The sequence below is a fragment of the Chiloscyllium punctatum genome, chromosome 10 (assembly GCF_047496795.1).
Source record: "Chiloscyllium punctatum isolate Juve2018m chromosome 10, sChiPun1.3, whole genome shotgun sequence".
Taxonomy (NCBI): domain Eukaryota; kingdom Metazoa; phylum Chordata; class Chondrichthyes; order Orectolobiformes; family Hemiscylliidae; genus Chiloscyllium; species Chiloscyllium punctatum.
In genome coordinates this window covers 32,007,989-32,152,167 of record NC_092748.1, presented here as the reverse complement: position 1 = coordinate 32,152,167, position 144,179 = coordinate 32,007,989, and the positions used below count along the sequence as shown (strand labels likewise).

The following is a 144,179-nucleotide window of genomic DNA, read 5'->3' as shown; positions in this document are numbered from 1 at the left end:
AAATACCTTTGATGTTCATAAGTATTAGCATCGCTGAATCGTCCACTATCATATCCTGGGGTTACCACTGACCCAAAACTAAATGGACTATACAAATACTGTGCTTACGATGCAGGTCAGAGGCTAGGATTTCTGTGGCAAATAAATCATGTCCTGATTCCCCAAAGCCTGTCTATTATCTTCAAGGAAAACTCAGGAGTATGGCGAAATATTCTCCTCTTGCCTGGATGGGTGCAACTTCAACAACACTCAAGAACCTCAACACTTGGATGTGAACATAGGAAGTAGAGTTAGTAAGTTTTCAAATGACACCAAAATTGGAGGCGTCATTTGCAAACTTACTGACAGTGAAGAAGGCTACCTCAGAGTACAATGGCTCCTTGGTCAGGTGGGCCAATGGGCCAAGGAGTGGCAGGTGGAGTTTAATTTAGATAAATGTGAGGTGCTGCATTTTGGAAAAGCAAATCAGGGCAAGACTTATATACTCAATGGTAAGGTCCTGGGGAGTGTTGCTGAACAAAAAGACCTTGGAGTGCAGATTCATAGCTCCTTGAAAGTGAAGTCTCAGGTAGATAGGATAGTGAAGAAGGCATTTGGTATGCTTTCGTTTATTGAGTACAGGAGTTGTGAGGTCATGTTGCGGCTGTACAGGACATTGATTAGACCACTTTTGGAAAATTGTGTGCAATTCTGGTCTTCCTCCTATCGAAAGGATGTTGTGAAACTTGAAAGGGTTCAGAAATGATTTACAAGGATGTTGCCAGAGTTGGAGGATTTGAGCTATGGGGAAAGTCTAAATAGGCTGGGCTGTTTTACCTGGAGCGTCGGAGGCTGAGGGGTGACCTTACAGAGGTTTATAAAATCATGAGGGGCATGGATAGGATAAATAGACAGAGTATTTTTCCTAGGTTGGGAGAGTCCAGAACTATAGGGCATAGGTATAGTGTGAGAAGGGAAAGTTTAAAAGGGACCTAAGAGGCAACATTTTCATGCAGATGGTGGTGCATGTATGCATGGAATAAACTACCAGAGAAAGTGGTGGTGGCTGGTAGAATTATAACATTTAAAAGGCATCTGGATGGGTAAATGAATAGGAAGGGTTTAGATTAGATTCCCTACAGTGTGGAAACAGGCCCTTCAGCCCAAAGGCCCACACCGACCCTCCGAAGAGCAACCCACCCAGACCCATTCCCCTACATTCACCCCTGACTAATGCACCTAATACTACAGGCAATTCACCTTACCTGCAAATCTTTGGACAGTGGAAGGAAACCCACACAGACACAGGGAGAATGTGTAAACTCCACACAGACAGTTGCCAGAGGCGTGAATTGAACCTGGGTCTCTGGTGCTATGAAGCAGCAGTGCTAACCACTGAGCCACCATGCCGATTTAGAGGGATATGGGCCAAGTGCTTGCAAATGGGACCAGGCATAGATGAGTTGGATTGAGGGTCTGTTTCTGTGCTGTATGAGTATCTAGGACAAAGTAGCCCATTTCGTTGACACTCATCCACCACCTTCAACATGCACATCCTTCGCCACAGTATCAGTATTTATCATCTTAAAGGTGCTTTACAACAATTCAACAAGGTTTTTTTGATAACACGTTCTAAATCTTTTATTTCTACCACAAAGCAAAACAAAGACCACAAACGCATATGAACACCACCCCCTACAGTTTGTCCTAAGTCACACACCATCCTGACTGGGAGCTATATCAGAGTCAAAGAGTGTGGCGCTGGTGAAGCACAGCAGGTCAGGCAGCATCTGTGGAGCAGGGGAGTTGATGTTTCGGGCATAAGCCCTTCATTCCTGATGTTACCTGACCTGTTTTGCCATTCCAGTTCATGCTTTTCAACTCCGACTCTCCAGCATCTACAATCCTCACTTTCTGTCTGGGATCTATATCTCTTTGCTGTCATTTGGTCAAATTCCTGGAATTCCCTTCCTAACAGAATTATGGGTATTATAGGTGGCGCACTTTCTCTACCATTCTGTCTTCGATGTCCATTATAACATAGTTCAAGATACTGAAAATTTGCTTATAATATGGGCAGCTCAGAACTCCAAAAAGAAGCAAATCTTTATCTAAACCTTTGATTTGATCACTAAAGATCACAGAAAATAAGAGTTTCTTTATTAATGTGTCTAATTACAATGTGGTCTGTTTATAGCACTATTTGGATCTCAACATCCATGTCATAACAAATTTTTACTGGTCAGCAATCTTCTCGATTCACTTATCAAATCCTATCTACTGATGATTTCACTCCAGATTTATCAACTTACTTTAAATTATGTGTTCTCTATTGCTAATGCACCGCAATGGATGACCACGATATTGTTTTTTTCTAAGACCTTGCCCTCTGGTAGAAACAGGTACCTTGTTTACTTCATCAATTCTTTACAAGCATTGTTCTGTCATGAGTCACATGAGTCAAACAGCAGCTCCCACCTCTCATATTGTGCAGGAGTACAAATTAGCATTTCAATATAGAACAATGCCAGAACAGCTAATATATCTTGAGCTGGCTTAAGCTGTGGGCTGGAAAGTAATAGTTGGTTAATACTTGTGATACAAAATGGAATTATAAACCATGTTGCGTTAGAGCTTCATAACTTTTTGAAATGGGAAGTTGTTGAAATGAAAACCAAGCCTCGTAATTCATTTTCTTACAATCTGTAGAATAAGAGAGTCCAGGAATAACTTCATCCACTCTACTCATTTCATTTCCTGCTCACATTGCAAACTCAGAGACACCATTTGAACTGACATCAACTGTGGTCAAGTCTCTCCACCTTGGCTGAATCAAAACCTACTGAAGGATACCTCATCAAATCCTCTGGAATATTTTAGTTCCAATTTCATATCATTAGCTAGGTCAGCAATTGTTGCCTATCCTCACTCACCCTGGAGAAGGTGGTGGTGACTTGCCATTTACGACTGCTGCCATCCTTGAGGTGTCGGCATTTCCATAGTATTATTAGAATGCGATTTGCAGGACATTGACTTAATTAAGGTACGGTGATAGAGTTCTGAGTAGGAATGTTGTATCTCTTGGAGAAAATCTATAGCTAATGATGACAAGGATCTGATGTCCTTGTCTTTTAATCATGGATTTGGAATGCACTTTTGAAGAAGCCTGAATAAGTGTATACATCTTGTGTACATTACACACTGGTGCTGTTGGCCAAGAATGAACGTACTCATCAATGGATGAGATATCACTCAAGTGATCTGCTTTGTTCCAGATGGTGTTGAACTTCTCAAAAGTTGTTGGAACTGCACTCATCCAGGCAAATGAGGAATATTCCAACCCACTCCTCACTTGTGCCTTATAGGTGGTAGATAGACTTTGGGAATTATCTCTTAATTTGCATTGGTTCAGATTGCAGTTGCTTGCATACTTTATGAATGGGCACAAATTCATGGGCTGGACCTGGAGTTATAACATAGTTCAAGATACGAAAATTTGCTTATAATATGGGCATCTCAGAACTCCAAAAAGAAGCAAATCTTTATCTAAACCTTTGATTTGATCACTAAAGATCACAGAAAATAAGAGTTTCTTTATTAATGTGTCTAATTACAATGTGGTCTATTTATAGCACTATTTGGATCTCAACATCAATGTCATAACAAATTTTTACTGGTCAGCAATCTTCTCGATTCACTTATCAAATCCTATCTACTGATCAAATGTCAGATCAAATGGTTAGCTTGTGTGCAATCAAGGTGGTATCCATTCAGTATTCCAAGGTATGTATCTGGGTGAGCATTACTTCACCAGCAATACCAGGCCAGCACTGCAGTCTGCACCATACCACCCTTACCAGTATGCCATGGTAATCATCCATAATGCTGTTTATGAACAAAATTATTTTCATGAAGGACAAGCATAGATAAGTAAGTTGCTGATTCCCACTGCAATCCCTACATATAGGACAGAGTTTTCTTATCTTTGTTAAATTCAGGGTGTCTGGTCCACCATGGTTCAGATTAGTCAGAGAACTGACTCGCTAAACACAGAACCCACCAGCTCAACAAGCGGTTTTTTGGTTTCATATCTGATATAAAAAATTGGAAAAATATGCTCCACTCACCTCCAGTCGGAGAACTCGCTTGCTAAACAGCCCTCCAGATCAGCTTTCTGCACACAATCTTCACCTTTTCCATTACACAACTTGTCTCTTGGGTGTCCTATTCGGGGAATGATACAGCCAGAGACACGGAAGCCCTGACCACAGCCCGGACCTTCCAACTTTCATGTTTCTGCTGGAATATTTAAAACCCCACCTTTGGAGCTAGAGCTTGTCTATTCAGGACATGATCCAGAGGAAAGGAAGGCTCACTCACCACCTCACAGACAGGGATCTGGAGGTCTTGTAGATGCTGGTGTTGAGGGACCTGGCAGTCCTTTCTTCAGTCAACTGCAAAAACAGGTCACCCCACTTGATGAAACCAGTCTGGACACAACTTGAAGCACGGGTCAGTGCTGTGTCCAGATGAAGTGAGGTGCCCAGCGGTGTAGGATGGTCAATAATTTTCAGCTCTGTGCAAGGGTAAGTATCACCACCTTCTCTCTGCTATTCATACAAACTGAGTGACCCACTCACTCTAACTCTGCTGCTGAAACCACATCTCACCAAGGTTCATGGACCAGAACACTCACTATTCAAGGCATGTGTCTGCTAATCAGCTCTCAACCACCTCATCCTCCCAAACTGTTAACCCTTCTTGCCCTCTGCACTTCCTACACATAGGTATCAGTGCACCATCTCTCCTGTTTCCCATTAACTGCTCTTCCAGCCATTCCCATCATACTCATTGCAGAAAAAAAACTGGTCAACAACCAAGTTGAGAGATCCACAACTGGTGGACATCAGGCTCCCCTACAAGGAGAAAATATTAGATTTGGCTGGAGAAGATCATGACCACATAAGTGAAGACAGGAGAACCTCAGTGAACAGCCAACACAGTGAGTCTCATTGGGCTATGTTGCATAACTCTCCCATTATCATCATTCCTAATCTGTACAAGCTTTCATCCACCTCTGGCAATGATTTCCCTCTCTTCCCACATGTGGCACCCAGCAAACCTCTTGAAAGATGCCTGGAGACTGCAGTTCTACTTCGAAGGAGGAAGTTACTGATCTCTTCAAGGATGCACTGGTCAGACTTCCACTTGTGCCCTCCACCAACTCAGAGACGTTCCCCTTGGCAGGTACTCTTCTTCTATCAGACATGGGAGCATAGTCTGGTGAATACATCTCTGACCTACCTCCACAGATGGTTCAAGACTGAAATATGTAGGTTGTGCAACTTTGGAATACTCTACTTCAGAGGACAGCAACAGCGGTGTCTATGAGTATTTTTAAGGCAGAGTTGGATGTATTGTTGCTAGACAGGGGAATCAATGGTTATCAGAGATATGTGGGAACGTGGAATTCAACACACAAACAAATCATTCATTGAATGGTGAGCCAGCTCAAGGTACCGAATGATTTCATATGTTTGTATAAACGTTCCATCTTAAGGTGGGCAATGCTTTTTTCTATAATCATCCAGATGGAAATGTGAGTAACATTGTACCATCATTCTGCTTCAGACTGAAGGTATCATGTGCCATGCCTGAAGAGATAATCCTAGTCTCCCTGTAGCCAACTCTGAATGACCCAAGGACCGTGGAAGGATGCAGGAACCAGTGAGTTCTCTGGTCTGTAATTGCCATGGTAGCCCCAGGTTATCTGGATCATGAGCTGTTATTTGAACATTGATGGAGTGGAAGCCTTTTCTGTTGATGAACTCTGCAAGTTGATGACAGGGCCCTCTTAAAGCAACGTGAGCTCAGTTGATGGGGCTCTTCAATGATGGTGGAGAATCCCACTGCCTGAGCTGCTTGTCTCTACTCATCATGGGGGAAGGACATCAAGAACTGGAGTTTGCAGCAAATGGCATCCATTACATTCCAGATACATTACAGCTCAAGGAATGGTAAAAGCCACACAGGTTCCCTGTTGCTCCTTGAGCTAAATAGTTGGCATAACGAATCAGGGCAGCACTTTGATGGGATTAGCATGATGTCCTTCTGAGTGCAAGTCCTGCTACAGCAGATGATATCTGACACAGTTCAGTAATGATGAGCCAGGTCATCCTTAATTGGAGTCTGCACTGTCGTTTGGACAGTTGAGGAAAAGACCTGTAGATATGGGGATCCCATCATTCCCTTCCACTCCTTGGGTGAACATCTACTGCTGCTTCTCATCCTGGAGGGTGGTGTACTTGTTGGGCTGGCTGACAACTGTCTACTTCTACCTTGTTCTTGTAGTTGCAATAAGGTCACAGCCATCTTGCTGTGAACATACAATCTGTGGTGAACGTCAGAAAGAGAACACAATTTGATTGAAGGACTTTCTGAGCCCTCACATCCATCTCCATGAATCCGCAAGTTATGCCTTCACACTGAGACATGGCGACTTCTGAAGGAGGTTAATCATCATGCCTCAGTATGGAGTTCTGAGATACATCGCCTTATTCAATTGCATATTCCACAAACAAAGTTTCTGTGCAAAACTGGAGGAGTAGAATTTTGCCAGTGAGCCACTATGGTAGTCCCTCCCTTCCACATCACAGACCATATCCTTGCATTCTTATACTCAGTGTGTCAATGTAGCAGATGTGATGCATTGTTTTCCAATGCTAGCTCTCAAATGAGTTCGTGAAATGGAAACTTCAGTTGCTGCTTTTATGTGCCTTCTTTAGATTACAGTTACTGAGGCAACATTGCAGGGAGACAACTTGCACATCAAATGTAACGGGCCATGATTGCTTTTGAGGCAATTATATAAGTTATAATGTGCATTTTTAGATAGGGAAATAGAGGGCAACATCTTGAAAAATGTCCATATAACAGAGGAGGAAGTGCAGGATGTCTTGAAATGAATAAAGTGGATATCTCCAGGACCTGATCAGGTGTACCCTAGAACTCTGTGAGAAGTTAGAGAAGTGATTGCTGGGACCCTTGCTGAGATATTTGTATTATCGATAGTCACAGGTGAGGTGCCGGAAAACTGGAGGTTGGCTAACATGGTGCCACTGTTTAAGAAGGACGGTAAAGACAAGCCAGGGAAATATAGACCGGTGAGCCTGACTTTGCTGGTGGGTAAGTTGCTGGAGGGAATCCTAAGGGGACAGGGTGTACATGTGTTTGGAAAGGCAAGGACAGATTAGGAATAGTCAGCATGGCTTTGTGTATGGGAAATCATGTCTCACAAACTTGATTGAGGTTTTTGAAGAAGTAACAAAGAGGATTGATGAGGGAAGAGCAGTGCATGTGATCTATATGGACTTCAATAAGGCATTCATCAAGATTCCTCATGGTAAACTGATTAACAAGGTTAGATCTCATGGAATTCAAGGAGAACAACCCATTTACATACATAACTGGCTCAAAGGTAGAAGACAGAGGGTGGTGGTGGAGGGTGTTTTTCAGGCTGGAGGCCTGTGACCAGTGGTGTACCACAAGGATCGGTGCTGGGTCCATTGTTTTTTGTCATTTACATAAATGATTTGGATGTGAACGTAGGAGGTATAGTTAGTAAGTTTGCAGATGGCACCAAAATTGGAGATATAGTGGACAGTGAAGGAGGTCAACTCAGGGTACAATGGGATCTTGATCAGATGGGCCAATAGGCTGAGGAGTGGCAGATGGAGTTTAATTTAGATAAACGTGAGGAAAAGCAAATCTTAGCAGGACTTATACACTTAATGGTAAGGTCCTGGGGATTGAATAGGCCACTGTTGGAATATTGCGTGCAATTCTGGTCTCCTTCCTATCGGAAAGATGTTGCGAAAATTGAAAAGGTTCAGAAAAGATTTACAGGAATATTGCCAAGTTGGAGGATTTGAGCTATAGGGAGAGGTTGAATAGGCTAGGGCTGTTTTCCCTGGAGCATTGGAGGCTGAGGGGTGATCTTATAGAGGTTTACAAAATTATGAGGGGCATGGATAGGATAAATAGACAAAATCTTTTCCCTGGGGCGGGAGAGTCCAGAACGAGAGGGCATAGGTTTAGTGTGAAAGGGTAAAGATATAAAAGAGACTTAAGGGGCAACTTTTTCACACAGAGGGTGTTATGTATGTGGAATGAGCTGCCAGAGGTAGTGGTGGAAGCTGGTACATCAGTGATCTGGATGGGTATATGAATAGGAAGGTTTTGTAGGTGCTAGCTGGTGGGACTAGATTGGGTGGGGATAACTGGTCGGCGTGGACTATTTGGACCTAAGGGTCTGTTTCCGTGCTGTACATCTCAATGACTCTATGACTCTACTAGCCAAACTGAAGTCAGATGGGGAACATTACTAAATCAGTGGAGGAATGATTACTGCATTTGCCCCTTGCAGGGCCTATAACTCACTATCCCCCCAGCAAAAAAAACAGCAACTCAATCTTTGCATTTGGAGTTAGCCATTTTGTATAATTATTGCAGAGCTAACTTTGCTCCCCTTCTTCTTGTCCCCATCCTTCTCAGCATAGAGAGAGGAAGAATGAATGATTGGTGACACCAAACTAGCTTATGGCAAACCCCTTCTCTCCTTTACCACTCTACATTGCTCATCACCTTTCCCTTTTCTGCTCCCCACCCCCTTCAGTTTGTCTTATATCCCTCTGTTAATTTTCATTAAATCTGTGACAGATACAAAACAGGCTGCTGACTTGATATCCAGATATAGTTGAATAGAATCAAACTTGCACCTGATAAATCACGCTGGGCTACAATTCCACAGAGGCTGCCATCTCCTGTCAGCTCAGTGTGAGACTGTCTGCCAGATGTTCATTACGATTTCCTAGCTCGGTAGCTAACTGTGGACCATTTCAATATAATTATATTGCAGCCTTCTAATATCCAGATGTGCTAATGGATCACGCTATCTAGCAAGGTGACAGAAGGTTACTTAGCATATAATTGGAGTACAAGACCATTGTCCAAATCATTTGTTAACTATGAATAAAAGTTTTCATTTGTTGTAATAATTTGGAAGCCATATATTGGCTTTGAAAAATAAGTGTTGGACTGTCTATAATCCTTTTGAGAAATATTTTTCTTTAAGCTGCACAATGCAAGTTAACTGTAATTAAATCAGAAAATGCTGGAGAAACTCAACAGGTCTCTGGTAGTATCTGTGGAACAGAAGCAAATTTAAGATTTTGAGGTTGCAATTCAAACCCTTTTTAAATTCCAAAAAGACTGTTATTGGACTCAAAACACGAACTTTGTTTTTCTCTCCAAAGATGCTACCAGAAACTGACCTGTCGAGTTTCTCCAGCAGTGTCTGATTTATTTCAGATTTCCTGTTACATTTCCGCAACACTGTCTGATTTATTTCATGATTTGGAGATGCTGGTGTCGGACTGAGGTGGATAAAGTTAAAAATCACACAACACCAGGTTATAGCCCAACAGGTTTAATTGGAAGCACTAGCTTTTGGAGCACTGCTCCTTCATCATGTTGTGGAGTATAAGATCATGTGACACAGAATTTAGAGCAAAAAATTACAATGTGATGCCACTGAAATGATATGTTGAAAAAAACCTGGATTGTTTGTGAAGTCTTTCATCTTTAAGAATGACTATGTTAGTTTTGGTTCTTTCATATGTAAAACCCACAACATTTTTAAAGTTACATTCTCAAGATAACTTTAACAATAGGTGCCATCTCAGCTCAGATACTGCATTGAAGGTATGAGATTAAAGTCTGTCTGTGTCCCAATGTTCAGACTGATGTTATTTCTAAAATGGGATTTACAGAATCTTGCATAGACTTATGCAGTTTTTGAGCAAAACAATATGCAATTCTGCAAGTACAAATTCACCCCACATACTATATGTGTGCGCATGCAGGGGAGACAGAGTGACTGTGAGCATGTGGGTGTGGGGGTGGTGTGAGTGTCTATGATTTCCTCTTGAGCTTCTCCAACAGTGTCTGATTTATTACAGATTTCCTGTTGAGTTTCTCCAACACTGTCTGATTTATTACAGATTTCCTGTTGAGTTTCTCCAACACTGTCTGATTTATTATAGATTTCCTGTTGAGTTTCTCCAACACTGTCCGATTTATTACAGATTTCCTGTTGAGTTTCTCCAGCACTGTCTGATTTTTACAGATTTCCTGTTGTTTATCTCTCACACTCAATTTTATTTCAGGTTTCCAGCATCCACAGTACTTTGCTTGTGTTTTATGTAGTAATTGGAATTGTTCACATGTTTGATACTCAGAAGGATATGCAGAGGAGAAAAAAAATCTCTTTTGAAATGATTGGCTATCCCAGTGTATTTTTTAAAAATAGAGTGATTATTGTTTAGAATAATATTCATAGATAGGGCTGCTTGCATGCCAAGTATTGGAAGCGATGTGTAATAAACAGCACTAAGGGATCTCACAATCAATGGATGAGATTAAATTTCTGATGCTGTGACAACCATCTGAAAGAAGAAACTCCATAAGTATCCCCATCATAAATGATGGTGGAGTCCAGGACAATAGTACAAAAGACAAGGCTAAAGCATTTTCTTCAGCCAAAAGCAGAGAGTGGATTTTCCACCTTGGCCTCCTCAACTGCTCTTTAGAGATGCTAGACTTCAGCTAATTCACTTCTCCAGGAATCCACAAAGAAATGACTGAAAGCACTGGATACCACAAAAACTGTGGTCCCTCACAACATTCTGGTTGCAGCAGTGAAGACTTGTATTCCGGAACTAGCCATGTCCCTAACCCAGCTGCTCCAATACAGCTACATCAATGGTTTCTACCTGGCATTGTGGAAAATTGTCAATATATATCTCCTGCCCAAAAATGTAAGGCAAATCCAACACAGCCAGTTACTGGTTCATCAATCTATTGTTGATCATCAGGAAAGCAATTAAGGATGTCATTGATAGTGCACTTACACACCAATAACTAGCTCACTGATGCTCAGTTTGTGTTCTGCCAAAGCCATTCTGTTCTTGACCTCACTAGAGAAAAGAGCTGAGGACCAAAGGTGAGGTAAGAATGGCTTTCCTGACATCAAGGTGACACTTGACCATGTATGGCTTGAAGGAACATGAGCAAACTGAATTCAATGGGAATCAAGAGGAAATCTCTCTTCCTGTTTTGAGTAATATCGAGCACAAAGGGAAATGGTGATTCTAAACTTCCAGCATCAGATGTATGTAATGCAGCCATGTGATCAGAAAATGTAATTACTTATCTCTCATCACATCTTGTCTACACATGTATTTCATAAAGAGGATAACCAGAAATGTGATTAAATGCTTTGCTTGGCCTATGGTAAGAACAAAGAACCACTGGCGGATGGATAAAGAACACAAACTGTTAAATCTATTATTGCTACTCTTTGATCAATGTTATGCCACAAGTTGGAAATGTGCTGCCTCAGTGGCAGGTAGTCATCACTTGGTTTAGGGCGACTTTCTTCAGCAGGCCCCACTTTGTGCCTCAAGCTCTGAAACTTACCAGAATTCCATGAGGGTGCTTTGGCAGGCTGATTGCACTTTAGGCCTCCTGGTCGTTGGAGCCAGCTCCCAGAGGTCAGACCCATGAAACAGTTCACTCCCAAGTATTTATTGGTGCCTGTCAAAGGCTAGGGATTGCAGGCCAGGAAACATCTATTGAGAGAGAAACAGCCAATGAGCTGAACCTTACCTTCCTCGTGGGGGTTACAAACCGCAGCACTTGGAGCACTGGACTGGATGGGGCTGCATGGACTTTACATGAGGAACACTAATTAATGAACCAATTGATACTAATTATTCTTACGTCACTATCTGGTGATGGCTCAGTGATTAGATAGGAAGCCTCACCTATTTCTTGTTCCCAGAAGGATGCCGAGCAATCCCCCTTGGATTTGTCAAAGTCCTCCTGGGGAAGGAGGGAGGAGGGAATGGAGGGGAGAGGCTTTCACATTTTCAGTGCCTAATTGAGGGGTCTGGCATTGGGAAGATATGATGCTGACCTCTCCCCCAACTCTTGCCTTTGAATGCCGTCGTATCGGTCACTGTGTTCATCACGAGAAATCATTTCCCTTCTGGTTCGCATGAATAGTGACACTCTATGCAAGCCCTTTTATCTTCTCTCCTTGGAATCTGAGACACTTCCTACCTAATCTTATGGTGTGCACATCACAAAGAGACATTCTACATATTAAAAGCTTGAAGCAGTTATTTCTCTGAATGGAACGTGCAGAGACGGAAATCATGAATAGCTGTTGTTGGATTACTCAGAAATGTTTTGTGAATAACTGCAAGATCAGCTTTCACTTTTGCACTCGCCTGTGGGAGACAAGTGTGGAGCAGCTTATTGAGCTCAATGAAATACAGTTATATAACTGCTTACCCCCTGCAGTGACTATAAAGTAATGTCCTCAGAAAATACATTCAGGCAACAGCATGAAGCTGCCACAACTGGACCAATGTGTGAGACATTGTGTTCATCATGAGCAGCAGGGTGCATTCCATCAAGAGGCAATCGCACCAGAATCTATTTGTAAGTTAGATGCAAATAAAAGGCTTTTGGCAAATTTAGTGGGCTCTTATCTGCAATCAAAAGTTGCTAGCTTACTGTCCTAAGACACGAGGAAAAAAGTTTACAAAAATTCAACCTTCTTCCTCTCCACTTCCTCCACTTTTACAAACTATTGCCCCGTACTCAGCCTCCTGTTCTTATCCAAAATCTTTTAAAATCTTCTTGACTCCCACATCGGTGCTCGTCTTTCATGGAAATTCATACTCGAATCGTTCAGGATTGGTTACCGTTCCTGCCGTAGGATGGAAACAGTCCTGCTAAAGTCACAAAAGGTATGCAATGTGACTCCCTCTCCTTGTCCTCTTGACCTCTATCCAGGTTTTGACACGATTGACCCACTGAATTCTATTCTGACACATCTGCATTGTTGACGAACTGAGTGGGACTGCAGTCACCTAATTCTATTCTTATTGGTCTATTCATAGCTAGAGAACCCCACTACAGTGGCTTCACTTCCCAATTTACCTCTGGTATCCGCCAAGGATCTATCCTTGGACTTTTCCTATTTCGCATCTGTGTGCTGCCTTTCAGTGGTACTATGTGAAAGCACAGCATCTGTTTCCTCACCTATGCTCCCTCTTCATTACTTCTCACAAACTCCCTGCTATCTCTAACTTGTCTGGTGGTGTTACATCCACTACCGCATGAGCAGAAATTTCCAACAGCTAAATATTTTAAAACCTGGAGTCATTGTTCCAGTCCCTGTTGCAAACTTTCAGTCCTTTGTCAGTGACTCCAACCCCCTCCCTGGCACACTAGATCATATGAGGCCCAAGGTTTCATTGTGAGGCCAAATGCTGCACTGTCATCCTCCCAGCTCAAAGACTAACCTGTCAAGTAAGTTCAAAACCTATCTACTGGATCTCTCCTTTCTTACAGGTTCCAGCCCACCCACTGAAATCTTCGAGCCTGGATTTGTGCTCCCAGATCAGGTCTGCCAGAATGTGCCATTCACTTGGTCCAATTCCTGGGGAAGTCTGCCACTTCCAAACTAATTTCCAGGACCTTCACTCTGGATCAGGCCTTGGGTAACTGGCTGTGTGGAGTTTGAATGTTCTTCCTGTATCTGTGTGAGTTTCTACTGGGTGCCATGGTTTCCTCCAAATGTTTGCAGGTTAGGTGGACTGACTATGCTGAGTCACCCTCTAGTGTCAAGGAATGTACAGGCTAGGTGGATGAGCACGTGGGGATAAGGGATAAGGTAAGGCTGAGTAAGATGCTCTTCAGAGGGTCAGTGCATCCTTGATAGAACCGAAAAGCCTCTATCTACACTGCACTGTCGGGACTCTATGGAGATATTTGAATGGTAAGCAGGCCCATGGGGCTGAATGGCCTATTTCTGCTTCCATCTGTCATGTCTCGGGCAGCTGGAAACAGGATGCTAAAGTGGAGGATGCAAATGAGATTTGAGGCAAATTCATGTTCAAGACTTCTACAGCTTTTAAATAATAATTCGAGTATTTACTATGTAAAAATTGATTATACATTTTATTTTAATTAATTAATTATATTACATTAACCCAGGAGTCTATGAATCCTAAATATTATTTTTGTTTTGCTATGTGTGAAATTTGATGCTGGTTCATTGCATGATTCTCTGAGTTCAATATTTTCCATAAGTAGATACACATCATGACAAAAATCCTGTAAATTTATCAATTCAGCGTTCATGCTTTTACAAACTCACATGTGTAAAGTCATTGACTTTCAAGTTGTGCGTGAAGAGAAGCCTCATATTATAGAGCTGCTTTCATTTTCACAGGCACTTTATAATGAACGTTCATCCAAGTTTGTTAAAGTTTAAGTTAATACAGTGCAATTACTTTCAAGTGAATAGACTTAGGTATCATCATACTTTTAGTAGCATTATACTGAAGATAATGTACAGTGACTGAGGTTAGTAAACTGTCATGGAGATTAGTAAGGTTATACTGAATTTATCGAGTTGTCACTGAAGTTAATATACAGTACTGTCATCGAAGGTCACACTGAAGCTGGTCAATTGTCATTAGAACTGATAAAGTGCTGACAGGTCTGCAGCTTTGACACCATACTCAGTCTTGCTTCTCCTTGGCAAAAGTGAGGACTGCAGATGCTGGAAACCAGAGTCTAGATTAGAGTGGTGCTGGAAAAGCATAGCAGATCAGGCAGCATCCGAGGAGCAGGAAAATCGATGTTTCAGGCAAAAGCCCTTGCTTGTCCTTGTACATTCCAAACAAGCTGAGTTGAGTGTACCATCTGAGACCAGGCCCATCTTCATACCAAGGCAAAATGGAGACTGCATGCTCTGGGGGTGAAGGCAGAATGTTCTGGTCCTTATGCTCCTTGGAGTCAGGGTTGGGAAACTATTATGTTGCTGTGCTCCTATTAATTGGTGACATGGGACTGGAAGTTAAAACTCAGTGCCCTAAGCATGTTATTTGGGGATTAGCTGTGAACCAACTTTATTGCCTGTGCACAAGAAATGGGGAGCCATTGTGATTCTATTGAAAGTTTACCACAGACCTCTAGATCAACATAACTCCTAGCCGGAGAATCTCTATTGGAATTGGCACTTCCTAGTTCAGACTCTGTCACACTCATTCATCTTAAAGGAGATACACAGGTCCCAGATTCCTTGCAGAGGGTGCTGCACTGTTATAGCTTTCTGATTTACAGAAAACTCCAGTCCAAAAACTTATAGAAAGTCTACCGCATTCTTCAAGAATGGTTCTAGGGATGAGGAACGAGAATTACGAAGATAGATTGGAGAATGTAGAACTGCTTACCTTGGGGGGGGGGGGGGGGGCAGAAAAAAAGGCTGAGAGGTGATATGATAGAAATCTTCAAAATCATGAGGGGTTTGAACATTGTAGATAGAGAGAAACTGTTCCACTCATCGGATGATGGAGAACAAGAGGACATACATTTGAAGTGATCGACGAAAGAAACAAAAGAGACATGAGGAAAAACATTGTGACAGAACAACTGGTTAAGGTCTGAAATGAAGTGCCTGAGAGTATTAAGGGAGGCAGGTTCAAAAGAGCATTAGACTGTTACATGAAAAGGAAGAAAGTGCAGTAATAATTCTGTGATTGTGTGTCATCTATAGTTAAGTATACAGTTAACCAAAGGCTGGTTTATTCACCACAGAAAGCAAATTCTGACCTATTAATCCAGGCATATACTTCCAGTTACAGTTTACAATTTTATTTCACAATATTTTTGAGTATATGCTCTCTTTTTAGCTGGGAGAAACAAACTCTTATTGAATGCTACTGCAAATTGTGAGGCTCATTCAATTGACGATGCAACACTTCACCCAATTTGAATTAAGATCTGATTAGGATGCCGTTGTCCAGTTATTTGTTTCAACCAAAGCTCATTAACAACCATATACAAATATTGAACAAGTTACTGCAAAATGATATGGTTTGTACATAAGAAGGGATTCTAATGGAAAAGCACTGACAGAATCCCTACAGTGTGGAAGCAGGCCCTTTGGCCCATAAAACACTGCCCCTCTGTAGAGCATCCTGCCCCAGGCCACATCCCCTACCCTATCCCTGTAACCCTGCATTTCCCATGGCTGACCCAGCTAACTCATATATCCCTGGACACTATGGGAAGTTTATCATGACCAAGCCACCTAACCTGAACACCTTTGCACTGTGTGACGAAACTGGAGCATCCAGACGAAATCCACGCTAACACAGGGAGAATGTACAAACTCCAGTGAAGGCTTTGGAGAGGGTGTAGATTAGGTTTACTAAGATGTTGCCTGGATTAGAAGCTATGAGCTATAAGGAGAGGATTAAAGAAAACTGGGGTTGTTTTCCCTGGAGTTGCACAGGCTGCGAATAGACTTGATAATATACTGGCAGGGAGATTTGCTAGAACTGTTTGGGAGGATTTAAACTAGTAAGGGGGAAGGGGGAGGGGCGAGGTGGGACCCAGGGAGATAGTGAGGAAAGAGATCGATCTGAAACGGGTACAGCTGAGAACAGAAGTGAGTCAAACAGTCAGGGCAGGCAGGGACAAGGTAGGACTAATAAATTAACCTGCATTTATTTCAATGCAAGAGGCCTAACAGGGAAGGCAGATGAACTCAGGGCATGGTTAGGAACATGGGACTGGGATATCATAGCAATTACAGAAACATGGCTCAGGGATGGGCAGGACTGGCAGCTTAATGTTCCAGGATACAAATGCTACAGGAAGGATAGAACGGGAGGCAAGAGAGGAGGGGGAGTGGCATTTTTGACAAGAGATAGCATTGTAGGAGTGCTGAGGGAGAATATTCCCGGAAATACATCCAAGGAAGTTATTTGGGTGGAACTGAGACATAAGAAAGGGATGATCACCTTATTGGGATTGCATTATAGACCCCCCAATAGTCAGAGGGAAATTGAGAAACAAACTTGCAAGGAGATCTCAGCTATCTGTAAGAATAATAGAGTAGTTATGGTCGGGGATTTTAACTGCCATAGTGTTAAAGGTTTAGATGGAGAGGAATTTCTTAAGTGTGTACAAGATAATTTCATGATTCAGTATGTGGATGTACCTACTAGAGAAGGTGCAAAACTTGACCTACTCTTGGGAAATAAGGCAGGGCAGGTGACTGAGGTGTCAGTGGGGAAGCATTTTGGGCCAGCAACCATAATTCTATTTATTTTAAAATAGTGATGGAAAAGGATAGACCAGACCTAAAAGTTGAAGTTCTAATTTGGAGAAAGGCCAATTTTGACGGTATTAGGCAAGAACTTTCGAAAGCTGATTGGAGGCAGATGTTCGCAGGAAAAGGGATGGCTAGAAAATGGGAAGCCTTCAGAAATGAGATAACAAGAATCCAGAGAAAGTATATTCCTGTCAGGGTGAAAGGGAAGGCTGGTAGGTATAGAGAATGCTGGATGACTAAAGAAATTGAGGGTTTGGTTAAGAAAAAGAAGGAAGCATATGTCAGGTATAGACAGGATAGATCGAGTGAATCTGTAGAAGAGTATAAAGGAAGTAGGAGTATACTTAAAAGGGAAATCAGGAGGGCAAAAAGGGGACATGAGATAGCTTTGGCAAATAGAATTAAGGAGAATCCAAGGGGTTTTTACAAATATATTAAGGACAAAAGGGTAACTAGGGAGAGAATAGGGACCCTCAAAGATCAGCAAGGCGGCCTTTGTGTGGAGCCACAGAAAATGGGGGAAGATACTAAATTAATATTTTGCATCAGTATTTACTGTGGAAAAGGATGTGGAAGATATAGAATGTAGGGAAATAGATGGTGACATCTTGCAAAATGTCCAGATTACAGAGGAGGAAGTGCTGGATGTCTTGAAACGGTTAAAAGTGGATAAATCCCCAGGACCTGATCAGATGTACCCGAGAACTCTGAGGGAAGCTAGAGAAGTGATTGCTGGGCCTCTTGCTGAGATTATTGTATCATCGATAGTCATAGGTGAGGTGTCGGAAGACTGGAGGTTGGCAAACGTGGTGCCACTGTTTAAGAAGGGTGGTAAAGACAAGCCAGGGAACTATAGACCGGTGAGCCTGACCTCGGTGGTGGGCAAGTTGTTGGAGGGAATCTTGAGGGACAGGATGTACATGTATTTGAAAGGTGTGGTGCTGGAAAAGCACAGCAAGCCAGGCAGCATCCGAGGAGCAGGAGAATCGACGTTTCGGGCATAAGCCCTTCTTCAGGAATCTGAATGCCCAAAACATCGATTCTCCTGCTCCTCGGATGCTGCCTGGCTTGCTGTGCTTTTCCAGCACCACACGTTTCAACTCTGGTCTCCAGCATCTGCAGTCCTCACTTTCTCTATGTATTTGGAAAGGCAAGGACTGATTTCAGATAGTCAACATGGCTTTGTGCGTGGGAAATCATGTCTCACAAACTTGATTGAGTTTTTTGAAGAAGTAACAAAGAAGATTGATGAGGGTAGAGCAGTAGATGTGATCTACATGGACTTCAGTAAGGCGTTTGACAAGGTTCCCCATGGGAGACTGATTAGCAAGGTTAGATCGCATGGAATACAGGGAGAACTAGCCATTTGGATACAGAACTGGCTCAAAGGTAGAAGACAGAGGGTGGTGGGGGGTTGTTTTTCAGACAGGAGGACTATGGCCAGTGGAGTGCCACAAGGATCGGTGCTGGGCCCTCTACTTTTTGTCATTTACATAAATGATTTGGATGCGAGCATAAGAGGTACAGTTAGTAAGTTTGCAGATGACACCAAAATTGGAGGTGTAGTGGACAGTGAGGAGGGAGATTACAACAGGATCTGGACCAGATGGGCCAATAGGCTGAGAAGTGGCAGATGGAGTTTAATTCAGATAAATGCGAGGTGCTGCATTTTGGGAAAGCAAACCTTAGCAGGACTTATACACTTAATGGTAAGGTCCTAGGGAGTGTTACTGAACAAAGAGATCTTGGAGTGCAGGTTCATAGCTCCTTGAAAGTGGAGTCACAGGTAGATAGGATAATGAAGAAGGCATTTGGTATGCTTTCCTTTACTGGTCAGCGTATTGAGTACAGGAGTTGGGAGGTCATGTTACGGCTATACAGGACATTGGTTAGGCCACTGTTGGAATATTGCATGCAATTCTGGTCTCCTTCCTATTGGAAAGATGTTGTGAAACTTGAAAGGGTTCAGAAAAGATTTACAAGGATGTTGCCAGGGTTGGAGGATCTGAGCTACAGGGAGAGGCTGAACAGGCGGGGGCTATTTTGCCTATAGCATCGGAGGCTGAGGGGTGACCTTATAGAGGTTTAGAAAATTATGAGGGGCATGGATAGGATAAATAGACAAAGTCTTTTCCCTGGCGTCGGGGAGTCCAGAACTAGAGGGTATGGATTTAGGGTGAGAGGAGAAAGATATAAAAGAGACCTAAGGGGCAACTTTTTCATGCAGAGGGTGGTACGTGTATGGAATGAGCTACCAGGAGTGGTGAAGGCTGGTACAATTGCAACATTTAAGAGGCATTTGGATGGGTATATGAATAGGAAGGGTTTGGAGGGATATGGGCAGGGTGCTGGCAGGTGGGACTAGATTGGGTTGGGATATCTGGTTGGCATGGACAGGTTGAACCGAAGGGTCTGTTTCCATGCTGTACATCTCTATGACTTTATGACTCTAAATCTATAAAATTAAGAGATGCATAGATAGTGTTCGAGGTCAGAATCTTTTTTACTCCCAGAGTTGAAGGATCTATTAATGAGGGATGCTTATTTAAGGTGAAGGGGTAAGCTTTGTTTTTACACTGAGAGTGGTAGGAGTCTGGAATGCACTGTTGGGGTAGTGATGGAGGCAAATATCAGTACAATAGATGCATCTAAGGGACAAGAACATGAATATCCAGGCGAGGGAGGGATATGGTCTAAGGGCAGGTAGAAGGGTTTCGTTTAATTTGGCATCACATGCGGCACACCATCATGGACCAACTGGCCCATTCCTGTGCTGTATTCTTCAATATTCCACATAGAGAGTCACCCAAAGCTGGAATCGAACCCAGGTGCCTTGCTAACCACTGGACCACCCTGCTATTCTTGCACAACCCATTTTTCAAACTTTCAATCTTTCAACATCCAATCATTTGTGGATGTGCTGCCTCGGCTTTAAGATTTAACATTCTCCCTTTAAATTGTTCTGACTCTATACCTTTTCTTTTAAAATGGTGTTTTTAATATGCTTCTTTAGCTAAACTTATGAGCACTTATATTAATAATCCTTTTTGTATCCCAGTGTTATGTTTTATAAAACATTCTTCTGTGAAATATTTGAGGATGTTTAACAACATTTGAAATACTATATACTATACTGGGAAGGAGAACTCAAGAGAGGTTATTAAAATCTCCAAAACAAACATAAATAGGACAGAGTATTGGGAAAGGGTTAGCAATCAAACTTCATGCACACTGGACATATGAATGACGATGAGAAAAGTGCTGGTTAATACAGGACTGAAGGTGTTATACCTGAATGCATGCAGAATAAGGGATAAGGTAAATGAGCTTGTGGCACAGTTTGAAATTGGTAGGTATAACATGGAGGGTATCACAGAGAAAAGGCTGTTAAGGGGATCAGGATTGGAAGCTGAATATTCAAGGATGTACAAAAGGTAGGCAGGTGGGCAGAGGGGGTGGGATTGCCTTCTCATGGGGGATTTCAATATGCAGGTGGACTAGTGGATTGCAAGAAAAGGAATTTGTGGAATAACTATGAAATGGGCTTTTTGGAACAGCTTGTGGTGCTAGGGAACAGACAATACTGGATTAAGTTTTGTGTAATGAGGCAGACTTGATAAGGGGGCTGAAGGTGAACGAACCTTTAGGAGGCAGTGGGCGGCACAGTGGTTAGCACTGCTGCCTCACAGTGCCAGAGACCCGGGTTCAATTCCCGGCTCAGGCGACTGACTGTGTGGAGTTTGCACGTTCTCCCCGTGTCTGCATGGGTTTCCTCCGGGTGCTCCAATTTCCTCCCACAGTCCAAAGATGTGCAGGTCAGGTGAATTGGCCGTGCTAAATTGCCCATAGTGTTAGGTAAGGGGTAAATATAGGGGTATGGGTGGGTTGCGCTTCAGCGGGTCGGTGTGGACTTGTTGGGCCGACGGGCCTGTTTCCACACTGTAATGCAATCTAAAAAATAATATGATTGAATTTACTCTGCAATTTGACAGGGAGAAGATAGAATCAGAGATAGCAGTATTACAGCTGAAAAAACGTAACTACAGAGGCATCAGGGAGAAGCTGGTTAGAATTGACTGGGAGAGGAGCTTAGTAGGAAAGACAGTGGAACAGCAATGGCAGGGGTTTCTGGGAGTAACTCAAGAGATACAGCAAAAATTCATCCCTGGAAAAAAGAAGCATGGTACAGGAAGGATGATGCAACCATGGCTGATTAGAGAAGTCAGGGATAGCATAAAAACAAAAACATATGATGTGACAAAAGGCAGTGGGAAACCAAAGGATTGGGAAGCTTACATAGACCAACAGAGGCAACAGAAAAATAAATAGGGAGGGAGAAGATTGAATACAGGATTATCTAGCCAGTAATATAAAGGGAGATTGTAAGAGTTTCTTTAGATATATAAAGGGCAAATGAAAGGTAAAAATGGATATTGGACTCATGGAAAATGACGCTGGAGAGATAGTAGTAGGGACAAGGAAGTGGCTGAAGAACTGAATAATTATTCTGCCTCAGTCTTCACAGTGGAAGACACAAATAATATCCCAAACATTCAAGAGAGTTGGGAATGGGGAGGGAGCAGAGCTGAGTATGAAGGCCATCACCAAGGAGAATGTGTTGGAAAAACTGAATGGCCTGAAAGTAGATAAATCACCTGGACCAGATGGACTGCACCCCAGAGTTTCAAGGAGGTAGCTGAAGAGATAATAGAGATGTTAGTGGTGATCTTTCAGGAATCACGAGAATCAGGGAGGATGCAAGAGGACTGGAAAATTGCTAATGTGACATCCCTGTTTAAAAAGGGAGGAAGGAAAAAGATTTTAAAAAACGCAGATTAGCCTAACCTTGGTTGTAGGAAAGATTTTGGAGTAGATTTCTGAATACTTGGAAATGTACGGTAAAATAGGGCAAAGTCAGCATGGTTTCATCAAGGAGAGATCATGCTTGACAAATCTGCTGGAATTCTTTGAGGATGTAACAAATAGGTTAGACCAAGTAGAGCCAATGGATGTTATCTACTTGGACTTCAAGAAGGCCTTTGACAAGATGCTGCACAAGAGGCTACTGAGTAAGATTCAGGCCCATGGTATTAACAGCATGGTGATAACTTGGATAGAAGCTTGGCTGTCTGGCAGAAAACAGAGAGTGGGAATAAAAGGGTCTTTCTCAGGATGGCAGCCAGTGACAAGTGGTGTTCCACAAGGCTCAGTGTTGGGACCACAACCTTTCACATTATACATTAATGATCTCAATGAAGGAACTGAGAGCATTCTGGCTAAGTTTGCAGATGATACAAAGTTAGGTAGAGGGACAGGTAGCAGTGAGGAGGCAAGAGGCTGCATAAGGATTTGGACAGGTGAAGAGAGTGGGCCAACAAGTGGCAGTTAGAGTACAATGTGGGAAAGTGTGAAGTCATGCACTTTGGTAGGAAGAATTGAGGCATGGACTATTTTCTAAATGGGGGGAAAATTCAAAAGTTGGAAGTACAAAGAGATTTGGGAGTTGTAATCCAGGATTGTCTCAATATAAATTTGTAGGTTGAGTCAGTAGTTAGGAAGGCAAATATGATGTTGGCACTTATTTTGAGAGGAGTTGAATATAAAAGCAAAGATGTACCTCTGAGGCCCTGCAAGGCTCTGGTCAGACCACAATTGAAGTATTGTGTGCAGTTTTGGGCCCCATATCTTAGGAAGGATGTATTGGCCCTGGAGCGTGTTCAGAGGAGATTCACAAGAATGGTTCCAAGAATGAAAAGCTTAACATATGAGGAACATTTGAGGACTCTTTGTCTATACTTGATGGAGCTTAGAAGGATGAAGGGGGATCTAATTGAAACTTACAGAATACTGAATAGCCTGGACAGATTAGATGTTGGGAAGATGTTTTCATTGATAGGAGAGACTAGGGCCCGAGGGCACAGTCTTAAGGTAAAGGGAAGATCTTTTAGAATGGAGATAAGGCAAATCGTCTTCAGCCAGAGAGTGGTGAATCTGTGGAATTCACTGCCACGGAAGGCTGTGGAGGCCAGGTTATTGACTATAGTTAAGATAGAGATAGATAAGTTCGTGATTGTCAAGGGGATCAAAGGTTATGGGTAGAAAGCAGGAGAATGGGGTTAAGCAGCTTAACAGCTATGATTGCATGGTGGAGCAGACTTGATGGGGTGCTCCTATCTCTTATGAACTTATGGTTTTATAACTTCAAGTAGTTACTTGCTTTCTCTCATAATTATCAATTTGTGAAATGCAGTGCGATTAACTTATTCACATAGAGGACCCCGATCTTTGCAGGCAAAAGGAATCTGTCCATATATAGCCTTTTGCTCAGTGAAAAAGATGCAGTGGAGACATCCATTCCTTGCTGCATTCCCCTGACAATCCTCTGGCCAATCAGAGTCAGCCAGCGGGATTTGAATTTAGTCACTTAACCTAAAGTAGTTAACAATGGTCTCTCCCTTTGAGCCACAAGGCCAGGGTTCAAGTCCCATGATGGGTCATGGCATCTCTGAACTGGTTGATTAGGGAAATATCAAGGCAGTTCTTCCTGTGTTTCATACCAGCCATTGTCCAAACAAGCAACATCTTCTCCTCATACTTCGTATTTTACTGCTTCCTTTCTTGAATTTCAGTTGTGATAAATGTCAGACAAAAAGCTTTGAATTGCATCTCTTTTAATTCATTAAATGAATTAAATAAAAATGATATTCTTGCCCACTCATTTAATAAGTTATGGAAATACTAAGCTCTTCTATAACTTTGTATAGTCTAAATGATTTAATAAGTGATTATTTGAAGTGTTACTAGAAAGTTACTTGTCAAAAATGTTCAATTCATTGTAAAGTGCAACAGGGCATCCTAAGAATATGAAAGCACCTCTATAACTGAATGTTTTTCTTCATGCACAATTTGAAGGTCAATGACTTTATCACATGTGAGTTTGTAAAAGCATGAATGCTGATTGGATTAATTTACAGGATTTTTGTCAGAAGTTTCAGTTTGTAGAGTTGGAAAGTAAAAGGTGGGTAAATGCATCTTGACTAACCTTGACCAGTTGCAGTAACATCTTTTGACTCAGATGCATTATATACTGAGGTAGAGAAAGGAGACGTGAGTCAAAGGGAAGGTCCAACACAACTTTATTGACTACTTTATCAAGAACAAACAATATTTATCAATACACTACTATTTTACTTTAATTGACTATCAAACTCTATCAGGAGAAAGTGAGGACTGCAGATGCTGGAGATCAGAGCTTAAAAATGTGTTGCTGGAAAAGCGCAGCAGGCCAGGCAGCATCCAAGGAGCAGAATCGATGTTTCGGGCATGAGCCCTTCTTCAGGAATGAGGAGGGTGTGCCAAGCAGGCTAAGATAAAAGGTAGGGAGGAGGAATGGGGGAGGGGCGTTGGGAATACAATAGGTGGAAGGAAGTTAAGGTGAGGGTGATAGGCCGGAGAGGGGGTGGGCGCGGTGAGGTCAGGAAGAAGATTGCAAGTCAAGAAGGCAGTGCTGAGTCTGAGAAAAGGTGGGGGGGAGGGGAAACGAGAAAGCTGGAGAAATCTGCATTCATCCCCTGTGGTTGGAGGGTTCCTAGGCGGAAGATGAGGTACTCTTCCTCCAGGCGTCGTGTTGCCATGGTCTGGCGATGGAGGAGGCCAAGGACCTGCATGTCCTTGGCGGAGTGGGAGGGGGAGTTAAAGTGTTCAGCCACAGGGTGATTGGGTTGGTTGGTGCGGGTGTCCCAGAGGTGTTCTCTGCAATGTTCCGCAAGTAGGCGGCCTGTCTACCCAATGTACAGGAGGCCACATCGGGTGCAGTGGATGCAGTAAATGATGTGTGTGGAGGTGCAGATGAATTTCTGATGGATATGGAAGGATCCCTTGGGGCCTTGGAGGGAAGTAAGGGGGGAGGTGTGGACGCAAGTTTTGCATTTCTTGCGGTTGCAGGGGAAGGTGCCAGGAGTGGAGGTTGGGTTGGTGGGGGGTGTGGATCTGACGAGGGAGTCACGGAGGGAGTGGCCTTTCCGGAACGCTGATAGGGGTGGGGAGGGAAATATATCCTTGGTGGTGGGGTCTGTTTGGAGGTGGCGGAAATGACGATGGATGATACGATGTATCTGGAGGTTGGTGGGGTGGTAGGTGAGGACCAGTGGGGTTCTGTCCTGGTGCCGATTGGAGGGGTAGAGTTCAAGGGTGGAGGAGCGGGAAGTGGAGGAGATGCAGTGGAGAGCATCGTCAAGCAACCACGTCTGAGGGGAATTTGCGTTCTTTGAAGAAGGAGGCCATCTGGGTTGTTTGGGATTGGAATTGGAATTGCCGCACCGATCTTTATATTGCTGAGGCTAAACGCCAGTTCGTGGACACCTCCTCCTACTGCCCCCTTGACCATAACTCCACCTCCCACCACTAAACCATCATCTCCCAGATCATCCATAACCTCTATCAAACTCTGTCAATCTCTTCACAGGACTCTTCAGTAAATAGCCTTAAATCTCTAAGAAACCAGTCTCACATCTGATGAGCTATCTAATTCTGACGTGTGCTTCTGAAGATCCACACACCCTATCCAGGGATTTCTACCACTGTTCATCTGAAAGGATTGATAATGCATGTTCAATAAGACTGGGACAGGCTGTCCCTTGATCGTTGAGGGTTGGCTGATGTTTCAGGATCTGCAGTCGTTGATTTGGGCTTCCCCTCTCATTTAGGACTGGCTCTGGTTTTTGGGCAATCTCACCAAGGTGGTCTCTCTGGGTCTGATCAGTCTGAGATGCTCACCATGAGGTAAAAGGAGTTGGAGATGCTGTATAGTTTGGCTCAGTCGAAGGTGCTCTCTGGAGACACAGCTGAAGAAGGTTAAAAAAATCAGAGAGAACTAGAGCTCCAAATTGCCCTTTTTCATAGAGTCCCCAGTAGTATTGAAGCAGGCCTTTTAATTCCACAATGATCCTCAAAGGTGCATCCCAACCAGGTTCCCCTCTGCTCTATACATGTAACCCTGCACTTCCCATGGCTTATCCATTTAGCCTGTACAGCCCTCGACACGATGCCCAATCCACCTAACCTGCACATCTTTGGACTGTGGGAGGAAACTGGAGCATCCAGGCACAGGGAAAATATGCAAACTCTACACTGACAGAGGCCCAAGGATAGATTTGAACCTGCATGTGAGGCAGCAGTGCTAACCTCTTTGTGCTCTTCAGGCAGATTCCGTAGTCTATGTCTAATACTAGCGTTGGACAGGGGCAGGACGATACTATGAGGTGAATATTTGCCATATTTGAAGCTTACAGAATATAGTTTTGAACCTTCAACAGTCAATTGCTGACCTTGTCAGGGCTGTGCCTTTGGCTTTTTACTGAGTTGTGTGTCACACCGTCTGTGTAACATTCTTCTAACAAGGCAGGTTTTCTGGAGCTGTAAACAATGGTTCATTCTGAAACAATGGTACCATTAGCATCTGGCTAGGCAGTTCCAGGCCTGATGGGATGTTGATTGTCTAAGGCCTAGCTACATGAATACTGTCTCTTCCAGCTCTGCAGTGTACAAATTGCAGAGTCCAGCTAGGTTTAAACTTGGCTTCCACATTTCAAGTTTTTGTTTTATCCATATTCATGAAAAACATGAATTTCTGTAAGATTCCTGGAAATCCTAAGTCACCTGATCACAGTAACACTTGCTTTATAAATATTGATGACATTAATGATTCCTGAGTTGCTGGGGCACACCAAAGAATGTACTTAGGTCGATAGTGAATTAAGTAGAAATGGGGATAGATATTCTGGAACTTTGCTTAATGTGACTTGACCTTGTCAATATCCTGCTCTTTGTGCTCCAAACTGCACTCAATATAACTTCCGTCCTGTACCCACATTCATCCATGTACATTCAGTCTTACACTAAGTCTTGTTCATGTATGTTTAAATCCTGTCAACTTTCACTGATTTCTTGTCTAATATAATTCTGTATTTTAAATTTTTGAGCTCACTCCTCTCCATCTGTAACCTTTGCCAGCCCTAGAACCCTCCAAAATCTTTGCGGTACCACAGTTCTAATCCTTTTGTGCCTCACAAATTTCTTTAGCACTGCTATTGACAGCTGTCCTTTCTATTGCCTTAGACTCATGCTTTGGGTTCCCACCACAACCCTACTGCCTCTATACCTTTCTCTCCTCCTTTAAAATGCTCCTTAGAACCTATCTCTTTTGCCAAGCGTTTGTTTCTTTGTCTTAATATATTCTTATAAGATCAAAGTCAAATTTTGTTTAATAGTGGCTCTACAAAGTGCGTTGGGAGGTTTTTCAATGTTAACATCATCCTATAATTCTTTGCGGAGTTAGCAAGTAAGATTGATAGAGGGGTAGCTGTGGAGATGCCATATTTGGATTTCCAGATGATATTCAATAAAGTAGCTCATGTGAAACTACTTAATAAGACAAGAGGCCATGATACTGTAAGTATTACATTTGCATGGATAGAGGATTAGCTAATTGATCAAAGACAGAAAGTTGGGATCAGACGGTATTTTCAGGGTGATAACCTTTAGCCAGTGGAGTGCCACAGCGATGAGAACTGGGATGATAATTATATACTGTCTTTTAAGGACTTGGATGAGGAAAGTGAATGTCTTATACCCAAGTTTGTGGATCACACAAAATAGGTGGGAAGGTAAAATAATCTGAATAGTCTACAGAAGAATTAAATGTGTGGGGAAAAAAATCTTAGCAGATGGAATGAAATGTGAGATAATGTGAGGTTATGCACTTTTGGCAGGAAGACGAGAGGAGCTGAATATTATTTAAATGGAGAAAGACTGCAGACAGCTACTAGATTTGGGAGTCCTCATGCATAAATCAGCAGGTCATAGGGGAGGCAAATGGAATGTTGCCCTTTATTTTGAAAGAAGTTGAGTATAAAAATAGGGAGGTCTTGCTCAAACCAAACAAAGCAATAGCTAGAATAACATGAACAATTTTGATTCCCTTATTGAAGGGAAGGTATACTGGCACTGGTGGCAGTCAAGAGAAGGTTTCATTAGGTTTATTCCAGTTATGGAGAGAATGTTTATGAGGAGATGTTAAATAGGTTGGCCCAGTATTCATTGCCCTTTAGAAAAATGAGAGGTGACCTTATTGAAAAATACTAGATAAAGTCATAGAGTTATCAAGTCAAAGAGATGTACAGCATGGAAACAGACCCTTCTGTCTAACTTGTCCATGTCAACCAGATTTCCTAACCTAATCTAGTCCTATTTGCCAGCACTTGGCCCATATCCCTCTAAACCCTTTCTATTGATATACCCATCCAATTGCCTTTTAAATGCTGCAATTGTACCAGCTTCCACTACTCCCTCTGATAGCTCATTCCATACACGCACCACCCTCTGGGGAAAACATTGCCCCATAAGTCCCTTTTATGTCTTTCCCTTCTCACCGTAAATCTATGTCCTCTAGATCTGGACTTGCGGACCCCAGGGAAAAGACTTGGTCTATTTATCCTTTCCATGCCCCTTATGATTTTATAAATCTCTATAAGGTCATCCCTCAACCTCTGACACTCCAAGGAGAACAGCCCCAGCCTATTCAGTCTCTCTCTAGAGTGAAAATCCTCTAAACTGGCAACATTCTTGCAAATACTTTCTGAACTCTTTCAAGTTTCACAATATCCTCTGACAGGAGCAAGACCAGAATTGCACACAATATTCCAAAAGTAGCCTAACCAATGTCCTGGACAGCTGCAACATGACTTCCCAACTCCTATGCTCAATGCTCTGACCAATAAAGGAAAGCATACCGAATGCCTTCTTCATTATCCTATCTACCTGTGACTCTACTTTCAAGGAACTCTGAAACTGCACTCCAAGGTCTCTTTCTTCAACAACACTCCCAGAAACTTACCATCAAGCTTATATGTCCTGCTCTGATCTTTCCACCCTACCTCCTGCAAAAATGCCATCCCGTATTCCCAATTCCTCCGCCTCCGCCGGATCTGCTCCCAGGAGGACCAGTTCCACCACAGAACACACTAGATGGCCTCCTTCTTTAGAGACAGCAATTTCCCTTCCCACGTGGTTAAAGATACCCTCCAACACATCTCGTCCACATCCCGCACCTCCGCCCTCAGACCCCACCCCTCCAACCGTAACAAGGACAGAACGCCCCTGGTGCTCACCTTCCACCCTACCAACCTTCGCATAAACCAAATCATCCACCGACATTTCCGCCACCCCCAAAAAGACCCCACCACCAGGGATATATTTCCCTCCCCACCCCTTTATTCCTTCCGCAAAGACCGTTCCCTCTGTGACTACCTGGTCAGGTCCATGCCCCCTACAACCCACCCTCCCATCCTGGCACCTGGCACCTTCCCCTGCCACCGCAGGAACTGTAAAACCTGCGCCCACACCTCCTCCCTCACCTCTATCCAAGGCCCTAAAGGAGCCTTCCACATCCATCAAAGTTTTACTTGTACATCCACTAATATCATTTATTGTATCCGTTGCTCCCGATGCGGTCTCCTCTACATTGGGGAGACTGGGCGCCTCCTAGCAGAGCGCTTTAGGGAACATCTCTGGGACACCTGCACCAATCAACCACACCGTCCCATGGCCCAACATTTCAACTCCCCCTCCCACTCTGCCGAGGACATTGGAGGCCCTGGGCCTCCTTCACCGCCGCTCCCTCACCACCATACGCCTGAAGGAAGAACGCCTCATCTTCCGCCTCGGAACACTTCAACCCCAGGGCATCAATGTGGACTTCAACAGTTTCCTCATTTCCCCTTCCCCCACCTCACCCTAGTTCCAAACTTCCAGCTCAGCACTGTCCCCATGACTTGTCTGGACCTGTCCTACCTGCCTATCTCCTTTTCCACCTATCCACTCCACCCTCTCCTCCATAACCTATCACCTTCATCCCCTCCCCCATCACGCATTGTACTCTATGCTACTTTCTCCCCACCCCACCCTCCTCTAGCTTATCTCTCCATGCTTCAGGCTCACTGCCTTTATTCCTGATGAAGGGCTTTTGCCCGAAATGTCGATTTTGCTGCTCCTTGGATGCTGCCTGAACTGCTGTGCTCTTCCAGCACCACTAATCCAGAATCTGGTTTCCAGCATCTGCAGTCATTGATTTTACCTTTTATCCCTAATCAGTCTTTGCCTTTCCAAATCCATGTACAGCCTGTCCCTCAAGATTCCCTCCAACAACTTGCCCACCACTGATGTCAGGCTTAATGGTCTATAGTTCCCTGGCTTGTCATTACCAACTTTCTTAAATAGTGGTACCATGTTTACCAACCTCCAGTCTTCCAGCACCTCACCTGTGACTATCAATGATAGAAATATCTCAGCTAGAGGCCCAGCAATCACTTCCCTAGCTTCTCACAGAGTTCTAGGATACACCTGATCAGGTCCTGGGGATTTATCCACTTTTATGCATTTCAAGATATCCAGCATAGGGACATTTTTCAATATGTCACCATCTATTCCCCCACATTCTATATCTTCCATGTCCTTTTCCACAGTAAACATCGATGTATTTAGTATCTCCCCCATCTCCTGTGGCTCCACACAATGGCCACCTTGCTGATCTTTGAGGGCCCTATTCTCTCCCTAGTTAGTTTTTTGTCCTTAATGTATTTATAAAATCCCTTTGGATTCTCCCTAATCCTATTCGCCAAAGCCATCTCATGTCCCTGTTTTGCCCTCCTGATTTCCCTCTTAGGTACACTCCTACTGCCTTTATACTCTAAGGATTTACATGATCTCTCCTGTGTATACCTGTCATATGCTTCCTTCTTTTTCTTGACTAAAACCTCAATTTCTTTAGCCATTCAGCATTCCCGACACTTACCAGCCTTTCCTTTCACCCTAATGGGAATATACTGTTTATGGATTCTTATTATCTCAGTTCTGAAGGCTTCCCATTTTCTAGCTGTCCATTTACCTGAAAACATCTGCCCCCAATCAGCTTTTGAAAGCTCGTGCCTAATACCATCAAAATTACCCTTTCTCCAATTTAGAACTTCAACTTTTAGATTCCTCTGTTCTTTTCCATAGCTATTTTAAAACTAGTGGAATTACAGTCGCTGGCTTCAAAGTGCTCTCCCAATGACACCTCAGTCACCAGCCCTGCATTATTTCCCAAGAGTAGGTTATGTTTGCATCTTCTCTAGCAGGTATATCCACATAGTGAAACAGATTTTTTTCTGTACACCCTTAATTTCCTCCATCTGAACCCTTAACATTATGGCAATCCAGTCTATGTTTGGAAAGTTAAAATCCCCTACGATAACCACCCTATTATTCTTACTGATGATTGAAATCTCCTTCCAAATTTGTTTCACAATTTCCCACTGACTATTAGGGGATCTATGATACAATCCCAATAAGTTGATCATCCCTTTCTTATTTCTCAGTTCCACCCAAATAACTTCCCTTATGTATTCCCAGGGATATCTTTCCTAAGTACAGCAGTAATGCTATCCCTTATCAAAAATGTGAAGTGGTTATTTCCCTCTGTGAGAGAGTAAAGGATCAGAGGTCAGAATCTCATAATATGGGGATGTTAATAAAAGACACAGATGAGGAGGAACTTCTTCTTTCAGAGGAGAGTGCATCTGCCGAATTCTTTATTTTGGAGAATCGTAGAGGCTTGGTCTTTAATTATAGTCAATGTGTAGACAACTAGATTTGTAATCACTCTTAATTAATCATTTAATTTTAAGGGAATTATGGGTTATGGGAAAAAAGCAGGATGGTGGAATTGAGAATGATCAAATCAGATGTGATATCATTGAATAACAGAATAGACTCGATGAGCTGGATGACCTACTTTTGTTCCTAAACATAATCATCATGTAACTGTAAACAGTTATTGTTCATATAAGATAGATCACAGTCCTAACACTTTTAGGTGGATCTGCATAAATCATCGTCTTTGACAATTAGTATCTCTTCTTTGTGTTTCCCTTTCTAATGTGCAAGTGGTTGTTTTGCATTGAAATCCATGCATTGTTCTTGACTCAGCCATTTAATTAGACTCTGAAGTGGTACCAAGCTCTTTCACCCTTGCTTGGTTTAACACATTGCTCAGGCAGCTGAAAAGATACCTAATTGCTCATTAGTAAATACTCTATAAATGCATTACTTGCATAATACTAGTAATTTGACAGATATATGTCAGTTTAAGACCTGATTGTTACCCAAAGAACTAACTTGTCAGCCCTAATATTGTTTTCCAAATAATTCCCAAGTATTAGCGAGTTTTGAGAAGATTTGTAGCTCAGGTTGAGGTTCTGGATGTAGGGTTGCTTGTTGACCTGGGACCACTCAGCTCAGCGAGCAAAACTCCATCCAGATTCTCAAGAATGCAGAGGCACTTAATTAATATGTTTTCTCATTTATTTCAGCATTTTAAAAATCATCTTCTGTCTAAAGAAGTCAAGTTTGATCTTTCATCTTCTTATTTCAAATGGAGAAAAGGTATTAATCTGCTCGTGTATCATTACAGAAACTCATTGCTTGCAGAGGTGTCAGGCAAAATGATAAAGATATTGGAATAAATGAATTACGCAAGGTGTGAATAAAGACAGTGCAAGTATATATATTTAAACTTCCCTCCCTCTGAGCCAGAAGGCCAATTTCAAGTCCCACTCGTTCCAAAGGTGTGTCATAACACCCTTAGGAGACAGTAATCATAATATGATTGAAATTACTCTGAATGTGAGAAGGAGAAAATAGAATCAGAGGCAACAGTATTACAGCTGAATAAAGGCAACCACAGAGGCATAAGGGAGGACCTGGGTAGAATTGAGAGAGGAGCCAAGCAGGACAGTGGAACAGTGATAGCAGGAGTTTATGGGAGTAATTCAGGAGGCACAGCAGAGCTTTAGCCTGAGAAAAAAGAAGCATGATACAGGAAGATGAGGTAAACATGTCTGTCAAGGAAAGTCAGGAATAGCATAAAAACAAAAGAGAAAGCATATAATGTGGCAAAGGACAGTGAGAAACCAGAAGATTTGGAAGCTCACAAAGACCAACAGAAGGCAACGAAAAAAGAAATAATCAGGGACAAGATTAAACATGAGAGTAAACTAGCCAGTAATATAAAGGAAGACTTTAAGAGTTTCTTTAGATATACAAAGGGCAAAAGAGAGGCAAAAGTGGACATTGGACCAATGGAAAATGACGCTGGAGAGATAGTAATGGGGAACAAGGAATGGATGAGGAACTGAATAATTACTTTGCATCAGTCTTCACAGTGGAAGACACAAGTAATATCCCAAACATTCAAGAGGGTGAGGGGGCAGAACTGAGTATGGAGGCCATCTGCAAGGAGAAGATGCTAGAAAAACTGGATGGCCTGAAGGTGGATAAATCACCTGGACCAGATAGACTACACCCCAGAGTTCTAAGAGATGAAGAGATAGTGGAGGCATTAGTGATAATCTTTCAGAAACTGCTAGAACCAGGGAACCAGAGGACTGGAAAATCACTAACGTGACACCCCTGTTTAAAAAGGGAGCAAGGCAAAAGATGGAAAATTACAGACTGTTTAGCCTAACCTCAGTCGTGGGTAAGATCCTGGAATCCATTGTGAAGGATGAGATTTCTGAATACTTAGAAGTGTTTGGGAAAATAAGGCAAAGTCAGCATGGTTTCATCAAGGGGAGGTCATGCCTGACAAATCTGCTAGAATTCTTTGTGGAAGTAACAAGCAGGTTACACCCAGGAGAGCTAATGGATGTTATCTATTTGCACTTCAAGATGGCCATTGACAAGGTGCCGCACAGGAGGCTACTGAGCAGCATAAGGGTCCATGGTGCTAGAGGCGAGGTGCTCGTACGGATAGAAGCTTGGCTGTCTGGCAGAAAGCCGAGAGTGGAGATAAAAGGGCCTTTCTCAGGATGGCAGCTGGGGACAAGCAGTGTTCCACAAGGCTCAGTGTTGGGACCACAACTTTTCATTTTATTCATTCATGATCTCGATGAAGGAACTGAGGGTATTCTGACTAAGTTTGCAGCTGATTCAAAGATAGGTAGAGGGACAGGTAGCAGTGAGGAGCCAAGAGGCTGCAGAAGGATTTGGACAGATTAGGACAGTGGGCCAAGAAGTGGCAGATGGGGTACAATGTGGGAAAGTGCAAGGTCATGCACTTTGGTAGGAAGAATAGAGGTATGGACTATTTTTTAAATGGGAGAAAATTCAAAAGTCTGAAGTACAAAGAGATTGGGAGTTGTAGTCCGGGATTCTCTCAATGTAAATTTGTAGGTTGAGTTAGTAGTTAGGAAGGCAAATGTAATTATGGCATTTATTTTGAGACGACTTGAATATAAAAGCAAAGATGTACCTCTGAGGCTCTGGTCAGACCACATTTGGAGTATTGTGTGCAGTTTTGGGCCCCATATCTCAGGAAGGATGTACTGGCCCTGGAGCATGTTCAGAGGAGCTTCATGAGAATGGTCCCCAGAATGAAAAGCTTAACATATGAGGAACATTTGAGGACTCTGGGTCTATACTTGATGGAGTTTAGAAGGATGAAGGGGGATCTAATTGAAGCATACATAATACTGAATGGCCTGGATAGAGTAAATGTTGGGAAGATGTTTTCATTGATAGGAGAGACTAGGGCTCAAGGGCACAGCCTTAGAATAAAGGGAAGACCTTTTAGAACAGAGATAAGGAAAAACGTCTTCAGCCAGAGGGTGGTGAATCTGTGGAATTCCTTTCCACAGAAGGCTGTGGAGGCCATGTCATTGAGTATATTTAAGACAGAAATAGATAGGTTCTTGTTTATCAAGGGGATGAAGGGTTATGGGGACAAAGTGGAAGATTGGGTTTGAGAAATTTATCAGCCCTTGATTGAATGGTGGAGCAGTTTTGCTGGGCTGAATAGCCTAATTTCTGCTCTTATATCTTCTGGCCTTATAACATGTCTAAATAGACTGACCAGTAATAGCTGTAAGTGGAAATTGTAGGTTTTATCAAACCTCTTCACGTACTTACTTCAGAGACTTTAACAACCTCAGTCACCTTCTTCGGAATTCCAATTTTTTTTTGGGGGGTGGGTACAATGGCTTCACACATTGGCTGAGATTTCAGGGGAATCTGCCTTTGTCAGACATGACCTTATTTTAGAGTCTTCAGGCTGTTAATTGACTGGTGTCCAGTTGTAATGGTGGAAGGAAGAACTGCTTCCAAGAGCTTTCATGCAATATAATTGCTTGTAACTCTCCGATCCTAAACAGACCATTGAGATGCTGACCACTTTGGGATAACGTCAGTCACTGACAAGGAGGCTCATACTGATGCACACTAGGATAGCTATGTCAAGCAGTTACAATCAGGAGGGCAGTCAAGATCATTGAATTGCTACAACGTGGAAGCAGGCCATCCAGCTCATCAAGTCCATATGGACTCTCTGAAGAGCATCCCACCCAGAACCACCTGCCTTACCCTATCCCTGTAACCCTGTATTTCCCATCAATGATCCCCTAGCCTGCATATCCTTGGACGAGATGGGGCAGTTTAGCATGGCCAATCCATCTAACCTGCACATCATTGGACTGTGAGAGGAAACTGGAGTGGACCCATACAGACATGGGGAGAGATGGGTGAGGGAGACTTTGGCCTTCTTGAAATTGTTATGCCTTGTTATTTTTCTACTTTACTTATGGTTTAATTATTACTCCATACCCTTTACAGGTAGGCAATCCTTTATCCGAAACCTCCAGGACCAGGTGTTGGATTTCAGAATTTTTTGGATAAAGGATTAAATGACATTTTCATAGTAAATTTTTTTTAAAATTACCAAACAGCACACCCACCTGTGATTACTATGAGCACTGAGACAGAATTGCTACCTGCCAGTGCTGGGCCATGCCATTACGTAACATCTGAGTGATCTGAGTTGAGTGGGTGTGAAGTTGCGCTAAATGTTTGCATGCCAAACAACCTTGTTAATAAGAAAAAAAACTTCAGGAAAAGAAATTTCGGATTTTGGAATTTCAGATAAAGAATTGTCTACCTGTATTAAGTGTTACAACCTCGCAATATCTGTGTTGTCTTCTGTTAAGATACTGGATGTGTATTATTTTAACAAAAGGCTGTAAAAGTACAAATGGTTGTTCTCCTGGGGCAAGGATGACACTAGCAGAACCTTTCTGAAGGAGTTAAGTGAGAAGAACGAGTTGTATGTGGTAAAATTATGATTGCGCAATATTACTACTATAACATTTGCCAGTACCATTCCTCTGCCTGATCTACAAAACTCAAACCAGATATAGGATGGCATGTTTTCCTGTACTTACTAAAGTCATCACAAGGCACGAAGCATAAAAGTATTCAAAAGAATAATTGATTTATTTCCTAATCACAAGAAGCAATATCCGACCCCAGCATCACCAGTGATTTCACTATTCAGAAGGTGCACTCCTATAAATCTCCAACTTTAACAGCACCTCATATCTTTGGACAGGCTATAGCAGCAACAAGGTTTTAATATTATGGCAACTATCATCCTCTTATAACACCTTTGATGAGACAAAAGCCCATTCACAGGAGTATTATCAAACAAAATTTAACACACAGCCATGTCAGGAGATCATTGGACAGGTGACCAACAACTTGATCAAAGATGTAGGTTTAAGCAACACCTTAAAGAAGAAAAAGAGATACAGGGCTTTAAAGAATGAACTCTAGAGCACAGAGCCTAAATAGCTGAAGGTACGCACATGATGGTTTCTTAGCAAATGCCATCCTGACTTAAACATAGATCACTATTTTTCCATTGTTGCTGGTGCAAAGCCCTGCTGTTCCCACCTAACATTTTCTTAGAAATATTCATACTTTGTGCCATGGTCTAACAACATGTTTCCAGAATAGTTAGGAATCAACATTAAATAGGATCTTAAGGGCATGGTGAAATAAAATAACATTGATTATCTTCGCTTTACAGAAAATAATTACTCTCACATTTATATATATATTGCTGCCTCTTCACTGACAAGGCCTAATATTTCAAGCAACATATTGCTATGAAATTGATTTCATAAACACATATAATGTACAAAGAAAATATTTTACTCCCATTCCGAATTACTTGAGGTGGTGGTAAACGCATATTTGGACTGGTTTCATGATGTGGAGGTGCTGGTATTGGGCTAGGGTGGGCAAAGTCAGAAGTTACATAACGCCAAGTTAGAGTCCAACAGGTTTATTGGAAATCATAAGCTTTCGGTGCACAGCTACTTCGTCAAGTGATTTCAAAGAAACCTGTTGGACTCTAACCTGGTGTTGTATGACTTCTGACTTTGGACTGATACTGTTTGTGTTGAAGATACACCCATACTGCTGTTAGTAGGCATTCTGAGATTTTGAGTCAATGACAATAAAAGAATGGTCATTTACTTCCATGTCAATGTGGTATGTGAGCTGGAAGGGAACTTGAAGCTCATGGTATCCCCATGTAGCTGCTGTTATTGACCTATAAAGTGGAGCTGGAGAAAAAGACATAAAGTTGGATGTCAAAGTGTTTTTTTTAGAGATGATTAGAATTTTGCAGACAAGATGGTGTCAGAAAGGATGAAGGAGTTTAAAGTGGGAATAACAGATGGCAATTGTAATCTTAAATGCATGCGAATAGCTAATAATGCTATATTCGCTCGGCCAAATTGGAGTAATTTAGAGTTGAATTACAAATGGTGTAATGAAACTAATTGTTGTATTTTACAATCTATAAGGAAGTGCTGCAAAATATTGTTGGCTTCATACTGCAACACAGCCTTTGCGTGGAACCGCAAGAGATGGGTAGATACTAAACGAGTATTTTGCAGCAGTGTTTACTGTGGAAAAGATCATGGAAGGTATAGAATGTAGGGAAATAGATGGTGACATCTTGAAAAATGTCCATGTTACAGAGAAGGAAGTGCTGGATGTCTTGAAACGGATATAAGTGGATAAACCCCCAGGGCCTGATCATGTGTACTCTAGAACTCTGTGGGAAGCTAGGGAAGTGATTGCTGGGTCCCTTGCTGAGATATTTATATCATCGATAGTCACAGGTGAGGTGCCAGAAGACTGGAGGTTGGCTAAAAAGGGTGGTAAGAACATGCCAGGAACTATAGACCAGTGAGCCTGATGTCGGTGGTGGGCAAATTGTTGGAGGGAATCCTGAGGGACAAGATGTACATGTATTTAGAAAGGCAAGGACTGATTAGGGATAGTCAACATGGCTTTGTGCGTGGGAAATCATGCCTCACATGGGCGGCACGGTGGCACAGTGGTTAGCACTGCTGCCTCACAGCGCCAGAGACCCGGGTTCAATTCCCGCCTCGGGCGACTGACTGTGTGGGGTTTGCACATTCTCCCTGTGTCTGCGTGGGTTTCCTCCGGGTGCTCCGGTTTCCTCCCACAGTCCAAAGATGTGCAGGTCAGGTGGATTGGCCATGCTAAATTGCCCGCAGTGTTAGGTAAGGGGTAGATGTAGGGGTATGGGTGGGTTGCGCTTCGGCGGGGCGGTGTGGACTTGTTGGGCCGAAGGGCCTGTTTCCATACTGTAAGTAATCTAATCTAAAATCTAAAAAATTTGATTGAGTTGTTTCAAGAAATAACAAAGAGTATTAATGAGGGCAGAACGGTGGATGTGATTTTTATGGACTTCAGTAATGCATTCAACAAGGTTCCTCATGGAAGACTGATTAGCAAGGTTAGATCTCATGGAATACAGGGAGAACTAGTCACTTCAGTACAGAACTGGCTCAAACCCTCTGACAGAGGGTGGTGGTGGAGGGTTGTTTTTCAGACTGGAGGCCTTGTGACCAGGGGAGTACAGAAGGATCGGTGCTGGGTCCACTACTTTTCATCATTTATATAAATGATTTGGATGAGAGCATAAGAGGTACAGTTAGTTTGCTGATGACACCAAAATTGGAGATGTAGTGGACAATGAGGAAGCTTACCTTAGATTACAACAGGATCGTGATCAGATGGGCCAATGGGCTGTGAAGAGGCAGATGGAGTTTAATTCAGATAAATGCGAGGTGCTGCATTTTGAGAAAGCAAATCTTAGCAGGACTTATACACTTAATGATAAAGTCCGAGGGAGTGTTGCTGAACAAAGAGACCTTGGAGTGTAGGTTCATAGCTCCTTGAAAGTGGAGTTACAGGTAGATAGAATAGTGAAGGCGTTTGTTATGCTTTCCTCTCTTGGTCAGAGTATTGAGTACAGGAGTTGGGAGGTCATGTTGCATCTGTATAGGATATTGGTTAAGTCACTTTTGGAATATTGCATGCAATTCTATTAGAAGGATGTTGTGAAACTTGAAAGGATTCAGAAAAGATTTACAAGGATGTTGCCAGCATTAGAGGATTTGAGCTATAGGGAGAGGTTCAATAGGCTAGGGCTGTTTTCCCTGGAGTGTCGGAGGCTGAGGAGTGACCTTATAGAGTTCTATAAAATCATGAGGGGTATGGATAGGATAAATAGACAAAGTCTCTTCCCTGGGTTGGGGGAGTCCAGAACTAGAGGGCATAGTTTTAGGGGGAGAGGGGAAAGACCTAAGGGACAACATTTTCACGCAGAGGGTGGTACATGTATGAAATGAGCTGCCGGAGGAAGTGGTGGAGGCTGGTACAATTGCAACATTTAAAAGGCATCTGAATGGGTATATGAATAGGAGGGGTTTGGAGTGATATGGGCTGGGTGCTGGCCGGTGGGACTACATTGGATTGAGATATCTGGTCTGCACAGATGAGTCAGACAAAAGGGTATGTTTCTGTGCTATATATCTCTGTGACTCTCTGACTCTATAAAGAAATTTCAGTTTTGGAGATGGAATCTACATGAGCTATTCACATTTTGCGTTGAAGAAAAAGATGAAAAGACAGCGACACTGTATGGTTCGTGATGGAAATGTTTGAGGTTCTTCTCACTGTATTAAATTGTCCTGAAGAAATACCTCTTAAGAAGGAGTAACAATACTCATTTAAGTAGCCAAATCAGACTGAGTGGTGAATGATAAGGCCATCAAATGGCTGATATGCTCAAGCTTTCAGATCTCAGATTTTAATTCATAGAATTTAATATTAAAGTGGTGGCACGACAGGAATGAATAAAGATCAATAGGGATTTGATGGAAATAACATCATTGTCAGCAGAAACAAATCTAATGTAGAGCACATTAATTGAACAAATAGCGGTGTTGTTGATGGGATATGTTGGAGAGCTTTCTTTCAGGACACGGATATATAAGGATTTCTGGCAGGCAGAGGGACACATTTGACAATAATATTCAAGTGATTTGAAGAACCATTATCAGTGATTGTAAACCAGGTGTGTTAAGATAATTGCATCAAGAGAGACGTTTAAAAACACGATGATGCAGGTGAGCAGACAGAGAAAACAGGGGAGGGGATAGTTGGATGAAGTTTCAAGACAATGAGAATTAAAATACTCTGGTGCCATAGTGAGGAGAATGGCAAAGAGATGTTTATGGAGAAGACAGCAAAGGTTTAGGACGGTAGTACTAAATGTGAACTATATAGAAGAACTGTAGTAGGAAGTGAAGGCTTACTGGAGGGTTAAGAGGATAAGTCAAAATGGAACCTAGAGCGGATGGTCTTGCACTTTAGGCAGGGCAAGTAATGAGTGCCTTAGTGAGAGGACAAGAGCCACTATCAGTGGTCTAGTATTTAGTAATGCCAAAGATACTTGTGTATTCATTTTGGATCAAGTCAGAAATGGGGAGATCCTTTTCCAAAAGGGAAGAATTTCTACAGAATGGGGTGGATTGGAAAGATAGGATACTTTTTGAGTTCCTGGGTCAGAGAGTGGGTCACAGCTTGACATTATTGCTCAATGATTCATTTTCCTCGGGTGATGTATATTTCTCCATCATGTCTGGATGTTATGATGATCTGCACTCACAATTCAATGATACTCCAATCTAGGCCCTCTGCCCCCTATCAGTTTCAGTACACTGTGAGACCTCAGACTTTAATTCTGGACTGCCAGCTACTGTCGTTTCTCTGTTATTACGACTGAGGCTCATTGAGGACATTTGTTGCCTTTTCACAAGCAGCAGTTCCAACTGTCCTCTCCTGTTCTCTCACATACCTTCCTGCTCAGTGCACTTGTTGGGGTTTGAATTATTAAACTTCCCTCGATCACATTTCACAATTCTAACTCAGTTCATCCTGCTGACAGATCAATTACTACAACCTTCTCTGAGGAAGGGTCACAGGACCCAAAATGTTAACTGGTTTCTCTACACAGATTCTGCCAAAGCTGCTGAGCGTTTCCAGCAACTTCTGTTTTTTTTTCTACAAAACAAATACTGTGTTACCCTTTTGTCCTGATATCCCTTCACTTCCTTAAGTCTTCCAGCTGGATCGTACTGCTGTCACCTGGCTCCATTCCTATCTATTCAGTTCTAACCAGAGGATTAACTGCATGGCTTTTCTTCTCAATCTTCCAGCCAATGATTGATCTTCAGCCCACTTCTGTTTCTCATCTGCAAGGTACCCATTGGTGATGACAGTTGATAACATGGCATCAGCTTTTGCATGTAAGTAACCACACAACAGCTGTGCCTTGCTCCTATCTCTCAACTACTCTATTATCTGTGAATTCTCATTCTGATGCTCGATAAGTGGATGAGCAGAAATTTCCTGAAATTAAATATTGTGAAGACTGAAGGCATTGTCTTGGTCCCCACCATGAGCTTAATTTTTTAGCTTTTTCCATGGCAGCTGTCTACGGCTGAACCAAACTTTGGTTTGCAAAATTTCTGTCATATTTGACCGTACAATGAGGTACCAACCACACACCTGGACCATTAACATGACTTTCTGCTTCTATCTTGATAACATTGTCTGACACAGATCAGCTGCTGATACAAACATCCACACTTTTGCAGTTCTAGACTACTCTAAAGCTTTGCTGGTGGTTACCAGCCCTAGAGCCAATTTTCACTATGTCTCCCGATGTAGGTGGGCTTGCTGAGCTGGAAGTTTCGTTTTCAGATGTTTTGTCTCCAAACTATGTAACATCTTCAGTGAGCCTCCAGGTGAAGCACTGGTGGTGTAGTCTGCTTTCTATCTATGTGTTTGGATGTCTTTGGGTTGGTAATGTTATTTCCAGTGGTGACATCATTTCCTATGGTGATGTCATTTCCTATTCTTTTCTCAGACGGTGGTAAATGGGATCCAAGTCAGTGTATTTGTTGAGAGAGTTCTGGTTGGAATGCCATGCTTCTAAGAATTTTTCTATGTGTCTTCGTTTGGTTTGTCCTAGGTGTTTTCCCAGTTGAAGTGGTGTCCTTGCTCATGTTACCTAGTATGGTGACGAAACATCTGAAAAACTAACCTTCCAGCTCAGTGAGAAAACCTACATCCAGAACCTCAACTTGAGCTACAAATCTTCTAAAAACTCACTCTCACTATTTCTATGTATATATCTGAGTATTCAGCTAAGACAGGGGCATCACCCAAACACAGCACCACACAACCACTGATATTCTGCCTTCAAATGTCTCTTAATGATCAAGATTGGAAGAAAAGCAGTTGGATACAAGGATGCCCATATCATCTGAGCTCTTCGCTTCTTGGGATTGACTGTGATGGGGCTGGTGGAATCTGACATCACGGACAACTTGGAGGATGGTAGCATTCTCCTGTCTGGTAACTTGTCTCAACGCCAAGCAGCCTTCTATCCCATTAGATGGCATAATGAGTGACCTTCAGGCCTCCTGTTTTCCACCCCATCTCACCTCGCTTCTGAGTTCCTGCTTTCAGAAACTCAAGGACTGTCTTCCGTGGCAGCCCAAGGAGGATGCGAGAATGCAAGAATTCAACTGAAGATGGGGATCCTGTGCCACGTGATAATGATGCTCAGACAGGGTAAGTCCCTACCAAAGATTATAGTCTTCCTGAAAGGCGCAACTTTAAGTGAAATGACTTTAAGTGAATCCAATTTTTCCATCATAACTAATTTACAAGCTAAAGTGAGGTCTGTAGGATCTTTCTAATCAGAAAAACATAGTATAGCCTGTAAGTTGAAATATTTCACATGGCTGAATTCCTTGATGATTATTTTTGTTTTTAAAAATTAAAAAATATAAAAGGAAATATACCAATTTGTTCTATATGCTTTCTATCTGTCTCACACGCTGACCCTCCCATTCATTCCTGATTGTGCTCAGCAAAAAAGAAACAGCAATTGCAGCCCACTTTGCACCAACAACCCTCCAGGCCCATTCTCAGCTCTTCCCTCTCCTGAAACTTCGCTGTGAGTGTTAGCTTGGGAGATGAGCAGCGAGGGGCAGGAAGAGCATTTTCAGAGCGATCCCAGTTTAGAATTTTGCAGGGCTGCAGGATGGAGGTAAATTGCTGGCTGGAAAAGGTGGCTAGAGAGAACATCAGTAGCAGCTGGTAAAGTTAAGGGGGGTTTGAATGATCAGGGAGTGAGGCTGTGTGGGTTGGTGGTGAAAGAGATTGTCAGATGGGATGGCTGGTAAGAGGGTGGGTCGGTTGGTTGGAGGATAGAAGGGAGGAGAGGAGGCAGTGAGACAGAGCAAGCATCAGCAGGGGAGAGAGGACGGATCAGTGAGGGGAAGGAGGGTCGATGTGCGAATGTGGGAGAGGCCATTCCGAAAGGTGAAAATCTTGTCATGTGATCCTGCATTAGACCATCACTGGAGTGAAACTCTTGACAGTTCCAGCAAAATCTGACCCCATCGTAAAGTGGAATGATTTAAAATAGGGCAAGTTAAAACAGACACTTGCTCTACTTGCTCTACTTCAACTACCTGCACCCAGGATCCAAATAGGCTTGGGGATCAACATCTGGTGGGTCATGTGAGCAGAAGCAAATTGCAATCAGCCCAGGGGTCAAAGATGGTTCATTTTCCAGCTCATCTAAGGTCACAGATGAGATGGGGATGAATAGAGAGATGTTCAGCTGCATTACGCGGTCTGTCAAGCAGCCTTAGCTTCTGGCAGAGTCTGCCTTTAAATTAGCAAATCAAGCCATTGGTGCTGCAAACCCCAAGTTGCAACAAATGCAAGCCCCATACCAACCTCCATGAATCCTCGAGTTACCCCCCAGAAAAGATGCAGCGAAAATTCTGGGCACATCCGGCAGATGATACCAACAGAAAAGGACTGCATGCTGACGTTACTTTCTAACATTTACTTCTTAGGAATTCTCAGATGAAAATATCTCTTTCTCAACCAGAGAATGCTCTCATGAAGAAGCTGCATTTGTATTTCCACCAGGATCCAAACTCATTGCCTTTGGATCTGTGTTTTTATTTTACAAAATACAGGGCAAAGGGCTGGATCTTGAAATCTAACTTTGGTCTCCCACACAAATCAGAAGCAGCCCAGTTCATGTCAGATACAGTATGGCAAGATATTAATTAGACACAATTTGAACTGTACAGTAATCAATATGTATTGACATTCTTAATAGACCACAGAGTTTTCATAGGTGAATAAAAATAAATGAACAGTGTGGCAGTGCTAGAATGCAAAGTTCCTGGGATCCGAGTCTTTTGATTCATCACAAAGAACACAGATTTCTTGTACAAGAATTTCAATGGAGCAAATGTTCACTTCATTATAGCCTTATTGTCCTTTTAAACTGCTTCTTCATGTTCAATGTTTGCCTCGAGAACAGCCTTTGATGATTCTTTAAGATAAATTACATCATCAAGGTTTTCCTCATTTTCATTGAGTTCTTCAGGAATAGATGGCTGTAAGCTCTCTGGATCAGAGTTGCTTCTTACATACCCAGGTAGAGTCAGATGGCTGTTTTCCTGTTTAACCTCATTCTTAAGAAATTTTCGAGTTAATAACGATGTGCGTGCATTGACCTGTGCCTGACTGGCAGTACTGTTGGTCAGGTTGGTTAATGCTGAGGCATATCGGTAAGTCCCACAGCTCGCCTTCCCATTCCAGTCTAGTGAAAGGTGCCACCTTGTCCATGTCTTTTTGATTTCAGTTTGAACCTTTAGTTAAATAGATAATATTCAATAATATTAAAACCAAATCAATTCCTACTTTTTAATTGCACATGGGAGCCTTCAATCATAGTAATTTGGAAAAACTTCAAAATCTCTATAAAAGGCACAAAAAGCTTTCAATAATCTGGATACAGTTGTAAGAATGTTGATTTTATAATGCAGTTATGTGGTAACATTGAGATGAATGCATCACAGAATCATTACACAAGTTATTTGTACTTGTACTGATTTCAATTTATATCCAGGATCTGGGTTCAGAAACTTAATTCATTTTGGAAGCAAAAGAGGTGGAGATCTGCATTAGCGGTTAGGAGCATATCACAGTAGTGCTGAGGGATGACACCCTGGAGAGATCTTGCAGTGAAGCATTATGGGTAGAGCACAGGAATAGGAAGGGTGCATTCACAATGCTGGGATTGTACTACAAACCTTCCATGTGCAAGCGGGAGATAGAGGAAGAACCATGTAGAGAGAGACACACACATACGGACACACACACACACACACACGGACACACACACACTCCCTTAGTGCTGTGGGTTTGGATGGGGAACAATTTGTTAGGTGTGTCCAGGAGGAGTTTTTGAAACAGCATGAGGATAGTTCAACGAGAGAGGGGGCCATACTGGACCTGATATTGATAAATGAGCCCAGCCAGGTGATCAAAGTTTCAGTGGGGGAGCATTTTCGGAATGGCAATCGTAATTCCATACGTTTTTTGTTACTTATGATTAACAATGAGAGAGGACTTCTGATGAAGGTATTAACTTGAGGGAAGGCCAACTATAACCAAATTAGGTGAGAATTGGAGAATGTGGATTGGGAGCTGCTATTTGAGGCAAATCCATATCTGACATGTGGGAATCTTTTAAAGACCAGTTGATAAGCATTCAGGACAGGTGTGTTCCTGTGAAAATGAAAATCAGGAATGGCAGGACTGGGGAAATTATCAACACAGTCAAAACAAAAGCATACCAAATGTCTGGACAACTAAAAATAGATTAAATCCTTGTAGAATATAGAGAAAGTAGGAAGGATCTCAAATGGGGAGTTAAGAGGGTTAAAAGGAGCCATGAAATGTCCTTGGCCAGCAATGTTAAGGAGAATCCCAAGGCATTTTGTACGTATATTCAGAGAAAAAGAGTAGGTAGGGAAAGAGTAGGCCCACTCAAGGATAAAGCAGGGAGGTTGTGTGTGGAGCTAGAGGAAATGGGTGAGATCCTTAATGAATACTTTATGCTGGTATTCACCAAAGAAAGGGACATGAGGGATGTTGAGATTAGAGAAAGGTGTCTGAAAATTTGCAGGCAGGTCAACATAATGAAGGAGGAAGGATTGGGTGTCTTGAAGTCATTAAGGTAGACAAGAAACCAGGCCAGATAGGATCTGGAAAGTGTGGGAGGCAAGGCAAGAAATAGCTGGGGCCTTAGCAGATACCTTTGTATCCTCTTTGCCCTCGGGCAAAGTTCCAGAGGACTGGAGAATGCCAATTTTATTGCTCTGTTTAAGAAGGGAAACAGAGATAATCCAGGCAGCCATAGGCTGGTTAGCCTGACATCAGTGGTGGGGAAGCTGTTGGAGAAGGCACTGCTAGACAGGATTTATTCACATTTGGAAGAGAATGGACTTGTTCATGATAGGCAGCAAACCTAGGTGGCACCTATCCCTAGGTATGTGTGAGGAAGGACATATGTCATCAACTTGGCTGAATTGTTTGAGGAGTTGACAAGAATGATTGATGAGGAAAGGGCAATGGATATTGTCTAAATGGACTTTAGTAAGGCAGTCAATAAGGTACAAAAGGCAGGCTGGTACAAAAGCTAGAGTCTCATGGGATCTGGCCTATGCTGGTTTGATGGATACAGAACTGGCTTGGTGATAGAAAACAGAGAGTAGTGCTGGAAGGGTACTTTTTGGAAAGGAGATCAGTACCTAGTTCTGCAGGGATCAGTGCCGGGACCTTTGTTGTTTGTAAAATACATAAATGATCTGGAGGAAAATATAGGTGGTCTGGTTAGTAAGTTTGGAGATGACACAAAAATTGGTGGAGTTGCAGATAGTGAGAAGGATACAGTAGGATATAGATAGATTGCAGATTTCGGCAGAGAAATGATAAATGAAGTTTAATCCGGACAAATGCAAGGTAATGCATTTTGGGAGATTAAATTCAGATGTGAATTATACTGTAAATGGCAGAACCGTTAGGCGCATTGACATACAGAGGTATCTGGGCATACAGGTCCACAGATCCCTGAAACTGGTGAATAAGCCAGTCAAGATAGAAAACTTGCCTTCATCGTCTGGGGCATAAAATGTAAAAAATTGGCAAGTTATGTTACAGCTGTGTAAAACTTCATTGAGACCACATTTTGAATATTGTGTGTAGTTCTGGTTGTCACACTACCAGAAGGATGTGGATGCTGTGGAGAGGGTGCAGAGGTTTACCAGGATGTTGCCTGGTCTGGAGGGTTTTAAGTATGAGAAGAGAGTGCATGAACTTAGATTGTTTTCCCTGGAAAGACAGAGGCTAAGGGGTGACCTGATGGCTTTCTACAAAATTATGAAAGGCATGGATAGAGTGGATAACCTGAAGCTTTTTTTCCTAGGGTGGAAAGGTCAACTACAAGAAGGCACAAGTTTAAGGTGTGTGGAGTAAAGTTTAAGGGAGAAGTGCAGGGAAAGTTTATCACATAGAGGGTGGTGGGTGCCTGGAATGCACTATCAGCAGAGGTGGTGGAAGCAGGCACATTAGCAATGTTTAAGGCATATCTTAGAGACATGAATGGGAGGCAAACAGAGGGATAGAAACGGCATATGGGAATAAGTAGTGGGTCCAAATAAGGATTATGAATCGGCACAGGCTTGGTGGGCTGAAGAGCCTGTTCCTGTGATGCATTGTTCTTTGTTCTTTGATTAAATTCACCTATAGTACAAACCTGTGAAGGACATTTGAATTGGGGTGCACTGCATTATTCAACACCTGCAAAGTGAGAAAGACATGGGCAGAGCATGACATGTAGCAGCAGACAAAAGAAAAATGTAAAGACTTCATGACTGGCGGTGGATGAGCTAATAATATATTTTTAAAAATCTTGAGGTTTAGATACTTTCAAAATTCAAAGTGTCTAATCATGGTGGAGTCACAATCATTGACGTAAACAGATTATGTTGAATTTATACATATAATAGAGAGTTCTGCAGAAGTCACACTGAAACAGTGCCATACTCTGGGTAGACCACACATTGGACACAGTCACCAAGGAGATGAATATTGTGACCAACTCAGAGAAGAGCCACTGGACTCATTCCATGATTATCAGATTCAGTTAGGAGAAAAAGACAAGAAAATTGTACGCTTCCAGAATTGAAAGGAGTTGCCTGAGAAATAGACTTAAAATTAATAACTCAGCAATTTAACAGCTGTGTAAGATAATAAAATGTACATAGGAACAGGAGTGGAACTCTTAACCCATTTAGCCTCTTCTGCCATTTAATGAGTTTATTGTAGATCTCTGACCTAACTTCATATAACTGCAAAAAGGTTCTTGACGTGAAACATTAACTGTGCTTCTCTCTCCATTGGTACTGCCTGACCTGCTGGGTTTTTCAAGCATTTTGCCTTAATTTCATATTTTCAGTATCAATAGTATTTTACTATTTCAGGGGAGGTTCTAAACTTCACTCATAAAATGGCAGAATCCTCCAGCTAAAATTTCCCAAGCAACAGAGAGGGATATTCTCCAGGCACCCCAATCTGTATTCCTTAATGTCTCAAAAGCTTCAATCAAATCACATCTTAACTTTTAAAACTCCATTGAATACAACCATAGACTTGTGTTACTGAGACAAATTATGGAAATCTGAAATAAAAATGAAGTACTAGAAATACTCAGGAAGACAAGCAGGGCCTATGGAGAATTTGTAGTGAGGCAAGTAAGTACATTTTGTCTGATCGGTATCAGAAGTAGGGTTTCTGATTTAGATCAGATGATTCGGACTAATATCACTGTTGCCAGCTTCCAAGGGGATCATGTTGCTCTTGAACATCCTATTTGACTTCATATAATTGTCACCTTTGGTATTGATTTTGATATCCTTTGTGCATTTCTTTACATTTTACATTATTATAGCTCTTATCTTACTGCCATGCTTTGATATTCTTTGTATCATTTCAATTTACCAGAATCTACGGGGATTTTCTTGCATTTTATATGTTTTTTTAAATTGTTTTCTGTTGTCTTGTGCCTACTGCCGCCTATGGCTGTCTTTTATGGTAGGTAAAGCCTTTGCCCTTTTGAGCTTCAGGTTTATTTGTGTCTCATTAAATTCCAGAAAAAGGATAATTTTATTCTTATAAATGTATATAGCATTTTAAGTACAGAATATATTTCAGGTCAAATCACGATAGTTGGAACTAATTATAAACGTAAGAAGTAAGTTTTGGAATGGTTCCTCACACAGCGATCCACATACTTTTTGCGTAGAACGTGAGACAATAATCTGAAATCCTTGGAAACGTTTAAATGAAAGGTGCAAGACACTTCCTAGATGGAAGGCCATATGATCCTTAGTCATTTTGTGATCATTTGAATTACTTTAGCAGTAAAATTTCTGCTGTTGAGATTTAATAAGGTATATCTTTCAGCCTTTCTGCAGCTTTGGTTTCAAGCCACCATGAGTTGCAATCTCTTCGCTGATTTCATTTTAACTCCTGTCTTAAATATCTTTACTGCTTTTAGACCAGCCTTGAGCTTTGTTGTGCACCTAAGCTTTCATTCTTACTCTCTACTCTCATCTCTGCAGTTCACGAAACCCATTTCCTGGATTTTTGCACACAGCAATTTTCAAATATTCCAGTCCTTAAATATGTCTCTCTGTAACTTCAGGCATTGTGTTGCAACTTCCTAACTTTCTGTTCTATTTATGCCAAATATCCCCTGGAATGTCACTTCAAATGATAAAAGCTAGAACGAGATGGTCTTATTCTTCTGACTGTTTTGTGAAGCTCAAGCACATTGTCAGGCAAGTTGAACCTTTGATGGTTTCATTGTAAGCGTAGGTGTGGGGAAACTAAGAATTTCTGCTGTAAAATATATGAGCAATTCAATCTTGGTTGGTAATTTTTCAAAGTAAGAGAATGGCTTACCTCTCCATTACAGAAACAGTAGATAATCGCAACAAAGAATCCCTGAAAGGAACAGATATATTTGGAAAGATATAAAATATGTGACATGGATAAGGCAATCAGAAATTAAAAAGCAAAGTAATTTAAAAATCCAATTTTAAAACAAGATTTATGGAAATCTGAACTATGCACAGTCATTGCTTTGGTATTATGATAGTTTTATATTTTCGCAAGACAATAAAATGCTACGCCCTATGGTACTTTTTGTCTTTCTACTGATTGAAAATTTCTATCAAATGAGAATTGCAGAAATTTCTGCATGAGAACATCGAGAAAACAGATAAATTTAAACTGGTGCACTTTCTTATTTGACAAGTGAAGTAGCAGACTATCAATTCTGGAATGCTCTGCAAAAAAGGCTTCAACTAAGGCTTTTTTCTTATTAGATCCTCCTGCTCAAGCATTATTTCCTTAAGGAATAAACCCTAATCATTCGCATTAATGTGGATAGGGAGAAATAAACCTGAAAATTGGAAGTAGTACATTCAGGATCAAAATCAGGAATTGCTTCTCACTCCAGTGGAAATTCAGAATTCTGTCCCCCTAAGATACTATGAAAGCTAGGACAATTGTCGTTCTCTACCTGCTTTTAGACAAGGGTATCCAGTGCATATCTGATTTGGGATATATTTCCCAAATATGAAGACTGCTACAGTTCTACTTGTGAAACTTGCTTATAAATCCTCAAGTTGAAATGTTTGTATAATATTCACAAATTGGAAAAATAGACACAAGAAATGGCATCCAATAAGGCTTGATCTAATTGAATGGAATAACAATGTCAAGGAGCAATTGATCTACTTCAATTCCAAATGCTACATTTCTGGTGAATGTGAGGCAGTGAATTGCAAGCATATTCCTAGGAAATCCCAACTAAAGGTTCCTCAATCTCTATGGCCCGTTCAGAGCATGTCTCAAGGCTCCAAAATTATGAATTTTGTTTGGTATATAGGACATAAATGGAAAACTTCCCCTGTTTGTAATCATGAGCACATTTATAAGATTGCTACAGAATAGTACACAGAGTAAGTCATTTGTCCACGTTGAGTGAAACAAATAGCATATTTGAACATAAAATTAGATTATTAACTGATATATTCAGACTAGATAAAAGCAATCTGAACACAATACTGGGTATGTTTCTGCAGTCTTTTCTCTAATGTAGTACAGTCCAGAAACAGTACTTTCTACTTACTGTATATCTCCCATTTCTGTGACAAATGATGACTTTACATGTCTCAAAGCAGCATATATAATTTTCACTGACATTTTCCATGAAGGCAACAATCAACATCCATGTACAGAGCTTTTGTCTGCCAATACATTTAATTCTTGTTGGGTCTGAGTACAGCCACTGTGTACAAATGCAAGCAGCTTTTGTTGTACTAATTTTATTTTCAACTGTGAGGGCAGTAGTGGAGAGAATGTAATCAAATTCCAGATGTTAAAATATATTATACCCTCTCCATTTAAATAAAACAAAACTTATACATTAAAATATACAATAATATACAGACATAAATTCCCAGAATACAGCATGACTTATCAAATATCAACATCTGAGATTTGGAAGATTACGCATTTGTTGCTAGTGTAAACACAATCAAAATATATATGACTAATACTTTCAGAGGAAGTTGCATATTTTTAAAAATTTCTTAATATCAGTATGTGTTGAACAAAAACAACATTTTGAGATGACATAATGAAAATAAAATATTTTATCTTCTCCCTTCCTGTATGATGACTATTTTTATCATTTGCTGAAAGATCACATTGCTCTCTGTTAGCACCTCATCAATGTCAGGTGTAATTTCCTGATCCCTATTGTAAATAATTTTTCTGATTGAGCCGTATTGTCTTAAGTGAATTTTCATCCCATCAGGAAAACTTTGGACATAATACTTTCTCCCCAGGGAGGCTAGGACAATGGTGAGCACTGTGACTTAATAGGGTAAGAATCCAAACACCCGATTTTCCCTGTTGAGAAAAACTCCAACCCTCCTTACATGCAAAGGTCAAATTCTCACCATCAGTCTAATTTGAATATATTTGCATCTCATCAATTACACAATTCACTGCACAGGGCCAATCAGCCATTTCTTGTCTTAGAGTTAGTACCTCAGTGCAGAGGATGAAACAGCAGGCTTGTGGCAGTAGGAAATAGTGCATGTGAATGTCTTGGGAGTGGGTATATCTATAGCATAGTACTGCATCAATTTCAGATGCACCAGCAACGTACATGGCAAATGCACACTATTTTCTCAAAAAGAATGCTCTTTTGAGGAAATGAGGAGGTCATCTGCCTGATGTGCCAGAGTCTCTTAAAATCTATTATTGTCTAATGGTGTCCTGCACTGTTCTTTCAGTTGCTGGCTCCAGTTGTTAATCTACTCTGACTTTCTCACCCAAGCGAAGAAGCTACAAAGCCGGGAAAGACTAAACCATTGCATTTCACTATCTCTTTGACTTTTCTTGCAGGACAGTGAGGTTGGGCCTACTGCAATACCCCTAAGGTAAGATTAGATTTGGTTGACATCTGTTTCACTTTCAGGAAAAGGCGTGGTTTCCATCTCAAAACACAATCCTGAAAATCATACACTTCCAATTGAAAACCAGTTCATTAATGTACATCTGAAATTCCTTCGTCTGCTTAAACCAGGAAAGATTTGGAGGAGCCAGTGTTGGACTGGGGTGGACAAAGTTAAAAATTACATAACACTAGGTTATAGTCCAACAGGTTTATTTGGAAGCACTAGCTTTCGGTGCACTGTCCCACAACTATCCGATGCAGGAGCAGCGCTCCGAAAGGTAGAGCTTCCAAATAAACCTATTGGACTATAACCTGGTGTTGTGTAATTTATAACTTTGTAAACCATGAAAGGTAGGGTTCAAGATTTTTGAGGATCCGTTTTCAAAACAGGAGAATGAGGAATGGTATGGTGGACATGATATTTGGACTGAATTGATAAGTCTGGTTGTACATATCACTGGAGTTTTCAATTTCATTACTTCCTATCCCTCCAAACATTCTCCCTCATTCACCCACTACCTCTTTCCCCAGCTACAAATGATCCAGACAGTCAAACATCATGTTTTTCCTTTCTGCAATTTTCCAACCAACAAAAATGTTAAAAGACATTATTTATTTTGTCTTAGTCATTTTTCTCCCGGTCAACTAATGGGAATATCCATGTGATAACTTTATAGATCTGGGTTTTTGTTAGTAATAGTGGCAAAACCAATTAGTAAAGGAGTCGAGGGTTACAGGAGAAGCCAGGAGCAGTGGGGTTGAGAAAAATATCAGTCAAGATCAAATGGTTGCGCAGAATCAATGGGCCGAATGGCCTAATTCTGCTTCTATATCTTAAGGTCATGCGGTTTACATTCATTATTCCTCTGCCATCAAGCAACTTCTGGAATCTACATGTATAGTGTTGAAAGAAGTAATAGCTTTTTGAAAAAATGAGTTCATGAGTATTGCTGAAAATTTCTTTTGCCCTGAGAATCATGATCCTATGAGCTATAATTGGAAATGCATATCAGTACAATATTGTCTGAATGTATTTTCACATTTATACACACAAATGGCAGGAAGGCTTTCCAGTATATAATATACTTAGATGCTTTGTATTAGAATTAACACAGATTTGAATTCAATTTCATTCTTATTCACATCTGAAGTGAAACGATAGCTTTATTTTATCGTGCAGTAAGTATTGGTCAGTTACTCATTCATGTGTATTTACAATGATAAATTGAAGATGTGGAAATTAGGGAAAAACATTCTGTGCTCTGCTCCAGTTTTGTGACTACATTGAATATTGTAAATTTGCATTGCTTGATTTGGAATAAGTGTAACCTAATCCCATGATTTATAAAGGTATGTACAAACAAATCTGATTACTAATTTTTGTTTTAAATCTCTGCAAACACTTAGATACTTTTCTCCATTAAAGTTATTCTGTTAAATGCAAGATCTTAAAAATCTCCTTCAGCAACAAAAATGCACTGAGGTCAGCTACTGTACTTTTACTGATCGATAATCTAACTGAGCTAGGACAGGAGCTCAATAACTCACCACTTATTAGTTTGGTCTAATAAAAAGATATTAATAACCTCACCTGAAATGAGTTGAAGAATAGTTCAAAATGCATCCGTATTTCCCATGCTAATCCAGTGAACGTGTGTGGCACACCAACAAATACAATGTAGTGCACTCCAAACACGAGCACAAGCACTAAGGTGGACTTGGCTAGTTTTCTTAAAAAGAGAAATTATAGCTGTCATTAATAAAATGATTGCAATATTACTTGAAAATCAGTCTGTTGCCACCTTGATCCTGGTAGTGGGACTGTAATCATTGTCCTTCTCCACATCTCGCTAGAATATTTGTTTTCTTTGTCAATAAATTTGTTTTCTTTGCTGTCCATGGTTTAACAGTGGCTCATTACATTGTCATAGCACAGGTCACAGCTGGTGATTTCTTCTGCCTCAAAGAGGTTCAGTTATTGCCTGTTACATCAACTATTGGTCTCACCTTAAGCACTGAGATGGTGGCATAGCTATTATTGCCAAATACAACCTCAACCTATTTCCTTTTACCTTCTGCTTTATCGTGCTCCTTAAAGCACCTTCCTCTGTTCCATTCAGCGTTATCATATCAAACTCCTCATCCCAAATTCAAGTTTCACCCAAAACCCTCCTTGCTAATCCTAGTGCTGACCCCAAGGCCTTCACTTTTTGTGACAAAATTAACGACTGCAGATACTGGAAATCTGAAACAAAAACAGAAATTGCTCCAGAGACCCAGCATGACTGGTAGCCTCTTGTGGAGGGAAAGCAGAGTTCATGTGATTTTTTTCACAGAATTTGAAAGCTCTTTTAAAGAAACTGCTCGGACATGACAGGCATCCTCCTTTTCTATTTGTTTTTCAACTCCACAAGGATGTGGGCTTCAATGGCAAGGCTAATGTGTATAGCCCATAGCTAATTGCACTTGAGAAGGTGGGTGTGAGCCACCTTCACCAAAGTAACTAAATGGATTATGCTATGAGATACTGGGGTTTGGTAGAGTTTGCTATGTCTGCGACTAGTGGTCATCAGATCTATGCACATGCCTCCCCTTTCCTGTCAGAAGTGACTGAACACATTTCTGACACCATTTTCTATACACACACACACAGATTTCAGGAATGCAAGGTTGCTCAATTAAATCATTGCGTGCAACTCATCAAGGCCTGAGAAAGATTTCACAAATTGTTGTGCTTCATTGGATTTAGCTTGGGTTTAAGATAAGCTTCCATTCCTTTAGGATTTTGAGATCAGTTTAGTCAAATTGATCATGTATAGCCTGAAATCAACATGTGGTGCAAAAGGCTCAGAAAATAGTCAGAAATGTGCAGAGTTACTTCTAATAGCAAGGGGAAGCATGAGTGTGCACCCATTGATCACTAGTCTTATGCAGAGTAACCTGATGAATACAATGCTGATTTGAAGCCAGTGCTGCCAATTTCAAATTCAACTCTCCAACTACTCTCCTAACTTTGCCTATCTGAACAAATTGGGGCCAGGTCTTCCCCCATTTAAATCAGCACACTCGAAAAAAATATATACTCTTCCAACTAGTGAGCATTCCAGGTAATTAATCTGCTTCGGAACATCTACGTGAAAATCTCGGGGAGGCGAGAAGTCATTTTTGTAAAGTTAACAGCAGACAGGTATGAATCGATTATTGGTTTTTGGTGATTCCCTATCCACATCTCTTGATTACCAGATATTGTTGTTCAATTTTCACATTCATAATGGAGAGCACAGAAGAAATGCTGTCATGCTTTGCAGAAAATTCTAGCCCAAAGTGTGAGAAACCTAGGGTGCAGAAAATGCTACAAAACACAGGAACACCACAAGTGTTTTTAAATAAATTCCTAAAATGAGAGAATTTTTTGAGTTGTTATGGTGCGGACTTTGAAAAATGATTAATTCATAATTATTAATATGTTATTAATCAATAATCCCATTAGAGAGAATAATGCTAAAGAACGCCAACAAAATATCTGCTCGAGGAAGGGACTTAAAATAAAGAGCAAAATAAAAAGAAAGCGAATAAAATTGAGCTTAGGTTCACAGATTTATGCAATGAAGAAAGAAGAAAAAAGGGCATGTACCATACATCAAATAATAAATAAATGTAAAAACAAATTAAAATACAATTAAACAACTTAACCTTCCCCATTTAAGAACTTTTATGAATAAAAGAGTTTTTGTTTGAAATTTAATAAACGTCATTTTATTCATGGTTGGGCCTATCTAAATGAGCCACAGTAAACTCCTTTCTTCCTGTGCAATCATCCTTATATTTATTTTTAATGAACACTGATCTTTTCATTTCTTTTTATTGCAAGAAGACGCTAAACCCAGTTTTGACTCTTTTTGACTTTTGCTCCAGAACCCAGTGAACTGACGTTAATTCAGTCGTTTAAAAAGAACACTGTATCTCAGGATTCCAAATTTGGTTCCACATGGTGCCACAACATTAGTATCAGCTGAAGTTTTTTCACAGCACAGCACCGACGACATTTATATTGTCTGGATTTATTAATAAAAACATTACTTAAAAAATTGATCACCTATCTCACTTTCTATGTTGGCTTCATATGCGCTTCTCTCAAGAGGACAGAAGTGCAACCTGCTCCCCTATTTCAGTCAATATTGTCCCAAAATCAGTCTAAGCTAATCTGCCCTCCAATTACGATTCCTCTGATGGCTTTATATCAGCAAGTTGAGAATGCATTCTGACCGCACTACAAAGTTCCAAACTATAATTTTGATGAACAGAGCTAACTTTTCTTTCATTCACGTATCTCATACATTTCAGTCAATAGATGTCCACACTCTAATGATCTTTTGAGATAAAAGCAAAATCCCCTCAACTTTGTATTAAAAGAGGGTACATCATATTCTTAAACTATTTCCCCTAGTTTTTATCTCCTATACAAATGGAAACATCTTCCCAACAGCCACTCTAACCATTCGCTCTATGTATCAATATGACCACCTCTTACTCTTCCAACTATATTGGATCTACATGCAGTCTGTACAACCTTCATGAAATAAGTCCTTCATCCTTGAAATGAATCTTGTAAATTTTCTTAAGTTTTTTTTTCAAATAAAGAGATGAAACTATATAATACTCCAGAATATTAAGCTCTGAATAACAGAAGCAACATTTCCTTCTCCTTACATTTAATTTTTCTGAGAGTAAATGACAACACTCCATTTGACATTCCTAATCACTTTCCACGTGATTCATGTACCAGGATAACTAGATCCCTCTGTACCATAGAGTCCTGCAGTCTCACTCTATTTAAACAGTACACTGTTTTTCTATCCTTTCAGCAAATTGGGCAAATCCACATTTATCTACATTGTACTTCATCTGCCAATATTTTTGCCTACTATGTAACCTGCCTATACCCCTTTTGCTTACTCTCTTGATGAATTAATTTCCTATCCATCTTGGTGTCATCAGCAAATTTAGCTGTCTAATACTTAAACCCCTCATTCAAATGATTTATTTAGACTGTAAATAAGATCCAGCATTGATCCCTGTGGTAATTCATTAGTTACAGTTTACCAATCCCCAAAAAAGGACCCGTTAACCTTACTCTATCCTTCCTGTTTAACTAATCAATGTTTCATTCATGCAAGCATGTTTCCCCTTTCACCCCTTTCATCTTGCGCAGCAACCTTTGATATGGCACTTTCACAAATGCCTTTTGGAAATCCAAGTACACCACATTTATTAGTTCTCCTTTATTCACCATGAATAAAGGACCTTGAATAAAGGTCAAAAAATACCTAATGAAAGATGATTTGCCTTTCACAATGTCATGTTGTCTGAGCCTGATCACATACAATTTTCTAAATACCAATAATACCCTTAACAATGGATTCCAGCACCTTGTCATGACAGCTGTCAAGGAGAACGTTAAGTATGAAGGCCTCAGCAATGATGAGTAATTCTGCCATTACTGAAATGAAGGTAGCATGAGTCGGATACCATAGAGATGGGATGCATAGCTAATGAGGCAAGCTGTGGAGGACAGCGTGAGGAAACACAATAGAGCTCATGGAGAAAAATCATTCATGAAGCCAATTTCTGATAAATTTCAGCCCAGTTTCCGATGACTGAAGATGCTACAACACGAGATTTAAGATGTTTGGCAAAGGACTGCAACAAAGTGAGGAGACAATTTAACCAAAGACTGGTTATGATTGAAATGCACTGCCAACTGCAGCAATGGAAATAAATTCAGTCACAGCTTCAAAAAGTTATTAGGTGAATACTTGAAGGAGAAAATATTGCAGGGATATGGGAATAGAGCACAGGAACAAGGCTAACTGGATTGCTGTTGGTTAAAATTGGCCCAGACTCAACTGACTGAACATCTTCCTATACTGAAATCAATCAAAGTTCATCCAGATTTAACAATGGGTTGATACAGGAAGTTACCTGTACTGTTTTCTTGCATCATATCGCCCAGCATTTGTTTCACGAAGCTTGGTAGCCAGAACCCGAACAATATTTACAAACAAGATAAAATTTACCTGAAAAGTACAAGATAGTAAAGAGCCATTAGTTTACTGACATGGCAATCATCCATCCTTCTTAAGTTGCTGAGAAGCCTTTCTCTTTCTGCATTGATTCATGTGAATTACCATTTGTAATCTAATTGCAGCAAAATTAGTAAGCATTGCTACTGATCACATTATGCCATTTTGTAGCTGTGCTCCAGCAGCTGTAGAACCCCTGCAGAATCTAGAACCCCTACAGCATGAAAGCAGGCCATTCAGCTCATCAAAGTCCACACCGACTCTCCAAAGATCATTACATCCAGACTCGTCCTATCCCTGTATTTCCCATAGCTAGTCCACCTAACCTACAATTCTCCAGACATAATTTAGCAAGGCCAATCTACCTACCCGGGCACCTTTGGACTATTGGAGGAAACCAGAGCAGCCAGAGAAAACCTACGCAGGCATAGGGAGGACATGCAAACTCCACACAGATAGCTGCCCAAGGGCGGAATCAACCCGGGTCCCTGCGAGCCGGCAGTGCTAAGTACTAAACCATTAATAACATTAATTCAGACAACTACAGAATAGTGAATGTGAGAAATAGAATCATTCTGAATGGTTGAGCAGAATACTGACTTTGAGGTTGAAGCACAAAGAGATTCTTATCTTTCTAGCATAAAAGCAAAATACTGTGAATGCTGAAAGTAGGAAATAAAAACAGAAAGTAATGGAGAAACTCAGCAGGTATGGCAGCATGTGTGGAGAGAGAAACGGGGTTACTGTTTTGAGTCCAATATGATTCTTACTCCCTACTTCACTAGATGTACAATTGCCACCAGTATCTGATTCTGAGTGTTTCGTTTCAAGCACTGAAAACATTTCATCTTGGAGAGTTACTTTGATGCAGTGGCAATGTATCTACTTCTGAGTCGGAAGATATAATATTCCAACACCACTCCAGACTGTCTGGGAGTAGAGAGCCGAGCTGTAACTTGGAATTCTGATTTAATGGCCAACGTGATCCTCAAGCCAATGCATGTGGCTGGCCTCAAGATGTAAAGAACTCGAAATTTAACTGTGTGGAAGCAGGACATTTGGCCCATTCTGTCCATGCAGTGAGAGAGTTTAATGACCATGTCAATGAGACTCTGACCTCCAGTCAGTGACCTCCAGCAGTCATGCGATAAAGACTCTACAAGAAGACCGGAACTAGAACAGTGCCAGGCAAAGATACCTGCTGTAATATCTTCATGGATACACTGTTAATAAATACTGTTTGAAGAACAACCATGAAGACTGGGTTGACTTTGCCAGACAGATGAACCCATACAAGAACAGTCTCCACCAGCCAGCAAGTGGGTGGCACGGTGGCTCAGTGGTTAGCACTGCTGCCTCACAGTGCCAGAGACCCAGGTTCAATTCCCACCTCAGGCGACTGTCTGTGTGGAGTTTGCACATTCTCCCCGTGTCTGCGTGGGTTTCCTCCGGGTGCTCCGGTTTTCTCCCACAGTCCAAAAATGTGCAGGTTAGGTGAATTGGCCATACTAAAATGCCCGTAGTGTTAGGTGAAGGGATAAATGTAGGGGAATGGGTCTGGGTGGGTTGCGCTTCGGAGGATTGGTGTGGACTGGTTGGGCCAAAGGGCCTGTTTCCACACTGTAGGTAATCTAATCTAAGTAGCCATGCAGACTAATCCCACTTGCCTGGTCTTGCTCAACAGCCTTGTGGTTTTGACACTTCAAAGGTACATCCCAGTATTTATTAAATGTTTTGTGATTTCTACCATTTCAGACAGTAAGTTCCATCCTCCCACCAACCTCTGAATGAAAGCAATTCTGCTTGAATTCCATCTAAACCTGTTCTCTCTTTGCTTAAATCTAAGCGCTCTGGTAAGGTCCTGGAGAGTGTTGCTGAACAAAGAGTGCAAGTTCATAGTTTCTTGAACGTTCAGTCGCAGGTAGATAGGATAGTGAAGAAGGTATTTGGTATGCTTTTCTTTATTGGTCAGAGCATTAAGCATGGGAGGTTGGAGGTCATGTTGCAGGTGTACAGAACATTGGTAAGGCCACTTTTGGAATATTGCATGCATTTCTGCTCTCCTTCCTATCAGAAGGATGTTGTGAAACTTGAAAGGGTTCAGAAAATATTTACAAGGATGCTGCCAGGGTAGAAGGATTTAAGATAAATGGAGAGGCTGAATAGGCTGAGGCTATTTTCCCTGGAGAGTCACAGGCTGAGCGGTGACCTTATAGAGGTTTATAAAATCTTGAGGGGCATGGATAGGGTAAATAGACAACATCTTTTCCCTGTGGTGGGGGAGTCCAGAACTAGAGGGCATAGGTTTAGGGTGAGAGGGGAAAGGTAATAAAAGGGGCCTATAGAGCACCTTTTTCACACAGATGATGGTATGTGTATGGAATGAGCTGCCAGAGGAAGTGATGGAGGCTGGTAGGATATATGAATAGGAAGTGTTTAGAGGGATGTGGGCCAAGTGCTGGCAAATGGGACAGAATAGGTTAGGCTATCTGGTCAGCATGGATGGGTTGGACCGAAGGGTCTGTTTCCATGCTGTACATCTCTATGACTCTATAACTATGATTATGAATCTTTAAACCAAGGGAACTAGGGCCTTACATCCACTCCAGCAAGATCCATCGTAATTACAAAGTTTAACTTTGTCTCCACTCAGCCTCCTCTGCTTCTAAGAAGATAAAAACATTATTTAATCTTTCCTCAAAAACCAAATTCTCTGTACCTGCTCTTGTACAATCACAACTTTCCTTGTGTAGTGACCAGAATTGCACACAGCACCATAGCTGGTCTAAACAGCATTTTACATGATTTGAACATAAGCTCACATCTATTATATTTTATGCGTCAGCTAATAAAAGTTGGCATCCTGTATGCCCTGTATGCCACCAACCTAGCTACCTTCAGGGACTTGGAGACATGTATATCAAGGTCCTCTTGTTTTGCTTAATTACTCAGTACCCTACCCTACCTCAGGGTGACACAGTGGGTCAGTGGTTAGCACTGCTGCCTCACAGCACCAGGGTCCCAGGATCAATTCCAGCCTCGGGCGACTGTCTGTGTGGAATTTGCACATTTTCCCTGTGTCTGTGTGGGTTTCCTCCGGGTGCTCCGGTTTCCTCCCACAGTCCAAAGATGAGCAGGTCGGGTGAATTTGCCATGCTAAATTGCCCATAGTGTTAGGTGCATTAGTCAGAGGGAAATGGGACCGGGGGTTACTCTTTGGAGGGTCGGTGTGGACTTATTGGGCTGAAGGGCCTGTTTCCACACTGTAGGGAATCTAATCTAATCCTACTGCTTATTGTGGATTGCATTGCCTTGATAGACTTCCCCAAGTGTATGCCTCTCACACTTCTCTGGATTGTGGAGCCCACAAAACCCCATACCATGTAACCATACTAACAGCTGATATCACGATGCATACATCCTGGAAAGAATATTCACTTCACTGCCTGATTCTCGGTTTTTACATCCTTCATTACTTCTCAATATTATCCAAAAGGACGAACAAAAAGAATAAAAGTAGCAAACTCTTAAACCTCATTCAGTCACCAATCACTTGTTAGTATAGGAGCAAATTACTGCAGATACTGGAATCTGGACTGAATACAACAAATGTTGGTGATCACAGTGAGCCTGACAGTATCAATAGAAAGAGAGCAGGCTAACATTTCAAGAATCGATGACTCTTCATCAGAGCTGATGTGAAGTGTGGATAGGGCAGCATTTATGTTATAGTGGGGGGAGGCAGAAGCGGAGGAGTAGGGGGGCAGTTGGGAGAGTGGAGTGCTAGGGGAAAAAGGTTGTTGATAGTTCAGATGAAGTGATTGGAATGTGAGAGTGGCAGAACAATGTGCCTCCTGCCAGACTGGAATAAACAGACAGTTCCACTGGGGCGGGGGGGGGGAGGGGTGAGAGAACATGTTGACAGAGAAAGTAACAAATAAAGCTAAAAGAAAGGGAAGGAATAGGAGTGGGATTGTTTGTTGTTTCCAGTTGGCATTGTTTTGCCATTCTCACATACAGTCATAGTTTACAGCACAGAAACAGACCCTTTGGTTCAATTTGTCCATGCCGACCAGATATCTTAAACTAATGTAGTGTCTTTTGCTAGCACTTAGTCCCTCTAATCCCTTCCTATTCATATACTCATCCAGATGCCTTTTAAATGCTGTAATTGTACCAGCCTCCACCACTTCCTCTGGCAACTCATTCCATACATGCACTACCCTCTGTGTGAAAAAGTTTTGCCTTAGGTCCCTTTTAAATCTTCCCCCTTTCACCCTAAACCTATGTCATCCAGTTCTGGATTCCCCACTCCAGGGAAAAGACCTTTTCTATTTACCGTATCCATGCCTTTCATGAATTTGTAAATTCCAAAAGGTCATCCCTCAGCCTCATCGCTCCAAGGAAAACAGCCCCAGCCTATTCAGCCTCTCCTCACAGCTCAAACCTCCAACCCTGGCAACATCCTTGTAAATCTTTTCCAATCACTTAATCAGAACTATCAACATCCTTTCTCCCCTAGCACTCCATATGCGCGCGGCCCCCCCCCCCCCCCGCTATGGCATAAATGTTGTCCCCTTCCACACTTCATGTCAGCTCTGATGAAGAATCATCTGGACTCAAAAAGTTAGTTTACTCTCTCGACATGGATGCCTTCTGACCCACTGTGATCGCCAGGATTTTTTTGTTTTCAATCACTTTTTAATGGTAGATTCTTCAATGTCATATTTTGTCTGGACTTTGAACAATTTCATGGTGTCCACAAAATCTCAAAATCTCTCTTCACATCACCTCTCCTTTCCATCTGGTAGCATATTGCTTTCAAGACCGACAAATCCATTTATTTAGCATCAAATTAACACTTGGAACTTCTGTAATGTGACAAGGTCTATCCTGCGCAGTGTCTACATCAAATGAAGTCAGTATTAGTTTGTACAAAGTTAGTTAATGGATTAGTTATATTTCAACGAGCCAGTCGGTGAAGGAAACAACTGGAGCTAATCTTTCCATCTGCTTATAAGGTGTCGCTTATAGTTTTACATGTTAAGCACCACCTTTCAACCCAACCACAATTTTAGTCTGAGTTGATTTATAGGAGCACAAATTAATTCCAGTTAACCCCTACCAACTGCATGTTATTAAATACCTTAATACAGAAGTTGCAGCCTTGGGTTCTTGTAGGGTGGTGGTAGTGTCCTGACATCTGAGCAAGGAGGCCTAGGTACAAGTGCCACATGTAATAACATCTCTGATTGGTTGAATAGAAAATATCTACACGTTTCCGCCTTGATCTATTTATTTGTCCTCAGTCTTTAATATTTGAATATTAGTGCAAATATGATTTTAAAAATCTAGAGATTGATTGTAGATATTTATAATCAACCCATTCAGATATGTTATAGCCAGGTCTGGGGTAAGTGGGACCCAAACCCAGACCTTCTAACCCAGAGATTACCTCGGTGCCACAAGAGCTTTTTTGTAAATATTTACATATGTTTGAAAATTGGAGTAACTCATAACTTCATTGTTCTTGTATTATTGGATGGGTGGGGTATTTGGTGTGTGGATGGAGGGGTTAAAAATAGGTAGTGAGGCAAATATAGCTTTTAATTCTGCTTTTAATTGCTTTCAATACAGGTCTTGGTCTTTGACTGACCAACAAGCATGAATATCCTGAGGTAAATTGCTGGGCCAATATAGAACATCCAATACAAGCCTCCAACTGTGTGCTCAATGTTGGATATGGCTCTTGGGTAATACATTGAAAATTAAAATGTTCTACATGAGCAAGAGCTTAAATAACAATGAGCTATTTATGAAATACTCAAGTTCTTCAATATACCTACACTTAAAAAAAACACACTGTAAGTTCAGGAGATAAACCATCAGCTTTTCTTTGCTTAATATAATGTGCTCCTCCAGAATTTTAAAGATCAAAAAATAGCTCATTGCTATGGAAACGCCAAATACTATTGCATAGAAGGAATATACTCAGGTTCAGGAACCACTTTAGTGAGATAGGAAAGCAAACATAATTGCTTGGAATGCTGCAAAATGCTACTTTAACAGCACCTTTCACAGTAGTTCAACGAGATGTTGATCAGTTAAGCAATTCACCTACACTTCCTTCCCCAGCGATCAAGAACAATTCTTAAAAAAAACTGCACACATTGGCACAACACCAGAATAATGGTTAATCACAATTCTATGATTGTTAAGGTGACAAAGAAAGCCAGTGGCAGGAAATGCTGTGTCAGATAATAATCATGTAACATGAATGTTATTGCCAGGGAAAATGAGTGAAATACTGATTGCAGAAAAATAGACTTCTGAATTCAACAAACTAACACTGTTGAAATAAAATTGATGCTCAATACCTGTTCATTTATTTTGTTCTTTCCTCATCAGTTTATGTTCCTTCACTCCTGTAATAAGGCAACTTGACCTGTTAACCGTTATTACAGATATTCTAATAAACTTGATGTGGAATATTATTACATTCCTCTGGAACTTGTAGGACTTCAACTCAGACCTCATAGCTCAGAGGTAGAGGTACATCTTTATTATATTCCATGTAAAGTATATTTCCATACACCCCTTATCAGGTAACATGAATGAATTACTTTCTACTCTATCCAACTCAGCATTAAATCAAAGCAAAGAAAGTAATTCCTCTTTTCCGATACACGAATCATATTTTTACTAGATCACAACAATAGAATAGTGATGATAGAGTGTATTTTCAAGAACATTTAAAACAAATCTACATTGCTTATTTGACAATATCTCATTCTAACAAACTTAAATTCATTTACACAATGTGGGCAGCACTGGCCAGGTCATCCCTCATTGCCCAGAGGACAGTTAAATGACAACCACATTGCTGTGGGTCTGCAATCACATGTAGGCCAGACCAGTTTCCTTCTCTAAAGGACATCAATGAATCATACATTTTTTCCTGACAATCAGCAATGGTTTCATGGCCATCAATAGCCTCCTAATTACAAATAGTTATTGAGTTCAAATGCCACCATCTGCAATTACAGGACTTGAACCTGGGTTTCCAGAACATGTTTGCTGGATTAATAGCTTAGAGATAATGTCACCAGGCCATCACCTCCCCTTAGATTCCTCTGATCTGTCAAACCTACGACAGGAAAGCTTCAGAGTGCATACTTACCACAATAGCTATTAAAATTGGTGTTTGATAAATCCAATTGAAGTTGCCCACGTTTAGATCCCAGCAGCTTTGCCACAGAAAGAAAGAAAAAAATATTTTAATGCAAGCAAAGTTTTAATTCTTGGTTTCTGATAGTGCCTGAATTTCTACACAGTGTAGCAAAAGACTGTAACTGGTCATTTGGTTACCCAGCTTTACGTGTAGTTGAACTAGAGATAATACCAAGTATTGAACTGATACACCAGAACCTAAGAGAATAAACAATAACTAAAAAAACTAAAGGTGCCCACTTGGCCACATGTATAACCTCAGGTATCTCCTTCTATTCCAATCTATTTTGACAACAAGCTCTCACATGATCTCCTTGTTTTATACATTCCCGACAGCTAACTTACCTGCCCATGCATTGGGCAAATGAGTGTTTGCATTTGCACAAGTTCTTCATTTCCGGCAGTGTAGATGGCACTAAATAGAGCTCAAGTACATTTTTGTTATGTTCCTGATATCTAGCCAGGGCTCATGGATGCTTGTTGTCTGGATTTTCTTTGTTCTAATTGTCAGCCAGCTTATAGCTGATGGCTATGATTACCAACAAGACGCAATCTGACAGACTTCACAGTGCTTAGAATATTGCTGTAACTATTATGGCAATACTAAGCCTAGCTACTGAAAAGAGCATCATGAGAAGTAGTTGACACTGAGCATTCTTTCCTTTAAGAAGTATGCCCTTGAGATAATGTAGTTCACCATTTCCTGAGCGGTAACATTTTAAGTAGTGCATAAAAATGACCCTTGAACATTTACCACCAAAACATATTGTCACTTTTATTTGAAACTTCAATTTAAATCTATTAAATGAAGAGCTGATAATGAGAAACACAATTATTTAATGTCTACCACAGCAAGCTAATTAGGAGCTTGCTAAGTTTATACTCTAGAGGCTAGTTACATTATTAGAAGAATATAATTGCTATCTTGTTTTTCATCTTAAAAACAAGATTGCCAAAATACTTACACTTAGAAATTGATTGTTATAAGAATGAGGGGGAATCTCAAAGAAATCTATAAATTCTAACAGGGCTGGACAGGGTAAATCCAGGAAGGGTGTTACTGATGATGGTGGAGTCCAGAGCCAGGGGTTATAGTTTAAGATTAAGTGGTAAACCTTTTAGGACTGAGATGACTAGAAAATTCTTCACCCAGCCAATGGTGAGCCTGTGGAATTCACTACCACAGAAAGTGGTTGAGGTCAAAACATTATATATTTTCAAAAAGGAGGTACATACTGCTCTTGTGGCTAAAGGGATCAAGGGATATAGTAGGGTACACGGCACAAAAGGGTTTGAATTTGAAGATCAGCTATGGTCATATTGAAAGATGAAGCAGCCTCCAGGGGTTGGAATGGCCAATTCCTGCTCCTAGTTTCTATGTTTCTATAATTGGTGAATGAGGGATTTTAACAGCATCTTAAAACACAACTGGGCAGCCACCCTACTCAAACTCTCAAGTCACTGATAAATCGATCTAAAACATGGAACAGTATGTTGATTCCCACATTAAATATGGTGGGGTTTTTTTGTGCTAGTATTGAGGTTCATAAATTGAAAGGATAGGAAATGGTCCCATCACTCTTCATGGTGAAAAGCAGTAATGCTGCCTGATGTCAAATTTTCTCCAGGTATTGGTAACTGTGACAAGAAAATCGAACTATGCTGAACTTGTACTGAAATGCATTACTCTATCACAGGATTTTTTAAAGAAAGCAATGAGAAACAGAAAAATAAAAGTGATTTAGTCACCTTTCATCAGCCCATACTGCTCTCACAATGGCCCAAGCTACAACAAAGACTGCTGGAACTCCTGCAATGGAATCAGAAGGCACCATTTATATTGGAATGAGCTTGATTATTTCCTCATCATCTCCCAATGCATGTTGTTTATCATTAAGTCATTGGCCTTTGAACTAAATGGAATATACTTTCAAAGATTTGATGAAAAATGGCTAATTTTAAAGAACATAGATGCCATGTTTTTCTTTCAAAATCAACAGAATTTCATGGACACTTTGATTTAGATCTTTACAGTCACGGAGATGCCATGGATCCCTGCAAATGGACCTGGGGATCCATATCCAAAAACTGATCCTAATTTCACTGGTGGGAAATTGGGGCATGGCAAGTCCCATGGGGGAAACTCAAACTCAGGAAGTATGCTGCAAGAATCTGACTTCCTGATTCTGTGAAACTTCTGCACTTATTTCCAGGACACAAGTCAGGACCATCATGGAATACTCCCCATTTTCCTCAATGAATGCAACTCCAATAACACTCAAGAAGCTTGGCACTATCATGGACTAAGCAACATGCTTGAGATTGATCAGCATTTAAGCATGAGTCCATTCACAACTTAAATATTCACACGTTATACAACAAACCCATTGGTCTACAGTGTAAATCATATAAAAGATGCACTACAGCAACTTGGCAATGCATCTTCAACTGCGTATTCTAAATATATAACATCAACTATCCAAAAATACAGGGCAACAGGAAAATAATTTGAAAGTTCCTGTTCTAGCCACACATAATTCTAACTTCTAAATATGTCAACACTCCTTTACAGTCACTGGGTCAAATGCTGAATGTCCTTCCTTACAACATTATGGGTGAACCAAAACAGCATGGGTCACCACCACCTTCTCTGGGACACATGTACTGAACAACCTTCTGGCCGAACACTTTAACTCCCCCTCCTACTCCGCCAAGGACATGCAAGTCCTGGGCCTCCTCCACCACCAAGCTCCAGCCACCCAACACCTGGAAGAAGAACCCCTCATCTTCTGCCTTGGGACCTCCAACCACATGGGATCAATGTCGATTTCACCAGTTTCCTCACCTCTCCTTCCCTGACCTTATCCCAGATCCAACCCTCCAACTCAGCACCACCCTCCTGAACTGTCCTACTTGCCCTTTTTCCTTCCCACCCGTCCACTCTACTCTCCACTCTAACCTATCAACATCACCCCCCCCCCCCCCCCCCCCCCACCTTCATCTACCTATCGCATTTCCAAATACCTTACCCCCAAGCCCAACCCTACTCCCATTTATCTCTCGGCCATGTTGCCCACCCCACACATTCCTGATGAAGAGCTTATGCTCGAAATGCCAACTCTCCTGCTCCTTGAATGCTTCCTGACTGGCCGTGCTTTTTCAGCATTGCACATTTTGTCTCTGATCTCCAGTATCTGCAGTCCTCACTTTCTCCCATCACCTTCTCAAGGGCAATTAGCAATGGACAATGAATGTTGGTCTCATCAGCAATGTCTAAACTCCACGATTGATGAGACAAAATTGACATGCTACATCATGCTATGTATTTAAACTCTATAGAATTATTAAATATCACTCCCTGTCACGTAAGTGACATTTGCTTCCCCAAAAGGGAAAGATCAAAATACAAAGTGATGATGATACCTTCAGCGCCACCTCCTTCCTTGCTTTTATATTTTTGTTTAAACAGAAGATCTTTGTGCCTTACCCCATCCGATGAAAGTAAAAGTCCACAGATATTTTCTGTCAGACAGGAAGGCCATCAGTATGAGACAGTGCAAATAAAGACCTTCCACTAGAATCCAGTAGTAGTTTGTAGCCAAGAAATACAGAAACACTATGACAGCAATCTTGCATCCTACCTGTTAAATATGAACATGTTAACATTAGAGATAACGTTCACTTCAAGAAATTCACATTACACTTTACAGACTGTACACTTTGTTTTAAATCTTCATGTAACCTTACGAGCCAGAGTGTTGTCAGAGTTTGTAAGATTTCTGCCACAATTTCAGTGAAGTGAACTGGGGATTAATTCCAAGGAATTACCAACCATTGTCAATTCCATAAAATTTTATTGTTGGAGTGTGGTCGTCAATATCATTTCCCATTTGCCGTTACCCCCACGAGATGAACTATTCATGGCAGGCTGCATGGTATTTATAGTGAAAATGATATAACTTAGTGGCTTGCTGGGTTACTTCAGACGGATCAACCACATTGATATGGAATCCTCATCATATTTAAGGCAGGATTATTTTCTTTAGGAATATTAATGACTTAAACATGATCACTTTAACTGATCCAGCATTTGATTACCTAATATTGTTTGAACTAACATTTTTCTAATGGTTACGATTGTATCATTATGAGATGAGTTGTCATGGAAGATGAAAGAGCCAGGGAGGTTTTATAAGCCCACCTGATGTTATTGCTGGACAATTCGGATCCCAGACAGAAACTTTGCTTGATATACACATAATGCTTTGTTTTTTTTTGGTTTTAACAAAGTAGGCTCACTGAAGCATAAGCTTGCAATGTTGTAGACTTTGCTTTAAACAAACGAGATCAAGAATAATCCAATCTACTACAAATTCAGGGATTCTTAAACACACAGTAAATATATAACCCAATTATTCCAAAACATTCCTTTATAAACTGAAAAGAAAGAAAAGAGTATTTATATAGCATCCAGAACACACCCCTGATATAGTACTCAAAATACCACTTCAACAACACACTAGAGTCACTGTATCTACCGACTTAGCAGTTTTAACCACTTGTGACTTCAACCTTTAGATTAGAATTGCAGATAGCTTCTTATTGGAGCTATTGGGGTACTGTTATGAAGTTGAAGGTGTGTACTCGACCTTTAAGACAGAGAAAGAGAGAGAGAGAGAGACATTGAAACACTCTCTATCAAAAGGTACCTATTCATATGAAACACATTTGCAGTATAAAGAAAGATGACAACCCAGGGCAAACTTCAGCCGGAAGAAGAAAGACGCTGAAGGATGATAGCCGCTGTATGGTTTTGAAATTAATTGGATGTGATTTTAATAAGTGTTTTATTGGAGCAGTGTATTGTTACAGAGTTAGAGGCAGGTAATAAGCAGTTAAGACAAAGGAAGGCTTAGAGTTGTGAATAGTTTAATGTTTACTTTTAGGGTTAAAGAATAAATTCATATTATTTTCTTCTAATAGAACTCCAAAATTCCACTCTTTCACTCATATTTTAACAGATTATGAGGCAAGGTGAGCTTTTCTGGGTGTTTAGTTTAATTAACAGAGGTGTTCACTGTTGTGTTGTAACACTACACAATGACTCCTCACTCCAAGGTAACCTATTTCACAAATGTCCTTCCCTTCTCAGGAGCATCAGTCTATACAGCCATTCTATTCCAAGGACTTCACAGGACTGCTCTAATCAAAGCCAGAAGTGAAACTAAAAGTCTTCTTCTCTAAGCAATGGGTGTTTCCCTTAAGCGAATAAAAATGTTCCAGCAATCTCTAACAAGAGAGGTTTCATTACTTAACTTGCTGGGTTGCAAAACAATCAAAAATAAACAAAATTTCATTTCTGGTACACAAAACTTATACACACTGAAATCAAGCCTCAAAACGTTTTCATATCTACAGGGTTGTGTAAATACTCTCAAGTTAATTATGAACTTCTGACACACTGGAAAAAAAAGTTATTAAAACCAATTCACACCAAATACAATAGAATACAACATATAAAATGTGTAACAAAAATGTGATCAGAGGTGGGGTTAAGAAGCATAAAAAAGGAGAAAAGCTCTGGACCAAAAGCATTCAAAGAGGTAGCTGTTTTGTTTTAATTTATTTACTGTATATCTTATTTATCTCAGAGAAATTCATTTCTAATTTGAAACAGTTTATTCACAGAACTTTAAAATATCTCAGAATTTAGAAGAGTTTAAACAGACAGTATCATTACTCAAAGCCCAGATCCTTTTTGGATCTCTCTATCTGACGTCAATACTCAACTCTCTAGCTCCACCCATAGGCTTTAACAATCAAGTACAGTTAACACAGATCAGTGAATAGGCTAACACAATCAAATGCAGAACAAATGAAGCATTGAATATTGCAGCAGCTTCCAGAAGAAGGGTGATTAAGATTAAAGTGCTCAGGGGGCCAGGATTAGATGAGTGAAGACAACTTGAAGGGTTACAAAGCTGAAGGACTTTACAGAGACAGGGAGTGTTGACACCTTTGAGGGACCTGAACAAAAGAATGAGAATTTTAAAGTCAAGATGTTGCTTCCCCAAGAACCAATAGGTTAAGGAGCACCAGTTTAGACCATAAGATATAGGAGTAGAGTTAGGCCATTTGGCCCATCATGTCTGCTCTGGCATTTGATTATGGTTCCTATGTTTCTCAAACCATTCTCTTGTCTTCCCCTCACAGTTTCTTAGGTGTACAAGACTGGGTGCATGTTAGGGCCTGAGCAGCAGAATTTTGGATGACCTCATGTTCACAGAGGATAGACTGTAGAAGATCAGACTGGAGTACAATTGAATAGTTAAATGTAGAAATAAAAAAGATAGGCATGAGGGTTTCAACAGCAGATGATTTAAGACTGGGGTTGTCAGTTGATGTTACTGAGGGGGGAAATATTTGGTCTTTGTGATGGTGTGAATAAGTGGTATGCAGTTTATCTTAGGATCTTTCTTTTTTCCTTGATTCTTTCAGGGATGGGGACATTGTTGTCAAGGCTAGCATTTGTTGCCAGTTGTTGATTGCCCTTGAACTGAGGATTATTAATAGTCAACTTTATTGCTGGAGCCATATACCAGATAAAGATGGCTGAATTCCTGCCCCAAAGCACAATGGTGAGCCAGAAGAAGTACAAAAGCAAGGTTCGGAACAGACTGGTTCAGTCCTAAATAAAATCAAAATACTGTAGATGATGGAAATCCGAAATAAAAATAGTGCTGGAGAAACTCAACAGGTCTGGCAACAACTGTGGAGAGAAAAACAGAATTAACATTTGAAGTCCAATAACACTGAGTTTTGAAGAAGAGTAATGTCTGAGTCCTTTCTGTTTTCATTTCTAATTTAATCTGAGATAGGTGTCAAGAAGAAGGATTGTCCCTGTACTTAGAGAATAAAATTTGCAGCAGTGTCCAAAAGCAATTATCTAGTTTTTGAACTGTTTAATTGGAAGAAATTTCTGTTCATCTAGTGTTGGGGGTTGGAATTTCTTCTGTGCATTAAAACACATGCTCCTTTTCTGAAATGTTAAATTTTATTTCTTTCTGGAACAGTTTAATTACCGTGATAACGGATTGAATAGAAGCTCAGTATTGTCATGGTTCTGTTGATGAGCAGCTAATATAATGAAACAATAGAGCATCAAATAGTATGATCTACCTAGTATGCTAAACCAAGATCCAAATAGATATTATTCACCAGTTGTTCTTGACACAGAGTCATACAGCACAGAAACAGACCATTCGGTCCAACCAGTCCATGCTGAACATAATGCCAAACTAAACCAGTTCCACTTGCCTGCTCCTGGCCCATATCTCTCCAAACTTCTCTTATTTATATTCTTATTCAAGTTTCTATTAAATGTTGTAATTGTGCCCACATCCACAATTTCCTCATTCCAATGCGAAACATCCTCTGGGAAAAAACAATTGCCCTTCATGTCTTTTTTAAATCTCTCTCATATCATCTTAAAAATGTGCTCCGAGTTTTGAAATTCCCTACCCTAGGAAAAAGACATCTACCCTGACCCTTTCCATACCCCTCATGATTTTATAAATCTCTATAAGGTAACCTCTCAACCTTCTACGCTCCAGTGAAAATAGTCCCAGCCTATCCAGCCTCTCTTTATAACTCAAACCTTTCAAATCTGGCAACATCGTGATAAATCTCTTCTCAACCATCTTTAGCTTAATAATCTCCTTCTTATAACTGGGCAAGCAGAACTGGACACAGTATTTCAGAAAAGACCTCACCAATGGGAGTAAACGATAGCACCTCCACCAAGCAAACCTGTAGCTATAAAGTGGGGTGAGGTTGGTGCTGCAAGTAGCTATAAAGATCACTATGACCTTCAATTTCTAAGCTTCAGGGTTCTTTGAGGCCGACGAGATAATGCCAGCATCTCTGTCTGTTGTACTACTACATCCCTAAGTAGACAGAAGCAGAAGGTGACTTTAACACAGTGGTGAGCTACTCAATGGTGCAGATGCCAATGAAAATTGACTAAACGTTTTCCATGTGTCACACTTCAACAGGAAGATGTACAGAGTGCCTGTATTCCTGATGAAGGGCTTATGCCCGAAACATCGATTTTCCTGATCCTCGGATGCTGTCTGAACTGCTGTGCTTTTCCAGCTGTAGCCTCAAGCCTGGCCTCACCTACTTGTGGGGACTTTCCAGTGCAGAGTCATGAAGATGGTGCCGTGGAGCAGCACAGATTATGATCGTCTTTCTAACCATTTGCTGCCTTCAGCAATTTTGTCACCAAAGATGACAGATCCTTTAAATTGTCTGCTCCCTAATATATTTCATTCACTTTCAAACCAGTTCCCACCCACTACATACCTGCCCAGATTTGCATACATTCTATAATCAATCAGTCGAAGTGGATGACCCAGGAAAATTGAGCTTTAACATTCCATTGGGATTAGTAGCAATTCTTAACCGTGTAGAATTGATATACTCCAAAAGATGAAAATCAGGCTCTTGTATTTTTAAGCTTTTTGAAAAGCAAAGCGACCATTTGACATTTCAGGTCAAATCTTTCATCAGAACTGATAGAAATGTACTTACATAACGGAACTTCTCTATTGTAGGGGCGACCGTGACGGTTGTCAGATCATCCACTGAAAGAGAATCATATTCCTGCATTTTGAAATCAGAATGCACAACATTGTCTTTGATGAAAATACTGAGTGCCCTCAGTATGAAGGAGACAAACAAGTGCATGTGGATATAATTCCTAGTGCAATGGAGTCTTCTGTTAGGAAGAAAGAAATTGAATGTGAGGTGTCTTATAATCAATATCCTTCAATCATTTATCTATTCTGCAATAAAGAAACTGTAACAATTGTAAATTCACATAAATATTTACAATTTTTTTTAGCAAGCTCCATTTATTGATTTATTTGTCTTTTTGAGGCATAAATTGTTAATTTCTACAGTAAGCCATAGCTTAATTCAGAAATGCCGATCTCTGGACCATAATTTGTGTCAAATTGTGTGATGTAATGGTGTGGAGGTACAGGCCAGTGTACTGAACATTGGGTAAGCGTAGGCTTGTTTGTGGTACCATTTTCTGGTATTTGTAGTTCTTTTCACTTCTGGTTTTTGTTACGTTTCAATGAATATGAAATAGATCTTAAAATTGTCAATTTAAAAGAAGTTGCAATATTCGAGAATATGCTGCCTCACAGAACCAGGGACCCGGGTTTCATTCCAGTCTTGGGTGACTGTTTGTGTGGAGTTTGCAAGTTCTCCCTGTGTCTGCATGGGTTTCCTGCCACAATCACAAAGATGTGCAGGTTATGTGGATTGACCATGCTACATTGCCCCATAATGTCCGGGGATATGTAGGCATTAACCACAGTAAATGCAGACTTAAAAACAATAAGGTCTGGGGAGGGGTGGTTGGGGGGCTGGGGGGGGGGGGGGGGGGGGCGGTCTTCAGAGGTCTAGTGCAGACATATTGGGCCAATTGGCCTCTATCAGCACTGTAGGGACTCTACTGTTTTGAACCCTGATCATACAGTCGAAGATGTACACATTTTGATCTGTATACCTAAATCTCTTTTACTGAATATGTATGTTAGAAAGGTACTTTTTATCATGTACTTTCTGGATCTGCACTCACCCAAAGTTATATAAGACATATTGTAATTAATAAGTCCATATTATTGGAACATATTGACAATTAGTCTGTCAAAGTCTCATTTTTAAAACATTTGTTCTTGTCTCAAATTATTCTGTTGCCTCACCCCTCCCCTATTATCTTTGTAATCTCCTTCAGTCCTCAAAATCTTTTCGATCTCTGCATCCTCCATTTCTGGCCTCTTACATGTCCTGATTGTAATTGCTCAACTGAGGTTTGTCCACCTTCAGCTGATTTGGTGCCAAGTTCTGGAATTCACTTTCTAAACATCACAGCTTCTCTGTCTTGCTTTCTTCTCTTAAGATGCTTTTTATGACCTACCTCTGATCAAGCCGCCAACCAACTCTCCTATTATCTCCTCAAAGAGCTCATGTTGAATTATGTTTGAAACATGCCATTGAAATGCCTTGGGATTCTTTACTATGTTAAATGTACTATATACATATACATTTTTCTTTTGGTTTTGTTTTAGTATCTTTTAGTCAAATAACTAATAATAGCATTAGGATTAACATGTTCTTTTGCTGCTAGATGAACTGTGCTGGTGACCTTAACAAGGCGTCAATTTGAAGCAGTTCAACCAGTTCTTTCACATTGGGATTCTAACTATATTTTCCATACTTTGGCGAGTTTTAGCAGACCAAACAGAGAAAGTGGATTAGACTACGTATTTCTATTTCTGCATTCCTACTGAGTAATGTGATATTGACTGTGATATTTATTTTCCTGCTCACTGCACATTTTTCCCTCCTTGTGTCTTCTATTCTGTTTGTTTTCTATTTTCTTGATCTTCATGAGCGTATGGTTATAGTATTATATATTCTGAAAACTGAAAACCCTCTTTAATAATAGATACAAACGATCTCTTAAACATGGCTCCAAAAATCACCTGACTTCTCTTGTAGATTTGGCTGCCATTGAAACCAGGCTATATTTATTTCAAGAAAGAGACATTTGAAATTCAATAATTATTTCTACAGAGAATGGCTTTGGGAATGGCTTCCTTGTAGATGAGAGTATCTCTTTCTAGCCTCACCAAGAGAGAATGGGAGCAACCCAAGTTAATAGCTGAGACAGTTTAAAAGCTAATTATCTCAGTAAAAGGATAATGCATGGACTATGTTCTAGACCTGGGCTAAGTGATACCTAATTTTGAAACACACTTTGACAATTTAGGATAGCAGCTGTATTGAATTTTTAATTATAAAAGCCTGGCTGCAATTGTCATTTTGTGCAGAGGTCTCAAATGTATCTATGGAGTTAGTTCCTGATACAGCTCTTAGCTGAACTGATGTGCACAGTTTTTTTGTCTCCAACATTGTAATTTATGAGGTGGCAAGAAGAAATTATCCTTGTGACTTTCTTCTCTCCCATATTTTGTTCTTTCGCAATTTTGTTTCCCTGCAATTCTACACTTTCTAAGACCTTATATTTTGCGCTGCCATCAAAATAACCACTGCACATCCCATAGAATTTCTCTAGAATTGAACAAATTCAATCCCCTCCAATAAATTGTACCACGTGTTCATTATCAGTCCTCATCCAGCTCTAATGGCTCTTTGAACCCTAAAGGATCAACATTACAATCCTTCTCTTTGTTTCTAAATACTGTCTCAGTTTGGCCCCACTTTACTTGGGTAAACTTTTGCTGTGATCTCTGCCAATCTGCATCTTCTGTTGCCCTGACTCTCGAATAAGACAGATTTCCCATCTCCTTCACTCTCATTAGGACTGATGTTTTTGTCCTTTATTTTAAAACCAGTTTAGAAGTTGCCTTCACAAATACCCTGAAATGTTGCTTTCAGCAATGCTTTCCTGTTCTTTTACAAGCATATGGGTGTTTATTTGCCTTGTTACATAACATGCATTGGTATTATTGTTCTTTACAAGCCTCCACTCACCTTATTCTATCTCACAATACCAATATATTATTTCCACTCTCGTGCACTTGTCTAGTTTACCCTTTAATATTGGTAACCTTAACCACTCCAGGTGCGAATGAGTTCTAGATTCCTAACACTGCCTGAGTAAATACATTTCTCCTGCATTCCTTTTTTAGGCTTTACCAGTGACTATCGTACATCTATGGCCCTTATTTATGGACTAGCCCAAAGGAAATCCTTCAACTTTATCTCCACTACTGAATTCATTCATAATGTTTAACATGCCCAATATGTGAACTCTCAGCCTTCTTTTTTGCCGAAGGAAAAGAGGGTCAGTCTACTTGGTGTCTCCAGATCATTGTAATCACTCAATTTCAGAATCACCCTCATGCAAATGGTCAAGAGCTCAGCAGTCTCCATAAATACTAGAAAGCCATGAATGGCTCACCAGAAATCCTTTGTCCCTACATGTTTTGACTTAACTAATATAGAAAGGATGCTGTTAAACTAGAAAGCATACAAAAAAGTTATAGAGATATTACTTGGATTGCAAGGTTTGAGTTATAAGGAAGCCTGGGACGATTATGCTTGGAGCATCAGAGGCGGAGGGTGACCTTATAGACGTTTATAAAATCATGATGGGCATAAGTAAGGTGAATAGCTGAAGTCTTTTTCCAAGGGTAGGGGAGTCCAAAATCAGCGGGCATAGGTGTAAGGTGAGTGGGGAGAAATTTAAATGGGACCTGAGGGGCAACTTTTTCGGTGATTCGTATATGAAATGAGCTGTCAGAGGAACTGCTAGAGATGGGTACAATTACAACATTCAAAAAACAATTGGACAAGTACATGAATAGAACAGGTTTAGAGGGATATGGGACAAAAGCAGGCAAATGGGACTACTTCAGTTTAGGAAACTTGGTCAGCATCAACTGAAGGATCTGTTTCTTTGCTGTATGCCTCAATGGCTCTATGATTCTAAAAAAGTAATTTTAAAAACACAACTAGGCTGCTTAAATATTAATTAGGAATTTCACAGTAGTTCAATCAACTCAGTAAAATTATCTAGTCAATGTCAGAGTCATATTACCCAAGAACAATTCAATTTCTGATGTGTGCTCAAGGATATGTGCTCCCATAATTGGCCTCAAGGAAGGGAATACCACAAGGAGTCCCAGGTCGGATTGCTCTTCAGTTTCCCCTTCGAGAAATGCACATGCATGGAGATAAGGACATGCTTCAGCACAGCTGTGTTTGTCCTGCAGCTTTTAAACACTTACTACCAAGACGCACATAAATGATGATCATTTGGCATCATACTCTCATGCAGAATCAACATTTTCAAAATGGAGGTAGTTTTAAAAAAAATTGAAACCTCGCAATTGTTCATATTCAATTATTTATATTAACAATATCATTAATATGACACAATTTAGATGAATCCTTGTTTTAACTATATCTTCTATTTTAAGAGCAAACATCATACAGCAATTTTATTAACCGCCTCAAACTATACTGAAATGCAGTTGATTGAGAGTATTGTAATTTATTTCCAAAGACCTCACTTGCCATCCTGCAATAATATTTATTCCTAACAATTACCTTGTCTAAACACTGTGAAAAATATTCATACCACATTTTCAAAATGTTGTGTGATTCTGCTTTCAAATCCCTAAAGTCCTTGTGTCATGTAGGCTTATTACAGCACCCATATTTGATAGTTTATCCTTGTTGGATGGATTGATTTTTTAAAAGTCATTATATTGGTGACCAGACTTTGCTGTTAACTCCACGAAATAACATTAGCCCACAGTGCTTTCTTCATAGCTAACGTATGTGATAATGTTTCAACTTCAAGGAGTTTTGAAAATGGTTTCTCTCCGTGAGATCCAGTGAATTTTCTCAAAGAATTATTCACAACCCGCCTCACTATGTATGTAGTATATCTCTATGATGTCCTGGTGAAGCTATTATCTGCTTAGTAATAATGGAAACACTCCTCCTTACCAGAAACTCCTGGGATTCCTCACGTAGGGCTACATTTAAAATGCAGGTCAAGTGCTGCCAGCCAGGAGTTCCCCATAGTAGTAGGAGGGGAATGGAAGAGGTAAGATTCTGAGGTGGCACAGGTGGCTCTTCATTACAAGTTTATGTTTGCAAACGTATTGCTATTTTCATCATGGTTGACCGTCATTGTAACTTCAGTTACAAACATCAAGCCATCTAAGCTATCTGTTTTCAGTGCCATTCCATCTTATAACCCTGTCCATGGAAGTGCTACTCTTTGCCTAATGCCTAACCTGGCGGCTTCTCTTTGTTCATTGTGGGGGACGACTTGCTGCAAAACCTTCAAACCATTGAAAATGTTCACTTTTATTCAACAATAGCAAAAGCAAAGAAGAACAAAAAAAAACAGGCAAAATAATAGCTGCATTTGCTTCTGGGAATGAACAAGAATCACTTGTCTTTCAAGCAATAACAAGTTTACAGTCACTGAGTGACCACAGCAGTGCACACACGAGGATGATAACCCATGCTTTGGCTGGGTACATTGGTTCCATTCCAATGAACTTGTGTGGGGAATAACAGAAACAGAGCAATGATGTCAGCAGTCAGCATTTGCATCACTCACAAATGATGGCTTGGCATCTTCTTCAACACAGTGGGGCAAGGAGAAGTCCACAAGGAAGATCATGGAATATGATCTTGACATAACATTGTTAAAAATCAGGTTATAGTCCAACAGGTTTATTTGGAAGCACTAGCCTTCGGAGTGCTGCTCCTTCATCAGGCGATTGTGGAGAATAAGATTGTAAGACACAGAATTTATAGCAAAAGTTCATAGTATGATGGAACTGAAATTATATATTGAAAAAGACCTGGATTGTCTGTTTAGTCTCTAATCTTTTAAAATGACCATGTTGATTTCAGTTCTTTCATATGTAAATCGCAAAGATTTTTTAAAAAAAGTTACATTCTCAAGTCAACTTTAACAATTGGTGTCATGTTGGCACAGATAATGTATTGAAGGTTTTAGTTCCCTGTGTGAGGCTGTTTGTACCACAATGGTCAGACTGATTCTAATCTAAAAAATGGATTTACGGAATCTTACATGGATTCATGCAGTTTTTGAACAAAGTAAAATGTAATTCTGCAAGTACAAATTCACCCCACAAAACTTATATGTGTATGTGTGCATGTGGCTGTGTGTATGTGTGCATGTGGCTGTGTGTGTGTGTGTGTGTGCACGTGCGTGGGGCAGGGGGTGGTTATGAGTGTCTGTGAGAGGGTGTGTGTATGTGTGTGATGAGTGTAAAGGGGTTTAAGTCTGTGAGAGGGTGTGTGGGAGTGTATCTGCGAGTGTATGAGAGAGGGTCTACGTGAGAATGTGTGTGTGTGTATCGGACTGTCTGTGTGTCTGTCCATCTGTCTGTGTGTGTGTGTAGTGCAATGGGGTCAACTGTAGTGTGATATGAACCCAAGGTCCCAGTTGAGGCCATCCCCATGGGTACCGAACTTGGCTATCAGCCTCTGCTTGGCCACTTTTCGTTGTTGCATGTCCCGAAGTCCGCCATGGAGGACGGTCACCCGAAGGTCCGAGGTTGAATGTTCTGGACCGCTGAAGTGTTCTCCAACTGGGGGGGAACACTTTTTTTTAGATCTTTTTTTTAGATTAGAATCAGTCTGACCATTATGGCACAGACGAATTCCCACAGGGAGCTAAAACCTTCAATGCATTATCTGGGCTGACATGACACCAATTGTTAAAGTTGACTTGAGAATGTAACTTGTAAAAAAAAAGCTTTGCGATTTACATATGAAAGAACTGAAACCAATATGGTCATTTTAAAAGATGAGAGATTTAACAAACAATCGAGGTCTTTTTCAATAAATAATTTCAGTTACATCACACTATAAACTTTTGCTATAAATTCTGTATCTTACAATCTTATTCTCCACAATCACCTGATGAAGGAGCAGCGCTCGAAAAGCTAGTGCTTCCAAATTAACCTGTTGGACTATAACCCGATGTTGTGTGATTTTTAACTTTGTACCTCATAGTCCAACACTGGTATCTCCAAATCATGACATAACACCCTTATTCTGATTAAGGCATATCACACAAATACACCAGGAGATGGTAAATGTGGTATGATTACTGATACCTTCCCTTAGTCACCCCAGCCCATATCCTTTGCAAGACCCACATCATCCTAGAACGTCAGTGTTTCAGAGAAGAGAACATCAGAAAATTCTTAGAGTTCCAGTTGAGAGGAAAACAACTCCATGTGCAGCCAATTCTGAATTGTGTCCTGGTGGTGACATTTTCAACTTCACCTGTAATCAATTCCACTTCACAGAGATGGCTTTGACACATCGGTAATGCCCATAGACATAGAGAAATGGAAACTAAAAGAGAACAGCAGGTGTAGGCCATTCCACCCCTTGACCATGCTCCACTATTCAATACATTCATGGCGGATCATCAAACATAATATTGTAATTCTGCATCCTCGGTCCCACCTCATATCCATGATCTCTTTTGCCATAATAATTGCATCTACCCACTTCTTGAAAACCCAATATTTTGGCCTCAACCACTTTCTGTGGCATTGAATTCCACAGGCTCACCACTTTCTGGGTAAATTAATTTCTCCTTACCTCAGTCCCCTTATCCTTAAACTATGACCCCTGGTTCTGGATTCCTCCACAACAGGAATGATAATGCTACGCCTTTAATAAGGTTATGCTATTCTTTTTTTCGCAGGAAGTCGTGAAAACACAGGTTCCAAACAGTCTGGGGTTGGATGGGGTTTAGGGCCAATTTGAGTATAGCTAACAGATACTGCCTAAGGCAAAAGGCTTTTAAGTTAAAAATAAACACTTGTACTATGAAAGGGGTGTGGCCAGTTCTCTCAGCTCAGCTTTTCTCTGGTTTGGTCTGGTTATTCACTGAAAGGCCTCTGATCCTTCTCTTTGACATCTCTCCTGTCAGACCCTGTGTTTGATTTTATCTTTTGTGCCAAGAGGTGTTTATGGGGATTGTTGCAAGTATTTGGAGCTGCATCATTAAGTAGGGATAATTTGTTGGGTTTTCGGATTGGTTAAGTTATTCAGTATTCTGTTCTCTTTTGTTTGTGTCTCATTTGGTAATCTTGTAAATAAATTCTTTTTTGATTGAAACTAAGTGGTTTGATCAGCTGTGTCCCTCCTGGAATATCCACTATACACCTGCTTAAAACAAAGAGCAAAGTTAGGGTGCAGGCTACTTTGTTGAAGTGTTTTGATGGGGTCTGGCCTGGTCCATAACAGATTGGGAACATCCTACCTGTAACTAACCTGTCTACTCCTGTTAGAATTTTATAGGTTTCTATGCAAACCTCTTCATTCTTCTGAACTCCAGTAAATACGATCCTAACCAACTTACTCTCTCCTCATATGTCAGTCCTACAAACCCCAGGAGCCAATTTAGTAAAGCTTCACAGCACTCTCTCTAAAGCAAGAGCATCCTTCCTCAGATAAGGAGTCGAAAACTACACACAATATTCCAGCTGAGGCTTCACCAATGCCCTGCAGAACATCCTTGCTCCTGTACGCAAATCCTCTCGCTATGAAAAGCCAACATACAATTTGCCCTCTTTACTGCCTTCTGCACCTGCAACTCCATATATAAGGGTGAGAGGCAATAGTGGATTGGAGGCTATGGGTTACTGTGGGAATGGGACAGGTGGCCGATGGTCACAACCATCTTGGCTTTGCATAGTGCAACACAATGTTGATACGGTGAAGCTGTAGGGTTAAGGGTCAGGTAATGAACAGACAAATAAGATGAAAAGAGGGGAAAGTGAGGACTGCAGATGCTGGAGATCAGAACTGAAAAATGTTTTGCTGGAAAAGCGCAGCAGGTCAGGCAGCATCAAAGGAGCAGGAGAATCAACGACATTATTCAGCAAATGAGATGAAAGCCCAAATGAAAAATTTTGATGGAACAATGTGATTAAGCTCAGTAATTATGGGGAGTGCAATGAAGAAACATCGAGATTTCAAGGGACACTCTTTGATTACCAGACTGGGTCTGCAATCACTCTGCTGGTCATGTCCTGCATTGCCTTTGTTAGAGATCTCACTGATTTTCCATTTTCTTGATTTCATTATTTTATCAATTTTGATTTGGAGCTGTGAGCAGTTATGGACCAGGCCAGACCCCCTCAAAACATTTTTAGAAAGAAGCCCAGGCCCTAATTTTTCTAGTTGTTTCAGGCAGATGTGAGGTGGATATCTCAGGAGTGATCAAACAACTTGGTTTCAAGTGAAACAGAATTTATTTACATACTACCACATGAAACACAAACCAAAGAAAACAGAAATTAAATTAGCACCTACTTAAAAACCCGACAGACACGATATCCCCTGTAACGTAACAAAGGAGTTGTTCCAATTTCTTGCAACATCTCCATAAGACCCTTGGCAAAAAAAGTAAGTTCAAACACAGGTTCTTACAGGAGAGATGTCAGAGAGACTGAGAGGATCAGCCAGGGATCACTTGCTTAATCATGGAGCCTCTTTTCGCAGCAGCTGAGTCTCTAGATCCCCAGCTAAAACTAAACCAAACCAGAAAAATCCTTGAACTGGGACAACTGGCCACTTCCCTTTCATTGTACAAGTGTTTTAACAAAAACCACTGACACTTAGAATTTTTTCAGGTAAGTAAAAATCAGTAACCACTGACACTTAGAAAATGTTTGGGTCAGTACAAATCAGTATAACTTCATTAAAGGAGCAGTATTGTCGCAGAGCTGAGAACTGTAAGATAAAGATGACTTGCGGATTGTAGATAATAGCTTTTGTTAAAAGGGAAATGAATCAAATAATCCTTTGTTTATTCATGGGGCCAGGCCTGGAAGTTATTTGTGGGTTGGTTCTTGATCAAAAGATTCCACTGATGCTTTGTTACCAGAAAAGACCATTGCATTTAAACAGAAAGCAGAAATATGCTATTAACAAGGTCAGTACCTGGGAATTGGTTCCAGCAAGTCTGGAAAACAATGTCATGCTCAAGCAGATGGCAGATGTTGAATGGTAAATGTGGAGATGATAGTCTGTCAGGGAGTGGTCAGTATTTGAATTAGGTTTTGGACTGTGTTTTCTGAAAAGAAGGAGTTTGTCTATTGATGCCACACCATGAAGATTTGAAAAACTCCCTGCCTAACCTCTTGGAAGTTCAAGGAATAAAAAAACTAAGTGATCACTGCCTTTATTACTGCCTTTATCTGAGTGAACTGTAAAGGTGATGCTTATCGACACCTTCAGAAAATCATCCAAGAAACCATTATCTATGTCTGTGCAACAATACATCATGAAACCCACGTAAGTAATTTGGACAATTTTGTTATTTTATTTTACTTATCACTTAACTGTGTTTGTTTGTCTGTCTTTTATGTGAATGGGGCTGAAAACAAAGATTTTTGGGCGAAAAGCATAGCCAAACTAGATTACTTTCGGTGACTGGTGTGCAAGGACACCTAGGTCTCCTTGACCATTCTTCTCCCTCAATTTACAGCCATTCAAATAATAATTTACCTTCCCTTATTTGCTACCAAAGTAGATAACTTCACATTTACCCACATCATACTGCATCTGTCATGCATTTTCCCACTAGCTCAGCCTGCTAAGACTGCTTCTGATCTGGATTTGTATCAGCACAATGTATGGATACTCTGTGTATCAATAACAAAACCTACAAACAAGACAATGGAACACCTATGGGATCACCAATATCAGAGTTCATAGTGGAAGCAGTAATGCAGAGACTTGAACAAGCTGCTCTCCCATCTATCCAACCCAAACTTTGGGTCCGCTATGTAGATGACACCCTTGTCATCAGAAAATGGAACAAATTAGAGGAAACATACAACACCATCAACAGTATCCTGACAGGCATAAAATTCACAAATGAGGAGGAGAAAAACAACAGACTCCCATTCCTAGACGTGACAGTTGAACGTACAGTTAACAGAGAGCTTCAAACCAGCATCTACAGAAAAAACAAACACACACAGAACAAATACTTCAGAAGCAATCTTCCCAAAACCCACAAATGGAGCTGCATCATAACATTATTTCAAAGAGCTACATCACACCGCAGCACCCAAGAACTACAAAAATCAGAAGAAAAATATCTAGACAACGTTTTCAAGAAAAATGGGTACTCAATAAACACAATCCGCTAATTACTCAGAAACATACCCAAACAATCAGACACAATGAATCAAAAACTATAGTCACATTACCTTACATCAAAGACATATCAGAAATGAATTCCAGACTACTCAGACCCCTTGGCATCATGGTAGCCCTCAAACCAACCAACACACTTAAACAGGGACTAATGAACCTAAAGTATCCATGAGATACTACCAACAAAACTAAGGTCATTTACAAGATATCATGCAAGAACTGTAAAAAGCACCACATTGGACAAATTAGCAGAAACCTGTCACCAGGATACATGAACACCAACTGGCCACCAAAAGACACAACCCACTATCAATAATTTCTATACGTACAGTCAAAGAAGGACACCACTTTGACTGGGACAAAACACACATCCTAGGACAACTGAAACAAAGACACGCATGAGAATTCTTAGAGGTATGGCATTCTAACCAGAATTCCATCAATAAACACATAGGATCTAAATCAATCTACGTTCGCTTGACAAAACAACCCAGAAATGACATCACCCACCTTAAGAAACCAAGACCTATAAATAGAGAGGCGGGACATACCACCAGCGCTTCACCGGAGACTCTCACTGATGATGTTATCTAGTCATGGTGACGAAACATCTAAAACAAACCTTCAAGCTCAGTGAGCTAATGTAATACTTATCATCAACCTGAGCTAAAAATCTTCTCAAAAATTGCTAATACTTTGTGTATTTCACGTGCAGGATGCCATGATTATAGTAAATTCAACCTGTATTCTGTAAATGCCTGATTAATCTAACTGCTCCTTTAAGGGCCTTAAGTCACTCACAAGTAAAGCTGGGGTCCTTAGACAAAAGAAAGAAAACACCAGGCGTGTTTGCAGACATTTTCCATTTCCATTGCACATTCATGATTTGCATGAGTTTGGAATGTGTTATAACATAGAGACACACAGCAGAACCAAATCAGCCTTTCCACCTTTCTATTCACAACATGATAACATTCAAGCCTCAAAGACCCTCAAAAATCACTCCAATGGTTCCTAAACAGACTTTGAATAACCAATCTCAAAGTCTACTAATAATCTATTCTGGGTTTGTATCTTAAATAAAAAATTTCACAATTCATTGACAATACAATACGTCAGTAGACTAAAATTAAACAAAGTAACCTGACTGGTCTCTGCTTTTAACCCAAAAATCTTGGTTTTCTGCCCCAAGCACATAAAAGACAGACAGACAAACACAGTTAAGAGACAACAAAAAGAAAATAACAAAATTGGCCAAATTACTTAAATGGTTTTCATGATGCTTTGTTCCACAGACATAGATGATGGTTTCTTTATTGACACCTTCAGAAAATCAATCAGAATCACATTCATAGTCCACTCAGATAAAGGAAGTAATATTGATCACTTAGTTTTCTGTTCTCTGAACTTCCAAGAAGTTAGGCAGGGAGCTTTTTGAATCTTCATGCTGTAGCATCAATAGACAAATTATTTCTTTACAGAAAACACAGTCCAAAACCCAAGTGAAACACTGACCACTCCCTGACAGATTGATTGTCGTCTCCACTTTTGCCATACAGCATCTGCCATCTGCTTGAACATAAAGTTTTTTTTCCAGACTTGCTGGAGCCAATTCCCAGGTACTGATCTTGTTAATAGCCAATTTCTGCTCTCTGTTTAAACAAAATGGTCTTCTCTGCAGAATCTTTTGATGAAGAACCAACCCGCAATTAACTTCGAGGCCTGGCCTCGTGAATAAACAAAGGCTTATTTGATCTGTTTTCCTTTCAACACAACCCAGTACCTACAGTCCAAAAGTCATTTATAGCTCTAATTTCTCAGTTGACAGCTCCAAACCAAAAATTGATAAAATAATTAAATAAAAATAATGAAAAATCAATGAGGCCTCTAACAAAGGTAATACAGGTCATCCCTGGCAGAGTGGTTGTAGACCCAGTCTGGTAAACAAGGAGTGTCCCCAGAATCTTCAACATTATCTTTTCATTGCACTCCCTATTGACCCCATCATTACTGAGCTTACGGTCAAACTCTTTCATTTGTGACTTCATCTCCTAATATTACCCCCGATCCCTTGGCCTATAGCTAAATCCATGTCAAAACTATGTTGCACTTTCACCCCAGGATGGTTATGAACATTAATCCCCTGCCCCACTCCCACAATAACCCATGCCATCCAATGCGCTATCATATTTCAATCTTATATGTTGAGTTGCCCTCCCCCTTCACAATTATGGTTCCCTCAGCAACATGCTGCTGTTAATCCCCAGAATTGACTTTGCCATCTTCCCTGACACAGCAATGGCTCTTGATGACCTCCCCTCAACCCCCAGTTTGACTTTCAATGAACAAACACCCAGATTAACAATGGCCCAAACCCATGATCAATTCAGTCAACTGCCCCAACCGATGGAGTGAACAGATGCCTCACTGATCTCTATGCATTTCTCTGACTGACTTACTGCCAATCCCTGGCCTGGTTACACGGGACCTCTGAAATGACTGTGGTAATAAAGAACCACCGATTCTGACTGCCCCAAGCAGTTCATTGACCATATTTGAGTACTTGGAATGAGATCAGATGCTGCTCTTGACTGACTGATCTGGGAACCCCTGACTGACGATAGCTCCTGTTGACCAAGTTGACTACTCCCCATAGGCTTTGAGACATGATCATTTGGTTAAAGCAAATGCTGTTGGTATATGGTTCAGGTGTACCACTGATAGAGCACGGAGCCAACTAGCAACATAACTATGTCACTTGACTGATCATTGCTGACAATCATAGCAAACTGCCTGGCTTTGAGTTTGCCATAAGGAACAAGGCAAAGCTGAGCTGCTGTCAGCCTGTAGGTTCTGAATGAGGCAGCAAAGTGCAAAAAGGCAATGCGGAAATGCTGTGAACATCCAAATAGACTCAAGATAAGTGAACACCAAGACATTAAGTGAGGATTCCTAAGGAGCAGATTGGTCCAATACATGAGATGGATATGCATACTGTCTTGCCAGCAGCTTTACAAGGTAAGGTATTGGTGTGCTCCCAAATACAGCATTGAAATGGTGAACTATATTCTAAGGAGTTGGAGTTGTGCCCTGATTATGTGATGAGGCTGCTCCCTGTTGGATTGCAATTCTGTGCATGTTGCAGGCAGTTTTGTGGAGTAAGTCTTGAGATTGTAGACTGCTGGCCAAGATGGAGGCACATTGCAGTTGGAACTGGAGCTACCAGGTACTTGCTCTGATTTTCATGCTGTGAATTATTACTAACCAGTTTATATCTTGCATGCAGTACAATGGGAAACTATATCAGTCTGAGGAGGTTAGATATTAATGGCATGCTAATATGTGGAAATGGACTTTTGCTCTTCACTAGTGAGATTCTTATCTTGCCATTCAAAACCGAGGTGATGAAACAGACTTTTATTTCTTGAGGTTGAGAATTTAATTCTTCCAAACTATTCCGTGGGTTTAGATAAATGGCTCCTTAGGGAACACAGTGATTTACACTGTTCAGAATGGAATGTTAGTGGGGCACCAATTCAAGCAGTCCCCAACAGACAAGCAGATTTCATCAATGATTAAAATCAGAGATGTTGAGGAGGCCAGAATTGGAGGTGCCCAGAGATTTGGAGTGTGATGGGAGTTTTGAAGATGGGAAGAATGAGGCTTTGGAAAGATTTGAAACCAAGACTGTGAAATTTAAAACTGAGGCACTGCTTGGCAAGCAGGCACAAAAGTGATTGTTAATCAGGAAATGCTTGATGCAAATTAGAACATGGCAGTTGACTTCAGTGCAAACTCAAATCTACAATACACACTGCTGACACAAATCCCCAATGCTCAATGCTTCAGTAAGTATAGCTGCAAATATGTGAAAAATAGTCAGAAAGAATTATTTGAAACTTAACCTTTTGGTTCCTTCTGAGTACTTAAGGTAGTGAATTACACCTCTATGCCTTTAAGGTGCAATCGTGCATTTGCCAGTGGTAGAGGTACCAGGCACTGGCAGGATCTGCTGAGGTTCCCGGTACCATTGACATTTTTCAAACATGGTGTGCACCCTTGTCAGTCTGGATCTGCCCTTCATGGTTTCTGTGAATAATTGCTCTGGAGATGGCTGCGAATGAGATGTTACCTCCTAATTCACCAACAGGGACTTGATGGCCTTGGTGGGCTAGGTGTTGTAGAGGAGAATCCTCCGCTTTCCTCAGGACCACCACCAGAGGAGACCAAGGCACCAAATCTTGTCAGCTTGGTCCGAAGTTGCCATCCAGGTGTCCCTGGTCCATACAGTGATGCTGCAAGAGGGTTAGGGACTTTCAGCACTTCACAGGAGTAAGCACCACCGTCTTCTCTCTGCTAATTCACACTCATTCTGACTCTGCCACCAAGGCTCATACACCACCGCTGTCACTATTGCATGCAGCATTTTTCCTCACTTGCTCTCACCCACTCGAACCCCAACACCACTAACCCTGCATGCCTTCTGTGCTGCCTTTTCACTCTCTCAGGATGCCTCACCACCTTTCCTCAACCTGCATCAGCACCAACAGTTGTGTGCCAGCCACTTTCACCTCACTCAATCCCTCCAGTACCCTCCTGTACTCTCATTCCAGCCCACAATAATACAGAAAGAACCAAGATTGCTGGCGGGCTGCCCAACATCTATCCACTCATCCCCTACAAGGTAGGAATCCTTGCATTAGGGAGAGTGACCTGTGACGATAAAAACCTCCATGTCCTGGTAATCAAGTAAGAATCATTGTGCTGCTCTCCCATTAACATCACGGTGAATGCATTCTTAACATGCCCAAATGTATTTCGCAGCTCATTCGCTCTTCTGCTCCCACCCCCACAGCTCCCTGCACAGTCTCTGCCCTTAAAATACTGGCCTCATAAAACATCAGCACCCTCTCCACCTCTGAGGATGAGGCCATAGAGGTCTCAAAGGAAGAACCATCAATGCTGCCTCTTGCACCCTCCACCAGCTCAGAGAGCAACTGACACCTCGTTGGGTACTTTAATGAGAGTACAGTTTGGTGCACCTTTTGCTGAGTGCTTCACTGCTCTGTCTCCACAGTCAAAGGAGAGATGCCCCAGGTCATGAACACTCAGAGAACTGCCAGAGACCAGGCAACCACTCAGTCCCGGACAGGAGAGCACTCAATGGTATTGGTCATCAGGAACACCATTCTAAATACAAAAGCTGACACAGGAGCAGCAGGCACGTTTGCTATTTGTACCATTTTGATGTGCGTTCATACCTGCACGCCGTCGCTGTAACCATTGGTACTCAGACTAATGACACAGTAACAGGGGCAAGAGGAAACCATGATTTCACACCAGGTACTGCGTCCTCACAAGGAGATTGGATGGTTGGATGGTGCCACATACACTCCACCCATGGAGAAACAACCTCCTCAAAATAAGGTGAGATCAACAGAAATTAGATTTTTGCTGTGATGGTCTATGTGGTCTCTAAGAGCTATGACATGAATGGATGAGAAACACAAAGCGTACACAAGGACCTTCCACCTTCACCCAGCCTGCCACCCTCAACCCTGTGAGAGTTCAAGCTGAGGAAGGTGAACCTGCCTCTGGATCGTCTAGCCTCAAATGACCCAGGGGTTTCCAACTAAACCTCCAACAGGCTCCACTACATGGAGGCCTCCCTCCACCCCATCTGTGGAGCTAGGTTTGCACTAAACTGGGTATGAGGGAAAGGAAGAAAAGAATCTTATGAGGTGGCATGGGTGACATTATCATGTTTGTAAACATATATTTACTTTTAATCGTCAGCTGTGTGAATGATTGCCACTTTAGCTGCAACTACAGGAAGGAAGGCACAGAGGCTGGCCAGGCTTAGCACCTCATGATGTTCCAACCCTGTCTAGATGATAGCTACAATTTTCATAACGCCCAATCTAACGTGAAACTTTGTTAGGATTGAATGAGGGAGCATCTAATGTTACAAAGGCTTCCATCTGTATGTAATCTTAACTTTCATTAAATAACGTGAACAGCATCGAAAAATCAAAGTGTTAAGCTGCCCTTGCAGTTGGTATTATACAGGAAATACTGACCTCAACATCAAGATTTATGCAGTTAATGGAAGACAGCTTCATGCAGCTTAGTTCCATTGAACAACATTCACAAAGAAGTCCTGCCTGTGTTACTTTGGCCAACTCTGTTGTGCTGTAAGATGCTGTTTGTTCTGAAGAACACCTCAATTTTCTTTTAAAAGCAAACTACTGCAGATGCTGAAAACACAGAAAATGCTGGAGGAATTCAGCAGTTCAGGCAGCATCTTTGGAGAGAGAAACAGAGTTAACATTTTGAGACAGGTTTGACTTCAGAATTGTAAGGGATCGAACAATTTTTAAAATACTTTTGAAAGAGGTGGAGGAGGATTGAGGGGAACATAGTGTCATAGAGATGTACAGCACAGAAACAGACACTTTGGTCCAACCCATCCACGCCGACCAATTATCCGAACCCAATCTAGTCCCATCTGCCAGCACCCTGCCCATACCCCTCCAAACCCTTCCTATTCATATACCCATCCAAATGCCTTTTAGATGGTGTGGTGGCCATGTGCAAATGTCAAAGGGTTTTTAATCGTGGTGAAAGAGAAAAAGTGATGTGAAATGGATATAAATTAAGGTGCAAAAGATAGGGAATAGGTCCTCGCTAAGCAAGCTACAAACAAGACAAAGCTGTGAGGAGGGTTAGGTGGGGAACAATGTAACAAATATGGAGAACAGACAACATGCAGTCAGACTCTCCAGTTGTGGAATTCAAAATTGAGACCATGAGGCTGTGAATTGCCTAATCACAAAGTGAGGTGTTGCAATTGAGCTTGCATTGTGCTCCGTTAGAACATTGCAATAGACCTAGCACAGAAATGTTACCGTGAGAGCAAGGCGATTTAATGAGTTGACAAACAACCGAGCAGTCAAGGTCATTATTAAAGACACTTTGGAGGCATTCTGCAAGCCAGTCAACTAACTCATACTTGGTCTCACCAATGTAAAGGAGACTGCTCTGTAAGGAGCAAATACAGTAAAGCAGATTGAAAATACAAGTTATAACATGATTCACCTGGAAGGTATGTTGGGGCCTTGCACAGTGAGGAGGGTGGAGGTTTCAGGGCAAGTGTTACACCTTCTGCAACTATATGAGATGATGTCATGGGAGAGTGAGGAAGAATTGGGAGCCTAAGGAAGCACCATCCTCACGACCTGTCCTACTGCCAATCTTCCTTCCCACCTATCCGCTCCACCCTCGTCTCCGACCTATCACCTTTATACCCACCTCCATCCACCTATTGCACTCTTAGCTACCTTATCGCCAGCCCCAGTCCCACCCCACTCCCATTTATCTCTCCACCCTGGAGGCTCCCAGCCTCATTCCTGATGAAGGGCTCCTGCCCGAAATGTCGATTTTCCTGCTCCTCGGATGCTGCCTGACCTGCTGTGCTTTTCCAACACCACTCTAGTCTTGCCTCTGATCTCCAGCATCTGCAGTCCTTACTTTTGCCAATTTCCCAACCTCTCTCAGATCTGAAGAAGAGTTACAGTGGACTCAAAATGTTAACTTTGTTTCTCTCTTCACCTTACTTGTCACAATGATGCGGATCTCACGGATCCTCATTGTCCCCATCCAATATGTTTGGTGTGGCCTCTAGTTATTTGGAGCAGGGATTCTGAAGATCGAGTTACATCCTGTTTGGCTAGCACTGGCACAAAGCTTCAGGCATGACCTGCATGGAATGTTTGTGTTAATGCATCAACCTCTGACCCTCAGTGACCCAAGTGGAAGAAGATATTGCTTTGCAGAAACATTGGACAACCTGAAAGGGCATTCTGACCTCCACTGCTGGGGAGAATATCATAATACTGCACCTTTATCACTTATTTTTTTCTTTATTTATTCAAGGGCTGAGGGCATCACTGGATAGGTAGCATGTGTTGCCCATCCCTAATTGCTCAAAGGGCAATTAATGTGGGTATAGAGTCACATGTAGACCAGACCAGACCAGACCAGGTAAGGATGGCAGTCTCCTTCCCTAAAGAATGTTAGTGGCATTTGAACGAAGGTGAGTGACTGCAGCTTTCATACATCCTTACTGCATTATGATGACACCAAAGGACTGGAAGTTCTGCAGTAGGGGACAACTCCACGTCAAATACTGGCCCTGGACTTGTGGATGCTTTGTGTTTCTTATCCATTCATGTCATGGCTCTTAGTGCAGCAGCCACAGAGACCATCACAGCTCCAGTGCCTGATTCCAATGAAGACTGTCCCAATGAGCATAACAACTTGATAGAAGAACTGGACATCTTTTCTCGACAGCGAGAATCTAATTTCTGTTGATCTTGCCGTATTGTTCTGGCATTGCGCACAGCTTTCAGTAGTTGGGAGGACTCAACCCTTTAAGTCTGATTTGGTCTTGAATGCTACTGGGTCATCCTAATATCACCATTATATCCCTGGACCATCCTTTAACGTTACTAAACATACCAATTTTACATGACTTTACAGGTTGCGACAATAAAGTTCACAAGCATGTCCCAACTTTTGCATTTAATAGAATTGTACAAAAATGGTCATACCCTATAACCACATAATGAGCGATATGAGTTGTGGGTTTAATACCTGCCATACCTTATATTGTTACTGTGCTTATCATAGTGGGGAGGCAGCAGCCAGTCCCTGTGCATGTGAAGAGTCAAAAGACAAGGCTATTGCAGAAATTAAATAAGGCTTCAGTCAAAAATTGAAGGATTGTAACAATGGGCCGAAATGCCCCGAAATTTGGCTAAATGGTCATTTCAGAGACAGTTCGTGGATCTCCCTCCATGATTTCTTGTGGTTTTTCTCACTCAATTTCACGCTGCTCTCCTAATTAGGTATACACCCCACTTTGACAGTGCCATTGTTGTGTTCGCTAGTGCTGGGACTTTGTAGTATTCTTGACCCAGCATGCAAAGCAGCGTTACACCGCAAGATGTCAGCAAGTTCCGAAATGTAGGACTGAAGTGCCGAACTGTATAACTGAGTCGAAGAAATGCCTGAGATGGTGATGCTGGTGTTTTGTTGCTGCCAGCCTCTAGAGATGGAGCGTGCTCTCTGCCCATAGGGCATTCTCTGAGATGTTAAGGAATGCTGGCTATGATGAATGCCCACAAAGGATACTGCCGTGCTGTTGCTGCCAGGCAACTGCTCCAAATTTGCTCTGTTTAGCTTCTCTCCACTACCTGGGAAAATAGCAACTGGCATACAAATGAAATGAGATTAGGTAATAATATGCTAATACATGTAAATGGTCTCCTCGGTGCTCATTCGTGGACTTTTTATTTAATGATTAAAACATTTATGCGGAAAACTGAGTTTTCTTTTCCTGATGTTGAGAAGCTGTTTTTCACTCTCACCAAATTTTCCTAACTTTCCCTCCATCATTCAGAGACAGAAAATCTAGCCCACTATTACTCTACCTTCGGAGAGGAAGCTTCGCTTCTCATTAGTGTCTGTCTGAAATGGTGGATCGATGAGCATAAAGAAATGATGTGATTTCTTTGGAGAAGGTGGCCTTTATTGCTTTTCACTGATTTCACACACCTCCATACCTCCACTACCAACCATCAGGTCAGGAGAAGCACAGAAGAAAAAAAAATCACCCGTTCTAATTTTTCACATTGGTTTCTCAATATGGAGTTTCCTAGTCTGTTTCCACTCTCCTGCTCGTTTCTTGGCAAAAACCTCCCATTCCTCTTGAATGTGCTGTTTTCGAAATTTGAGTTATTTCTGACCATTAACTTTATGATTGAATCCCTCTGATTGGGTTACCCCTGCTGCACAGTTGATTAGAGTTTTATTAAAGTTACAGAGGATATGTGAATGTCACAAGAGTAAACTGTTTTTCTTCAACTTTCTCAAATTGTTTGCAGCCTTTGACACCAGCCTCCAACCATGTCTTTCATTCTTCATCCATCTGAACTGGTCTGCCTTTGCTGATTCTATCCTTCTCAACTAGACAATCACCTGCAATGGTTCCTGTTCCTGATCCAGCACAATGACCTCTGGTGTTCCCCACAGTTTTATTCTTGGCCCCTTCTATTTCCCAGCTACATGCTACCTCATGATAACATCATCCCTAAACCCAGGACAGGTTCCACTTTTATGCTAAAAAGGTAAAAACAATGACTGCAGATGCTGAAAACCAAATACTGGATTAGTGGTGCTGGAAGAGCACAGCAGTTCAGGCAGCATCCAACGAGCAGCGAAATCGACGTTTCGGGCAAAAGCCCTTCATCAGGAATAAAGGCAGTGAGCCTGAAGCATGGAGAGATAAGCTAGAGGAGGGTGGGGGTGGGGAGAGAGTAGCATAGAGTACAATGGGTGAGTGGGGGAGGAGATGAAGGTGATAGGTCATGGAGGAGAGGGTGGAGTGGATAGGTGGAAAAGAAGACAGGCAGGTCGGACAAGTCAAGGAGACAGTAACTGAGCTGGAAGTTTGAAACTAGGATGAGGTGGGGGAAGGGGAAATGAGGAAACTGTTGAAGTCCACATTGATGCCCTGGGGTTGAAGTGTTCCGAGGAGGAAGATGAGGCGTTCTTCCTCCAGGCGTCTGGTGGTGAGGGAGCGGCGGTGAAGGAGGCCCAGGACCTCCATGTCCTCGGCAGAGTGGGAGGGGGAGTTGAAATGTTGGGCCACGGGGCGGTTTGGTTGATTGGTGCGGGTGTCTCGGAGATGTTCCCTAAAGCGCTCTCCACTTTTATGCTGACAACACTCAGCTCTAGCTTACCACCACCTCAGTTAGACCCTCTATTGACTCTGATCTGTCAGACTGGAAGTTCAATATTGAATACTGGATGAGCAGAAATTCCCTCAAACTAAATATTCGGCAAACTGAAGCCACTCTCTTTGATTCCTACCACAAACTCTGCTCCCTAGCTACTGACTCCATCTGTCTCCCAGCAACAAACTGCAACTAGATTGTTCACAAACATGGTGTTGTGTTTGACATTGAGACAGATACCCTGTGACATAGTGGCTACACGACCAAGACACCTATTTCCCCTTTTGAAGCATTATCCAGCTATACCCCTGCCTCAGCTCATCTGCGGCTGAAACATTTTTCTATTAATTTCTTATCTTTAGACATAACTATTCCAATGCTTTCCTGTGTGTCTTCCCATTACCACACGAATTACATTTTAGCTGATGCACAACTAAATAGTGGGTGCAAGGAATCAAATGTGGAAATATGTGATATATCAAAGAATAGAGTCAGGGTAAAGAAGGAATTGAAGATCATGGGATATGAAGGTCAGAAGATGGCGAGGAGAGGAGAACAGAAAAAGAAACCCTGTGAACACATCAACTAAGACTAGATGTTACAAAACATCTAGAAAAAGACAAAAAGTGTCTGTATCTGAATGAGTGCATCACTGATAACAAGGTTAACAAACACTGAAGTAAATAAATACAATTTAATAGCTATTGCAAAGATATCTCTGCGGAATGACAATGATTGGGTCCTGAATGTTGAGGGTCAAAACATGTGGTGCTGGAAAAGCACAGCTGGTCAGGCAGTATCCAAGGAGCAGGAAAGCAAAATGTCGATTATCCTGCTTCTTGGATGCTGCCTGACCTGCTGTGCTTTTCCAGCACCATACTTTTTGACTCTGATCTCTAGCATCTGCAGTCCTCACTTTGGTGTGAATATTGAGGGGTATATATCATTCATGAAGAATGAAAAAGGTGGAGAGGAGCACTGGTAATCAAGGATAGCATTTGTACAATAGTCGAGAGATCAAGGTGCAGTATTGGTTTGGGTGGAGATGAAGGACAGTGAAGGAAAGAAATCACAAGTTAGTGTGGTCTACAGGCCTCCTACCTGTAACACAATGTAGGAGAAAAGTATACAGGAAGAAATATTGGGTGATTATGATAAAGGAATGGCAACAGTTGTGGTTTAACTATAAATAGAATGGAAAAAAATCAGATTAGCTGTTGTAGCTTGGATGAGGAGCTCATAGAAGACTTTTGAGATGGTTTCTTAGAGAAGCAGGTTTTGGAACCAAACAGAGAACATAATTTATTTGACTTGGTTCTGCCTTCACTATAGGAGATAAATGTTTGAAGGGAAAGAGGAATTTGCCAAAATTATAATCACAAAAGAAATAGTACGAAACAAACAAATGGAGGTGAAGGTTGACATGTCTCCAAGTCTAGAAAGATTTTATCCATAGGTCCTTTAAGAAATTGCTGATGTGACAGAATGTGTTAATTTTCCAAAATTCCATTGATTCAGGCAACGTTCCTTCAGACTGAAAAGAAGTGAATATGACCTCTTTATTCATGAAAGGAGGGAGACAGAAAATGGGAAATTATAAGCAATTAGCCTGATATCCATCTTGGGAACGGTGTTAGAATTAATCATAAAAGAGATTATAACTGCGTGCTGAGAAAAAACCCAAAGTAGTCAGGATGGCTTTGCTGAAGGGAAATCATTCCTGATGAAGGGCTCTTGCCCAAAATGTCGATTCTCCTGCTGCTTGGATGCTGCCTGACCTGCTGTGCTTTTCCAGCACCATGCTCTTGACTCTGATCTCCAACATCTACAGTCCTCACTTTCTCCTGAAGGGAAATCATGTATACTCAATTCATTAAAGTTCGTTGAAGGAATAACATGTGCTGTGAATATAAGACAGTTTGGAGATATTTTGTACTTGGATCTCCAGAAAGAATTTGATAAGATGCCAATAAAAAGGCTATTGCATAAACTCAAAGTTCATAGAGTTGGGGTAATATTTCAGACGGTTGAAAGATTGGCTGGCTGGCAGTAAAAAAAGAGATCATGAATAAATGGGTCTTTGATTGGCAGATAATGGAGTCCCACGGGGGGCTGTACTGGGTACACAAGTTTTTACAATTCACAATGACATAGAGGAGGGTAGCCAACATAGATCAGAAAATATGTTGTGAAGAAAAAACGAACCTACTGATGGTTATGGCTTGGTTGAGAGAGTCGACAAAAATCTGGCATGTAGAATATAATGTGGTAAAATGTGAAATTGTTTACTTTGGCAGGTAAAAATGAAAACCTAGATTACATAAACAGGGACTAAGTGCAGAATTTCAAGGTACAAAGGGATTTAACTGTTCTGGAGTATGAGTCACCAAACATTAGTATGCAGGTACAACATGAAATCAACAAAGCCAATGGAATGCTATCCTTTATTACGAGAGAAATTGAGCAAAAAAAAATTAAGGAGGTTATACTCAGTTATACGGGGCATTCAAGAAACCACATTTTGAATACCTTTTGCAATTGGTCTCCTCATTTAAGGAAGGATGTAAATGCATCGGATGCAGTTTAGAAGATGTTTACTTGATTGATACCTGGAATCAGTAGGTTGTCTTATGAGGAAAGGTTGGACAGACTTGGCTATTTCCATAGAATCTGAGTAAGAGGTGATTTAATTAAAATGTACAAAATCTTGAATTATTTTGACAAGGTCGACGTGGGAAGGACATTTCCTCTTCTGGGTCAGTGCAGAACTTGGAGGCACTCTTTAAAAGTTGAGTCATCCATTTAGGATAGAAATTGGGGGTGGGGGGGGGGTTGGTGAAGATTTTCCTTTCAAATGGTTGTGATACTTTGGAAATCTCTGCCTCAGAAGGCAGAGTCATTAAATATTAAGATAGAGGTAAAGGGATTTTTGTTAGGCAGGGAAATCCAGTGTTCTCAGGTATGGAAAGATGGGAATGTGGAATTCAAAAAACATCAGATCAGCCGTGATCTCATTGAATGATGGATCAAACTGAAAGATCCAAATGGTCAGATTCTGTTTGTCTTTCATATATTTGCTGCCCAGATCCCAAATTGCTTTCACTCAGCCAACCTGCATTCATTAGCCCACATTTTATCCCACTCTGACAAAATTCCAAGTTTTAAATTCTGATTCTTGTTTTAAAAATTCTCTATGGTTTGCTCCCTCCCTTTCTCTGTTGCTTGCTTCTGCAAGAAGATCACTGCACTCTTTCAATACTTGCTCACACGACTCTGAATTTAATTGTTCCATTCTTGGTAACCTTTAGATGCCTAGGTCCCGAATTTCAGAATTCCCTCCTGAAACATTTACATCCCTGTTCCCTTTTTCAGGATGCTCTTTAAAACCTCTCTCTTTGGACAAGCTTTCAATGATGAGTCGACTATCTCTAGGTGATTAATGTTGAATGTTGTTTCTCACCCTGCTCTGAAGGGGTGTGGAATGTTAATGATTCTATGTATATTTAAGCTATTTTTGTTGTAATTTAGTGGATGATGCTTTAACAAGAGAGTTTTCTTCAACCATCTCCTAATTCTTCAACCTTTTCTTGTTCTTAACATTTCACAGATCAACTGAAACAATCTGCACATTTTCCCTATTATAAACCTTCACTTTGGTGAAAAAAAAGAGGACGGAGGATAGCAGGAACACTCCCTTTTACTAGCAGGCAGTGATCGAAAGCCTGAGCTGTCTCCTGCAAACCTCAATCTGACAAACATTGCTGAACTTAGCCAAAGGAAGTTGGCTACCAATAGTGGTCAGAGATAGAGAAGTGGGGAAACTATTGAAAATCCCGACACATGCTTGAATGTGTCATCATCTCCTTGAATGTACAAGAAATTTCTCCAATTGCTCACATCTTTCTTCATAATTATAGCCTCTTCAGCTTCACAATATCTCAGAGAAGTACCTGAGTGTTTTGTGCATTCAAGTTACATAACATTCAAGTTTAAAACAGCTGTTTTTAAGAGTTTGACAGTTTCCTCTCTAGCTGTTCATTCCCATGGAACCCAGTGAGATGCAACTTCCGTAACTCTAAGATGAGTTTAGGTCCCATATCAAATCCAGTACCAAACTTCTTATTTGCACTTCCAATATATCTTCCATTTCAGACACTATAAGAGACGCAGTCTGGCTTTGTAAGGTAGGCTGGATAGTCTTATTGTTAGTATCTTGAAGACCAGTTGGGAGGGTTAAGAGCTCTACAACATGAAGGAAATGGAATGCGGCCCTAGCAGAATGTGGAATAGAATGAAGGTTACATGTAAAAACACAGGTGTCCTGGAGAGAGCAAAGGCTGGCCTGAGTAGATAAAGTAACCAGGAAGACTATTTAATGGGATGGGTAAGTACCACAACAACTGAAAATAAGTTGAAACACTTGTTTCCGATTGAGTGATTGCCCTATATTGTCACATATTAACCCAAACTAGCCCTTGGGACTGACTTCCATGCTAACTGCCTGACAGACAGAAACATTGCACAATACAATATTGCAAAACAAGTTGAAACATTTCAAATAAACTCTCAGTCCTTTCTCTAAGCCACTGCAAAGCCCATATCAATGTTTGTAGTACTGAATCTCTTATTTTAACACTGTTCTTAAGCATATGTCTTACGAATGTGAGCAATATACTGACATAAATTCAACATTCGGTGCACGATATAGATTACATCTTCTTCATTTATTAGATAGATGTAAGCAGTACACTTGTAGAGGACGATTCCATAGGACAGAAGGATGTCCCAATAGTTAGCTTTGCATTGACTTGCAGATAGTCTGTGTTTGTAATGTAGAATGTGTGGCTGGTGAATTAGTTCTTCCAGAAACCTAATGCAGCATCAGTTTCATTTAACTTGTAGAGTTGTTATTTAAAAGCTGCATGTATATGACCAAGTTGTGTGATGTAACCATTCCAGTATGAACTGTAAAGAATGGCAATACATCACATCCTGGGCCATTGATCTTCCTCTGTTTTGCTCCTAAATAGTGCACAAAATATAATGGATTCAGGGAAAGAAGAGGAGATCATCCTTTTCTCCAATTTGTCTTCTAAACACAAGGAGGCGTCTTCAGCTGACATCTGCATATGGACATTAATCAGAAGCCGTTGTGATTTGAACCAGCATCCCTATGATAATTATGGTGCTTTAATAGCTGCCCTGCTGAACTCAGCTAAGTTAGCCCAGGCTGGGCCCTTTCTGTTTTAGTTGATTTAATGCTCTCCCTGGTGTCAACATTATCCACTCAACAGTTAGATTAATCATTTCTTCCTCCCACACATAAGGTACATTTATTTTTCAATTTACTGCTGCCAAATCTAAGCTTCATATAATTCAAGCATGTGTCAGGATTTTCAATACTTTCCCCACTTCTCTATCTCTGACCACGATTGGTAGCCAACTTCGTTTGGTTAAGTTCAGCAACGTTTGTCGGATTAAGGTTCACAGGAGACAGCTCAGGCTTTTGACCAAGTTCTGTGAGTAACGGGGAGCATTCCTAATGTCCTCCATGCCCAGCTACACATTCCTGATTTTCCATCCATTTACTTTTGTTTCTGTCAACCCAGTTCTGCCCTAGCTAAATTGTAAAACAAAGTGTACCCTGTTCTATTGTTCTCATTATTAAAATCGCAATGGACAAAAGAAACACAAATCTTTTTAACTTACTTGAAATATCCTATAATTACAATCGCTATGATCAATGAGCAGAGAGACACGGAATATCCAATGGTATACAGTACATATACCCGTTCAAAGAACTCCTGTTTAAAAATACAACGTATCATCCAAAGTTAAAACAGCAGTTACTGTTCAGTAAAAAAAATAGTTTGCATTTCATCTTTACTAATATATAGCTATAAATGAATCTGAAAAGATCATTACCAAGTATTTGGGATGAGATCAGACTCCCATAATAAAGTCCCCCACTCAAACCAACCCCCATCCTAGAGACTGTCAACAAAGAAAAATTTCAACTCTTACTTGTCTATCATTATTGTCCGGCTGCAGAAAAGTGAGGCATTCTGTGTAGTTTGTCCACGTTCGGTTCAGATCTTCAACAAACTTCCACATTCCATCATTATTGCACTGGCGATAGGCGAACCCTGAAGGAAAAGAAACGCCATGCTGATATTTTAAGAAATCACTCTGGACCAATTAACCTTTTGCCATTGAAAGGTGTAGGGTTGGCAATAATGAACGAACAAAACACAGTACCTTTATGATTAAAATCGTAAATATAATTCGGGCACCGAACAGCAGTGAGCTCTCCTGGGAATCCGCTTGGCCAGCATGTTAAGCCATCCCATTCTGGAATACAGAATCCATCTGAAAAAGTACAGGACATTATTATGGCATAGAAAAAAACGGTTGAGTCCAAGGAACATTGAGTGCACCAACAGTGATGGCACCACAGCTTATTAAAGCTCTCTTGTTTAGCTGAGACCAAAATGATTTCATTGAATCCAACAAATTAAACACAGTCTGTTAAGCAGGACTTGAGCACATATTAGGAGAACACACAAAGCAGCAGTGATGGTTCAGTATTAGCATTCTTGCATTTGAGAGAGGAAGTAACAAATTTAAGTCCCACTGCAGGACCCTGAGCCCAGAATCTTGGCTGGCATTCCTGAGTAAAACTGATAGAGTGCTTCACTGCTGTTTTTCAGGTGAGGCCTAATTCTATTTTAATTGGGAATGTAGGGTATTTACCTGAATCCAGAAGGAGCCTCATTCCTCAATTTAAAGTAGACTCTTGTCATCTACTTGTACTCTGATGGAATGAAGTGGTGGGTCTCTTGCTGGTCAGTTGGAGCTCCTTGCCACTTCTTTTCAGCAAGACCTGCTGCATTAGGTGTCCCATGGGTACTAAACTGGGCATCAGTGAGCCTTCCCAGCTAGCAGCTGGCATTGTATGCAGTGTTGCCAAGGGAGAGCTAGTTGCTGCTGGTAATACACCCAGGAAGAGGCTTGGGGCAATAATTATCCACTTGAGGTCCTCAATTGGAAGGTCTACCATGATCTTTCCTGGCACTAGTTTTTAACAAAATTCACTTTGGACTCCAACCCTTATGTTTGAGCCAAGACTTCAGCTTGGCTGAGAACCTATACTGGGGAACCTATACAGATTAAGGGCATGATTTAGGTTCCAGTCTCATATGAAAAGCATTTGGTTCAGTTACCAGCTGATAACAATAAAAGGACCAGGCCCAAGCTTGATGGGAGGAAATTGGTTGAGAGAGATTCACCTTGATTGGCTCAACATTTTTCAATTAGAAAACGGCTGCCTGAGTGAAATCCTAATTAAGCACCCAGAAGTCTTCCCGGAACGTCTAAGGACTATCAAAGGAGCCAAGGCCACCCTGCATGTTGACCAGGCAGCAATTCTATGATTCTGCAAGGTCCACCCAGTGCCATTTATGGGCAAAGGTAGAGGCAGAAATCAGGAGGCTGGAAAGCAAAGGAATCCTCAAACCAGTGCTGTTTGACAAATGAGACAGCACTAGGCATACTGATTATAAAGGCTGACAGGATGGGAAACCTTTGTGGGGATTTTAAACAAAGGGTAAAACACTTTTCACAGCTAGATAAATACCCAATCCCTCGCATAGAGGATTTATGCACAATGCTAGTAAGGTGGCTGTCATTCATGAAGCTGAAAATGAGCATGCAGACCACAATTGCCATTAAATGAAGATGAAGATTCCCAGAAGTAGGCTACAATTAAAACTTATAAGGGTTTGTACCAATATACAAGACTGCCATTTGGGCTATTGTCAGCCTGTACAATTTTTCAGTGAATGATGGAAAACATTTTGTAAGGTCTACCCCAGACTGCCACTTATTTAGATGATGTTTTATTAACAGGATTGATAAATAAAGAACACTTAGAGAACTTTGTCATAGTGCTAAGACATTTTTCCAAGGCCATGAACCCCCACTAGGTCTGCTTAAAGAGGACAAAGCAGTGCCGGCCATAGGTTGAGGTCATATCCAGCAGTGGACTGTAATACTAAGTGCATATAATTACAAATTAGATCACCATCACCCTGGAGTCCAAGTAACACATGTGGATACATTGAGCCATCTCCCATTAGCAGATACATCACTGCTGGTACCACAAATGGAAAAGTTTGTAATGGTATTCAATTTCCCGGACACACTCGCAGTCAGAGCTGACAATATCAGGTTTTGGACACAGAAAGATCCAGTCCTATCAAAACTGAAACAACTGGTGGTGATGGCAGAAAGCTAAAGGCCCATAACAACTAGAATTAAAACCTTCAGATCCACTACAAACCTACTGACTCCCACAGTTACCTTGACTACCTCCTTCCTTTAAAGACTCTTCCATTTTCCCAATTCCTCCATCTCCATCTCATTTATTCCAATGATGCCAAATTCAACAAGGGAACCTTCGAAATGTCCACCGTCTTCCTTAACCAAGAATTTCTCAGCACCTTAGTTGACAGGGTCCTCAGCCATATCTGTATCAACACCCGCACTTTGACTCTCACTCCCTCTCTTCCCTCCCATTAAACTGATAGGGTCCCCCTGGTCCTCACTTTCCATCCCACCAGCATCCACAAACAAAGGATCATTAGTCACCATCTTCTCCACCTCCAGCGAGATGTCACCACCAGATACATATTCCCCTTCCCTTCCTTGTCAGCCTTCCAGAAGACTGTTCCCTCCAGGTCGCCCTGGATCACTCCCAAAAACAACACCCACAGCCCAAATAGTGTCTGTTTATTTCCTCCCTCTTCAGTATCCAAGGATCCAAACACATTTTCCGGCTGAAATGTCCCTTTACCTGCACTTCGCTCAATCTAATTTACTGTATTCGCTGCTCACAATCTGGTCTCCTCTACACTGGAGAAATGAAGCATAAACTGGATGATTACTTCACAGAACTCTTGCACTCTGTCTGCAAAAATGACCCTGAGCTTCCCATTGCCTGCTATTTCAACACATCATCATGTTCCCTGGCCAACATCTCTGACTCAGGCTTCCTGCAGTGCTCCAAAGCTCAGCGCAAGCTGGCAGAACAGCACCTCATTTTCTGCTTGGGAACTATATAGTTTTCATCTCCTGTAATACCTGGCTTGCTCTTATTCCATGATAACAGCCTAGAAAGCAACAAAATGGGTGGTATGATGTGTGTAGCCTGCAAGGAAATGCTATACTTTGAATAAAACAAATTAGTGAAACTCAATGCTTTGTTCAAGCAGTGGGGGGAATGAAGTTTGTAAACACTGGGCTTCAGGGTCTTGTACTAAGTGAGATTTGGCCAGCAACAAACTACTGATTGGTTCTGGAATTGTGCCAAGTTGTAGATGCCAAAGGCCATCACCCTGACAACAGCTATCTGATTCCTGAGTAGCTGAACAGTTTGTGGATGAGAATAATACTGACAGAAGCTTTCAAACTGCTGAAAGGGCAGTTTCTCACTCTCCCCAGTAAAGTACCTAAAGCCTGAAGGGAGCCAATTTATTTTCTCTCATTAGTTGCTGTAAGTTGTAGCTTTTAATCAATAAGTCAAACTCTTTATAATTTGTAAATCAATCGCTGTGTGTCTCCTATGGAGAAATGAAAGAACTGAAGGACTGGGGAAACAGAAGAAACCCTTTCATCAAATCCTGAGGACTAATGTTATTAACCTGCTTCCTCTTCCCCTCCAGGAGAATGTGAGGACTGCAGATGCTGGAGATTAGAGCTGAAAATGTGTTGCTGGAAAAGCGCAGCAGGTCAGGCAGCATCCAAGGAACAGGGGAATCGACGTTTCGGGCATAAGCCCTTCGGGACACCACCCACGCCCTCCACCTCCTCCATGATTTTCGCTTCCCCGGTCCCCAACGCCTTATCTTCACCATGGATATCCAGTCCCTGTACACCTCCATCCCCCATCACGAAGGACTCAAAGCCCTCCGCTACTTCCTTTCCCGCCGTACCAACCAGTACCCTTCCACTGACACCCTCCTTCGACTGACTGAACTGGTCCTCACCCTGAACAACTTCTCTTTCCAATCCTCCCACTTCCTCCAAACCAAAGGAGTAGCCATGGGCACCCGCATGGGCCCCAGCTATGCCTGCCTCTTCGTAGGATATGTGGAACAGTCCATCTTCCGCAGCTACACTGGCACCACCCCCCACTGTTCCTCCGCTACATCGATGACTGTATCGGCGCTGCCTCGTGCTCCCACGAGGAGGTTGAACAGTTCATCCACTTTACCAACACCTTCCACCCCGACCTCAAATTCACCTGGATCATCTCAGACTCCTCCCTCCCCTTCCTAGAGCTTTCCATTTCTATCTCCGGCGACCGAATCAACACAGACATTTACTATAAACCGACCGACTCCCACAGCTACCTAGACTACACCTCCTCCCACCCTGCCCCCTGTAAAAACGCCATCCTAAAAAGAAGGGCTTATGCCCGAAACATCGATTCTCCTGTTCCTTGGATGCTGCCTGACCTGCTGCGCTTTTTCAGCAACACATTTTCAGCTCCTCTTCCCCTCCACCCATGCACCAATGTCTTTTGCCTGTCTGTGTGTGGATGTAAGTGGGACTTAAAAAGGAATTAGAGTTTTAATTGTTATAACTATATTTTGACAGATCTTTTCTTTATTCATTAATGTTCTTGGGCATTGCTGGCTGACCAACACTTTTATTGCTCATCCCTAGTCACCCTGGAGAAGATGGAAGTAGGCTGCCTTCTTGAACCGCTGCAGTCCATGTGCTGTAAGTAGACCCACAATATCCTTAGGAAGGGAGTTCATTGTTGTGATGTCCTTAGAATCTATTTATTCATAATAATTATTCATAATAATTCTTAATAAGTACAGAAACCTATCCTGTGTTTTCTGTTAACCTGAGCCTATCAGATGGGAAATTGGAGGTACTTGCATACTTTTATAAATCTTTAATTTTTGTACTGACTGAAAATAGCAGGGCTTGACTTCCAGCTCATCCAAGACGACACTAAATGGTGGCTAAAGAAAAGGAGGTTGAAAGGATATAGGGACACATAAGTTGGAATACTATTTGCTTTCATGGTTTGGGAATAGGGGTGAGTAGACCAGTTTTAATATGGATTGGTTTGATGAATGCCGTATTTCTATGTTGTATCCTCTACATATTTCAATGTAGGATATTGCACGTTACAGAGAAAAAATGTTCAGTCCTATGTTGCAAAGTTACTATTCAATAGCATTTATCACTGCACATCATCACTGTCATTTCAAAGCTGTTGGACAGGATTATTGACACTCAAATTACTTAGAAAGGCAGACAGCATTGGCTTGTATTGAAAGGTCCAAAACCAAACTGCAAGTCTCAAAATAATTCACAAACAGGTAACATTCTGTTATTTCTTGTCCCAGAAAATGAAGGAAAGATTTCTCAGAAAGAGGTAAACAGATTTATTTTTCAGTAAAATCAATGTATCGGTATAAAATTCAAATGCTGCACTGTTGGATTTCAAATACAATGCTGAAATTGTGGCATGAGAATCTGAACAATTGAACTAAGACAGGAAATGTGCTTGGAATTCATCCTCAAAGGAGGAGAAACAACCATCTTTTTTTTGCACCTAATGTCAATGTTGGACCTCATAATCTGCAAAACAACTGCTGTACTTGAATTTAGACTCAGACAACATTGGATGCCAAGGTGTCCATATCAAAGAGGCATTGGGTTCTTTAAATTATAAATTGTGTTCTTAGTCTAGTTGTATGACACCAAAGGGAAAATTCAGAAAAAATGAATAGAACTCGCATTGTCCTGGATGCTGAAAGACCAAACTGTCAAGAATTGCTGGAAACCACTAAAAACACAGGGCCCAGAAATTTTATTGTTGCATACCTCGGAATAGTGGTAGTCCTCCTGCTGGTCCCAGTAAAGTATTTAATTGGTACATTCAAAACCTAAGGTGGTAAATTATACAGGTCTGTTAAGATACATCTGAGGATCCTTAAAGGACCAAGAAAGTAAATTTCAGAGAAACCAGGTACAAGTCTTCCACCAATCCATTGGAGAGGTGCTTGGGGACTAAAGGAAAACAAATTAAATCCATAGTATGGACAAAAGGTCAGAAGATTGATCAAAGAGTTTGAGATCTATTTTGGGGAAGGTATGGCAATAAATGTTAAAAATAGGTTGATTGAGGACATAGATTTGGACTAAACTTTGCCAGTAATTTGGGGATGGATTGGGAGATCAAAAGAGTTGAAAATGTTGTTGGGCGACATGCCTGAAGTCTTTCTGCCATCTTGCTATTTCATGAGCAGCAGGGAAGGTCAACTACTGCAGGCTCAGTTGAGACACTTAAGAGGCCATTATCAATGAATACCACTCAGTGACCAGTTCTCACCTCTGCAAGCATTCTGCCCTCAACAGGGAGGCTTGACACTGTGCAGGGAGACTGTACAATAAAACTGAGGGCCTTCCAGTGGACTCTGGAAATATTTCCTCTTTTTTGGACATTTCCTGGCCCTATCAACAACAACAGCATAGCAATGTTGAACCTCAAGCCTCAAACCCCAGATATACCTGGCTCCACACCCCCAGCCTGAACTTAACTGTTTTCAGAGTATGGTATGTATGGTTATCAATGCACACTCATGTTGTAAGTGCATCCCCAGCAGTTGCCGTCATTACCAATAGCACTCCTGGGCTACTGGCTCTGTTATTGGGGTAGCAGTCCCCATGGCAATCACCAGATCAGACACAACTGGGAATCTGTCAACCACAGCCAGACTAAGCAAGCTCCTCTTCTGCTTTAGGTCCTACCACTGGATCATCAGTCTCAGATCATTTAAAAAAATGCTTAACTGTGGAGACAGGACATGGTAACTACAAAGAAAATTATCTTTGCTGCTTTATTTGTGATCTATCTACCTTGCAGAAAATGTTGGAACTACTCAATAGATCAGACAGCATCTGTTGATGTTGATAGTGTAGGATGTAAATAAAGCTTCAAAGCGATTTGGACAGGTTGAGTGAGTGGGCGAAGGCATGGCAGATCCAGTATAATGTGGCTAAATCCAAATTATCCACTTTGATAGGAAAAGAGAATGGCAGAATGTTATTTAAATCATACTAGATTCCTAACAGAGAAATGGTGAGGTACAAAGGGACCTGGGTGACCTTGTATGTGGGTCACTGAAAGCAAGCACACAGATGCAGTAAGCAGTTTGGGAGGCAAACGGTATGTTGACCTTAATTGCGCAAAAGGGTTTGAGTATAAGAGTGAGGATGTCTTACAGCAGTTATATTGGGCCTTGGTGAGGCCACACATATTGTATGGAAATTTCACTCCTTACCTAAGAAAGAATATACTTGCTGCAAAGGAGGGCAACAAACGTTCATCTGACTGGTTTTGAAAATGGCGGGATTGCGGTATGAAGACAGATTGGGTTGACTGGGTCTATACTTGAGTTTAGCAGAATAAGAGGGGATTTCACTGAAATCTATAAAACACTGGCAGGGTTAGATGGATTGGATGTTTTCTCTGGCTAAGGGGTCCACAACAATGGGTCACAATCTTAGAATATGTCCATTTAGTTCTGAGATAGGAATACATTTGTTCACTAAGAAGATGGTAGACCCATGGAATTCTAGGCCACAAGGCTGTGAAGACCAAGTCACATGTTTCATAAAATAGATAGATTTCTGGATGCTGAAATACATCAAATGTATTGAAATAATTCCATAGAGGCTTGTTCTCTCTGACACCAAGTTATCTTTTATTTCCACATGAACAGTCTTTTAGTGTACTACTGCCTCATATAGAGTCAGGTACCAGAGTGTCAGCATCTCTGGCATTCACTTTTTTATCTGCCACCCAGGGCTCCCTGATTAGACCAGATAAACTGCCCCAGTAAAGGAACTCATATTCTATGAGGTCCAGCTGGTTAACCTTGTTACAATCTCTACAGGTCTGGGGAGAGAACAGGAAGCAGTGTGGAGAACATGACCCTGTCTGTATCAACAGTCCTGAGCTGGAGACGTTCGAGAGCGACAAGTTCTTGGGAGCGATGATCACCAATAATCTGTCAAGGTGCATCCACATCAACGCTGTAGTTAAAAAAAAGAGCAAACCCAACACCTCTATTTCCTTTGAAGGCTAGAAAGCATCCTATCCAAATGCATCACAGCTTGGTATAGCAATTGCTCTGTCCAAGACCAAAAGAACAGACAGCATGAACATAGTCAAGTCCATCATGCAAACCAGTTTTCCATCCATTGACTCTGTCTACACTTCCTTTTGCCTCAGGAAAGTAGCCAACATAATCAAAGACCCTTCCCCAACCAGATTATTTTCTTTTCCAGGCAAAGGTGAGGACTGCAGATGCTGGAAATCAAAGTCTAGATTAGAGTGGTGCTGGAAAAGCACAGCAGGTCAGGCAGTATCCGAAGAGTAGGAAATTCGACATTTCGGGCAAAAGCCCTTCATCAGCCCTCTACATTTTTTCCCATCCTCTTCCATCGGCCGAAGATACAGAAGTTTGAAAACACGGACCAACAGATTCAAGAACAGTTTCTTCTCCAGTTACCAGACTTATGAACGGACTTCCCATACAATAGAGTCGTTCTCTCTTTCCATCTTCTCTGTAGCTCTAATACTGCGCTGTGCATTCTGTTCTATTACCCTCGAATACTAATGGAAGGTATAATCTGCCTGAATAGTATGCAAAACAACATTTTTCATTGTATCTCAGCATGTGACAATAACTCAAATCATCAAGAAGGCAACTGAGATAGAGGATCAGCCATGATCATATTGAATGGCACAGAAGTCTCATTGGGTTAGGTGGCTTAATCCTTACTCGATCTTCTAGGTTTCTATGGGTGTTAAAACTCTCAGCTGGATGAATCACGTGGCAGTTTTGAAGAAGAGACAGAGGTTTCCGCCCATGCAATATCCTGCTGTACGTTTATCACTCAGCTAGCACCTAAAACAATGGTAAGGACCTTATCACATTCCTGCTTGTGTCATATTCCTGTGGACAAATTCACTGCATACATTTCCAAACTTATTACAAGGGTGTGTACTCTTCAAAGGTACTTCATTCACTATTAATGTCTTTGAAGTGATGAAACACTGTACAGTTAGCAGTCTTTCTATCTGTTGGTCCTTGGAACATGAAGAGTTCGCTGGACTGGTAACATTCATGAAATATTTGGGGGTGTTTAACCAAAGCTTGGAATCTTCTGTGGCCCAGATTGGTGTATGTAAGGCACAGTGGAGAAAAGGTTGTTGGAGTCAAGAATATGAGGAATGTAAAATGTTGACTTTAAAAAATTCCATTTATGTTTGATGCATTTTACTTTTAGTGGTATACAGAAAGGAATGACTAATGGCCATTGCAGCTGATAAATGTGGTTTAAATATGCAGCAAATGGTTAAATCAATGAGTATGTTTCACATTGCCATTACTGCAGTATGGTTTTTGATTCAATTCTTGCTTCAATATGAAAGCATTTGAAGCCATGACAGACATAACAAAATAGCAGCAGACAGATGGGACAGTAATGAGTCTTTTACAGCTTCACTAAACATAAATAAAAGTAAGTTTCCATGGTTTTCTTACTAACACAATTCGCAAGTCATCTCAGTTGCAGAATACATTACCAAACTGTGTCAAAATTCTACATTTCAGCATAACACACTGGTGCTCTCCCAGAATACACTGACAAGGATTTTATTCCTTACTCCATTGGTTACATATTATTTTTCTGATAATTGATGGGTTGCTCTTACAATAAATGAAAAATTCAGACTATCTAATAAAATCAGTTTCATGTTCGACACAGTGACAAGTTCCTTTCTGTACCCCATGAAGACCTTCCTTGGTGAAAAGTAGGTTAAGTGGCAATGAGTGTCTGTATTATGAATATTAGCAAGTGAACGTTACAAACCTTTAGTTATGAAAATATCAAACAGTAATCTCAAATGTAACACTATTTTTACAATACAGATTTTGTAAACACTATAGGAATTCCATCGAATCATATTGAATTTCCAACAAAAAGACAGGCCACTTGACTGAATCAGATGCCAGTGTTTATGCTCCACCTGAGTCTCTTACCACCTTTCTCAATTAACCCCTTCAGTTGGCTTTATTATTTTCTTTATCACAGTTTCATTTAATTTTTCCTTCAATTTATTTATACAATTCACTTCAACCAGTTCTTGTTAATAAGTTCTAATCCCAGTAATGTAATGGTTATGTTACAGCAGTAATGGCAATGTGATAATCCAGATATCGACAAATAATCTAGAGGTATGGGCTGGAATCTTATCATGCAAAGGGGTATGCCGGGAAGCTGGAAGACAGGTGGAGTGCAGGTGTGTGGTGCAACTCCACGTCAACACTTTCATCTCATCCAGCAGCTAAACAGCTCCCATCATCCTGAGGGTCAAAACATTGTCTCTTAGAGCTTCTAGCCAATCAGAGTGCTGGCACTGATGGCTGCTACTGGGAATTCTTCTACTCTGGGAAAAGTGGCATGGACACCAGCCTAGGAAGAGGAGCAGGGAGTCAAGGTCACCACAGTTGATCATGCAGGTCCTTGGTTGGTGAGTGCAAAGAAGTAGTCTTGCCACCAGGATGGACCTTGCTGCCAGCTGATGCCTCAGTGGATCACAGTGTGCCAGTTACAGATAACACTGCTGACTTTAAGAACACTGGGGAGGTGATGGTCTAGTGATATTATCGCTGGTCTGCTAATCCAGAGGCCTAGATAACTTTCCTGGGGACCTACCTTGGGTTCAAATCCCACCATGATAAATTGAGGAATTTGAATTCAACAAAACATAATCCGGGAATTAGGGGCTAATGATGACCATGAATCCATTGCCAATTGTTGGAAAATCTCACCTAGTTCACTAATGTCCTTCAGGGACCTTCTGGAGTTATGTGTGACTCCAGACCCACAGCAATGTGGTTGACTCTTAACTGTCTTCTGGCAAATTAAGGATGGGCAATACATACAGCCAGCGATGCCCACAACCCATGAATTCAGAAAAGATTTACAAGGATGTTGCCTGGGTTGGAGGATCTGAGCAATAGGGAGAGGCTGAATAGGCTGGGGCTGTTTTCCCTGGAGGCTGAGGGGTGACCTTATAGAGGTTTACAAAATTATGAGGGGCGTGGATAGGGTAAATAGGCAAAGTCTTTTCCCTGGGGTCAGGGAGTCCAGAACTAGAGGACATAGGTTTAGGGTGAGAGGGGAAAGATATAAAAGAGACCTACAGGGCAGTTTTGTCCACATTGAGGGTAGTACGTGTATGGAATGAGCTGCCAGAGGAAGTGGTGGAGACTGGTACAATTGCAACATTTAAGAGGCATTTGAATGGGTATATGAATAGGAAGGATTTGGAGGGATATAGGCGGGTGCTGGCAGGTGGAACTAGATTGGGTTGGGATATCTGGTCAGCTTGGACGGGTTGGACCAAAGGGTCTGTTTCCATGCTGTACATCTCTATGCTCTAAAACAAAAATTCACCATGTGGTCTCCCCATCCCAAAATGATGCTGGCAATGGGACAAGGCCCTTAATTGGCTATTGAAGTGGCTCTTCCATATTGGGAGGCTTCATCATCTCTGACAAAAATGCCATGACAGTGGGAAGAGAACAGGCATGCTAGCGTCACATTCCAACTCAACATTGTTGTAACGCCTCTCCAATATCTCAGCCAACTCCTCAAAGGCTCAAAGCTCTAAGCATGAATTAAAAGTAGTAGAAAGTAAGTTTAAAGAATCTGGAAATGTAAAATTATAGAATTTTTAATGCAAAATACTATAAACAGTAATATTTTTAACTGTCAATTACTTTGTTACATTTAAATGTAACAAAGAGTATTTTCCTGGAGGCATCAGAAAAATTAAAGATTTTAACACACATGCAGAATTCCCCAATAACACTCCATACCTTTTAGACCCAGTTGACAACAAGCATGGACCAGGCTTCTCTACTGAACATGGATTACTATTTGTGACAAATAATTAAATTAAAACTATAGATAAATAATTAAGAACCATCAGAGTTCACAGAGATATGTTTCTGTTTGTGTGAAGGCTGGTAGGTGTAGGGAATACTCAATAACTAGAGAAATTGAGGCTCTGATCAAGAAAAAGGAGACATACATCAGGTATGGACAACTAGGATTGAGTGAAACCCTCAAGGAGTACATGGACATAGGAGTATACTTAAGAGGGAAATCAGCAGGGCAAAATGGGGATATGAGATAGCTTTGGCAAATAAGGTTAAAGAGATTTTAAAGAGATTCTACAAATACATTAAGGGAAAAAGAGTAACTAGGGAGAAAACAGGGCTCGTTAAAGATCAACAAAGCTGTCTATGTGTGCAACTACATGAGATGAGTGAGAGACTAAATGAGTGTTCCACGTCAGAACTTACTGTGGATAAGGATATGAAAACTACAGAACTTGGGGAAATAAATAGTGTTATCTTGAAAAGTGTCCATATTACAGAAGACATGGTGCTGGATGTTTTAAAATGCATAAAGGTGGATAAATCCCCAGGACCTGATCAGGTGTACCTCAAAGCCTTGTGGGAAGCTAGGGAAGTGATTGTTGGCCTCTTGCTGAGGTATTTGTATCATTGATAGCCACAGGTGAGGTGCCAGAAGACTGCAGGTTGGCTCATATCATGCCATTATTTCAGAAAGATGGTAAGGAAAAGCTAGACAATCCAGTGAGCCTGGTGTCAGTGTTGGGTAAGGGGACAGCACAGTGGCTCAGTGGTTAGCACTGCTACCTCACAGGTTCAATTCCTGCCTCGGGTGGCTGTGTGTGTGGAGTTTGCACCTTCTCCCTGTGTCTGAGTGTGTTTCCTCCAGATGCTCTGGTTTCCTGCCTCAGTCGAAATATATATGGATTAGCTGTGGATCTGGATTGGATAATCTTCAGAGGGTCATATGGAGTTGTTGGGCCGAATGGCCTGCTTCCTTACTATTAAAATTCTATGAAGTTGTTGGGGAGCATTCTGGTGGGCAGGATTTACATGAATTTGAAAAGGCAAGGTTTGATTTGTGAGAATCAACATGGCTTTCTGACTGGGAATTTGTGTCTCACTAGCTTGATTGAGTTTTTTAAGTGACAAAGAAGAGTGATGGAGGCAGAGAGGTAGACATGACCTATATGGTTAGCAAGGTTAAATCCCATGGAATCCAGGGAAAGCTGGCCAGTTGGGAACAAAATTTTGATTTGAAAGTAGGAGGCAGAGAGTGCTGATGGAGGGTTGTATTTCGGACTGGAGATGTATGACCAGCAGTGTGCTACAAGCCATTGCTTTTCATCATTGATATAAATTATTTGGATGTGAATATAGGATGTTTGGTCATTACATTTGCAGATGACATCAAAATTGGTGAAGTGGACACTATGTCAAAGTAGGAGAAAGTGAGGACTGCAGATGCTGGAGATCAGAGCTGAAAATGTGTTGCTGGAAAAGCGTAGCAGGTCAGGCAGCATCCAAGGAGCAGGAGAATCGACGTTTCAGGCATGAGCCCTTCTTCAGGAATGTCAAAGTACAATGGGTCCTTGGTCATATTGGCTAATGGGAGATGGAGTTTAATTTAGATAAATGTGAGGTGTTTCATTTTGGTAAGGCAAATCAGGGCACGACTTATATAGTTAATGATAGTGCCCTGGGTGATATAACCATGCAAAAGTGCCTACTAGCTTGAGCCCAACTAGACTTCAAACAGGCACTACAACTGGCTTTACCATTGGAGAATGTGGCAAATGGAGCAGATGAGTTGTCGGGTATTCCAATGGAAGTAGACACCATTGGCCAGTTTGACTGAGCTTGGGCAATTGTGTAGCCTCACTCAAAATATATCCAGATCAGAGGGCAGAGTGAAAGACTGGGAAGATCATTCAATGGTCCCAGTTCCTGGGGTTTCCAGAGATGGTCAGGACCTTGCTTCATGATCCTTCTTCTCCAGCTACTTTCACTTTCCTACAGGAGGCACAAGGTGGCTGGTTCCCTCTTTTAAAATTTCTAAATTTTACTGGTTTAGAACCATATTTTGTAGCAACTCCTAAGGGATTAATAAATTGGCTTCCCTCAGGCTTAAGATGGCTCTTATTGCAAAGAGAAGAATCAGCCCCCAGCATTCTGGAGATCCAATGGTTTCTGCTTATTTCATCCAAACTGACAGGAACCAATCGCAGAACTATAAGCATGTAGAAGACTTCTGTCATTGATAATTGGCCACACATCCACAGACCAATCAACTATTTATTGTCATTTTCTGGATTAGTGGTGCTGGAAAAGCACAGCAGTTCAGGCAGCATCTGAGGAGCAGTAAAATCGACGTTTCAGGCAAAAGCCCTTCATCAGGAATACATGAAGAGCGCCTGAAGGGTGGAGAGATGAAGGGCTTTTGCCTGAAACGTCGATTTTACTGTTCCTCGGATGCTGCCTGACCTGCTGTGCTTTTCCAGCACCACTAATCCAGAATCTGGTTTCTAGCACCTGCAGTCATTGTTTTTACCAAACTATTTATTGTCAGCCAAATCTCCCATCATACATACCACTCTAGCTTGGCATCTGCAAACTAGCCTTCCACTACTGCCTGAACAAACTGTGGGAGCAGCAATGACATTGAGTGTCAGCTCACTTGCTTTGAAAAGTGCAGTTTTCCTCATTTTCTTTTAAGCAATTCTTTTCCCATTTCAGCCCTCAATCAAAAATACAGAAAAATTAAAACTTGTAAAATCATGAATAAAAACTGTCTCGAGGTAACAAGCTGGAGATTGCTGGTGATGCTGGTGGTAACACAAGATTTAGGCCCATTCCCATTGCTGTTGCAACTAGGGCTCATTAACCAGGGCTCAACCAGGTATCCTTCCACATCCAACAGAAATATACCTGAACTTCCACACACATCGTCTACTGTATCCGTTGCGGTCTCCTCTAAAGGGGAGACAGGACGCCAACGTGTGGATCATTTCATAGAACATTTCTGGGAAACCGGCACCAACCAACCCCACCGCCCCATGGCCGAACACTTTAACTCCCCCTCCCCACTCCGCCAAGGACATGCAGGTCCTGGGCCTAGTCCATCGCCACTCCCTTACATCACGCCTGGAGGAAGAATGCCTCATCTTCTGCCTCAGGATCCTCCAACCGCACAGCATACCCATTCCCCTAGCCTATTACTCTACATTTGCCCCTGACTAATGCACCTAACGTATACTATGGGCAATTTAGCATGGCCAATTCATCTAACCTGCACATTTTTGGATGATGGGAGAAAACCAGAGCACCCAAAGGAAACTCATGCAAACATGGGGTGAATGTGCAAACTCTACAAAGACAGTCGGCTGAGGTGGGAATTGAACCTGGGTCCCTGAGGCTGTGAGGCAGCACTATTAGCCACTGAGCCACTATGCCACCCCCCTGACACCTTCAATGTTTTGTGCCCAGGTCCCTTTAGAATTACAACCTTCATTTTAAATTGCCTCTGCTCATTCTTCCCACCAAAATTTATCAAATGACTCTTCCCTGCATTCAATTTCATCTGCTAATTGCTTGACTGCATGACTGTCCTTTTGTAGTTTAGAATTATCCTTCTCATATTTCATAATATTTGCAAGTTTGTTTTGTCACCTGCAAATGTTGAAATTATGCACTGAACACTCAAGATTAGCTATTTAAATATAGCAAGAAAAGCAGTGTCTTAATAAGAACAGTTGGTGAACCCCTTTCTCTGGTCTGAAAAACAACTGTTCACTAATACTCTCTGATCCCCGTCACTCAGCCAATTTTGTATCCACGTGGCTAATGTCCCTTTTTATTCCACAAGATCTAATTTTACTCACAAGTCTGTTGACTGGCATCTTGTCAAATATGTTCTGATAGTCCATGTACATGACATCAACTGCATTGCCCTCACGCATCCGCTCTGTCACTTTTTGTATAGCTGTTCTGCTCCGCTCCGGGGCTCCATTCTGTCAGTCGTCCCTCTCCGTTCGGGGACTCCGGTCTGTCGGGCCGTCCATCTCCGTTCCAGGACTCTACACCTCTGGCTATCCCCCGTTCCATTCTGGGATTCCAGTCTAGCCCTCAGCTGCACTGATGATGTTATTACCGCTCCAAGATAAGTTTTTTTTTATATAATAAAGAGAATAATTCCTGTAATTCATTTTGTCTTTTTCTTTATTTGTTTAGAGATCAACTGGGCTTCTAATAGTACAGTATGTATTTTGACTGGATGAATCTCAGCCCTTCAAAAGCAGTATCCATGTACCATGTAATAGTTGACACCACAAATGTAACCTTAAAACGGAATCTAAAGAATTTGACTTTTACATGAGTATATATCGTAATTGATTCAAATATCCGAAGGGGCCATTAATTTTGTCCCAGTTGGTCTTTCTAAGGGCTTCTGCATTACCAAGATTGAACTAACTGATTTGTAATTATTTGGCTTCTCTTTGCATCCTTATTGAACGAGGATATAATATTTGCAATTCTCCAGATCCCAGACCACAACCCTATGTCTAAATTGGGTTACAAGTTTCTGGAAACTTTCCTCATTCTCTCACTTTAATACTCTTATTTGCTTTTTTCACTTTCCCTCTTGAACATTCCATATTGAATATGGTTCTCAATAGTGTTATCCAGCTAGCTCTGTATTTGTTTGCCATATCTTTCCCCTACATTGGAATGTACCCGACCATACTCAAACTGTCTCTTCTTTAAACAGAGCCCATTATTTTGTTCCAATTCTGCCGGTCAATCTTTGATTCCAACGTATCTGTGTCAGAGCTTTTCTCAGCTAATCACAGTTGACCACCCCCCACCCAACTAAGTATTTTTATTCAGAATTATTCTTTGTTATATTCTGTACCTAACCATACTATTGTGTTATTATGATCATTGCCCCCTAATCTGATACTAGATCTACATAACAAACCTCTCTCCCCAGAACCAAATCCACCAATGCCTCCATCCTCAATGGACTGAAAACAAACTAATGGAGAAAATCGCCCTGAACACATTCAAGAAACATTTGCCCCTCTCTGCCCTTTATTCCATCCTAGTCCACAATTGGATAGTCAAAGTCTCTTTGAAAATTAGTCTTTAGTTGTTGCACCTCTGCATTTTTCTTTCAAATTTATTTCTCACTATATTTCCCATCAGTTGGCAGCCCACAGAATGTACTCAGTAATGTAAAGATAAGGTCTATTGTTGCTTAGCTCAAGCTAAGTAGTTTCTTTCTTTGAACATCAGGATATCCTGTTTTTCCTCCCCTCTAATACTCTCCTTAATGAATATGGCTAGCCCTCATCCTTTCTTTCGCTATTTTCCCTGAACACCAATATTTAGGACCCGATCCTCACCTTTGTTCAGCTACAATTTCATATTTCTGTGTAGCTACCTGCACTTGCAACTCAAAGACCTTATTTGCCAGATGCCACTCATTCATGTACATAGACAGCAAACATAATGTAGACTTTATTACTTCTGTCTTAGTCTGTCCCCATCTCACGCCTTATTACTTACTGCTTAAGTGCTGCCTATCTCTCCAAGTTCTCTGGGCTCTGTAGTTTGTTTCTCTAGTATTACCTCCAGGTCCCCAGAATCCTGCTGGTTTAGTACTATCAAATTGGCCTGCAAAGGTAAAAATTCAACTCAAAGTTGATGTCACTCTTTGATAGAGAAACAAATGTGACGCTGTAGCAAAGTCCTACCTTTTTCAGTTTGATTCAATATATGGAGATCACAGTTTGCCTTTTCCGCAATAAGGAGGTATATCTGTTCTTCTTTAGTAATTACACCACCAACATTAATCTAGAAAACACACAAGATTTTCATAATAAAGAAATCAAAGTGACAACACTGAGACAGTTTTGTTGCAACCAGAATCTCATACACAAATGGAAAAATTGTTCTCAACATTACTTGAATTTTACAACTTTGAATCAATTCTTTGTGATCAAAGGCAAATATGTCTATTAATTAAAACTGTATGAAACAACTTCTGTTTATCTATTAGTAACATCACTAGTAATCTTTTGAGCATAAAGATTTGAACAAATTATGATTTCTTATAAAGTCCAAGGTAGAATGCTAAGTTGCATATAAGGTTTTGTTCCTTAACCCTGCTGCAGGAAGATTGCAAAATGTTAATACCAACTAAAGTCACTGTTCTGCAACTATCGGTATTTTTAGCATGTGAATGGAAAGATCTTTTTAAGACTGGAGGTGATTTTCATCAGTGTGTAAACAGGGGTGCCATCTGTCCTTACTGCCACTGTACATCACCCCTGAGGAGTGAGAAATTAGTCACAGAAATGCAGACTATTCAATCAGACAGGGAGTAAGAGGTGATGCTCTTGTTTCATTAACATTTTGGGAAGACCTCACTTTTCTCTGTTTAATGAGCAATTATTTTTAATTATTTTGCAGCATGTATAAGGATGACACGAATTGGAACCACTTCCTGACTTCCTGCCTTTTCTTTCCAAAACTGTAACAATCACCAAGAGAGCATTGCTATAGGTCCAACCCAGACTTGGGAATGCAACATATGAGGACTCACTTGCTGACTAAATAAGTAAAAACTTTTTCCCTCAAAACGTTTTCTTTCGACATCAATTTTCTTTTCTTCCCCTACCCTCCTGAAGCCATGACTTCTGTACATTTTGAAAATTTATTCTGGGTATGTGAGGGTGGTTATCAAAGCCAGCAAGTGCTGCCCAACCCTAACTAGCTCTCAGAAGATAGCGGTGAGCTGTCTTTGTAAAATGCTATAGTCTATATTGTGCAGGTAACCTAGTGAGAGAGCTCTGGATCCTTGACCCAGTTTGACCAAAATGAAAACACTGAAGAGGCTGCTGATCTGTAATAAAAACAGGGGATTATAAAACGTACCCAATAGATCTGGCAGCATTTGCAAAGAGAGAAAGAAACAGAAAAATTTTATAGGTTATAGTTTCAGGGTAAGGGTAGCAGATTTAAAACAGTGTAAGGAGAAATTACTTCTCTTAAAGGGTCATCAATCTGTGGAATTCACTAACCCATAGTGCAGTGGATACTTGAACATGGAGTACATTTAAGCAGGAGATAGACAGATTTACAAATGGTAATGGGTTGAAGAGCGAGCAGGAAAGTGGAGTAGAGGCAGAGGCAGAGGCGATTGTATCAAATAGCAGAGGATGTTTGAGGGGCTGAATTGCCTACTCCTGCTCCTATTCTTATTTCAAGTTGATACTCTTTCACTATAAAAAATGTAACAAGTGTAGAGATGGAAAAGTAAGAGGGAGAGATATAGGGAAAAAAGGAATGCAAGGAGAAAGCCATGTCTGGCTAGAAGGTAATAAAAATGAAAGCTCAAAGACTGCAAGGCAAAAGCAAAGGGGCAAGTAAAGAAGTAAAGATAACATGTGTCTCAAGGTTCATTTGAGCAGAATGGAAACATCCAAGGTTATAAAAAATAGCATTCATGCATATAATATGATCAGAAATTGTTGAGCTCAATGCTGAGTTCAGGATGCTGGAATATATCTGAACAAAACATGAAGTGTTGTTCCACAATTACCCCTGAGCTTACAATGGAACAGCTGAGGACAGAAAGGTCAGGGAGGGAGTGGAGCAAAGAATGAAAATGAGTGGGAACCCAGAATCTAAGAGTCCTGACTCTGGACTGAATGACAATGTGCAACAAAGGAGACACCAAATCTGGGATCAGTTTCACCAGTGTACATGAAACCTCATCGTTAGCAGCGAACACAGGAAACAAAGTTGAACAAGTGTAAGCAAACTGTTATTTCAGTTGAAAGGACAGTTGTGGCCTTGGGCAGTAGGAAGAAAGGACTTTGAAAAACAAAGGCGTTGCATTTTCTGTACTTGCTCATGGTACAGACCTAGGAATGGGAAGGCCTGTTGGCAGTCACTGAGGAGTTGACTAGGGTGTCATGGAATTTCAGTCTCTGTGGAATGTTGGAAGTGGAGTGGACTCGATGGGCCGAATGGCCTTACTTCCACTCCTATGTCTTATGGTCTAAGATGTGTTTGGTGTTTGCTGGTGCCACCAAGTTGGAAGTGCTGGAAATTGTGCAGGATGATCCATTAAATGTGAAGGCTAATGCAGTGGAAGATGAGGACAAGGGATCCTATCATGGTTTTTGGGAAGGAGGGAAAGCAGTGAGAGCAGTACAGTGGGAAACGGAACAGAACTGCCTTCTACACTCACCTCTCGCCAGTCTTGCCAGAACCAGAATGGGCTTGTGTGATCCTCAGTTTCTGCTCCACTAATATACACATTCATTAAGTTATTCTTTGATATTTCCTTCAGCTCCACCTTGATGCCATTCAAAATAGATGTTTCCCTCCCCTTCCAGCAGTCCTAAGGAATTGTTCCTTCTACAACACATTGGCCAACTCTTTAATCACCACCATTACCCTCATCTGTGATATCTTTTCTAGATGGCCACTGCTGACACCTTGTGGTACTTGGCGCCTCTACCAGCAGGTAGTGCTGGGTACAAGTTGTTTGAGTTAGTTCACAATCAACAATCCTCATTCGTCATTGCTTTGTCTTGATTGATCTAGTAATTAGTGATAGAGGATGAACCACAATAGACACATTGTTCTTTACATTAGAGCCCGGGTGTCCTTGGAGAAGGAGCACGCAGTGTCCACCAACACCATGGAGTTGTTCAGGGAGAGGTGGGTGCCGCAGGGAGTGGAGTGTATTATTTCCCCTTCCAATTCTATTTTGATTTATCCCCTGCCCTCCCCTTCACTGTTTGATCACACAGCATTGTCCTTTGATGTGAAGGGCACTGCTTGTCACTGGCCACTCAGGTGTTTCCTTTCTTCCTGTTGGTGGAAACCAAATAAAGATTCATGCACCTTGTGTCTCTCACTGTGTCTCACACCTGCACACACACAACATGGGTGCTGGGGAAAAAATAAGCACTACCGCAGTTAGGCGATAGTGTGGGGATAAATAAAAAAAAGAAAAAGAAAAAAGATAGATACACTGTTCTTAGAAAATAAGAAGTCCTACTACATGATAGCAATAAGTACAACAATTTTTGGTCAGGCATAACCATTAGAACCTTACAGAACTAGTACAGATACATCTACTTACTCAAAAAACTAGAGATAGCAGTAGAATTGGTGGAACCAAAATAATACAAACATCAATCCCTTTAGAACCAGTACCATATACAACATCAGCCATGGCACCACACAATGCAATTATAGAAGATGCAATTCTTTTTTGCCTCCACTTTCTTACCCTCCAAGGCCCCACACCCTTCTTCGGAGTGAAACTGGTTTTCCATGAAATTATTCTGATTTAGTGCACTATATTCATTGCTGACAGTGTAGCCTCTTCTACAAACTGCTGGCTTGCTATGTAAAATGCATGTCACAGACCTTCTATCCTGTCATTCCATTCTGTCATTTCAATTGTTGGCCTCAGTTCTATTCTGACTTCTCTTTCCTCAGCCTCCCTCACCTTTTCAATGAAGCTTAATGTAAGATTGGGAGTGGGAGCCTCATATTTTGATTCAATATTTTAAGGCTCTTCAGACTCAACAACTTCAGATCATATCTTCGGACCCCACTTAGAATCATTGAGATGTACAGCATGGAAACAGACCCTTCGGTCCAACCTGTCCATGCCGACCAGATATCTCAACCAATCGAGTCCCACCTGCCAGCACCCGGCCCATATCCCTCCAAACCCTTTCTATTCATATACCCATCCAAATGCCTCTTAAATGTTGCAATTGCACTAGCCTCCACCACATCCTCTGGCAGCTCATTCCATACACGTACCACCCTCTGTGTAAAAATGTTGCCCCTTAGGTCTCTTTTATATCTTTCCCCTCTCACCCTAAACCTATGCCCTCTAGTTCTGGACTCCCCGACCCCAGGGAAAAGACTTTGTCTATTTATCCTATCCATGCCCCTCATAATTTTGTAAACCTCTATAAGGTCACTGCTCAGCCTCCAACGCTCCAGGGAAAACAACCCTAACCTGTTCAGCCTCTCCCTATAGCTCAAATCCTCCAACCCAGGCAAATACTTTCTGAACCCTTTCAAGTTTCACAACATCTTTCCAATAGGAAGGAGACCAGAATTGCACGCAATATTCCAACAGTGGCCTAACCAATGTCCTGTACAGCCACAACATGACCTCCCAACTCCTGTACTCAATATTCTGACCAATAAAGGAGAGCATACCAAACACCTTCTTCACTATCCTATCTATCTGGAACTCCACTTTCAAGGAGCTATGAACCTGCACCTCAAGGTCTCTTTGTTCAGCAACACTCCCTAGGACCTTACCATTAAGTGTATAAGTCCTGCTAAGATTTGCTTTCCCAAAATGTAGCACCTCGCATTTATCTGAATTAAACTCCATCTGCCACTTCTCAGCCCATTGGCCCATCTGATCCAGATTCTGTTGTAATCTCCCTCCTCGCTGTCCATTACACTCCAATTTTGGTGTCATCTGCAAACTTACTAACTGTACCTCTTATACTCACATCCAAGTCATTTATGTAAATGACAAAAAGTAAAGGGCCCAGCACCGATCCTTGTGGCACTCCACTGGTCAAAGGCCTCCAGTCTGAAAAACAACCCTCCACCACCACCCTCTGTCTTCTACCTTTGAGCCAGTTCTGCATCCAAATGGCTAGTTCGCCCTGTATTCCATGAGATCTAACCTTGCTATTCAGTCTCCCATGGGGAACCTTGTCGAATGCCTTACCGAAGTCCATATAGATCACATCTACTGCTCTGCCCTCATCAATCCTCTTTGTTACTTCTTCAAAAACCTCAATTAAGTTTGTGAGACATGATTTCCCACGCACAAAGCCATGTTGACTATCCCGAATCCGTCCTTGCCTTTCCAAATACATGTACATCCTGTCCCTCATGATTCCCTCCAACAACTTGCCCACCACTGAGGTCAGGCTCACTGGTCTGTAGTTCCCTGGCTTGTCTTTACCATCCTTCTTAAACTGTGGCACCACGTTTGCCAACCTCCAGTCTTCCGGCACCTCACCTGTGACTATCGATACAAATGTCTCAGCAAGAAGCCCAGCAATCATTTTCTGATGTTTACTCTTATTCTCTACCAATCATTTAACTTTTTTTTCACATTTGCCTTGTGCCATCAACCCTTTTGTCATTTGATTTCTTCTAATTTCCAAACTATCACAAACCTTCCCTTTTGATCTTTCTTCCCCCACTTGTTTTGTACTTGCTTAAAACCAATATTACGCCTCTCACCTTTTCCAGTTCTGATGAATGGTTTTTGAACTGAAAAAGTGAGATCCTTTGTCTGTAGATGCTTGCCTGCTTAATATTTCAAGAATATTCTGTCTTCTTGTGGAATCAGGGTTGCCAGGCATCCTCCAATACCTCGCCTCAGCGATCCATTGATCATGCAGGAATGTTGATTGGCAATTCAAGTGCAAGCAACAGTCAAGCTTGTAGTTGGCCACCTTGTGGTAAGTGAGCACATGTCTAACTCCTGGATAGGGAGGCTTAAGTTCAAGTCCCATCTGCTCCAGAGGTGGGTCATAGCATCTTTGAACAAGTTGATTCGGGAAAAATTGGTTGCATTAAAAAAACGGTTCAAGCTCAATCCTACCCGAACTATGGTGCACTTTCAGCAAATATTGTGGATTGCAATCATGAGTGAAGTTCCTCACTGAAATGTTGCCTCTGAGGACCAAGGCTGCTTGGCCAACTGTAACATCTTTACATTGTTATAACAATAGCATATTCTCAGGACAGATTAAGCAGCGAATCTGTGAGATCTTCCCAGTTGTCATGACTTGCTGGTTGCAAGTCTTTTTTTAAGCAATAGGATTCAAGAGCAAAAAGATACTGTATAAAGGGAAATTGCATTGTACTGTAATTAGCTGAGCAACTGTGAGATGTTGATAAATTTCTAATGCTTCTGACTCCATTAGGCAGCACTTGAGAAACATTACTACATAAAAATTCTGTTTAAATAATTTGCTTTAATTAATAGAGGCAATCTGTCCAGACTCAAGTATAAATGATCCATGCTGCTAAAATGTATTCACAGTAAGCTCAAACATAAATTCTTTGGAAATCAGAAGAAAAATAATCCTGGGATGGCTGTGCACCTAATTTCTCTTTTTTGAATAGGACCACGCTGCAGCATCACAATCAAATGGTTATTTATTGAACAGCGAAGATGAATCAATTCCCATAAATTTTTAATTTTGAGATAATCATGCTATGAAGAATTTCACAAAAATCTCTTCCTAATCTCAAAATGTGCCATGTGTTTCATTTCACTTTTATCATGTTCTTCTTCACTGTAACCTTTCATCTCAAGCATCTTACAAAAACAGCTCTTCTTAATATAACAACCTCAACATGTCAACAAAAAGGTAAAATATGTATTTATATTCTAAACAGTCGCACAATTCTTTTGATGAGATGAAATGCTTGAAGTGGCCACTCCATGTTGTAATTGGTAGAGATCGTGTTTTCACACGTGAGATATATTTTTGTTCATTGGAACCATTATTGAAATATATTACTTATGTTGCCAACAAAGCTACTTGAAGTCACAGGATGGAAGGAATGTATGCTTTAACTTTTTGGCAAGCGACCAGTGTGTGAATGTCAGTAAATTGCATAACAAATTACAGTGACAAAAATAGGCAATGACCCTGGGTTTCACAATGAGGCAGTGGACAGGGTCTCTGGTTGAACTAAAATGGTGCCGGAGCCCTGATTCTGGAATTCATGCCCCCATCCAACATTTTTAGCAGGGAGAAAATAGGCAGGGGGGAAGGTCATGGGGCTGAGGTGGGGGGTGGTGTGGGGGTTGTGCTTTAGTTTTTGGAGGTAGCTGCATAGGTTAAAGAACAACTAATTTCAACTAAATGTAATTTTCTTAAGTACAGTATCCAAAGCACACTGTGGTTTGACAGTTCCAACTGATTAGAAAGGCTTTGATGTAGGGCTACGAAAACTAATGTTTTTTTCTAAGGGTTTAAATAATTGAAGGAATTTCGACATAGTGAATGGGATTCTATCAATGAGGTTTTTTTTTGCAAAATAGTGAACTCATTAACAGAAATGTAGAGCTTTATTGATTTAATCTCAGCACGTGTCCTAAGGTATACCGTTGGTGAACACTGGATGAGTTAGCATGGAGTGTGTAAGGGTAAACATTGGTGGATGGGGAAAAATGGATTGGCCTGAGTTTGCAGCAGAGAGCCATGGTGTTGATAGAGGGGCATCAGTTACAATGGAGCCTACTGAGAATCTATCGAAGTGGATGAAATGGCATTGGTTTGCACGGAGGTTATGAAAAGATTTGGTGGCTCGGTAAGAGCTTAGGCTAGCATGTGTAGGCATGGATGGAGCATAATGAAGTTGTGTGGTCGGGGTAGGGGTGGGGGGATTGCGGGGGTGTTTCTAGAATGAGATCTAAAGGGTTTCTTTTTACATTTTAAAGTTCTGGTGTGACATGGGTGCCTTTCACACAATGCATTTCCACACAGGGCAGGCCCTGTGACTGCCTCCACACTGTTTCCACAAGCAGCAGGAGCATTCTTTCTCCCCTACATGAGAAAACCCAGGTCAAGTTCTTTGAGGTCGGGATTGCAGAATGTGGAATTTTCCCAAACTTATCCCCTTGACTTGGGAAACCACATTACTAATGGAAGAGAAGAAATACTAGTCAAGGTTGTACAGGACACTGGTCAGGCCTCTTCTGGAATACTGTGTCCAGTTCTGGTCGCCCAGTTTTAGGAAGGACACTATTAATCTTCAGAAGAGATTTACCAGGGTGTTGCTGGGTATGGATGGTTTGAGTTATAAAGAAGGCTGGATAGGCTGGGACCTTTTCCACTGGACCGTAGGGCATTGAAGGGTGACCTTTTAGAAGTTTATAAAATAATGAGGGATATAGGTAGGGTTAATGGTAGGTGTATTTTCCCTAGGATGGGGGATTTCAAGACTAGGGGGAGTTTTAAGGTGAGAGAACAGAGATTAAGGAAAAGCACGAGGGGCAAATTTTTTTACACAAAGGGTGGTTCGAGTTTGGAATGAACTTCCTGAGGAATTGGTGGATGTAGGTATAATTACAACATTTAAAAGACATTTGGATAAGTATATGAATAGGAAAGGTTTACAGTGATATGGGCCAGGAGCAGGCAGGTGGGATTATGTTTGGCATAGACTGTTTGGACCAATGGGTCTGATTCTGTGCTGTATGTTTCTATGACTCTATGCCTCTAGTCTTTAAACTTATTGGGCCTGAGGGATTGCTTATGGATTTGTGGATTGAATTGAGGAAGGACAAGTCCTCCAGATCTAGAAATATTAAAGGACAGTGATTATGACTTCCAGATTTTCAAAGTTCAAACAACAGTGCATATACTAAGGTAATGATGGCAGAGAGAACAGCAGCAAGGACAACGTGAGCAGCAATGTCAGGTATCACAATAGTGAAAGGAAATTGGAGGGATGCGAGAAGGAAGGGATGGGGATTAACAATACAGGAGGAAGTGAAGGTCAATGGAGCATTGCAGAGTGGCTAAGAAGCAAAGACTAAAATGTTAAGTGAGTTTTGAGTAGTGAGATAATTTTTACACAGGAGTTATGGTTCTGTATTTTCCATGGCATTGAATATGGAAAGTATAGGACAGGAACGTAAGAAATGGGCGTACCTGGTCCTTCTATGCCATTCAATAAAACCATACAAACATACAAAATAGGAGCAGCAATGGGCTATTCGGCCCCTCAAAACTGCTCTGCCATTTAATAAGATTATAGCTGATCCATTAGTTTTTTTTTCTTTCTATCTGATCCAGCTCCCTCAGAGGCAGCTCTCAGAGTAAATGGGGTCTCTGACACTCATGTTTATTTTTTATTCTCTGAGTGAACAGCATGTCTGATACTCCTTGTATCTATTTTTTTTTCCTTTTCCCCAGCACCCATGTTGTGTGTGTGCAGGTGTGAGACACAGTGAGAGACACAAGGTGTATGAATCTTTATTCAATTTCCACCACCAGGAAGAAAGGAAACACCCAAGTGGCCAGTGACAAGCAGCGCCCTTCATAAAAAAGGGCAATGCTGTGTGATCAAACAGTGAAGGGGAGGGCAGGGATTAAATCAAAATAGAGTTGGACGGGGAAATAATGCATTCCACTCCCTGCGGTGCCCACCTCTCCCTGAACAACTCCAGGGTGTTAGTGGAGACCGCATGCTCCTTCTCCAAGGACACCCGGGCCCTAACGTATCCATTAAGGTGACATTCCCTGTTCTACTAAAAATCTATGTACTTCCTCAATAACAATGTTTAATAACCTTGCCTCCACTGCTTTCTGATACACAAAGTTCAAGTTGTACAATGTTCTGAGAGAAAAATAATCCTCTCAACTCTAACCTAAAAGGGCACCTCTAAATTTAAAGTAGTGCCCCCTAGTTCCAGACAGATTTATAAGAGGAAACATCTTTCTCAAAACCATTTAGAATCATACAATCTTCCATTAAGTCACCTCTCACTCTTCTAATACCAGGGGAAACAACCCAGCCAGCAATTTTGTAAACCTCATGTAAACCACCTCTAATGTATTTACTTCCTTCCTGAAATCAGGAGACCAAAACTGTACACAATATTCAAGATGTGGTCCCACTAATACTCTGTTTAGCTGAAGCATAAACATTAGTTTTAAGTACAATCTTTATCCTAATACAGGATAGCACCCCAATAGACTTCCTGATTATGTGCTGCACCTACATACTAACTATTTATGACTCATGTACACCAGAACAACTAAATCCCCTGCACTTCAGAATTCTGCAGTTATTCTCCATTTTAGTAAGTATCTGATTTTTTATTCTTCCTACCAAAACGCTTAACTTCATATATTCCAATTTTGTACTCCAAGTGTCAGATTTTTGCCTGTTAACTCACTCTATTTTTGTCTGAAAACTCCTTAATTCTTCTTCACAACATACTTCCTGACCTATCTTGATGTTGGGGGTTGTGAATATGGTGATGGAAAAACACAGGAGGTCAGGCAGCATCCGAGAAGCAGGAGAATCCAGTTTCTGGGCATAAGCAGTTCATTCCTCACTCCTGATGAAGGGCTTATGCCCAAAACATCGATTCTCCTGCTCCTCGGATGTTGCCTGACCTGCTGTGCTTTTCCAGCACCACAGTCTTGATTCTGATCTCCAGCACTTGTAGCTTTCTCCTATTTTGATGTTGCCTGCAAATTTAGCTACCATGCCTTTATTCCCCTTATCTTTGTCATTGATATAAAATTGAGAAATGTTGAGGCCCCAGCACAGATCTCTGTGACACTCCACTTATCATATCCTGCTAAGACAAGACAACGACCTATGTATGCAAACTCTGTGTTTTCTGCCAGACAACCAATCTTCTATCCATATCAATATGTTACCTTCCTAAAATAGAAATCTCATCAACTGCATTCTAGAAATCCAAGAACAGTACATCTTCAGGCTTCCCTTTATCCACAGTGCAAGTTACTTCTTCAAAGAACTCGAGTGAATTGGTTGTTCTCTTCCTTTGATGAAGCAATTTTTAAGAAATTATTTGTGGCTGACACCATCCAGCATTTATTGCCTGTCCATAGTTGCCCTTCAGAAGGTGGTGGTGTGCTGCCTTCTTTAACTGCTGCAGTCCACCTGCTGTAGGTTGATCCACAACATCATTATGGAGGGAATTCCAGGATTTTGATCCAATTTCAGTGAAGGAACTGCAATATAGTTGCAAGTCTGGATGGTGAACAGCTTGGAGGGGAACTGGCAGGTGGTGGTGTTCCCATACCTATCTGCTGCCCTTGTCCTTCTAGATGGAAGTAACTGAAACCATTTAGAATCTTATAATCTTCCATTAAGTCACTTCTCACTCTTCTAAATCCAGGGAAAACAACCCTGGATAGGAAGGTGCTGTCTGAGGAGCTTTGGTGAAGTTCTGCAGTGAATCTTGTAGATAGTACACACTGCTGTTATTGACCGTTGATGGTTGAGGGAGTGGATGTGATGCCAATCAGTGGCTGCTTTGTCCTGGATGGTGTCAAACATTTGAGTATTGTTGTAGCTGCATCTATCGACACAAGCTGGGAGCATTCCATCACAATCCTGACTTGTGCCTTATAGATGGAGGACAGGTTTTGGGGAGTTAGGAGGTGAGTTACTCGCCACAGTATTCCTAGCCTCTGATTTGCTCTTGTAGATACTGTGTTTGTGTGGCCAGTGCAGTTGAGTTTCTGTAACCCCCAGGATTTTGATATGGGGATTCAGTGATGGTAACACCGTTGAATGTTGAGGGGTGGTGGTTATAATGTCTCCTATTAATGATGATCATAGCCTGGCATTTGTGTGGCATGAGTGTTACTTGCCATTGTCAGCCCAAGCTTGCATATTGTCCAGATATTGTTGCATTTGAACATGGACTGCTTCAGTATCTGAGGAGTCACAAATGATGATGAACATTGTGCAATGATCAGTGAACACCTCCGCTTTATGGAAATTAATATCTACCTACAGGCCTCATCTCGTTGCCAGCTAGAATGAACAATTAGTGGAATGGCCTGTGCCCAATTGCAACCTGGCAAATTTGACATTGCAGCCTGCTGACCAGTGAAAGAAGGAGGTGCATCTTTTCCAGGGAACTGAAATGCCAATCAGAAGAGGGTCTCACAGTTGTCTCTTTGCGTGTCCACACTCCTCAGCTGCCATGTCCAGCATGCTCAGCATTGCCTTCACCAGGGTATGCTGGCAAGATCACAGACTTACTTGCTTTATGGGGCATTCATGTGTTTTCTTTCTCCTGCAGTATTGGCAGTGACCACTGCTCTTAGTGACAACTGATGGTACAGAGGCACCACCAGTCTTCAACGGGCTGCTGTTCTGTGACACATGACCTCCAAGAGAAGGATGGAGGTTTTGACCCATAATAACTAAAGGCTCATGAAATAAAAAACTACAAACATAAGAATTAGGAGCAGGAGTAGGCTCCTCACCTCTTCAGTTTGCTACAAAATTCAATGAAATCATAACTGATCTAATTATTCTACATTACCATCCACCCTTGATTATGTTTTATCCTCTTGCTTACCTAGGATTTATCAATGTTTGCTGAGAAAATATTCAGACTCACTTCCATTGCCATTTGAGGAAAAATGTTTCAAAGACTCATGATGCTCTGTGAGAAAAAAAATATGCTCCTTAACTCTGTCATAAATGGGAAACTCTTTACTTTTAACATTGGCTCCTAACTTTAGGTTCTCTCACAAGAGTAAACATTCTTTCCACATCCATCTTGTCAAGATCCACCCTCAGGATCTTATATGTTTCAATCAAGTCTCCTCTTCCTTTTCTGAACTCCAGTGGATACAAGACTAGCTGATTCAAGCATTCCTCATAACACTGCCCTCTCATTTCAGGTATTAGTCTGGTATAAGTTCTCTGTATTGTTTTCAACAATTTACTCAATGTTCTCTCATAAATGTCCTGTATGACTCAAATGACTCTACATTTATATGGAAATCCCCTCTCAATCAATGTTCGCATTCTATTAGCTTTCCTAATTACTTGTTTAGAGGAGAAAGTGAGAACTGGAGATCAGAGCTGAAAAATGTGTTGCTGGAAAAGCGCAGCAGGTCAGGCAGCATCCAAGGAGAAGGAGAATCAACGTTTCGGGCATAAGCCCTTCTTCAGGGTACTTGTTTACCCTGTATGCTTCCCTTTTGCGGTCTATTCACTAGGATACCATTTACATAGTATGCTTTCCTTCCCACACACTAAAATGGAAAAGTTCACACTTTCCCACATATAGTCCATACAACCCTGTTTCATTTTCTTATGTCCTCTTTGCAACCTGCTTTCCCGGGTATCATTGTGTCTTCTAAAAATTTAGCAACCATGGCTTTGGGCCCTACATCTAAGTCATTTATATTAATTATAAAAAGTTGAGGCACAGCAGTGATCCCTGTGGCACAGCACTCGTTACATCTTGTGTAACAGAAAACAAAATCAATTTCTGCCCATTCTCAGTTTCCTGCTATTTTGTCAATTTTCTATCCATGTCAACATGTTACTCCTGATGCTGTGACCTTTTGTTTCCCACAATAACGACATTAATTTTAATTACAACCTTTTCAATTGTCTCTGGACATCTAAGCCCACTGGATCACATTAATCTACAGTACATCATGCCTTCTCAAAGAACTCCATTAATATGGCTAAACATGATTTCCCTGTCACAAAACTATGTTGATTCTGCCTGATTACACTGAACCTATCCAGGTGCAGAGCTCTAAAATGTCTTTAATAATAGCTTCTAATATCTTCCCTATGACCTATGTTAAGCCAACTTGCCTGAATTGTTTGGCTTTTTGTTTCCCTCCTCTTTTTAAATATCAGAGTTACATTAGCTAGTTTAAATAAGGGTGAGCCAGCCTAAGGGAGGCAGGGTTTCCCTCAATATTCATAAAAGGATGTGAGGGGTTTGGTCTCAGCATTTAGCCCAGCTGTTGGCTATATTTTGATATACATTTCTATCTAATCAAAGTCAGTTTTGCACCTTTAAGTTCATTATTCCCCATCTCATGTTGATTTTGATCATTATTATTGAGGATAAATTGAGTTACATGGAAGTTAGCAGAAACTGATCTTTTATTTGCCACATAATTTCAATGGCCACACATTTTGAATTACTTCTGATTCATCCATATCCTATAGTGATTTATCAGAATGAAAATGTAGGTTCATACTGCCAGTGTAACTCATGTCTGGGGAATCAGCATGTTCTGAATAAAAAAACAGCTTTCCGCTTTGTTGAACAAGGATGCTTTGTGAAGCTGATCTAATGCAAAGCTGAGAAAGTGAAGAACAATGTGAAGGTATTCAACCATGTCTTGAGGCTTTGGGGAGATAATGTTTGGGCCACCATATTTATGGTCTAAAGGTAATTGAAAAGGCTATGTGAACCAAATAACCATGATAACAGAATGAACAGGAGGTTGAAATGGACTAAGTACATTTTTTTGCCTCAAAGTTACTGAGTCTCAATTTGGTGTCTTTTTTGATCTGTTGTGATTTGCTAGTTATATATATAAATTGAGGTCAAAGGTAGAATTTGTATAAGAACTTCGAATAAATTCCTTTGTGCAACAGTTGTTCTAGCTTTTAATGTTATCGTGTACAATAATCTTTCAGTGAATTGTGAGCTCAATATTGAATTTTATAGTCATTCTTGGATGGTGTGGTATGATTTACCTATATATTCAGCCTCTGATTGCTATAGTTGATGTTTATGGTATTTAGAAGATTATCATACAATCATGATTTGGAGATGCCGGTGTTGGACTGGGGTGTACAAAGTTAAAAATCACACAACACCAAGTTATAGTCCAGCAGGTTTATTTGGAAGCACTAGCTTTTGGAGCGCTGCTCCACCTGATGAAGGAGCAGTGTTCCAAAGCTAGCGCTTCCAAATAAACCTGCTGGACTATAACCAGGTGTCGTGTGATTTTTAACATAATGCAATCAGACAGTCAATATGGTTTTGGGAAAGAGAAAATTATTGTTGTCAATATATTAGCATTCTTTGAGAAAGTAACCAGCAGAGTGGCAAAAAGGGTATCTGTGGAGAATGTGTATTTATATTTCCAAAAGATGCCACTGCAGAAATTAAGAACTTATGATGTTGGGCCAATATAGTAGCAAGGACACAGGAGGGGCTACAAAGTAGACAAAGTAAAGATCAATTGATCACTTTCACCTTGACAAACTGCAATGAGTGGACTGCACAGGATTCAGGAGTTTACTTAAAATTTATTTTTGACTTAAGATGAGGAGACTGAATATATTGTGGCCAAATGTGCTGATAATACAAAGATAGAAAATCAATTTATGAAAAGCATACAAAACATTTACAAAGGAAAGGTTTGACCAAAGATTTGACAGATGTAGGATACTATAGGAAAATATAATATCCACTTTGACAGGAAGAATGGAAAAAGCAGAATATTATTCAAAGGAAGAATGTTGTAGTGCAAGAGTTTGGATGTTCTTGCATGTGAGTCACAAAAAAAATCAGCATACAGATACAAAAAATGGAATGTTGGCCTTTATTGCAAGGGGAATGCTTTATGCTACTCAGACATCTTGCTACAATGGTACAATACATTGGTGAGGCTACAGCTTGAGTACTCTGCACAGGTTTGATCTCTTTACTTAAGGGGCATTGAAAGCAGTTTATAGAAGGATCACTAAGCTGATTTCTGGAACAGAGGAACTGTTTTATGATGAAATAGTGAGTTCGTCGGGCCTATTTTCATTGGGATTTAAAAGAATGAGAGGTGATCTTATTGAAAAAATGTAAGATTCCAAGGAAGCTTTGACAGGGTAAGTGCTGAGAGGATACATCAGCTCATGGTGAATATAGTTCAAAAATAATGAGACTCACACTTAAGAGGGAAATAATGAGGAATCTCTTCTCTTGGAGGGTCAGGGCTCATTGCTATCATTTTCCCCAGAAAGCAGTGGAGGCCAGACCATTGAATATTTTGAGGCTGAGCTGGATATATTTTTGATCTACAGGGGAGTCAATAATAATGACGGGCAGGCAGGACAATGATAGCAAAGTTACAATTAGATCAACCATGACCTTATTGAGTGATGGAGCAGGCTTGATGGGGTTAATCACCTAAGTCTGCTCCTATTTCCTGTAACCTTGTGATCACCCAAACGTGCTTCCTGTAACCCATTAATTGGGGTGCGATGTTCATATCTTATGAACAAATAAAACTGCCATCACTTGGTCGTCAAGAGACGAATGATTAGATAATCATTTCGGTGGTGTTGGTTGAGGGAAGAATGTCATTCAGGAAATTAGAATTCACTATCCAATTTGACGCTTATTTTCAGAATACTGTTGACAGACCTTTGTCCTTACTGAACCTACAATAACCTCAGTACCGCAGCAAAGCATCAAATGTTGGAACACAGTGCCAAACCCACAAGAGGCTGACACATCACTAACAGCCTCCCAATTCTCAAGAATTGTTCAATTTACAGCACAGAAACAGGCCATTCATCCAAACTGACCATACCAGTGATTTTGCTGCACATAAACCTTATTTCATCTTATTTTAACAACATATTTCTTCCTCTCTTACGTACTGTCCTTTCTCCTTTTGGTGTATCCATGCCACTGCAAAATAAATCCTTGTCAAAGATTCTGAAGAAAATCTCAAGGAAATCAGTCTTTAGGAATGCTGTTGTATTCTACTCAGCACTCCTTTAAGTAACTGAGGTTTGGCTGGAATTAAGTTTTGCACCTAAAGTTTAAACACCATGGACTCATTTAAATAAATAACAATGATAAAACTGGGAAATGAGAGCTTATGTGCCCTTCAGTTTTAATTCTCCCGTGTCTGAAATTTATTGTCAATGCTTTAGAGGTGAATCCCTGAGGAAACTATTGCAAATGCTCGCAAAGAGCTTCCATTCTCAAGAGAACTGCAGCCCCAGGAGTAAATGGAAGGGATACCTGACAGACAAGGCGACATCACTTGTACTTTAATAAACTAAAACAAAATCTGCGAACTTAAACACAATCTCCCCAGCTGTTTACAACGGGCATATGTCAACAACTCCTTCCTAGAACTGCACCTTACCGATTGTCTGGTGTAGTGGAAATTTAAATAGTGCTGGAAATCCCAAGTGAAAAAAAAAGTGCTGGTGAAACTCAGCAGCATCTGTAGTGACAGAAATAAGTGTTAGGAGCCAGTTTAGGCTTGAAAGGTTAACTCTTGTTTCTCTCTCCATGGATGAGGCCAGACGTGCTAAGTTTCTCCAGCACTTTCTGAACGTATGGAGTATATTGTTCTAGCTGGTACCTCTACTGAACCGGCAGAGCGGATGAGCATAAACACAGAATTAAAGGAATATAGAAGTCCCCCACACAATATCAAACTGCGTGCTTAATCACAGAATCACACAGAAATGCAGGAAGTAATTCAGCCCGTCATATCTGTGCAATCAATTTCACTTCACTGCTGTTGTCTCGCACATTGTCCACCTCTCAAATTCAATTATCTAAACGGATGAAGGTTTATATTCGTTAAAAACGATGTTTGTAACAGATGCAAGCCTGCGCTAGCCTAAGGATTCCACATATGATCTGGTTTTTCTTTTAATGCAGTTTCCATCCCTTTCCCTCCACAGCTGCTCTTTCTCAAAAATTATGTAAATATAAGCAAGGCACAGTGATACAGGAACAGGGCACCTGGGGTCCCCGGAAGAAAATGTTTATTTTTTAACTGAGGTGCCAACGTTCCTCTTTTAACACTTCAGAAATTAAGATCAACTTTATTTGCAGCGATGGCGGTGCCTTGAGGTAAACAAGAAATTCTAGTTGCTTTAATTGCACTACCACACGGGTGCATTGGTAATTACTCTAAACTATAAAGAGAAGCAAATTCTTCCGATTTCATAAATATCGGGCAGGTTCGTCTGAAACCTTCAGGTATGGAACAGTCAACGCGGCTACGGTTTGTTTAAAAAAAATCTACTGCAAACAGATAATCAAAGTTTCGTTTCTGTGACTGACTTAACGTAATTGGAACCATTCTAACTGAAAACAAAGGCTAAATAAAATCTGAAAGAACTGTAGATGCTGTAAAACAGAAACAGAACAAAGGCTTTTCAGAGATATACTTGAAGCAACTTAAAAGAACAAATTTAAAGTTGGTAATGCACATTTTGACATTCCAGTCAGCACCAAGTAGATCACGGCCAACACAACCAGAATTGAGGATGTTACGTGATGCCGATAGTGCGAATCTCGAGCATCTGCAGTCCTCACTTGCTCCCGATAGTGCTTCCTGCCCGGACTGCACCACACTCAAGTCCTGGTCCTTACCTGTGTATTTAGCCCAAAGTAGCAGCACATCACTCCGAGGGCTCTCAGTACAGACCGCCCCCTCATCCTGCAGCGACCAAGAGCGCCTCGCGGGTCAGAAATACTGAAGCTTTATTCAGTCTCAGTCACTGTCTATGTCCCACACAGACCTCCTCTAATTCCTTCCCAGCACTTCCAAAACCTTGCAGATAGGGTAAGAGTCAAGTTGTGACGATAAGCAAAAGGGGTAGACTGGGTTGGACTTTACATCGCGCGCTCAACAGCGGGAATCGTTTGCATCCCCCCTCGCGACTCCCAGGGCGACAAGGGGTGGCTGACCTCTCCAGAACATTTCCAGTATTCCTTTGATGGAGCTGAAAGAGTTGACGGAGCCTAGCAAGAGATCTGAGATCCTGCTTAGCTCCAACCCCGCCGCCGTCCAAACAAAAAGTTTGAAAGCTTTCCTCCGTCAACCTAACTCTGGATTTCTAATATTTCTTCTTAGAGTTTCCGAGGGTGAGCGCGGTCAGTCTTTGTGGGATAAAGCCAGTGTTGGAAAACGCATTGAAAAGCAGATAGTCCAAACTCATCCGCTTCACACAGTGGGAAATGTAAAGTGAGGACCTGGCTCTCTCATCATTCATTGGGTAAAATGCAAAGCAGAGAAGCTGTTGGCTGTATTTACCACAGTGCCATCTCCTGTATGAAGCAAGACATTACTCAAAGTAAGAAGGAAAGAGTGTGGAGAAGAGAGTGAATTAAATAATTCTTCAGTAGAGCCAGCAGGTAATAATAAACCTACAGCCCCCTGTTCAAAAATGCTACTCTTTTGCATTAAATTTAAAGCCCATTACTAAAATTGTCAAAACAGGTGAATGAACAGATGTGGGTTTTGTGGACGGATTAATCAATTTTGATTCCAAATTCCATTCTGCTCACATAAACCAAAACAAAAACTGTGGATGCTGGAAGCTGGAGTGTCTACCCTTTTTCTCAACTGAGGATTCCCCTGCACCATTGTTGACAGGGTCTTCAATCAGCTCTGACCCATCTCCCACACTTTGGCCCTCATCCCTCCTTCTCTGTCACAATCGTGATAGGGTCCCCCTCGTCTTCACCTATCATCCCATCAGCATCGACACCCAGAGGATCGTAGGCACTATATCCACCAGTATGCCACCACCAGACACATAATTCCCTCCCTTTCTTTGTCAACCTTCCACAGGGATTGCTCCCTTTGGGACACCTTGGTTCATTCTTTCTCCATTCCCAATATGTCCCCACATCCCACGGCACCTTCATATGCAATTGCAGAAGGTATAATACCTGTCCGTTCAGATTTAAATTCCCTACAGTGCAGAAACAGGCCCTTCAGCCCAACAAGTCTACACCCATCCTCTAAAGAGTAACACACCCAAACCCATTCACCCAACCCTACTAACGCACCTATCACTATGGCCAATTCACCTGACCCACACATCTTTGGACTGTGGGAGGAAACTAGAGCGCCTGGAGGAAACTCCAAACAGACAGTCACCCGAGACTGAAATCGAACCGTGGTCCCCGGTGCTGTGAGGCAATAGTGTTAACCACTGAGCCACTGTGTCGCCCCTACTTCCCTCCATCCTCCAAGGACCCAGAAATACCTTCCAGGTGAACCAACAATTTACCTGCACTCCACTCAATCCAATGTATGGTATTCGCTGCTCACAATATCATCCCCTCTACATTGTGGAAACGAAACATAGACTGGGTGACCCACTTCGCACAACACCGACATTTTGCCTGCCAAACAAGACCCCGAGCTTCCCATTGCCTGCCACTTTAACACACCACCCTATTCCTTGGTTAACATCTCAGTCTCAGGCTTGCTGCAGTGCTCCAGCAAAGCTCAGCTTAAACCGGAAGAACAACTCATTTTCCGCTTGGAGATCCTCAGTCTTCAGGACTCATTATTGAGTTCAACAATTTCAGGGATTTAGGAGCTTCCCCTATGTCTTTCCCCAAATCCTGCACACCAGGCCATTTTATCACATGAGCTGCTGCTCCACACAATACACTGTCAACTACTAATAGTCCCCATTAGTAGTTATTCATTCCCCAGACTGACCTTTACCCATTTCTTTGTCTGTCCAACTATTTTTTCTGTCTCTTTAGGCTCAATTTCTATCTATTGTTTACTTCTTACCACTTGATCCTACCCTAACCTTTGCATACATACCAACTTTCTCCTAGTTACCAATAGTTCTGAAGAAGGGTCACTGGACCCAAAACATTAACTCTGACTTTTCTCAATTGATGCTTCCACTCTTCTCTCAGTGGTTCACCTCTGACTCTTGCCTTCTCTTCCTTAACTTCTCTGTTTCCTTATCTGGGGGTTGGCTGACAATGAATATCCACTGCAAATCCACCCACTCCCACAGCTACCTTGACTGCATCTCCTAATGTCCTGTGCGGATTGCATTTCATTCTCCCAGCTTTTCCTTAGCTGTCCCATCTATTCTGATCATGTTACCTTTCACAGGAATGCTTTTGACATGTTTGCCTTTTTTTTCCAAACCAAAGACCACCATACTGACTACCATCAGTTCTGATGAAGGGTCATGTCCAAAACATTGACTCTCTTGCTCCTTGGATGCTGCCTGACTTGCTGTGCTTTTTCCAGCACAACACTTTATTGACTCTGACTCTCCAGCATCTGCAGTCCTCACTGTCTCCTAGCCCAACAACTTTTACATTCAAAGGGCCATTCTCCAACATTTCCACCATCTGCAACATGATGCCATCATCAAATACATCTCCTGCTCCCTTCCCAGTTAGCATTTCAAAAGAACTGTTCCTTCTGTAATGATCTGTTCTATTCCTCCTACACTTCCAAATTCTCATCCCCACACCTGCATGGCACCTTCTTTAGCAATTAGGCGAGGTGTAACATTTGCATCTTTGCCCCCTCCTTTCTCACAATCCAATGTGCCGAACACATTTTCCAGGTGAGGCAGCATTCTACTTGCACTTCTTTCAATCGAGTTTCTTGTATTCGCTGTTGTCAATACAGTCTCTTTTATAGAGGGGACACCAAATGCAAAGTGGCTGACAGATTTGCAGAACACCTTCACTCAGTCTGCAAGCATGATCGAACCTTCCAGTCACTTGTTATTTCAATACACCATCCTGCTCTCATGCTCATACTTCTGAACAAGGTCTACTGCAGTGTTCCAGGGAAACCCAACTCAAGCTGGAGAACAACACCCCGGTTTCCATTTGGGCACTTTACAAGCACCCGGATTGAAGATTGTGTTCAACAGCTTAAGACCATGAACGGTCTTTTGTTTGTTTCCTCTGTCTTTCTCAATCACTCCTTCTCACATCCCCATTGTCTGGATTTTCTGATTTTGCTTTCAACTGAGCTGGCCTATATTCTGTTATTAACATCAACTATCCTTCCCCTACAATCAGTATGATTCGCTTTGTCTTTTGCTCTGTGACATCTATAATCTCTACTACCCCTCGCCATCTAAACTTCTCCAACTTTTCTCCTGTCCCACTTGTCCCTTCCCACTTTTTTCCACAGAGTAAAACTCATCACGTTTCACCTCTCTGTTCCAAAGAAGAGTCATATTGTTAACTGTGTTGCTGGCTCCAGGAATGCCTCTGGACCTGCTGAATTTCTCTACCACCTTGTACTTTTAATATTTCCAGCATCCCCAGTATTTTACCATTGTTAAGTTGTAAATGTACAATTTCTGTGAGTGCAATTTCCTTCGCAAACAAAAATGGAACAAAACATCCCATACATTTGCAATCATTTTCATTTATGTAAGTCCAAACAGAAGTTACTAAACAACTGAAATAAATGCTCAAAGCATTCTTATCATAGCTGCGGATTTTACAGTACTTAGGCTGTACAGCAATTGATTCAAGCCTGAGGGACAAATCAGGTCTGGTCATATAGTTAGTCATTGTATTCACATCTATATATACTGTACTATTTCAACAACAATTCACATTAATTGTGCTACTTTGATGTAGTACAAATGTCCAAGTCAGTTATCAAGATGGTCTTTGGACAAAATTTGACAACAAATCACATGAGGATATGTTTGGACTGTGATGGTTTTAATGAGTGTCAGAAATGGCTGAGTGTTAGAAAGGTTAAGGACAAGAATTCTAGGTCATCTGGTCTTAGTGAAGGCAACTTCACATTGAGGGTGTCGTTTGTGTTGTGAGGCACTACTACCCTGCTAACTGGGGTAGACTTTAAACAGATCCACCAACTCAAGTCTGTGGGCCATCGACAGCACCAGAATTGCACTTAATCACAATCTATCACTTTATGGCAAAGCATATTCTCAACTCTAGAATACCAGCAATCCGAAGGATCAACCCTGGTTCAAAGAAGAGTGCAAAAGAGCAAACCAAAGATTAGCACCAGGCATGCTAACAATAAGGTGCCAACATGGTGAAATTACTGCATTGGTTGCATGTTGATAATTATAAGCAGCATGCAAGAGACGAAGCAAACCAAAGCCTCAGCCAATGGAGCAGATCTAACTCCTGCAGCCCTATCATATCCAGTCATGGAAGTTAATAGAGAATTAAACAACATTGGAGGAGGAGGGGGAGGAGGCTACAAAAATATCTCCATCATTGAGATTGGAAGCCAAGCACATCAGTATAAAAGAGAAAACAATTGAAACAATCATTATCCAGATATGCCAAATGGTTGATCCATCTTGGCCTCCCCATGAAATCCCCAGCTTCACCGATGCCAGTCTTTAACCGATTTGAGTCACTCTATGTGATATTAAGACGTGGCTGAAGACACTGGATATAGCAAAGGGTATAACACTGACAAAATCTGCCAATAGTACTGAAATTTTGTGTTCCAGAATTAGCTGCATCCTGAACCAAGCTAATCCAGCACAGACATTTCCCCAGCAATGTGGAAAATTGGCCAGGCATGTCCTGTACACAAAAAGCAGGACAAATTTAATCAAGCCATTCACTGCCCCTTCAATCTAATTTCAATCGTTAACAAAGCAATGGATGGATATTGCTGACAATATTAACATGAGGCACTTGCTCAACAACATCCACTCATTGACATCCAGTTTGGGTTCCACCAGGGCCACTCAGCTCCACTCAACATCTCATTGCAGTTTTGGTCCAAATATGGACAAAAGAGCTGAACTCAAGAGGAGATATGAGGTTGACTGCCATTGAAATCAGCTTTTGATCAAGTGTGGTATCAAAGAGCCCTAGCAAAACTGAAATCAATGGTTTTCAGGTGGCAAACTCTCTGC

General features: G+C 41.2%; 1 protein-coding gene across 1 annotated transcript; it reads right to left on the bottom strand.

The window, feature by feature from the left end:
- Positions 1-44,571: 44,571 nt before the first annotated feature.
- pth2ra (parathyroid hormone 2 receptor a) lies at positions 44,572-139,460 on the bottom strand. Its single transcript, XM_072578318.1, has 13 exons — positions 138,898-139,460; positions 120,662-120,761; positions 103,141-103,251; positions 102,907-103,028; positions 102,592-102,686; positions 74,888-75,074; positions 69,783-69,936; positions 68,045-68,105; positions 66,246-66,312; positions 58,965-59,059; positions 54,574-54,712; positions 50,411-50,452; positions 44,572-45,249 (listed from the first exon to the last, which is right to left on the bottom strand). Exons 1-13 carry the CDS (start codon positions 138,961-138,963, stop codon positions 44,878-44,880), a joined length of 1,611 nt encoding a protein of 536 aa, XP_072434419.1. The 5' UTR covers positions 138,964-139,460; the 3' UTR covers positions 44,572-44,877.
- Positions 139,461-144,179: the final 4,719 nt, after the last annotated feature.

Bases quoted from the DNA above. Each gene is read 5' to 3' on its own strand.
- pth2ra (XM_072578318.1), bottom strand. From the start codon at position 138,963: ATGAGGGGGCGGTCTGTACTGAGAGCCCTCGGAGTGATGTGCTGCTAC. The intron at 69,937-74,887 runs GTAAGTACATTT...CATATTTAACAG, and splicing joins CAATAGAGAAGTTCCGTTAT to GTAGGATGCAAGATTGCTGT. The intron at 59,060-66,245 runs GTAAGTATGCAC...TGTACTTTTCAG, and splicing joins CAATTTTAATAGCTATTGTG to GTAAATTTTATCTTGTTTGT.